This window comes from Epinephelus lanceolatus, chromosome 2, assembly GCF_041903045.1.
Source record: "Epinephelus lanceolatus isolate andai-2023 chromosome 2, ASM4190304v1, whole genome shotgun sequence".
NCBI classification, from domain to species: Eukaryota; Metazoa; Chordata; class Actinopteri; order Perciformes; family Serranidae; genus Epinephelus; species Epinephelus lanceolatus.
The window spans coordinates 28,883,013-29,027,191 of NC_135735.1; the positions used below are offsets into that span (position 1 = coordinate 28,883,013).

General features: G+C 41.1%; 2 protein-coding genes across 12 annotated transcripts; both read right to left on the reverse strand.

Annotated features, from left to right (window-relative positions):
* Positions 1-44,276: 44,276 nt before the first annotated feature.
* On the reverse strand, positions 44,277-67,601 carry ppfibp2a (PPFIA binding protein 2a). Of its 10 annotated transcripts, XM_033621698.2 has the most exons (24): positions 67,457-67,601; positions 66,342-66,589; positions 62,263-62,349; positions 59,538-59,651; positions 57,631-57,762; positions 55,523-55,819; positions 55,222-55,314; positions 53,806-53,917; positions 53,565-53,597; positions 52,866-52,927; positions 52,106-52,184; positions 51,830-51,954; positions 51,676-51,746; positions 51,531-51,591; positions 50,252-50,387; positions 49,279-49,420; positions 48,003-48,131; positions 47,574-47,724; positions 47,218-47,329; positions 46,831-46,919; positions 45,927-46,049; positions 45,483-45,608; positions 45,184-45,372; positions 44,277-45,096 (listed from the first exon to the last, which is right to left on the reverse strand). In XM_033621698.2, the coding sequence occupies exons 1-24, from the start codon at positions 67,518-67,520 to the stop codon at positions 44,851-44,853; spliced, it is 3,021 nt and encodes a 1,006-aa protein (XP_033477589.1). In that variant the 5' UTR covers positions 67,521-67,601; the 3' UTR covers positions 44,277-44,850. The 10 variants fall into 10 exon arrangements, with proteins under 10 accessions (XP_033477589.1, XP_033477607.1, XP_033477637.1 ...); XM_033621716.2 differs by lacking the exon at positions 62,263-62,349; XM_033621746.2 differs by lacking the exon at positions 55,523-55,819.
* A 12,918-nt stretch (positions 67,602-80,519) lies between these two features.
* syt9a (synaptotagmin IXa) lies at positions 80,520-116,267 on the reverse strand. 2 transcript variants are annotated; one of them, XM_033621801.2, is made up of 7 exons: positions 115,788-116,267; positions 102,855-103,350; positions 101,826-102,381; positions 85,701-85,821; positions 85,433-85,604; positions 85,101-85,230; positions 80,520-81,353 (listed from the first exon to the last, which is right to left on the reverse strand). In XM_033621801.2, exons 1-7 carry the CDS (start codon positions 115,933-115,935, stop codon positions 81,285-81,287), a joined length of 1,692 nt encoding a protein of 563 aa, XP_033477692.2. In that variant the 5' UTR covers positions 115,936-116,267; the 3' UTR covers positions 80,520-81,284. The 2 variants fall into 2 exon arrangements, with proteins under 2 accessions (XP_033477692.2, XP_078032315.1); XM_078176189.1 differs by lacking the exon at positions 80,520-81,353 and having other exon boundaries at positions 85,092-85,230; positions 115,788-116,264.
* Positions 116,268-144,179: the final 27,912 nt, after the last annotated feature.

Below are 144,179 nucleotides of genomic sequence, written 5' to 3' on the forward strand. Positions count from 1 at the left end.
GCACGGTAAAACAAAACCCAGCAAACCGGCGCCCAAGTTAGTGATCAAAAGCAGTTCAGCAACAAGAGAGGATGGGAAAGGGGCTGGTTGTGACATCAAAATGTGTTAAATCATTTCAAAACCAAAAGACCTTGTATGGCGAAAAGAAAAGATAAAAAGACTATGTTTACTCTCTTTGTAGATTCCAGGGAGATCTCTCATTTATCTCTCTCCTTAAACACAGTGGTTCACCCTGCTGCTAAAAGCCCACCTCAGCAGTTTCTCTCCCTCTCTTTACCCTTTAATATTGATGATTCTCACAGGATAAAATAAGTTAAGTGGAGATATGGTAATCCCTCCTCTTCTTGCTGAACTCGTTTGTTTACTCTGGGGTGACTCCGGTGATGTAGCTACGCCTTTCTAGTCGCATATAATTTCACGTTTAGCAAATGCTCCCCTCTTTAATGTGCCCACTATCAAGGTCATGAATAGCTAAATTTTTTCAGACTCTGGAATTAATTATTCACAGATAAAAGCAAACGAGGGCTCTCTCTGAAACATGTTGGCAGCGCTTACCTCTTTGTCCAGAATTTATTCAGCCACTTACAAGTGCCTCATGTTTTGTTTACATACATTTATTTTGTGTTCGGGATTCTATTTTCTTTTCTCTCTCTCCCCTCTCTTTGTAGGGAATGATTAAAAATATACAGCGTAGCATGCAGGGATCATGGTGGAGTAAACCAAGGTGATGGGATTTATCACTTTCAGAAGGTTTTGGTTATGGCTGTGTGAATGTGAAGATCTGGAAAGCGCTTACATGGCACGGAAGTTTGAAATCCAATATTCTTCTCCAGCCTGCTGTTCAAAGAAGTGAACATTTTGTGCTCAGTCACTGTCAGACTAAAGAACAAACTAATTCAACATGTTCGTGTGAGAGAAGTCTTCACCTGAGCATGAAATAAGTAAAGACCAGATTTATTTCTTGGTAATAAGAGCAATTATTGTGCATGGAATAGCTGGATTCCTACTCAAGGTTATAGCAGTGATAGGCCAGGACACCCCTGTGGATCCACTCTGCCCAAACATTGGAAATGGACTGTGAATTCCCCTAGATTACAGCCTAGCTTCATTGTATAGTCTGTTTGATAAGGGATTAAACTCAGTAAATCCGTTACTTCATATGGGACTCCGTGTTTGAGTTATCATCTGCATTTTAGTGCTCATTCTCACTTTTCTCCTATTTTACAGTTTTGAAAGAGAGCTGGTATAAATATGCTTTTTTTTATATTGCCCTTGGCAGGAAGACGTTGTCCCATGAACCAGGATGTATTTATCAGAAACAATACAACTAGAAATAATACACCAATTCTCAAATGCATCTGGTTATTCGTGGAAATATTCAGAAATAGGAATGTTATATGTATTACCGCCTAGGCTGTAACAGAGACACTGAGACACAAGTTAGCTCTGCACAAAGACAGTTGAAAAATGTTGAGCCATTAGCTATTTACAATGGCATCTCCCAACCACTGGTCACAAGACGGTGGTTCTCAGGTTGTAAACAGAATGAGCAGTCAAGTTAATGATATTTAGCAATTTAAGATCAATAAAGCTCAAATCACACAGGCTTAGGTCATGTTATTAGCAATCAGGAGGACATTCCTCCCTGTGAATGCCATTTTTAAGAAATATACTGAGCCCAATTCTGAAGTCATACCTAGCAGTGTCAGTATAAATGAGGAACTGGTGAGCTGCAAAACCTAGATACAGAGGGCATCTTTCACTTTTTGCTTCATAAACTCTTTTTCAACCAGCTCTGTGTGATAACAATGTGGCTACTTTGTGTAAATGAACCGTGCTAAACGTCCGTCCATCGTACCAGTGCCTAGCACTCCTCGCTCATCTTGCAGCTCAGAACTGGCAGATGACGTGGATCATCTGATGGATTTTTGCTTTTTTGCCTTGAATGTTTTCAGGAACATACACTCACTGGCCACCTTATTAGCTACACCTGTTCAACTGCCAGTTAATGCAATCAGTCAATCATGTGGCAGCAACTCAATGCATTTAGGCATGTAGACATGGTCAAGACGACCTTCTGAAAGTTCAAACTGAGCATCAGAATGATGAGGAAGTGTGATTTAAGTGACTTTGAACGTGGCATGGTTGTTGGTGCCAGACGGGCTGGTCTGAGTATTTCAGAAACTGCTGATCTACTGGGATTTTCACACACAACCATCTCTAGGGTTTACAGAGGATGGTCTGAAAAAGAGAAAATATCCAGTGAGCAGCAGTTCTCTGGGTGAAAATGCCTTGTTGATGCCAGAGGTCAGAGGAGAATGGCCAGACTGGTTCAAGATGATAGCAAGGCAACAATAACTCAAAAACACACTCGTTACAACCAAGGTCTGCAGAAGACCATCTCTGTAACAACAACATGTCGAACCTTGAAGCAGATGGGCTACAGCAGCAGAAGACCACAACGGCTAAGAACAGGAAACTGAGGCTACAGTTCACACAGGCTCTCCAAAATTGGACAATAGAAGATTGGAAAAATGTTGCCTGGTCTGATGTGTCTCAAATTCTGATGCATTGTACATTAAATGGTAGGATCAGAATTTGCTGTAAACATAACAGCATGGATCCATTCTGCCTTGTATAAACAGTCCAGGCTGGTGGTGGTGTAATGGTGTGGGGGATATTTTCTTGGCACACTTTGGGCCCCTTTGTACCAACTGAGCATTGTTTAAACACCACAGCCTACCTGAGTATTGTTGCTGACCGTGTCCATCCCTTTATGACCACAGTGTACCCATCTTCTGATGGCTACTTCCAGCAGGATAACGCACCATGTCACAAAGCTCAGATCATCTCAAACTGGTTTCTTGAACATGACAATGAGTTCACTGTACTCCAAAGGCCTCCACAGTCACCAGATCTCAATCCAATAGAGCACCTTTGGGATGTGGTGGAACGGGAGATTCGCATCATGGACGTGCAGCCCACAAATGTGCAGCAACTGCGTGATGCTATCATGTCAATATGGACCAGAATCTCTAAGGAATGTTTCCAGCACCTTGTTGAATCTATGCCATGAAGAATTAATGCAGTTCTGAAGCCAATAGGGGGTCCAACCTGGTACTAGCAAGGTGTACCTAATATAGTAGCCGGTAAGTGTATTTTAGCATCTGTAATCTGTCAACTGTAATTCAAGATTGTTTGTAACTAGCCGTCTACCATATTGTTTTCAGTGTTAAAATGGCCAAGCTCACATTACGTCACCAACCAGTGGGAGCGTTTAGTGGTCTGGTGTGCAGTGCATTCCAGTAGTTGTAGGTTTTCTGCCTCTTGAGCAGAAGTATTTGCATCTGTCTACTGTACAGACAGCTCAGTTTAATGTAAAGCCTATCTTTCCAGCAGTGAAATACACAGCAGTTCTAGGCAGAATCTTTTAAGAGGTGAAAAGCGCATCCTAAAGACTATGTTAGTTAATGTACTTGTTAAATTATAAGAGAAATTTCTGCTTCAGGGTTAGTATCAGCTGCACACTTAGTTACAGTTTAACAGGTGTGTTATAAACAGTAATAGAGCTGTGCTGTATTTGACTGGGAATACGGAAGGTTTCACCCTGTCATATATTGATCTTATATCATCAAACTGGTCAATAAACAGATCTGAAGAATATCAGATAAATCATTTTTATGTTCAGAGTGTATGACCTATATGAGGTCAAGAAAAGGGACAGATTTGTGTTGTGCCTTGGCTTTCATTTCCTCTCAGTGCTATTGGTGCTCAGAACATGAGGTAAATGATACTGACATATTTTGTATTTACACAGGCACACACACATAAAGTAAAGGCAGTAAAGGCACTCGTAGATAAACTCATCCTCACAGCAAGGCCTCCGTTAAGACAGACACCCCAGTAAGAACAATCCATTTCAGCTACAGCCAGCGTTTGCAATTAAGCTTCATTCTCACTGCTATGTTGTCAAATTTTCATGCACTGCCTTCTCTTTGAATGAATCACCTGTACAGTTTAATTACTCAGTCTCCTTCCCTGAGCCCACCCACCACCATCAGCCTTCTTCTTGCAGGCCACATTATCAAACTAGGGCAATTTCCCCCCCAGCAACCCCATCTCTAATGCATGGTTGCCTTAAACAAGACTGATGATGGCCAATAAAAGTGTTAGAGTGAAGCTGTATAAATGCACTGGGATAAATGGCTGGCTTGAAAACCAAACAGGAGGCAAGGATGAGTCTGTGACAGCTTGAAACCAATGACATTACGTGTCTTCCAGGTATATTGGGTTAAGCTCTGGATGCTGAATCAGCCCAGACACAGGTGGGATCCCCAATGTATGATCTATCAATATCAGACCTTAATCAACTTTAGAGTACCTCAGCTTCGTTCCACTACTGTTACGCAGATTGCACACATTTGAGGTGATGCTTTTCAGACTCGACCTCGATCGAGGTCATGCCTTTGCTCGTGCTGACGTCATTCAAGTCCTTGACTTGTGTTCTTACTTGTATTGTAAAATTACCTCCTTCTTTCCACATTGTTCTGCTTTGCTTTAAAGGTCCAGTGTGTAGGATTTAGGGGCATCCATTGACAGGAATAGTATAAAATATTCATAACTATGTTCTCATTAGTGTGTAATCACCTGAAAATAAGAATCATTGGGTTTTCTTTGCATTCATGGCTCTAAATAGGGTCGTTCATGTTGTTGTGTTGGTCACATGGAAGAAGTTTCAGTTCTGCAACCTTACCGGTAGATGCCACTAAATCCTACACATGGACATTTAGCATAGACACTGACAACAACGCTAGGGACCTTGGACAAAACAGTAATTCTAAAAATATCAATTTTAGGTTACAAATGATCAATAATTATTAATTGCTTTTAATTTTGGTTTTTCTTATAAGTTGAGATCTTTCTCCTGCCTATTTGATTCACCACCACTATGTTTGTATCACATACCAGTCATCCATTAACTGATCAACAGCATTGCAAAGTGACTTACCTTTAAGTACTTTAGACTCAGCAACTTTAAAATAATTATAGTTTTATATAGTATTATTGTTTATAACTTCTATAAGCCTGACAGAGTTTTGCTTAGTTTCGTAAAAGTGCATGTCATTGTCCGAATCCTGAGCCCAGTCTCACTCCGAAGTCGTCGAAATCTGACGCTTGGGCAATGACTTGTGGCGTCAGCAACCAATGAAAAAAGGCGTCCTTTAACATTGGTATGATACGCGGCTGGTTGCCGTTACAGTTTAAGGGCGCCCAGCGGCGTCAGAGGGAAATGCGGCGGGATCAAGGACGAAAATTAAGGTGGCGAAAGTACGAGTGGGGTGGGTGGGAGGCATGCTGGATGGGTCCGACAAACCACCACTCATCCGAAAAAGCGGTGTCGACATCCCATAAGATTCTAAAGCCAAATATAGACATATTCATATCTGGGTAGAATATATCTTTTATGAAGTGGCCATCTTGTACACATGAATGGCGACTTTATGAAGATGCTGCGTGGCACCTTTTCAGGCAGAACAGCAGGTGGTAACATAGTGTCAATTTTGAGTTTTTCAGAGAACATACTGCAACCCTGACCACTTTTTAAAGAGTATGAGTAATCACAGTGAAGAAGCTGTGGGGTTTCATGGCATGTGCGCAAGTGGCAGCTTAATTAATCAACAATAAACAGAATGAAAATGAATGAAGACAGTTTGGTTGCGGTTATACTCTGAGTAATGTACAGCCCACTAACTGTGTAGTGGGAGTTTTGAATTTAAGCACCACTTCATTACAGCAGCTGGTTGTTTTGGAAAGCCTGTGTCACTTTTTCAAATTTACAAAAAACAAAACTAAGTAAGGGATGGGCTTTCTCTAAAATGTAGATAAGCGCTAGCATACCCTGAAGCTGTAAGTATCAATATGTGTATTGTACAGACTAGACAGCTGTGTATTGTGGCAGGGCATTCTTTAACTCCCCACAGTGTAACTGACAAAGCCATAGATTTCTCAAAGGAACCTGCTGCTTATGTAAGGGGTGACAGATACATTTTGTTGAGAGACTATGCGGAAGGGATTGCTAATAAGCTTTTCCAGATCAATAAATGACTGCGTGCTGCAAATTAAACTGTAAATCTCGTCAGAGATGGTGAATAATTCTTTATGTCAAGCACAAGGTAACAAATGTGCTGTGCTGCCTCTGGAGATGTACTGAAAATTATAACTTCATATTTATCAAGAATAGGCCAAAGCTAAGGATAGAACAATGGCTTAATTCTGCTGAGTATCCTTGACCAATACATGAGTAGTCACTTTATGTCTTGGGGCAAACTGGAGCATGCTAACAGGACATGGCGTCCTAATAGCTGGAGCATGAAAAACAGATTCTATGGCAAGCAGGAAAGCACGATGCACAAACAGAGTCTGATTAAGTGAGCGTTACCCTCTGTGATATGAGCGGCACTCAGAAAATAGCAAGAGTCCTGTATCAACTTACACTCAGAGTTGTGTATTAAACTATCAGAACATGTTTTAACAAGGCGAGAGGATTAAAATCACTCAGTGTGAGTGTGTGCAGAGTTGGCTGAAGACAGCACTGACATTGTGGTTTTACTTGTTATGTAATGACTGACGGGAAAGGAAAAAAAAAATGTTTGAGTCGTTGTTTGTTTCGCTATACTTTTAGTAAAGTAGCTATATTAGGTACAGACTTGAAGCATTCTCTCATTGTGACACATAATGTGTATGATCACATGGTCTTGGCGTAATCATTCTTCACTCTTCCTAGAAATACACATTATTTCCCTTTCAAGGATTTGGTGAAACTGAATCCTTTATTTGGGGAAATTTGGAATGGCAAGCATGAAATTAAAAGAAGATCATGTTCTCAAACCAGTTCCAACCACTGGTACTCAGAGCTGTCCTACTTGGGAGTATCCCTCGAAGATGCGGTCATGAGACCTCAGGAGAACATCTCTGCCCTGTGGCTTTGTACCAACCACGAATGTGAACACGGCCGGGCAGCGACTGGTCAGAACTGTGCCTTTTGGCAGGACTCGACCGTGCTCAGTCTGGAGAATAGAGAGGTTAGCACAATTAGGTGCAGTTTACCATGGCAGTACATATGTCATGTGTTGTCCCACTTTCTTTTTGTGGTGCTTGTGATGAAACTTCTTTTGCCTTTCCGCTCTGCGGTGTAGGTCCTGGGTCCAGAGGCCAAATCTCTGGTGGGTAGCCATAAGTCACGTCTGGGTTTAGCACATTGCTGAGGCTGGCTGAGGTTTGCTGTGGAACCACAGCCTAATTCACCCAGCACTGTGAGGAGACGGTCCGTCTACAGCCCAGAGCCATGAGCAACCAGTGGCTTTACTGTGGGGCTGCACGCCAGAGACATTATCCCCTTTCCCTTATTACTGTATCACCCCCCTTCTTTCTTTTGGCTCTTGTCTGTTTAGTTTTTGTGTGTGTTTCTTGTCTGTTGAGTTTTAGGGCTTTACTTACACATGTTTCCTACTGTATTTTCTCAGGTTAATGTGTTACTTAATGTTCTATTTTTAAATGCACCCTAGTATCACTTATTAGCCCTCATATTTGCTCACTACCCATGGCGGACTTGCTAAGCTGTGCTTTATCTACCGCTGTAATAAACACATGTGACAGGGTTTCACTGCCAAATGACAAGTGAGATAAATGTGTGTGTGAACATTTCACTCAAGTGCTTTACAATACTTGAAAAGATAATCCATTTTCAAGGAGAGAGGAGTGGGTGGGAGAGTTTGGGGTTTAAACAGCACAATAATCTCCCTATATCTCCTCCTCGACACAGCACACACTCTCCCCACCACTTACTGGAGATATGTGGATGTGATAACAGAGAGTAAACATACTCGGGCTGCATGTTCCAGTGCGCGCGCACACACACACACGCTCCTTTCAAATCATTCCCTGGTGCCACCGCAGCTACTTTACAAATAATGGCCCCCATGTGTGTTCAGGGCTCCAAGGCTGTGTGAGGCAGGGGGACTGGGCTCTGTGCCCAGTCTGAAACCCTGTCAAGATCACTGTAAATTTCTGCTCGTTTTCAGCAGCTGTAATTTAAGGGCCAGATGTGGAGGAGACTGAGGACAGAGTCAGATAAACAGCTTGTTACATATTTCTTTTCCATGCATACTATGGTACATGGATATCCGTCCACCGCACTCTTTAGTCAAAGCAAATTCTTTTCAGTCTAAATCTGAACTTGATAAGTGGTATACATACGGTTGTCTGCTATACAATACACAGCGTATAATACATGTACTACATTGTGACAGCTCTTGTCTGAACTAATGTCTTTTTTCTTTTTAGCAAAACACATGAACTGCCTGTTCTAACTGCTGTTTGTGTTTGTATGTGTGAGCAGATATTTTTCGGTGGCTGCAAATAGAAAAATATTCAAAATAAAATAATACACTGCCTCACACATCCACCGGGATCTAAAGCACACCCTTCTCATTTCAAAAACAGAGAAGCACAAGCTTTCACTAACTAACACTGACATACCGCCCTGTGTCATAAATATTAGTACAGAGGCTCCATTACTGTATATGTGACAGTGCCTTCCCCTGCCACTAATGGTCCAAGTTTCCTAGGCTTGAAAAATTCACAGTGGCGCCCATCGAGACATTGGCAGTGTAAACAGTGGGTTGTACCAGGGAAAATGATGTTAAATCCTTGAAAATCCACGCTAATTGGAAATATAATGGAGGATGAAGGGACACTGCTGGACTAGGTGGGAGGCCTGATGAATGTGTGTGGATGGGATGTGTGGAGGAATCTCTCATGTGTTTTGGCAAGGAGGGGCGGCCTACTGCTCAGGCCGTGTGTGAAAAGTCACACTTTATAAGTTAGAGTGACCGGAGCAGGACACAGTGTGGTAGGTCACAGCGGATTGTGGATTATGGAGTAGGTAAACACAGAGGAGTATGTTTGTATTGAGCTAATAATAACTGGATCATATATGAAATTTATTCATGGCAGCAGAAATAACAAATGATCACACTCGTGGAATTCCCATACACTTTAGCAATAAAGATGCCAATAAGAAGCGATATAGTGTTCTTCAGTTTATCCCCATAGGAGAACCCTTTTAAGTTCCTGGTAGAACTCCTTATTAAATACCCACCTAGAACCATCTGTGAAAGGTTGAACCCAAAACCCCCTATGAGAGGTTCTGCAGACAACCCCTCTATAGTGTAATGATTTCACCCAGAACCCATTTTGGGGGTTTCTTTATAGAACCTTATCATCTTTGAAGGCTTACAAGAACCCACCCAGGGGGGTCTACAAAAAATCCTTTCTATTTCAAGGGTTTCATCTAGAACTTACCCAGTACCTGGGAAGCTCTATAAATCCCAATTGACTACATTACCCATAGATCTCTCTCCCGCTAATGTTGGCTTCAGCTTTAACAGGTTATGCAGGATTTATACATATGCATTGAATCGATGCTGTACCTACGGCGTAGTCTCTGCATCAACATAGAGCCTACGTGCACCTGCCCGGAAATGTCACTACACGTCGTGGCAACGCAGACCCCCTGCTTATTTTTGTAAGCTGAAACCATTTCCCTCAGTGGAAATGAAGCCTTTATTTACTTTACTTGAATTTCACAGATAAGAAACCATAAAATAAAATAGCATTTTAAGTCTTGTGTGTGATTTATCCGTCAGGGATGTTCCTTGACTTCACATGAGAAGAGGAAATCTCTGCTCGTCAAGAGGCTAATTTATACAATGTGAAATGCCATAGGCTTGTGCTAATAACGTTAGCATGTTATATTTGTTTGGAAAGCGTGTTTAGTATACGTCAGTGAAGATTCTCAATCATCCATGTCATGGCAATCTTAAGTGCTATATCGTAGGCAACTGGACACGCTTGCATTTTCATGAAGACATTTCGCCTATCATTCAAGACGCTTTTTCAGTTCTGCTTTTTCAGTTCTATAGTGTGTAGTTGTTTTGTCGGTGAATCTTGTGAGTTGTAATGGAGCTGAATTTTGTAACGTTACCTTTGTTAAATGTTGCTGTTGTCCCTGGTTTCATATGAGTAAAGAAAAGGTCCACTAGCCGCTAGGCTAATTTATACAATGTAAAATTCCATACGCTTGTGCTAAAAACATTAGCATGTTGTATTTGTGGGGAAAATGTGTCCAGCAAAGGATGAATGATTTGTCTGTGAATGCTGCAAGTTATAGTGAAGCTGATGTGTGTACTTGAAATTGTTGCTATTAAGCCATGTTTAATGTGTGTTTAATGTGTGTTTTGAATCAACTAAACTTTACAGCACTTCACAGAAACCCCGCTGCCAAACAGTGTTTTGGGTATGAAATTAGGTTAAATAAGGATTCTGACTAGAAAGCAAATAGCTTTGAGCAGAACCACAGCCCTTCAGGAAGTACCCTTCTGGGACCCTCATTTCTAAGAGTGTACCTTTATTTGAATTTAAAAGCTGATAAAAACAATCACTTATACATTGATTGTCTCAAAACATCATCCATATCCCATAGAGATTATTATACATGTCTATACAGTAGAGTGTATTCCTAATCACGTCTTTGTCTGTGTGCATTGAAGCGTGACCTATACCAGGCCCAACGCGCACATTCTAGTGCACCCCCCACCTCCTCCTTTTCATTTCATTTCATCCTGTGGTGCTGCCAGTCTCAGCTCACAGCTTCTACATACACACAAGATTAATGCTGCTTAATTAAGAGTACAAAGTGACTAATTGGGGGCGCATGTCAGAGGTATATGTGTAATTTGCACATCAGTAATGATAAGTTTGGGGAGATCCCTTGTGTCAGAACATATTTAATTGCAGCGGGGATTTATAGCATTGGTTGTTAATGCCAGGGTAATTACAGATGTAGAAAGACACGTGAAAACACATGCACAAACACATATACATGAGCATTGTTAAATCAGGTGCATGTCTTCAACCTTTTGTATCAAATATAGTCTTGAAATAAATACTGTAAATATTATATTCTGCCTCTACAGAGTAGATTATGACAGTACCACAAATTGGACAAGGCAAGGTGAAGGTACATTCACAGTTAAGTCAAGCAGGCTCGTTGCGACCATGTGGATCATCATGAAACATGAAGCTATAGAAGAGTTTAGGGTGAAGACACACAAACAGTAATTTTGGGAGAAATTAAATCATCACCGTAGTAAACATCTTTGCATTGGGGTTAAACAGGGTTTTGAGGTTAATCTCACATTTCATGCCCAGAGTTCACATTTGAATATGATGATACAAAGGCTGTTTCACAAAGGTTGAGGACACAAGTGCTCATCTGTAACTGAAGACGGATGGCAGTCTTCCACCCTAAAACGCAATGGAAAAACTAAACAAAATGCAAACAAAATCTACGTGGAAGGAAGACGAATGTGTAAGTGAGTCATGATGATACTGTCAGAGGCAATCAGCTGCTGTGTCTGTTGAAACGGAGGAGCAGTCTAAATAAAACCATGTTTTTATATACATGCACTCAAGCAGTGTCCTTATGTCCTGTGTGTGAATGCTATGCATGATATATTGTGTACTTAGAAATGTGTGTGTGTTGCTGTGTTTGTGTGCATCCTGTAAAAATGGTTGCTACATTGGCCGTGGCCAGACAGTCTGTGACCACACAGAGAGTAGCAGCGGGAGGTCGACACCTCCCTGGTTTACAGCCCTCTGAGAAGGGAGCCTCATTTTCTCCCAGTGTTGGCTTCACTCTTTATTTTTCTGCTTATAGTACCAGCACTAATATTAGATCAGCCGGGACTGCAGCTCGATAGAAAATGCTTTATGCTTGTTAAAATAATTGCTCTCAGTTTTCCAACTCATAAAATTGCCTTTGTAATTCGGTGGGGAATGTATCTTCTGAGACAATCACTCTCACGCCAGAGCGATGGCAACAGTTTTAATTAGTGGCATCGAATTTCCACAGAAATGAATCCTGGGTGCTGCACAGAGCGGTAATTGTTGAGGTAATAGTCTTATTAATTCTGCCACACTTAAGGGGGCAAACAGCAACTCCAAACCCCCCACATACACCTCTTCAGGGGCAATTTCGGCATTCTGACTTAATGGAATTCAATCCACTGAATACATGGATAATCATTTTTGTGCTCTCTTGCTGTAGTTCTCGCCATAGAGCCGGTATGGAAACATGCTGTCAAATGCCGGCAAAGACCTACTGTGCTGCTCACAAAGGCCACGGCTCCGTTAGTCCTCCTGAAAAATTCCACCTAGAATTCTTTTGTGCCACGGGGCTCCTAGCTGTACGCTGGTTGCTACAGAAGGCTTTCACAAGCATGGACCCTACTGGTGTAATCCCATAATCCTACTGCACAGGGGTCTCAGAACTGGGGTGGAAAGTGGGGTGGGGTTGTGTGCTTTAATTAAGATCTGAAAAGGAGGCAATAATGTTGATGAACAGAGGAGAGAAATTGAAGTAATAGGTGGAACTTGAGAGAAAAAAAACGGTGTATGCCTCTGCATGCACACTTTTATATAAGATCCCATTTACACAGTGTGACTATATGAAGCTTACTGTGGCAGTAAAACACACAGCTAAATATGTAATGACTTACTTATGTTGTTGAGGACAATAGCAATCAGGAAATACTGCTGATGCAGAATATTTGATTTATTGTCAGGGATTAAAGAAACAATTCCTAAATTGAATGTTGCAGGCCAACACTCACAGGGTCTGTCCTTAATGAAAATGAAATGAAAAGCCTACTCTTCAATACAAATCACCTTATTTACTTTTTCTGTCCTCTCTTGTTGTGTCTGATTTCATTTGCTTCAGTTAGTCTGCATTATTGCGTCCTCTCTTGCGCTATTGATTTTGGTGAATATGGTTATTACAACATAAAAACCTTTCAGTCTCCATCTATTCATTGCACTGTAGGAAGCAGGCTGGGAGGGAAAAAAAGAGTAGTAACCAATCTCATCTCCAATTTACATTCACTTTAGCTGGAAAACATTCATTTCTGTGTGGACAATCAATATCACTTACAGAATAATTGGAATGTTATTAATCTCACAATATTCCTGTGTGGATGGATATTATCCTACTATGGACGTGTGGTGCTGGCAAACAGAGAAGATGCATTATTATTTATTTAAAAGTGCTCTCAGTTTATATTGTTATCCACATGAAGATAGATTCACATTATAAAAGATTTGCAGGACTGTTTTTTTACCCTTAAAAGTATGTAGGATTTTCTTAAACCCCAAATTAGAGTGTCTTGGGGCAATTTTGAACTCGGGTAAACTGTCAAAGGCCTCTGAGGCCAGCAACAGGAAGCACCTGGGGTTCTCTCGGAGCTGGCAGCAATACCAGACCAGCTCTAATCCAATCACAGAATGACAGCAGGGCGGCTTCAGCTCCGCCTGATGGATATTGCTCCTGTCAACACCACACCACAGATCCATAGTTCCCCTGTTTTGGTTGTTTGACTGTCTCGCCTGTATTTCTTAGTGTACAATATTTATGTCTATGACTTCACTTCATACACACACACATGGAAACATTTCACATGCAAGTGAGTGTGTTCTCTACAAAGGCTTTGTTTACAGAAGTCCAGCCCACAGTGTTGAGTGTGCTGATCATCAGGTCAACCCTTAGGCTCTGATCACAGGTGATTTGGAAAAAAAGATGTCCTTTTCCAATAACAATAGTCTCCAAGTTTGAGTGAAAACATATTTTCATTAAATAAAAGCAGTAATTTAATACTGTGAGTAAGACCATGCATTAGTGCTGAGGATATCTAGAACCACAGAAAATAACAGTGTTGGGCAACCTACTTGGAAAATGTAGTGAGCTAAGCTACCAGTTACTCTGCATCAAAATAAGGTTTCACTACACTGAAGCTATCCCCAGAGAAATGTAGCAAGCTAAGCTACGAGAAAACGGCAGAAGTAGCTTGCTACTGGCAAAGCTACTTTATTTATTTATTTTTTTACTTAATGTCAAATTAGTGTTAGTGATAAGAAAAACTGTCATCCACATAAATAGGCAGACAAAAATGTTCAGTTACACTGTTTACTATAAAATAACAGACTTAAATTCAAAATGTCTTCTTCTTTTGAATTTGTGACATTTGAACATGTCCTCCAATAACATGACATTATCAGTTGGCCTATTGCCCCCTGGCTTTCTCTCTCCTCTTCCTACTTAATGCATTTCTCTGTCCTGGTCTCTGTCAGCAGGCTGTCTGGCTGTGTCACTAATTCATGAATAGAATGCCAAAATATATTTTTCAGTCAATAAAACCATGATAAATAAAATATAGTAATATAAACAATAAAAATAACAGACCGAAATTAAAACTTTTCTTTTTGGGGGGGACATTAGAACATGAACACATCCCACAAATAACATGTGACATCAGTAGGCATGTCACTCTCTGTCCCCTCTCTTCCTACTTAACACTATTCTCTGTCTCTCTGGCTCTTTTCTTGGCCCTTGCAGTGTCTGTTTCGTCAGTGTCCACTGCAAATCCACTAAATATGTACAGTATAGGTAAGGCACGTGAGAGACACGTCAAAAAGTGCAAAGTAGCCAATCAGAGGCAGAGTAGGGCGGGTCTTGCCAATTAAAGCCAATAGCGAAGCAGCAAGCAGAATAAACTTAAGGATTAATATGTGATGTCATGCTGAAGTGCTTCCCTTGTCTACATGCCTCAGTGTGGCGCTGGGGTCAGTCACATTACTTATCCTCAGTTTTATTATCCTTTATCCAGACCTCAGCAGAAAAAAAGTCAGCTGCACTTCAGAGATTTTCCTGAGGACAAGAGCTACTGCGCTACTGAAAAGCTATTTGACTCAGAAAGTAAGGATGTTATTGCCACACTACTGAGAGACGTGGTTAAGTTAGTAGTAATGTCGCTACTTGTAGTGATGCTACAGCCCAACACTGAACAAATAAAGACACACTTTACCACTTAGGTCACTCCTAGTAGTGCTTGACCCTGCCATTTTAGCAAGTAGCAATGTGCGGGGCTGAAAAATGCATTTCAGATCACATTAATATTGTATTAGGATCTAAGTGTCATAGTGATATCAAATGAGGGGGCCTCTGGTTATTCCCATCCGTAGGAAAACTTATTGTAGCCAAATAAAAAAAGGCAATCAATCAACATAGCTTAGGTGTACTTATGTTGAGAATATTTTTACTGCTTTTCCTTGCTGCAGACAGTCCTTTCTGACTGGGAAACCATTAACAGCTTCAGTTCCTCATCTATGGTCTCATCAAGGCCACCAGACTCCATTGACAAAAACAGTAAATTTAGCTCACTGAACACCAAAGTCACACAATAATACAAACTAACAGATGGAGGCTGCAGTTAACCAGAAGTTCTTGTGTTCAGCAATGTTTAATCACCGTTTTTCTCAATGGAGTCTGGCTTTGAAAAGATTGACATAACTGCTTCAGTTTCCATTGGAAATTGCTGTCTGACTGCAAGGTAACACAGTGAAAATATTCTAAATGTAGGGTACACTTAAATTGATGTTGTTTTATTTTGTGTAAGACTTTTTTTATATAGCTAAAACACATTTTGTCGCTGCCCCCATCTGCAGCAGTACATTGCTTATCTGCTGTAGCGGTACTTCTCCCTGCTTCTCCAAACTGGGAGCGTGCCAGCTGACATCTTCTGTACATGATACACTGACTTTGAATAAGCACCTCATTCAAATTGACTCTGATGCAAACTATCCCTTTAAAGCTTGAGCAGGCAAAAATCTAAGCATAGTGTGGCAATCTACGAAATAAAATTTTACAGGCAGGATTTCAAATCTCATTTCAGCTTATTTAAAACAGCTTGTCTCTTTATACTCAGAGCAACACCACACAGGACTCTCATAATGAAAGAATCATACAAGGCCAAAGGCCACATGTTCATTCACACTGAAATGCCTCCCTTATCAGAGTACAATGTTGTAATCACATGACATGCACAGTTGACCTGAACAAGAGTTTTTTTTTACTGACTGATAAAATCTAATTACATTTCAAAGGTTCTCAAAGCAGGACCAGCAGGAGGAAACACCCGTTACAGTCATAATATGATAGTGTGGCTGTCTTCCTGTAGACGATATGTAGCAGTTTAAGCTAATGAATTAAAGGAGCAGGGGAGAGACTGGGTTTTGATACACACAAATACTGTAATACAGTGTTAAGAATCACAGTTTATGCATTTTGTCCAGGCATTTCCCACCCACACTCAAACATAAGGACCAGCATGTTGAAGTTCATACACTAAGGAGAGCCTGTTTGTGGATAGAAGGCCAACATGGACTAAAAATGGATTTGTCTAACATGAATATGGCCTCAAATCTGACATATGAAAGCCTCACTGAGATACTTTGGCGCAGGTCTCGCTGTAACACTGCCTGACGAGACTATGGGGTGAAAAAAAACTGACTCAGCCAGGAGCCCTTGTAATTAGGTGTACTGCTGGATAGGCCTATTGTAATACAAAACTACAAGACTACTTATTCTAAAGTCTTGCAAACCCACAGCTAAAAGGATAATAGCCCGGCCTTAAAGTGAAACATAGCTGAGGCCTGGAATAAGAGATATTTAGTACGATTGCTCCACTGAATACTGAAACTAAATCAAATAGGTGTAAATTAAGAGATTGGTTAATTACACTGGCTGTGAGTGCGAACCAGTTAATAAGAGCAAGTTGAAGACTCGATGATTCCCTGGTGAGCAGGCAGGATTACCTCTGTAATCTCTTCTGTCACATATAGTGATGCCCCAAATCTCCCCTCGCTCAGAGGAGCATTCAACCCGTCAATTGAAATGAAAGGGGCCTTAACCAACACGTCTCTCCCACTCACTCGGCTGTGTAGCCCCTGCTGATGGTGTGTACGCTAAAGCTGGAAGATCAGAGTCCATTGAGGTGCAGGGTGAGCCTGATTCTCTTATTCCTTTAAAGAAAAGAAAGACCCGCACTCTTTTGCGTATTTGTGTGTGTGTGTGTGTGTGTGTGTGGGGGAGAGAGAGAGAGAGTCAGAGAGGCAGCAAGTAGCCCACACTCTCACTGAATAGCCTATGAGCTCCTTTTCCCTCGCAACATCAATCTCACATGTCTTCAAACCATCCTCTACCACCTTGTATGGTGTATGCAAAAATCATTTAAATAATTTCACACAAAAAATAACTAAAATGAAATATTACAGATAAGTCATGTTAACTGTGGACTAAAGAAATGTAATAGCACTGGCAATATGCTAATATTCCAATCCCCAGTTGGAGTTAAGGGACTGAGGGTAGGAGCCCTGTTTCTCTTATGCATTATCATAAATCATAGTAGGCCTATTTAGTCATTCAATACCACACTGTCCCCTAGGACTGTAATCTGTTTACAGGAGCACTGCAGCTTTGCATAGTACTTTCAAATCCATACCAAATGCATTTTTAATTGGTAAATAAATGCAAAATGCATGCTAACAGGCAATTGTAGCAGTGCTCCTGAATGCTTAAATATGGTTCTAAGCATGATGTTCACATTATGGATTTTGCATCACCGTGTGTTTCCAAGGTGATTTATAATCAGCCAAGCATCCAGTCTCTGTTGTAGCATAATGGAAGGTCTTGAACCAGGCTATGACTTCATCACATTTCAACATGAATAGTGAGGATTTTTACAGAGTCTCTGAACGAGAACATTCAGCTACTGATATTTCTTTTTTTTAAAGACTTTACCCCAATAAGTTCTGACTTCTTCTGTACATAATCAGCACTCGCCAGGATCAACGTCATCCCTCAGTCAGCATATTAAGAAAGTAACATGTATTCTACAGAGTACAGTAGCCAGCTAAAATATTATCACACAGTCATCTTGCTACAGCTTCTTTTCTCTCTCATATAGTGTGAGGTGATCAGTGTTGTATGCACAAAACTGTCAAGAACTATTAAAGAATTGTGATAGTAAAATGTTTTCATAATTCAAATGAAAGGAATTCACAAAATCAGCAAGAGCAAATATATCTGTATCTGTATCCGTTCAACCAACTACGTTATACTGTAGCCTCGTTTCCACTGAGCAGTACGATATGATACAGTTCAGTTCGGTACACTTTTTTACGTTTCCACTGTGAAAAGTTGCAGATGGTACCAATGAAATCGTTCCATACCGTCCCCATTTTTGGTCACCCTTCTGTTGGGGTACCTACTGTAGCACACAGATCTGGTACTAAAAGGTGGAGCTGTGAACACTGCAGTCTGTTGATTGGTCAATAGAAGACGGTCACTCTGCTCAGGGCTGAGTTGTGGCAGGTTTTGAGGCTCATGTTCATACCGTGGAGAGTTTTATTAGTAGACTGTAACTATAAAATGAAAGGATATGTTGCTGCCTCTCACAGCAGCTGTAGTCTGAGAAAAAATAACTTAATTCAATGGGCCGACTGCCGGCAAATTTTAAGGTGGAATGTTTACTTGTAATGTCACTCAATGCATGAGTTGATGACGTGAATCCATCAGCACACCATAAATATTCGATATGACAACTTTGACCATTACTTTAGTTTTTGTATGACATACACTTTTAGTAATGAGTAGATCTTCAAGCGTTTATGTGTATTAATTTCAGCTGGGTTATATGGACGACATATATTCTAATCCTCACTCGGAGAAAAAGAAAAGTAACGTCGTTCCTGTGGGCTACGGCAACACTAAACCCCTGAGCTTGCCTGAGAAGGACTAAATGCACAAACCTGCTATTTTTAAATACTCCATGGAGAGACTGTCACTGCAGCCTGTTTTATTTTGTTCTGAAATTGTAGGGGTGCAACCCCGTTCTGTGGCATCTTTGGCTCAACCCTGCATTATACTTTTATAAACTGTGTAGCTTTTCTGTTCAGGGACAAATCTGTCATTCATTTTTTTCTTCATGTTTTTTTTTTTCTACGTGAACATGGTTAATTATTTTTTTAACAGGACCAAGAGCATGCTTTAAAAAATGTGACTGCTGTTCCAGAGCCTCCCAGAGATCAAAGGCCAAGGCACAGCACCATGTGCCGGAGCACATGATCATGTTACAGGCCGGGGCGTCAAGAGCATGAATGTGTGTTTTATTACACAACAGTTATCACAAATTATGTTGAGAGGAAGGACAGTGAATTGCTTTCTCCTGTCTCTGTGTGATCAGGCTTGATTAATAGATTGATCTTGGAACCACAGTATCAGTTACTGACTTTAACAATGTTATCCTTTAAGGATGTGAGATTAAAACTCCACTCCACTCTCCTAAACATTAACACATACAGTATTTAGTACAATGTGACAACTGCAAATATTGTCTTTTCTATTTGAGATGACATTTGTTAAGAATGAATGCACACAAAGTTCATTCAGCTAAAGTGGTCTTTCTTTGGCTCGTTTGAAACTGACAGTATAATTTATGAATATAATGACTTTACAGCAATCGGTTACTATTATGGCACCATAATACTATCCTGTCAATAATCCTGGCAGTACTCCAAGAGCACACAGTGTCTGTGAATTAGGTCCAAAGTCGAAACATTCCCTTTTATTACTTTAATGGGGGAAAATGAAGATAGACATTTATAGCGTTGCAGGAACGGGCAGCCGTTGCGTTGAGTTTATAGTTTAACAGCTAGTTTTGTTTTATATTAAGTGACACTTATCAAGTTTACAGACAAAAAATAGTGCTAAATTGTACCCAAAAGTGCGACAGAGGAACCTGTTTTAGTGCTAAATGGCACCCATCTTTTAAAGGGACTATACAGTTTTATAGTGTAACATTAAAGGTAGTCTCGCTCACCAGACCTTTCTCAAGAAAAGAAAGATCTGGCTGCACCAACTCTCACTTCAAGATTGGAGAAAAAAACGCCCCGGCTTTTTTTATTTCTTTCAACCAATCACAATCATTCTTTGCGGTGCCACAGCAATGGTGCGCTTGCAAAAATATTGCTGGGGGAAACAGGTTTTGGTGTAACATGCCCGCAAAAATATTGCCTACAGGACGCGAACCATGGCAGAAAAATGGCTACATACCCGCAAGATCAAACACCGCAAAAGTTAGTAAAGGACGTGTTGAAAACGGTTGAAAACTGCTACACAACCGGAGGTGGTAGGGCGGGACTTCAGCGGGTGGCTCTTTCCGCCCAATGAGAGGCTGATCTATGCAACGAACTTCCGCCCACTCAGACTACATTAAAGGGGCCAAATATGCGAGCTAATACATTTTCACTTAAAATATGAGTGATTACTAATCATTTCTTGCAAATCTTACTAATCATTTGTTGGCTTCAAAGATTCAGAATCTTGTAATTAATGTTTACAGAGAAACACGCATATGTTACGTTTCCAAACTTGGTAAATTTTCGTGTGAATGGAGGCAAAATGGTTGAGAGCCAATGCTTAAATGTGTTATCCTCTGGAATTACACGGTTTGTAGGCTGTTTTAATGAGCTAAACTAAGCTGAGGAACCAGTAAAGAACCTCTAAAGAACAATACAAGGTTTGAAAGCATTTATACTGGTTCTTTAGCTTAGTTTAGTTTAGCTTCCTGGGGAAAGAACCAGTAGAAAACCTCAACCCAAGCCAAAGAGGAACTGCTGAGGAACCAACATTATTCTTGGTGTAGCTACTGTAATAGTAAATCGGTGTGAAACTTGGAGGATATCAAGCCGGCGTGCATCATTCTGCAGATTAAGAATAAAAATTTGGCAACAAACAAAACAAAAAACATTCATTCTAGCCCCCAAATTTTCAACCATTGAAAGGTTGCACAGATGCCATTTTGTTGCTGCTCCCATTGGGATGTCATTTTTCTCTTGTCTGTTCCTATGTGGTAGGTTTCTATTAGTATGATTTTGGAACATCAGAAAAGCACTACGTGTTACAATATTCTGCATAGAGCCCACTTAGACTTAGTACGTGCAGAAACCATACACGGAACATATTATCATTTAACTCTATCTAAGAAACGGTTTAGGAAGGAAGGAGGTGGCGTGCCATTTGTATGACACTGGCAGTAAATCAATACAGCCAAAGATTTAAGATACTGTCCTTATCGTGCTTTTATCACATCCTTATCAAAATATGAGCTCCTCCAGCCTCGTGGGTGATCAATGAACATTCCTACTGCTACTGAAACAAACACAAGGGCATCCTGTGCTCTATCCGTCCTTATCTTAACAAGTAATCACATGCTCATCACCCATTATTTCATCAGTGATCAAAATCAAATACTTTCTTTAAATCTGCTCCACCTCAGCCAATGCATGGTAAATCCTTTCCAAAATGAATGAACACTCTTATTAAAACAAACACACACACAAAAAAAAAGATCCTGCAGTTAAACACAGCTCTCGCATGCTCATAAAAACCTGCAGGACCACTATAGAGCATGTTACGATCGTATACATGACTGCACCCTATGACACTGTTTTGTCAGTGTCTTATCTAAAGCTGTGTAAAGCTGGTGTCAAACATGAGATGCTGCAAATGATTGACCACAGGGATATGACAGTGTGGTTAACCTGGTAAACACCCAGGAGCATCTAGTGATATTTGGGGGGGGGGAAAAAAAAAAAAAACTTTCCTAGTAAATATACTTTATGCACTGTATCAAGGCCATAGCCATGGAGTCAACATCAGAGGGGGAGAACAATTCTGCAAGGGCGTCTCATTTCCTTTTAGCCTATATTCTATATTATTTATCAGAAGCAAGCACAACTACATAGTGTACTATACAAACATGCAATAAATGAAAGCTAGCACTGCTCCCACATGCAGCACAAGATGAACGATTGATACTTTAACATACATATTACATTCTAGGTTTCCATCTTTTTGAATACATTTGAAAGTAATGAAATGAAGAGACAATACAGTGTTTTACATTGATGGTACCAATGTACCCAATGTCTGGGTGCAGCTCCTAGTAGGGTACGGAAACACCTCCTGGATAAATTACAAGTAGATCTGCAGTACACCACAATACTAGAACTTGCAGTAATTATAATGGCACTTTGTTTAGTTTATTTTTGATTACGAATACGAATGCTAATGGTTATGGGTAGCCTGTCTTATTATAGCATTTTTATTTGAATTTATATTTCTTTATCAATATATTTTTTTGACACATATTTGAATATTGGAGTGTATGTGTCAGTGGCAGCTTCTGGTCTTTCAAACAGGGGAAGCTCACTTTAAGTTTACAACATAAAATTTGTCATAATGTAGCAAGGCAGTAACTTATAAAAGGAGCATTTAATTGAAGCCGTTTTTCAACCACATTCATGCCATAGAACCACAGCAAAACACACCTCAAAGATGTTCAGATGGGTTTAAACACCTGAACTGTGCTGTACAAACGGTGAAAATTAGCTATATCGCTTATGGAAATAAGGAACTCCGGACGGCACTCTGTGAGAAGACTCCACTCGCAAATATCTGCATGGGACTGAGCTCGAAATGCGACGATGCTAGTGTGTATTTCTAAAGTGCTGTCAATCACAAAGGGGATCAGCCTTTTAGACAATTCCTCCGATCATCATGCAGACACCGAGTGTCCTCTCCCGCCTACCGCTCCATTAGGTCACAGGGAAGCTGAGCCTCCCTGGAAGGGACGATTTTGTCGCATTTATCCAATGACCGTCTCGCTTTTATGAATGCTTGGAGGCTCCACGTCCACCCTGCCGACACAAGAATGTATGACAGGGAGGTTGCGTTTGAAAACTGCCGATAAACAGCTGACATTTGAACATCATAGTCATGATGTTAAACACATTCTAGTGCACGTTTAATGCAATATAAATTCTTATTTCAATGTAAATTCAAAAGTAGTATACTACCACCTTGTACTGTATTCAGTAGTAATATATTGACATTTCTCAACCTACTTCTCAATGGTCCACCATCGGTCAAAGTTGGGTCGTTGGTGTGCATGAGCGTGTCACCCTCGTGAGTGCAGTGTGTCCTGCACCATTGCCCCTCTTCACCCCCCTGTTGGCTTTTTCTTTTCCTCGTCCAAGTCAACATGTTGAATTGGTGTTGGCACAACAATGCCCATCAGTGAATGAAATCACTGTGATTGGCAGTTTAGCTCAGCGCAGGAGAAGAGAAACAGAAGTGAGCAAAGTGAACAAAGAGCTAAGGACAAGAGAGAGTCCGACTGAAACTGGTTATATGAGGTAAGATCTTTTTTCTTTAGCCACTGCCCTCTTCAGCAGAAATGTCTTGTGATTTCAACACTGGATTATGTTGTAAATGTGCTAACTGGCTAACTAGCATCAAGATGGTTTTCCAGTTGTCCTTTTTGAATAAGGATTATAGACAACCGCTGTCGGCTGGTGTGGTGAGTCATTTCCTCTCATGCAGGTGAAGGACAAAGTACCTTATTTTGAGATGATGGTAAAATTTAAGCAGATTAACCTACATGTTGAGAAAATAATTCTTAAATATTTTCTTCATATCAAGACAAATGTACTTGTTTTTAGTCTGACCACATTAGTATTAAGATATCCTTTGGTTTTATATTTCTAAAAGTCTTGGCAAGTCAAGTTTTCCTGTACTGTTGGCAGATAATTTTGCTTATTTTACGTAATATTTCCGCCATTTTAATACTTTTTTCCCCCTTGTTTTTGAAAGCAGACTATTTGCAGTGTAGTTGACTGTCAGCTGTAGTCTTTGCAGTGTGTTCATGTGCAACTGTTTTGGCCGAGACATGGTGATGTCAGGTGACACAGCAGCCTTTATCACCGCTAGTTCGTCAGTTTGTTGTGTCTGGGCCTTAATACTATTGTATTTTCTACACATTAGTATACTAAAAACACTATCGATAAGTGCACCTCTTATGACGGTCCTTTTCCCAAATCATGAAACCACAACCCATGTCGTACAGTGAGGTTCCACAGCTGTAAGCACATAAATGAATACAGTAGATTCACCCAGTAAATTGACATGAGTGGGTGTATAGCATTTATTATTATTAACTACCATTAGTTGTATTATAAGGACAAAAGGACCTGCACAAATATCAGTGTTTTGCTGTGTGATTTCTTCCACACAATTAAACTATATTTTTATGTAAACTGTCTGTTTGACATAAGGAAGAGAATAACAGCACTTAATAAAAACATACTCTGTACAGCATTTTTACTGGTATATGATGCTTGTTATTACAGATTTAACTGCAAGAGCTCCAAAGTCACATTAACCATCGAAGAGCAAATGTGTGTGTGTGCGTGGCAGAAAGGGTGGTAGACAGCTTACACAGACCCAACAGCATATCACCTCGTCTGTCAATCAAGCCACAGGGGAGGTGAAGGGTAAGGAGGAGACAGGCACGCTGGCTAATCATTTTGTAATCAGGCGTCAAAACAAAACAAAAAAATGTTTATCTGATCAGTGCGGGCGGCTGCCAGAGTTGACATGGATGTTTTTTTCCCTCCTGTGTCATCACGTCAGGGCTAATGGACAGTGGTAAGGAGGGGAGATAATTACTTTTGACGACGCTCCCCGCTAATTTCCCATTTATATGGAGTCCCTTTTTCTCCTCTGCCATCGGTCAGGCAGGCGAAATGCTTGACTGCTGTTTGCATCAGATTCGTCAGAATATCTACACCACGTCTGTGCATATCAAAACATTAGGGGCGCTATTGTCTCCGTTCTTAATTGTTTTTTTCCCAAAGCTTTCAAAGTGAGGTAGGGGAAGCAGCATTGTTCCACAACAGGGGACAAATAGATCACATTAACATATGTGCCTTCCCTTGTGTCTTGGTCTTTCAGGTTATCTGATCTGTTTCAGCCTTGGCTGCTGGTTGTGTCTTATAGGCTTTGACCAATACCAGTGCCAACAGGATATAAATAAAATATTTGAGGGTACCAAAACAAGACGGTTCCCCAGAAAAGACACAGAAATCTAATTTATCCTCCACTCTTGTTATTTATGGACATGGTCATTTTCCACTGTGTGTCTTTCCCATAGAAAGAAATTCGTATTATCATCAATGCTTCTGTCTAAATGTTTGTCTGCTCTCTTCTTTTAGCAGGAAGACCTAGAGTCTCTTTCTCATACACACCCAACACTCTGAAACGCACAGAGTTACAAAGCATTGCTTCGTAAAAAGCAAAACTTGGCAGTTAAGCATTATTTTAGGCCACAGATTCCTTCCCAGGGTGACCAACACAGTAACACTGGTCTCGAGTTGTGACACCAGCTGTCTCCCACCTAAGAAAAGCTCTTTGATAGGCAGACAGGCATTGGAGAGGTTGCTACTCTGAAGAGAGGAGGCCCTCCTTTCACTGTGTGTGAATGAATGACACTTTGTCACCGGGCACACAGTCACAACCTCTGTCACTTTTCTTTGCTCCGGCAGTACTCATGTTGACATCACATCTTGCTACCAATTTCCATTCCATGTAAACTACAACTTTTTCTACCCCAGTTCCTTACTTTCCAGTTATTATTTTCAGCTCTTGATCTCTGACCTAGCAGCAAACCACTATTTGCTATGTAATGTTATAGTAGAGCAGTGGTTCCCAGGTGGTGATTCACGGTCCAAAAGCGGGTTCATAGGTCCAATCTAAATAGACTGCAAGTGACATGTGAACATGTCAAGTTTGTAATAAACACACTTTAGTTTTGAAGCACAGTGATTTTCTGGTACAAGCTTTCATCTTAAAGTGCCGTTTCCTATTGTAGAGTGAGGGAATAACAGACAGTTACTTAACAGAAACAGCAAACTAGCTCGATCACATGGCCAAACGCAAGTATGACGCTGAATATGTTAAACTTTGTGGACCTTGATCGAATGACTAAGGAGAAATCTGGACCCCGTGGCTGGACCAGTTGGAAACCACTGTAGTAGAGTAATAGAGTGTGCCAGTAAACCCAGAACTCTGTTAGCGCTTTTAGCACTTCCAGTTCTCTCGTCTAAAAGTCAATACGTTTTTTGAACGGGATTTTGGTAAAATGCCTCAAATAAGGTCTGTGGTTAACAAAGGCTTAAGCAAGTTTCAGGTTTTGTTCTACGACATGAAACGCGTCAGTAAATACCCTACTTGTGAACTACTTTTGAAGCCTTTACGTGTCGTAAAAAAGGCGGTTGCTAACAAGTTGCTCAATACGACTACAAACCCTGTCGGGGACATTAAACGTCATCACCCCCGAACAGGCGAGAGTACTGGCAGTCCGCCATTACAGCTTCTTATTTAGCTTAAACAGTCCGATTTCCCCATTATACAATGTTTTTAAAATAAAGCAGCCGAAATCAGTTGAAAGCTTAGTGGCGGTGACGTCAAGAGTCATGCGACTGTGGAGTAGTCATGTAGTCCGTTAAAGCCTAATGTTAGCGTTTTCCTTCTGGCGATCGCATTTAAGCTTCAAATGCAGTATGAAAGGTGTTCATATGTGAAGATTATCTCGCTGAACAAAACCTGTAAGTATCATAAACTTGTGTTAGCCACAGAGCTTATTTTCTGACATAATCCAAAATGCAATGCAAAAATCACATTCACTTTCTCTTCCGGGAACCAGCGCGATGCTAAACTTCCGGGTTTTGACTTCAGCCCTGGCACTCTCTATTGTGTCCTGAGCAGAGAATGAAGTCATGCTCCCTCTGTGTGTGATGTAATCTGAGCTTCTCTGTTGTTTGTTGTGGTAAGCCGGTCTGGCTGCACGTGCATGTCAGTGCATGGTTGTATCCAACTGGCTAGCTCATGGCTGTCCCTTTGCACTGCACTAATATACAGATTACAGTTGATACCAGGACAGCGGCGTTGCAAAACTGTGACGCTTCCCCCTGGTTAACACCATTAGCTCTGTCAGTACTGTTGCCATTGTTGAGTGCTGTTTATGGAGTTAACACCATTGGCTGCCAGCCGCGGGCTCAGCCCCCTCCATGTTGAGAACCGTGTATAGACAACTCTTAAGCTCTGAATTTCACATAGAGCCCATTTGACCCTTCTTTAAACTTGGTAGAAAGTTGTTCAAGCTAACTGATGGTTGGACATATGATGGATGGTCTAGGATCAAGTTGTTTATTAATCCAGTTGGACGGTTGATCACCAGCTTCTTCTGTCAGTGTGTTCTTTAACATATTTGTAAAGCTCTTTGGATAAAAGTGCTACATATATGCAGCTTAATTATGATCAATCTATTAGTAAAATAAAAATACAATGCAGGTGCTGCCTTGTATACCTCATATTTCTAAAACTGCACTTATTATATCAACACCAGATAGTGTTTGAAGAAAATTCTGATGTTATCCCTCACAAATTTCCCTCCACTAGGTCTAAATCTCTGCCCCTGACAGCTGGCTCTGAGACCCACAGAACCCCTCCTTAAACCCTTTTACATTATTATATGTTATCCTAATGGTAGCAGTCAGCATACTTAATACTAGTATTGGGCCTGATAAACGATGGGCCTCCTGGCTGATATATGTGGAAGGGCCAAAAGTGAAGAGGGACATTTTATTCTCAGCCATCAATCTGACCGGGATCTGTGGGCAGTAGTGGAGACGGTGGTAATTCATTTTAAAAGGGGCTCAGTGGGCTACGAGAGGCCCTAAGGGGTGGTGATGGGTCCTCACCCTATGATTGAGATTCTGAAAGTGGAGCTGTTTTATGGGATTCTTAATTTAGAGAGGCAGGCACTGCCATAGATGCCTTGTCAGTGAAGGGAAGGGGCAAAGGGGCATTTGGGGCTGACCTCTAAGGGGGACATTAATTAACCGCAAGTTGAACAATTTCAGCTCACTATGTGTGTGTGCATATCTTCAGGGAAATAAGGAGTGAAAGATGCATTCAATATGCATTTTAGGACTCAGACAAAAGGAAATTATGTGTTACTATGTTGAGCAACTGTGAGCTGTGTAGGTGTATTCAGAGTCTTAAATGATTTATATTGGCCATCTATCTTTGATTGAATGGGAAGTGGTGACATCCATATACCTTGTAGGTCATAGATATAAATGATGATACACAGACAAGCATGTCCCCAGCGTCTCCTCACAGTCCATATAGGGAATAATAATCAATCTTTCTGCCACAGACTCTCTGGAAAAGTCGCTGTTGTTGAAGTTAACAGCACTACCTTGATGCTCCGAACAGTGGGTCTATGAGGGGTTGATTCTTTCAGCAACAGCTCTTAGAAATCAAGAGATTGATAAGCATTTAAGCATGACACCAATCAATCAGAAAGACAAATCCTCTCTGTCACTCGGTGCTGTGTGCTATTCTATGGGAGACAGACATTCTCCTTGCATGCAAACAATGTCCCCAATTTGTCAGACACACAATAACAGCCCTGGCAGACCCTATTTGCATCACTGTGTGAACAACAAATGTAATTGATCACAATATTGATTATAGTATTTTGGAGAAAAGAGATGTCCCTGGAGAGCGGTTGAGGCAGTTGAACAATCGCATCCTTAGATTCATCTTCTTTGACCTTTCTGAGGAAATCTAGAATTTCTTTAAGTAAGAAAGAGTAAACATAATGAAATGTCACCTGGTTTGGACTCCTGAGGAAAGATGCAAATATAGAGGAAATTAAATAAAGATTGTATTCATAAAAAAAAAAAATTGCAAGGGATTTCATCCACAGATGACAGACTTTAATATCTCTTATTGTCACATCTTTTATCTTATCACACAAACCCTAAAACAACAAGGAAATTGGAAACCAATAAACATTTTTGCATTATGTAATACAATTAACTTCTACAACCATGAATTGGTGTAATGAGGAACAAGATGACAGTGGTCACGTAAACATCAAGACCAAAGTTAGGTAGTCAGATGGAGTCAAAGATAGGACAGTTCTCCTGGCACCTGCCCAGGAGACACGTGCTACCTTTAAGCCCATTCTTTACCAGTAAATGACCACTCCATATCTGATGACTTTAATTGTTTTTTTAAGAATCTGAGGAGGACATGAGCAAAATGCAGTGCTACAACACTAAGTAAGGTGGATAGGCTGAACCAGGAGAGGCTGGATTGATGGATGGACATAAGAGTGGCAGCAGTAGAGAGGAGAAGACAATCCATCCCTCTCCATTGACTCTGTGTTGCCTGAAGGTGCTTCCTTGTCACCTCTGCTAGCAAACAGAAATGCCCAAATGCTGCTGTGTGTGGGATGTACTACCAACAGAATAATAAACCCAATACTACATTTTTATGAGCTACCAAACCAAAAAACTGAGACTTTAAGAAGACAAAAATAGATACAGGCGACAAGACATGAGGCTTTGTCAGGAAGACTGGGGAAACTGTGTGACCCTGACACTGGAAGGCATACTACTGACACTAGTTACCTACATGTGCAGCCAGCATTTTGCTAATTTGGCCAGACAAACTGTAAAAGTTAACTAAGCTATGCAAGGTCTAGTTTTGATCTTTGCTACAGGTTAAATCCATTGACTGTAAAAACAACGCCTCATCTGGATCACAGTCAATTGCCTGTATTAGCAATAATATAAATAAAATAACAAAGTTTGGGTTTGCGGATGGTCAAATTTTTTGTAAACTTGCTGTATAGCCTCAGTAACCAACTCCAACTTAACCAAAAATGCAATATCTAGTTAGAACAATAAGGTGTATGTGCGTAACTTAAAAATATTAATGTTAATATTAACATATGTCTGCAACATGCTGAAACGTGACATTAATATTTTTAAGTTACGCACATACACCTTATTGTTACTGCACACAGTCTGCAACACTTTAACCTAACATAATTGTTACCTATCCAAGTCTAGCATTAACATTACCTTAACGTTAAATTGCCCGTATGGCATGTGTATCGCTTAAAACCTGTTGAACCCCAATTGGGGGACCTCTAGAGCTGCTAAAAAAGGCCTGGTGTGTATCAATACACTGATCAGAAGAATATAGTGATGTTGCCCATCAAATTTAACAGCAGAACCTCAGCTACAAGGCTGTAAAAAACTTTTTACATGCCCCAAACTCAGTTTTAACATCAACTAAATAAACAACAACAACTAACTCCAACAACTCCAAACAGCACCGATATCCCAACCCACTCCGTATATTTCGGGCTCTAACTCGACCACGTTATTTAAAACACACGCCGTTCATCTCAAATGAAAGCTGAGACTCCACTCTTTCCACATGTATACTCCAAATCACTCTCCCTTTAACCATCACAGAGCTACAGCCCAAAGAACAACAACAACAGAAATCTCTTTGCCAAAATATATTTGTAATATGGCTCTTACCTTATTAATTTCGCCGTAAAATGCGCATTCTGCTGTTGATTCACGCTCCGTTCGCGTACTACCGGAAGTTGTCCATCATTCAAATGAATCCGGGCGGGAAAAAAAAAGGTTCCGGGGGAACAAAAACAGTGACCACTCACAACAGCCGACATCTCCCCACAACGCGTTCTGCTGACTTTGATTAGCTTGGTGGGTATAGCGTCATTCTACTGGCTCTAACGAATCAAATGAGGTGTCAATCACTCAAATCAGCCAAGCCGTCGCGGAGATACGGGCCTCCAAAGCTCAGAATAGAAACTCAGGTTCAAATGTAGTAGGTGCATATTGGTCAGTTTGGAGTGGGAAATAGAGTAAAAAAACGAAACAGACAGTTGTATGTGTATACCCTAAACATCATTAGGGATTTACAGAAACAAAAAATGAAAGAAATAGGATTGTACATGACAAAAATCACATGCAAACATGGAGCAATTTTGGAGAGCTCGCCTGAACTTTCTGTACTAAAACCTCTCTTATATTGGTCTGCTTCACTTTATCAGAATCAACCTTTGCAGAGTTAATGTTCACATATTGTACTATGATGTGATAGAGATTTAGAGCTGCAGCTGCATCATTCCAAAGGGATACTCATCCTGAAAATGCTTTTTTTTTTTTTTAGGCGAACCACAAAATATTTCATTTGTGCTGTGTGCCATCTTCATTTACTCTTCACATATAACACATATACTGATACTTAGACATCTTAACAAATTTCACAAGTGTTCCCTTTACCATGACACCAAAAGTATTCAAATAGACCTTGTGGTTGCAGAGATATATTCATTTCATTATGGATATGCAATTTTTGAGCAGAGGCCTATAAAATAGGCTTAGGGTTTATTAAATAGCTTACCTTTAGCTAACTAACGTTAACATGGTGGAGCTTTATTTTGCAGTCTCACACAGACGCCTTTTGTTCAAACATATAATTACCCTAAATTCTAACACTCCTATGTTATCTTTTGACTTCCGAACTTGCCGGTTAGCAGCTAGATAGAGAGATAACAAGCTAAGCTAACAAGCCAGACAAACAATGATACCCGCTATTTAGTGCTAACGCATAAATAAAATGCTAATAGAATTTAACTCACTGAAAAACTGGAGCACTGGTGTCTTGGTTGGTCATTTGGTACAATTATCTGCAAAGCAAGCCTTATTATTTGTCTCATATTTGTACAAAAAAAATCTCCAACAGGCTCCGGCCAGCCATCTCTGACACCTTAAAACACAGCAAGGGGGTCAAGTTGAGTGGCCCGCAGTGAGGCCTAGCTGACAGCCTGTCAGTCAAAGTGGCCACTCCCTTAATTATGCACAAATTTTAAAAAAATTCACGCCCCCCGCACATTTGTCATGAAGTCGTGGAGACCAAAACCACACCAGGCTGGAAACATGTTTATTTTAGCTGTTAACATGGGATTTGCTCTGTTTTGCAACCAGCCCCAAGTGGCTAGTCGATGAACTGCAGTTTTTGACACTTTGCATTGGCTTCACTCGTCAGCCCCTAACCAATTGGTGATGTCATGGTGGCTACATCCATTTTTTTTTTCAGTTTATGGTCAGCCCTGGAGGTTGCTGCTTGTTTAAATGATAATCTTACCTGGTGGTTCAATTAAAATAGTTGTAAATATCAAAGTATTTCACTTCTGGCCATTCAGTGGGATCATTTCTCCAAGATCAGCAGGGTGAGAAGAAGGGACACTGAGAGAGATTGATAGTATGGAGGGTTTTGTTTTTTTTTTTACAAGCAGCAACCTTTGAGGATGAAAAATGAAGCCAAAGCACAAGTGCAGAAAACTGTAGTTCTTTGAGTGGCCACTTGAGGCTGGCTCCAAAAGCCAGTCAATTCCCACAGAGTCCCATGTTAAAATGGCCAGATTTACACCAGAGATAAATATGTTCACAGGTTGGTACAAAAAATGGTCTTGGTCTCCCAAGCTAATCCTCCCATCGTCCCATTCATGACAACTGTACAGGGGGTGATTTTTTATTTTATTTTTTTTATTATCACCAAACCGTTTTAATTTTATTAAGGCTAAAATGTATCCACAATTAATGATGTGGCCACTTTGAGTGACAGCCTGACAGTCTTCAGGGCGTCGCCACAGTCTATGAGTCAGAGCTACCCCTCACTCCTCCACAGCTCCTCCCTCTCATCCATATATGGTCACTTCTGGTGCAAAAAACCCAAGATGGCGTGGGCCAAAATCCCAAATTCTGGGCTTCAAAATGGGAGTCCACAAACCAAACCAATGAGTGACATCATGGTGGCTTATTTATATATAGTCTATGGTTTGTCTCTATAACTTTTTCCTCTCTGGTTGACATAGGGTGCTTTGACATGCTGAAATCTATGTTTTAAGCTTCCTATAGCCATTTTGTTTGTGTTTCAGCCCTTGGTTGCATATTGTGGGCTGAATGTTCTCCCTTCTGGTGGGAATGGTTCTCAGAGTATGATGTTCTGTCTCTGTGGGCTGGACAAAACTCTGTCTGTCTTAGGTTCATCACATCAATCTGGGTAGTATAATGCCAAGTCAAACTAACTTACCCAGTTGACTGAAGTTGTGAAGTTAAAGACATTACAGGTCTTATCCAAGAGGCTTCTTCACTTCTCCCACCAGTCAGCAGAGCAAATGATGCAGTCACACCACTTGTTTGAGTCAGCCAGCAGACAGGGTAACTCTCTAATTGAAGATGTACATCACACTGCAACAGTTGCATATTATTAACACACAAAACAAGGGCCAATTGATCATTAGTGCATCAATATGTAGTTTGCATAAAATTATTTCCTTTAAATAGTCTGTGTTTGAGGTGACCCAGGGTTGGCTCATCAATAATGTAAATGAGCCATTAGGGCATTAAGAGGCTGTCTGCGGGAATGACAGACCACCAGGCGTCAGTGAGTTAATATCCAATACAGCACTCGCTGTCACACAGCCCAATGGCCAGGCTGATTATAGACACAAATTACACCTACCTAAAGCCTGGCTCTTTTTACAGTGTAACTTAAAAACATGTTTGCTTCTTTTTTTTGTTTGGATAAGTATATCGATTTACAGAAGACAAAATAAATCTTTAAGTGTGACACTGGTTGACAGAAGTTGTTCTGTTCTTTGATATCAATTTACCAAATTTCACGATCTTAAAATCTTTGCGTTAACATACAGACTGTTCTGTCTGACACAGTTTCAAATAAAAAGCGATTAGAGATGATTACAAATGCGATATACTCCTGAGGAGAATTCCCAATGAAGCAGTCAGAGCTCATCTCAGACCGTGCCCTTTGCCTCAATCCATAAGTGCTCCTGGCTGCCACCTGCAACCTTGAGACTCCCCCCCTTCTCTCCCCCGTCTCCCTCCGCTCCTCTCCATGTCTGCCAATAATAAGGAGCCAGATGAAGTGGCAGTGAGAGGAAATGTTTACCATGAAATTGGTTGTGTCATCTTCAGAATCTGTGATGCAAGCCACAGAGAGGGATATCAATGCAATCCATCACGCCATTGATTCACGCAGGATAAAGGATTCAAACTAACAGCGTAAAGGTTATTTGGGCAAGAAAAGTCTGTCAGTCTGCAGCGAGTTGCTGTTTTGAGACAATGGTGCAGTACAATACAGTAGCCCTGATCCTAAATATAATAGTTTCAACTTTTAAAGCTGTAACAGGATGTTTTCATTCAACCTCAGTGTATAGATTGTTGGAGTACAAATTTCTCTGGTGGTGTTGGTGGCAAAGGAGACATTTATTTCCCCCAACCACTGTCAGTAGAGATCTCTGTGGAAGCCTTACTTGTGTGTTGAGTTTGAATTTGTATCAGAATTTAAGCCTTTATACAATGGAGTCTTGTATATGGTATGGGAATAAAATGATACCATGTGTTTTTCTGTGGACAATAATATCTGACATGTCATACACACTGAGATGTCAATCCTATCAGTCCACGTCAGAGCTGTAGCGTAAATCAAGCCTATATTTGGGATGGTAGGATAATGATACAGCCAAAATAATATGATCATATGTCTCAGTATGAGTGGGCCATATCTTTACCTGCCATGCCACTCAGTGCCCATGCTCTGCCATCATCTCTGAATGCTAGCTCACGAGGGGGCTCGTTAGCCTACTATTACAGATGTGACAAGCACACCATAATAGCCCAATTATCCCAAAATGCCAAATTTTACTCCAAAGGAGAAGGAGTGTGTAGTGATTAATGGTGAACACTTAAGGGGAAGAGTTAGACAACGCTGTTGGATAGGAGGAAATATGTATCAGGCTGCCACCACTACAGATGCTTCCTCCCTCCTGACAACTGCAATTCATTTGAGATGCTATTAACATGCATAATTATGCTAATCAAGCAGTAATTAAGTGCCAATTCATCAGAGACCATTTTTTGTCTGTAATTTCATCAAGCATGGCTGTTGGGGTTTGTTTTTTCTCGCATATTTCTTTATACAATATTGCCCAAATGAGGCACTCTCATTTCATCTAACAGCCCCTTTGCTGTATGTTTTTGAAGTTTGTAAACAGGATGTGTTAGAGATGGGGTGTAATGTATCCCATCTCTAACACAGTCACTGCATTTATACAAGGGGTTCATAAAACCACGGCGCACGGTGAATTCATGAATAAATACGATGAATACAAGACTTCCTGAACATGAATGACAAAATAGCCAATTATCAGTGCCATATGATCATTCAGAAAACAATTCGTATGAATGTTTGCTGATCTGACGACCCTGAGGTTAAAGGAACAGTTTAACATTTTGGGAATTAAGCTTGTTTGCTTTCTGTCTGAGAGTTAGAATAAAGAATTGATCACACACTCTTGTTTGTACGCTGAATATGAAGCTACAGCAGCAGTCAAATAGCTTAGCACAAAGACTGACAACAAGGGGAAACAGCTAGCCTGGCTCTGTGCCGACCACAACCTCTAATGCTTACTAGTTAACAAGTCAAGCTCGACCTGTACTTTGTGCTTTTGAAAGTCATTAGCAAGTGCAGTTGCTCAGTTGTTGTGGTAAAGGTTTAGTTGTTTTACTTTCACCTGATGTCGGCAGCCATCAGGTCACATCCACGTCACCGTAGCTGTCTGTGGACGTTCAGTCCAGAAAGTAAGTCCGAGCCTTAAGCATCGCACACGTACAGCACACTGAGTGGCTGAGTGCACCCTGACACGTTTAATCCAACACGTAATAGCAGTGATGGCTTAATGAAAGTGCAAAACAAAACATATGAAAGAGAACTTTGGGCTGCAACAGAGAAGAAGGGAGGAGGAGGGAAATACTTCAGCATACAGACTCACACAGACACAGAGCTCACAGGCAGAGTACGTTCAGAGGGGCTCAGACAAGGAATATCCAGGTATATAGTCATGAAATTAATATTTAAGTCAAATTAGATCTTCAGCATTGGTTAATGTTACATATTCTGTAATTGGTCGTCATCAGCTGCTACTAAAGCAGATTGATTATTCACCTTATAAATCATGACACACTGCTTTCCCCTGTGTTAAAAAACACCACTTCTAACAGTAAAAACATTCACATCTATATTGATATCTGTGATTCTGGCCCTGTATTACTTGCTATCAGATCAAAACCAAAGTTGTGGTATCGCCCACCCCTGGTACATGTGCGAGACATTCACCAAAGCGCTCTGCTTCAGTATCAGCTCATTCAAAACATCGATAACATCAACTTACACATTAAGGGCCCTATCTAGCTACTGGTGCAAAGTGGTGCACATTGACTCGCAACCGTCATTATTAGTTTCGAACAACACAGTTGTTATTTTCACGGCTAGCACCCACATCCTATAAGTGGCAAATGCACTGCCACCCATCAGCGTGCTTGTGGGCGTTTAGGTCTTAAAATGACTGTCTGGCACATTGTTGGCACATTGCAGATTGAGATTGCACCATTGCTCAGCAAAAACCCGATCCAAAGTAAATAAAGCAGTATTTTCCTGCTATTTGATGGGTGCATAACACAGATAGTAAGATACGCCTACATAGTCGGTTTCACAGCACGAGTACGCTCTGCTTGTTAAACACACAGGGACTTGGGATGGGTTGCACGTGGGTGAAATAATACATCGTGATGAGGAAAATATTAATTACAGTACATTCTTTAAAATGTGAAGAGAGCAGAGCTGCAGAGCTGCTGTCTACTGCGGCTCTGCTTTTTTACATTTATCATCCCGGTCTCACTCCAAAGTCATCGAAATCTGGCACTTGGGCAGTGACTTGTGGCATCAGACATCAACGAAAAAAGCCATCCTTAAACATTGGCATGATATGCAGCCGCTCGCCATTACAGTTTAATGGTGCCCAGGGGGAAATGTGGCAGGACAAGAACAAAAGTAAAGGCGGCAACCATCCAAAGTGTACGGAACGTAAGTGTATCTTAAAAGAAGACGATGCATGTAACAGGCAGAGCTTGATATGGTGTCTCAGAGGGTCAACAACCAACACACACAGGGAACCTTGCACGTTGTATTTGGACGTGGAAAGTCCATGACCAAACGTTAAAATGTGAGGAGATCGGAGTGAGAATGTGTTACCTAGGAATGGTGCTGGACTGTGAAGCCAATTTGATATAGTGGTCAAACTGTGTAATTACAACTTCCGGGTCCATCACATGACGCCATCAGGCCGAAAAAGACTTTTTCTTACAGATGTCTGTAAATTAGCGGATAACGTATAGGTAGGTAGGTACTTTTAGGTACATCAACTTTTAGGTACGTCCTTACAGTTTTAAAATCCATTATTTCAGAATCCAGAGTAATTTTCCTACTGTCATTCATCTAAACAAGCCTGAGACCAAGCGGTTGAGAGGCGGGGTTAAAGGAAACACTAGTGCGCTTGCTCTATGGGCCCCTCGATGCGTAAGATCTGGGTAACTGTATAACTGCAACTCAAACCTTTTTTTGGCCTCATGCTCACTGAACAACTTTCATAGGAGCACATTCATGATTTGCTCTTTATTCATTTCATCACTGCTCATTTTGAATAATACCCACAAGTCACTGACATGTGATCTTACCATGATTGCTTGCGGCCAGCTTCAGATTCATGCAAGATCTGTTCACACTAAATCCACTTTATCATGAGATTTTAATTGGTTTATATAATGTTGTGGAAAAAGTACATATGTTATTTGAAATAAGGAAAGCTTCTGTAAGCTGCTCTTGATTGATTTTTGAAAACAATAGCAGTCAGTTACTTTTTGTTGGTGTGGTACCCCTGCAGTGAAACAGGCACTGCAGCTGAAAAATGCAGGACAGTATGTTTAGATGCATGCATACACCTTGTCACTGGCATGATAATTTTACTCAACACTTCAAGAGTGTTTTACATTCATCGTCAGTCATCTGTCCACATTAACCTCTACTGATTGACTTTCTCTTTGTGTCCCTGTATTGGGCCCTGAAGAATAAGAATAAACCACATGAAGAACTGCAGTCTCAGGGTGCTTTTTAAAGCTGTCTAAAACAACAAGCATAATACACAACTCTTTTACTCCCCAAATATGTTTATCATTCATAACAAAAACCTCCATTCTCCATTTTTTCCCCATATCTCTGCCCCTGCTTTGGTACACAATGCCACCATGTCCTCTTAGTCCATGTGGCACATATGAAATGTTATCCGCAATGGCATTCCTCTGTCCAGTTTCACCCAGAGAGTAAGACAGGTGTTCTCATCGGACATGAAAGCCTCTGGTGATGCATGTCAGTCTTGATCACCCATGATGATGGCCTGAGGTAAGGAAACTGCTTCCATTCCTCTGACATGGGAACTCTTTTGAGTTTCAGCACTTTTATGATAGTTTTGGCAGCCGGAGCGACCATTCAGACATCGAGGCGAACAGTCGCAGCCCCGTTTTTATCGGTCGTTTATGCTTCAATTTTCCACATCCTTTTCCTTGACTATGATAGAAGTTGTCATTTTGCTGCCTGTCTACCTGTGTGTGTGTGTGTGTGTGTGTGTGTGTGTGTCTCAGACTCCTTGCAGAATTTCCCCATTCTCTATTCTTATGCCAGCGGTGTTTCACTTGACCCTGAAGGTTGATCTTTGTGTTAGTCGTGTCGTCCTCCCAGTGGTCCCAAGCCTCTGGAGTCGTGTTTGTCCCAGTGTGTAGACTTACATAACTGGGAGCAGTAATATTCCCCAAGTATAGACTCAAAGCTTGATTATGCAGTGTATACATGTATATTATAGCAATAACTATTGTCTAATGTGGAAATTTTTACATTAGAGAGCTTGTAAACAAATGAACAGATGCAGTGTCGAGTAAACTGCCAAAGTGGTGACACAATGCTCAGTCTTTAGTGGGCTGAAGATCTCTTTAAATGTCTCTATAATTGTCTTATCTCATACTGACTGATGTCTCTCCACTCTTTCAATGAACTGGCCTCATTTTTCAAGCAATGAATAAGCCAGTCCAAAAACGAAGCATGACAGGGAGCGACTTGCCTTGGCTACCAATAAAAAAAAGGCCCCTTGGCGCCGAGGGGGCTGATCATAACCGAGCTCCTCTACTTCAAGTTCCCCAAATCACGTCCCATCATGCTTGTTTTGGCCTGCCACTGTCACAATTTCTATGCGGTGAGTTCAGATCGTCAGCAGATAATTCACAGAGATTTATAGCCGCCGAATTCCAGAGTAAATACTATTAAACAACATCTAAGCCAGATAAGGCTGTTCCACGGAATGCAGTCAGCATGGAAGGCAAACAGAGAGAAACAGCCTGGCTGATGGTGGCTGGCTGTACAGGAGGAGATGGGCTCTGAGGTTTGATGGGGCAGAAGAAGGCTCATGCAGACGGCTGGCTGCTCCTTTTGACGGCGTGTCAGGGTTGGCTCGCAAGCTGCTCCGCCGCATCTGGGTGATGCAGTCATCATTGTGGCAGGCCTGTCAGAACAAACTGGTGCGCTAGAGACAGATACAGCTTTAGTGGCTGGATGGGGAGTACGCAACACATGCACCACCCTAACATCGAATATGTTCCCCAAACTGGCAAGCTGGTGGCAAGTTAATGACAGGAACGACCAGTGACATCATATAAAAACATGATTACGCTCCACTAAAGACATCTGAGTGAGTCCATAGATCAAACAGACAGGGTGATGAGTTACAGCACTAACACACTGGCTACTGGCATCACTTTAAACGGGAGCCTTGGTAACAGAATTAAAGTCTGCCTCTATAATTTTAATGGAAAATTTCACCGCAAACAAAAGTGATACAGAATGAATAAATATTGCTCTCACAGACACACAGGGAGAAGATGAGATGAGAGAGAGCTCAGGCATTGCCAAGAGGGAGTTTCTGTTGCATCACCAATGCAGTGTTTTTTATTTGTGATGTCTTCAAATGAACTGACAGTCTCAGTGGGAGAATAATGTGTAATCATTAGCAAAGGGTTTTCAAATTATTTATGCAATATAAACCACGATAATTTACTCCCACTTTTTTTTTCTTATACTGCCATTAACGAGTAACTTGGAAACCAATAAATGTCACCATTGCTTTCACTTAATTAAAACAATAGGTATCATATTACAAGGTAAGGTGTCAGTCATACCACAGTCTTCCTGCACATAGCAATTTACGGCTAAAGCGTTATGAGAGAGGGTGACACAAATAATAGCTATTAAACTGTCAGCGAGTGGAGGCTGGATCACATTACTGAAATTAGCTAAGATGCACTATTATAAACAATGCCATTGTCTCTTAACACATGCATACATGCACATCGATAAAGTCACGTGAACACGGAGATGGAGAACACAGTTTAAAATAGCGAGATACATTTACAGCCGTGTTTTAAGCTTAATATAAAATGCTTAATGCATGCCTTTTATGTATTATTTTGATTGATCATTGTTTTCTGACAATTTAAAGGAATACTCACCCACATAATGACCATTTCTAAATATATTAGTCATGCTGTGTTACTTTGAATTTGTGAAGAAAACTTAATAATTAAAAAAAAGCAAACATATTGATTTATTGATTGATTGGGGACCATGGTTAAGAGCAGCAAAACTATATTCGTCACGTGATACACCTCACGGTGCAACCTGGAGACATCATCACTGATGAACCCAGGGTCATTAGGTGTTTGGGGTCTTGAGCAGTATAATCCAAGTCTCATTTATCCAGTCGTGTGCTCAGTACTTCCCAAACACAAGCATTACGCTTAACAACCTTATTATTAGAGTCTGGCTTTGGAGAGAGCATAGATAAGTTCACTTTCAGTTCACTTTGAAATAGTAAAACTTTAGCAAAAATGCCTGAGCGCTGAGCATACGACTGGATAAATGAGACTTGGATGATACTGCGCGTGTTGTGTACGAGTTTCTAGATGTAAGTTTTGATATAGTTTTACTGTTAAATGTGGTCCCCAGTCAGTTAATAAAGCATGTTTGCCATGTTTGCCATGTGAGAAAAGAGTCTAACTGATTTACAAATGGTGATTTCTGCAGTGAAGTATACCTTTAAGAGTCTAAAAGTGCTTCTAATGTCCTGCTTCTAATCCTGGACTGTCCATCACTCACCTGGCCGAGGCACAAACTCCAGGACTCTCATAGAGAACCACATAAGACCGAGGCCAGTGCTTGATTAATGATGTGACATCCTCTCATGTCCTTTGTGCTGGCATGATACCCATGTTCCAATCTGTCCAGCTCAAAGTGAAATTACAAACGCAGTCCAACAGGCCGCATGCTTTTTAAGTTAACTAAGGGCCACGGCAGTGTTACTGATTTAAAATGGCATTTTTTATCCCTCACTGTCAAATGCTCACTGTAAATAAATGGAATATTAAACAATAATGCAAAATCACAAACACTCTCAACACTCAGTGGTTCACCTCACTCAGTCAACTGTGAAGGTTCAGCGCTGATGGGATTTATGGCACATGACATATCCACAGGCAACACTGACATCTGCTGGTTTAAAGTAAGGATTTGTTTGAAAAAATCTTAAATATTTTCTTTATGAGTATGCTGCCTTTATCATACATAACAGACACTTCCCAGTAATTTAAAAAAAATTCTTACATCACAATTATCTCAACTGTATTCAGCTTAAACATTTGCAGAACCCACTGTCCCAACCCTCATTCCCGAAGCCCTCCATTTCCCATTTAGCATGGATCAATTGAGTTGTGTTACACACTTATCAGCAGGACTAATTTATTTATGAACCTGTCATTTGTAATCATTGATCAGGATGTTTGCCGTTAAGGATCTAATGATATGCAGAGGTAAAAGATTCCCTAATTATTGTGTTTGGTCTAACTCATGCTGTGTGCCTCTGTAAGAGGGTTCAGGGGGGAGCTGACTGCTGCCCCGTCTGCCACACTAACAGACACGCCAGCAGAATCTGAGCAGATTCACTGGGACTGAAATTGGGCATTTACTGAGAATTTGTTTCATTACAGCACTCAGTCTGTGTAAAATAAAATACTCCTACCAAAGCTGGTTCTGTCTCATTTAGCAAATACAGTGACTGCATAACAGAGAGAACACACTGGTATTAGATGAAGTGGGCATTAGTTAAAAGCATGCAAATAGCAAGCCAGAGGCAAATTTGGGTCTAATCAAGGCATTCTTATCTGCCATGTTTTATTTGGCCTTTGAGCCACAGTATTTTAAGGCATACCGTATCACCACCACTTTACTCTGCTTATAATGTCCTTTCAGGGCTTTCTCTTTGCTCCATACAAGAGTTTCAAGTTTAAAGGATGGCAATCCAGAGATCTTTTATTTGGTTTGTTAAACTTATGAGGAAAATTCTTTAGTTTGAAATTTAGAAATGCAGTTCAGCACAACAGGGCATGTAGTCGTCATAATTATTTCCCTGACTTTTTTACTTATTAAATACAGAAGCGTATTGCTGCCACATCAGGAAAAAAAATAATGGATCAGTATTACGTTATAACATGAAAGATTTATTGGTTTGTTGTTTTTCACATTATAACAATATAGTTTCATGTTAAAACCTGATCATTTATATTGTAAAAACATGAAAAGTTTCACATTATAACATAGGTTCATATTATCCGTGTTTTGGACCATGTTGATGCCTGTTCATTGCAAATAGCCAGGTGTCAAATCACAACCGGGCGCACCTCCTCCCGAGACCAAATATTGCATTATAATGTGGAACTTTTAATCTTAACAATATAAATTATCACGTTATGACGTGAAACTTTTCACGTTCTTACACTATAAATTATCACATTATAACGTGAAACTTTTCATGTTTTTACAATATAAAATTAACACGTTATAACATGCAACTTTTCACGTTCTTACACTATAAATTATCACGTTATGAGGTGAAACTTTTAATGTTCTTACACTATCAATTATCACATTATAACAAGAAACTTTTCACGTTCTTGCAATATAAATTATCACGTTTAAATGTGAAATTATGTTGTTATAATGTGAAAAACTTCTTGTTAGAACAATAAACTTTTCACGTTATAACGCAATACTGACCCATTATCTTTTTGCCTGGTGTGGCAGCGATATATTTCTGTAATTACAAAATGCAGAGGCACAGATATAGTATTTACATTGTACTTTAATTAAAGCTGTTTTTGTGTTACATCGTTTTGATTAGTGTATATACTGAAACCATAGAACATCTTTTGGGGTGTTAACATTCACCGGATCACGATCTATATTCAGTTTCTTATATGTTGCCAAAGCACAATTACAATTTAAGACAGAAACAATTAACAACAAGGTATTATTTCCTAATCATAGACATAAATGTTAAAGAAAAAAAAGTAATTGAGTGAAGGGGTAAATAAAAAAGGCAGAGTGTGATCTGTGAGGGGATGAACTATATGTTGTGTTGGTTGTCTCCTAGGCTGACATGCACATGTTTTACTGCATCCATGGCGCTGACACTATTTTCTTCAAGTAGATGTTAAATTTTAGTCTGGTCAGAGAGTGAATCAGAGTCTTGGAGTTTACATTTAATTTTTGTAAAGAACATTGTTTTTCGTATGTGCTACATTGTAGCAGTAAATGTTGCTCTGTCTCCACCTGTCTCTGAGGACAGACCTGACACAGCCTGTCTTCTGTAGGCAGTCAGGTCTATCAGTCTCTATGTCCAGGCTGTGATCACTGAGTCTGTACATAGTCAGTATCTTTCTTAGTTTCCGATCTGTCACAGTGGTCAGATAGTTTGCCATTGTGAACTGTCTGTTTAAGCCAAATAGCCCTGAAGTTTGTTTTGTTTTGTTTTTGTGGAAGAAGTTGAAGTAGTTTTCTTTTTCTTTAGCTATAATTTGGTTGGGCTGGATTATGTGAGGGTTGTCCTGAGGCCTCACACAACAGACCAGCTGGCAATGCTCCTAAACACCAGATTATGTTTTGGTGAAGTTGGCAATGTTTCACATTTTTGGTCATTGAACACAAACTCTTAAATTGTGTAAAAAAAAACCCAAATTTAAATAAACATTCACCAACAAGAGGACCATTTTATTTGATTCACGTATTTTTAGTAAGTCCCCAACCACATCGAGACAGATTCTATTTCAGTCTTGTCAGCTATGTTAAGGTCAGGCTTGACAGCTGTGAAGAATCAGGGCTGGAACAAACCAAACCTCCTGTACAGCAGGATGGTGCCAATCATCCTTGTATTTTTAATTTTTCACCAGTAGTGGCCAGTCTCGCTTCAACTGCCTTGTCAAGATCCTAAGATCCATCCTCAGGAAGTAGAGTTGCTGTGACTGTAAAGAAATATACTTAAGCAATCCTAATCCGAAGTAAAACAAACTAAAAAAAAATCATTTTAAATTTCAACCTAAACTTTGAAAACTACAGCAGTTACTCAGACAAGTCCTGTATGCTATAACTGGGCTTCAGAGACAGAGAGCATGTGAGCACCAGATGGCAGCAAAGCGTTTGCTTTGATGGTCTCAAAAAAAGACAACAAGACTAACTGTTGAACTGATGTTTATTATATTACTGAATATTCACAATGTTCATATGAAACAAGATATCATTTGAGTAGCAGAATCCTAAGGTATACAGACGAACCTTATTTGAAGGTGCAGAAGAGGAAGTTTACCATCAAGAAATAAAGTGATTTAATTTGGGGTTTATTGGCTTCTTTTGGTCGGTCATACAGGATGGATCAGAGACATTCTTAAAGTAACTGGGGTAAATTATTATAATGTGAAGTCAATCCAAACATATAACAATAAAAGGTCGTCAATATTCTAACTAAATCTGCAGAAGTCTAAGATAGAAAATGGTCAGTAAAATGCATTGATTTAAAGCAAAGTATAAGCTTTGGAATCCGACTGTATAAGGAATGCAAAGAGCAGCTTTCATGAAACACAATGTCACCATTCATCACCATTTCAGATGAATATTGTTTGAGCAACATCTGGTTAAAAATACATTAACAACAATTAACATCACGTGCTTAACACAGCATTATTGCAGCCCGTCCAGCAAATCACCACATGGATTCATCTTGGGTACATTTCTGCATCTGATTCACAAAGTCACTTAGTGAGTGCGAGGGGAGGGCTGTGTTTTGGGCCGTTAGCCTGAGCTTTTACGCCCACATGCTCCCGCTTCTCAGTCGGTCTGTTCAAGGTGGGGCTGAGGCCCCTGAGTGCTGCTGGGGGCAAGCGAGACACCCCATTCACTGTCAGCGTTCCACTGTCTATTGGGCAGATATAGTCTGCAGATTCATCAGGTCTCCTCTTTCTGAGGTGACTGAATTGGGTGAAGCCCAGCTTCTTTGGCTGAAAACATAAAAAATTCAACCTATTAATAAATCACTGAGATTAACACTGCAACAATGACAGAACATTTGATCCTTATATTCTTACCTTTACTTTAGCAGTGGTAGTGAGAGGCACATGGCCTGTGGCATTGCCATACTCTCGCTTCTCCTGCGTGGCCTGATGCCCCACTAGGGCAGAGAAGGCAGTGGCGAGGTGGCGCCGGAGCAAAGTCTTCTGTGGAGGAATATTTAACAGCAGGGCCAAAGTTTCTGAGCTGAAGCGAGGCTCCAGGATCTACGGAAGAGAAACAAAGTAGTAGTAACAAATGTAAGTCTCCAGGACTGTAACGTAGGCATGCAATTCCGGTATGACTTGCAGGGAAGCTTAAGATCTACAATACTCACAATCAGCCCGCCATGAACGCCGCTGCCCCGTAGATTAGGAGCATATTCAGCCAGATCCACTGCTCTCAGCCACTCCATCACGCGATGGTTTGACCACTGCACCACCTCCGAGGGAGAGGGCTGGTTCTGAAGAAATTAACAGTAATAATAATTAAAATTAATCAGCATTATACCCTCCTATACCTATACCCTCTCACTCCTAAATGTTTTTCTCTTCTTCTAAAATACACAAGAAGTGGGCAAAATAAAGCTTAAACAGAGGCAGAGAAAATGCTATGTGTTTGAAAGCTTTTAACATCTGTCGCCATCTTGTGGGCATCAGATGCAATAACACCTGTTCAAAATTTACACATGTAAAAACACACGAAACAAAAAGAACAAGTGCTACATAATACAGTACAGACACAATCCACTACTTCAACTCGTGTTTCCGTCTTAGCTTACCTCTTCCCCTGGCCTACGTCGAAGGCAGTTGGGGTTGAACTTGTTGGCGTGAAGAACATGGATGGCACATTTAATACTGAGATGATGAAGCTGGCTGGTGACCTTCAGAGTCAAGAGGTCATTCTGAGTGAGCAACAGGAGAAAATCAGTTAAGTTTATAGAAATTAAACAAATTCATACCATTGTTTAATGTTTTTTAATCATGTCTGAAGTTTCAAGGACCAGTGTGTAGGATTTAGGGGGATATACTGTCAGAAATGCAATACAATATAAGTATGTTTGCTTTCTTCTGTGAGGAGTCTGACATGTTGCACTGCCATGTTTCTACAGTAGTCCAGAACAAACAAACCAAACATTCACTCTAGATAGGGCCATTTGACCATCGGCAACCATGGTTAACCGCCCCTCCATGATAAGCAGTGTTGGAAAAACACTTATTTTTTTGACGTGAAACTGCTTATTTCAGTGTTTTTGCCAGTTTAAATCACTGGGTGTGTTTGATTTGGAGAGGAGGAGACCTCTGCAGATAATTCAGCTCCTAATAAAAACCTCCTGAACTGAATCTTAAGTTATCAGAGAAAGAAAGTGAGCACACATTAGGTGCTAGGCTAGCGGCCTGTCTGCGATGACTGGAACAGCATCAGAGAGGCACTGATTTGTCACATGAAACTACTATTTTCAGGGTTTTTTTACCGGTTTAAGCACCGGGTTTGATTGTTTCCAAGGAGAAGGGATTCTTACCAGGAATTCATGTTTGACACACGGAAGAATTTTTAGCTGGTTGCAACCTGCAGTTCTCACCACTAGATGCCACTAAATCCTACACACTGCTTATTTAAATAAATATATTTGCAGGTCTCTACCTAATAGCAAGTGTTACAGTACATGTTGGGTTAAGTCTTACCACTGTGAGGTACTGTATCATTCGACCATCCACTCGAGCTTCATGGAAGTGGTCTTTATACTGAGGCAAACCAATATCATCCAACCAGCCTAAATGGGTACAGAAATCAGACATTAACTCACTTCACTCACTAAACTTCGGAGCGTTAAATCAAGTATCATCAGCTGCCAAAACATGTTCACGGTAACTGCTCAGTAAAATAGCTTGCAGTTCCTGGTTTTGAATACTGACTATATTTGCATTTTTTGAATATATTTACATCTCACACATTACATGTCTTTGTTGGGCTCGTTTCACAAGAAGTCCCACTCTCTATTTGTAGATCATATTCAAATCAGAACACGCAGAGTGAGAGGTTCGAAATATTCCGTGTAGAAAGAGTCTTACGGGTGACCCAGATGTGGTCCAGCTCTGCCGATTTCTCTACAACTTTGGTGGTGAACGCCTTCAGAGCGAGCTGCAGCTTCTTCCTGTGCAGTGGATTCTTCATACCCATCTCCTGAGGTCAGAGAGGACTGTTTGTTGCAACAAAACTAAACTTTGCGGAATAATTATTGGTTTACTCACACGCCATGCAGTTTAATTCAGCTGATAAACCTTTTTACATTTCCGATTTATCCATTTTTATTTTCTTTCTTTGATTTTATACTTGATTCACTTAATGCAGAATCACTGAGTTGTAAATTCAAGATATTTTCACAGTGTTTACTTTAAAGTGACATTATTTGTACTGTTGTATTTACCTTCTCAAAGTCCTGAGGTGTGGCTGACAGCAGTGTCTGTCCACTTTCAACCCACTGTCTGGTGAGGTTGACATACTGGCCCAGTCCGTAGTCCTCTAGCCAGCCACACACCTGCTCCTTGGTCCACTGGCTGAATGGAATATTCATATCACTGGGAAAAAAAGCACAAATCAGATCATTTATTTCTTCAGAATGGTCACCTTAATTCTTCAATCACAGCATACTTTTAAGGTAGAAAGTGCCATGGTAAAAAAAAAAAAGCCCTTAAGCTACTTTTTATTTGTGTATTTTAGGGAAATGGTGTAAGTAGACCAGACTAGATTATACATAACAACAGAGTATGACAGTTGCCTAGCTGATACAAAACCCTTTAACACTTAAATTAGGAGTGCTGTATACCACATCAGGCAGAGGCACATTGCGCTTTACCGTGCAGGGTTAAAGGACTCAGGGGTCCTAGTCAGTCTGGGTCCTGCTGTCGCACGCAGCCCCCCTCTTTTAAACTGACCGCCATCTGGATCTGCTGCCTGGAGCCCTCCAGACTGGGTTCTTCGAAGTCTGTACGGGTGAGAGTAAACTTGCTAGAAGCTGCTTTCATTTTCAAAGTAAAATGATAATAGCTTTGGCACAATCGGTATATATTAATGTCATTGTTGATACGTAAAAATAATAAGATGTGAGACAATGGTGATAATTGAAAATTGTTTTTCATCATATTCATTAATTTAGTTTTGTGAAATTGTGTAATTACGGTAATTCTATAGTAAGGGTAGTGACATAGTACAAGGATAATTTAATATGTGCTTAAATTATTTCTTAGTTAAAAAATCCCTCTATATTTTCCTCTCTTTATATCCCATAAACCTGCGCATTGATCAGCCACAACATTACAACCACTCACAGCTCTCAGGTAAACGGAATAATATTGATCATCTTGTGATAACACCACTTTCTGCAAGAATCTTGGGCATTCATGTAGATATCACCTGACACACTCCTCCTAGCCAAACACTGTTGCAGACAAAGTAACCCCCCTCTTGGCAACAGCATCCCTGATGGCAGTACCGCCCCCGAGTAGGACAATGCACCATGCCACACCGCAAAAACTGCTCAGAACTGCCCTGAGGAACATGACAAAGAGTTCAAGGCGTCAACCTGGCCTCCAAATTTGCCAGATCCAATCCTATCAAACATCCGTGGGATGTGCAGGTACACCACCTCGCAACCCACAGGACTTAAAGGATCCATCACCAACGCGCCCCCAGAGGTTTTGCATCCATGCCTCTACAGGTCAGAGCCAAGTCCAAACCAAGGAGACTCCACAGTGGATCGAACTTGGCTCTGGGGTACTGGCATGTTCCATAGATGTTCGATTAGATTGGGATCAGGTCACGAGGGTGGGAAATTGGTCTGCAACAGTGTTTGGGTGGGTGGAGTGTGTCAAGTGGCATCCATATGAATGCCAGGGCCCAAGATTTCCCAGCAGAACACTGGATTGTAATGAGATGATCAAAGTTATTCACCTCACCTGTCAGTGGTATTAATGCTGTGGCTGATCAGAATAGAACATATTCTGTGTAAACCACATGTTATTTAGACTTACTGTACATATTCATACATCTACTTTGGTCCTTATTTTTGCTCTACTTTACTGTCATTTGTGTTGGCACATTGTTGATGCATCAGTGTACCCTCCCACACTCACTTTCCCCAGAGTCTCTTGAAGCTCCTGTTATTCTTCATATATTCTGGTGAGCCCACAGCTCGTTGGCCGGGCTGTGTGTTTGCTCCAGAGTGAACAGGGGAATTATCGCTTGAAGTGCTGTCATCAACTTTCTCCAACTTTCCTGTAAGAGGTTACAAAAACCACAGTCAGTGTAATGTGACTAAGTATAAATATGTTTTCAATTGTATGTGAAGGGCTATGTAGATGCAACACTTCCTAGACGCATGTGCGGCAGTGTACTTGTGATAATTAGAGCAGACATAGCCTCACTAAAAACTGTCTAAATTTATAGTTTCCTGTAATTGAGGCCTTGTTAAAGACAAAATCTTGATGACTAAATAGAAAGCAGTAAAGGCACTTTTATTCTTTTTTGCACACCAAACAGAACATTAAGAGCTGAGTAGCGCATGTGTGGTGGCCGCCTTTTCATAGCACTATATTAAGGTGATGGAGCGCAGGTTACAGACCATTGAGTTCAGCAAATAATTCATCGGTTAATGCCCTGTGAAAAATGAAGGGTTTTAAGCTAAATTTTACAAGGTGTGATGTTTATGATACGGGCCGCAGTCAGTCAGCGCTCCACAGCAGAGCGCAGCAGAGAGAAATCAGGGTGTGGCTCAAGTTAAAACTGGTCAGTGAAGCTGAGGAAGGGTGGAGCTGAGATGAGTGTGGTCAATCAGAGCGAGAGAGGGGGTGTGTTTGGTAAGAAAGTCTATGCCATGATCCATCTGCTCTGTCAGGAGCCTCTGCAATTAGACGTGATCAAAGGTAGAGCTGTCGTCTGGTTGAAGGAGAGTGGTTTGCTCCAAATATGAATACTGCCGCTGGCTCATGGGAATAACTGGCCTCAAGACTATTCCACAGGAAAAAGGAAGTCTGATCCTACATCAGGGATTATTACTGCACACAATTCATAACCATGTAAAGCATGAGTTAATATGTCTACATTTACTTTGGCTGGAGTCTCCATCTTCGCTCCCATCTGGAGACCTTTGACTCTGGCTTTCACTGCTGTCTCTGCTCCCATTCTGCTCTGACAGAGAGGCATTCACAGGCAGCGTCTGACTTCTGGTGTCATCCAGACCACTCTGGATAAACCACACACAGACACAAATAGAAAAGACAGTAAATGTAAATTTATGTGCTAGGGATGCTCCTAACGACCAGTGTTTTTTTTTAACATTTAAACGATAGTCTAAACTTAGACCAGAGAAAACACTAAGAAAACAGTCCAAATTGAGCATGAGTCTATCAGGTTAATATTGTTGGAAATCGTTTATCACACTTTTCTTTAACCATATTGGATTTTAAACACAGCTGAATTGCGTGGCACTTTACATGTGAACATTGCACATTATCCTAAAAAACTTGACAAGTTAAGTTACAGTTAACAAATGACATTTACTAATCACCACATTTTTTAGGAAAGTAAATCTTGAGAAAATGTGCCTGATTATTAAAAACGTCATTTTCATTTGGTGAAGACAGTCACACAGGATAATAATGATTTTAATTATAAGTTTAACCGACTAGTATTTCTGGTGCCAACAAGCAAGGATAGCAGGCAGCATTTAACTCCTTAAAACCTGAGCAAATTGGCTTGATTTCTTTCAAAAACATGGGAAGCAGGCAATGGGCAACAAAACCCAAAACATTTGCAAGAAATTAGTAGAAAGGGAAAATTAAAAAAATAGTAAAACCTAAAAAAAAGAAAGAAAGTTAAAAACAAGCAATTATATTAACTATTATGAAGAGTTTTTTCTTAGCTTTTTTTTTTTTTTTTTTCCCCTAATTTTTAAAAAGTATTTTTCTGAATCTGTTATTTTTTCTTGCAATTTGTGGGACATTTCTTACCAAGTTGCTCATTTGCTTTTCCCCCATGTTTGCAAAAGAAATTGTAACACTTAGCTCAGAGTTCAAAGGTTGAAATACTTGTGAAACACGTCTGAAAGCAGCACAAGAAAAGTGATGTCGCGCCAAGTTTCAAAGGATGAATCGACTAGTTGACTAATCACACACATCCCTAATATGTACAGAGCTGTGTACTGTACAAATGAGCAAAGTCTCAAAGTTCTCTCAAGCACCAATCATGAAAGAGACGGTACAGTAGCTGGTATATACAGTAGAAAAATGGATTTAAAAAAAAAATTAGAAGCATTCTGGGTTAATTATATTCATTGAAACAGAAATGACAAAGTGCATGTTAGATCTATATGACGATAACAAACTACCTTCTGTAAAGATCCATTTGTCAGGTCACTCATGCTACTTGATAAAGTCTGCGGCTCTGTTCTGTGAAGATAAAACACAACAGTCTCAGTAAAATCCAACTAAGACATATTGGAGTCGTCCATTGATGGAAAGCTGCTTCACTACCTGGAGTCACTGTCCTTCTGGGCTGATGATAGAGATGTCTGTTGGGAAGAGGAGGAGCTGCTTGTGGAAACCTGTGATGGGTTAAAAAAAAAATCAAAATCATGTTCATGGAAACAAAAAACTTTAAGGAGTAGCTGATATTGTTTGCACTCACTTCAGACTTTACATCCACAGATTTTGCACTGCTGGTGTCACCATTCTTCATCAGTGCATGCTCTTCTTCTTCACTGCTGCATGACGGGGTCCTTCCATTTGACAATGAACGGACAGCAGATGGAGCTATAGTAACAAAGAGAAGAAATACCTTCTCTCAAATCGAGCATTGGCTTGTGTTTCTGCCAAGGAGGGAAGTGTGGTGGCTTTTATTGTGCTCAGACATTTGTTGCTAATGTAATACAAATGACACAAGGGAAGTGAATCAGCTGTTTACCTTGTCTCGTGGTGTGATTGACTTCTCTGAACTGCCGGCACTGATTCAGGAGGAGAGTGAGCTCCTCAATACGTCTGTCCTGAAGACAACAGAGAGAGGAAACCCAGTTAAGATGTTTATCTAAGGTTAGGAAACACACATATGGACTGTCGGCTTCACTCACTTACTAACCATAACACCACACAAACGCCCCTCTTTCACCATATGGCCTTTACATCAAAGCAGTGGATAGGGAGGGGACTGACACAAGCCTGGCTGGAAATCTCAGTTGTGGTAACCAGCTGCGTGCAGTGTGTGTGTTTTTTGAAGTGGTGCCCATGCCTGGTTTTGTCATGGTTCTCTTAATGCAGCTCACTCCAAAATTAGGCTTGGCAGGTCGAGGCCTACTTAAGTGTGGCTTTGCCTGAAATGGCTCGCCTTGGGGTGTGTGGACGTGTGTGTCTTCAGTAGTGTGCCACATGTAGGCCTGCGTCTGTGAGTCTTCAAGGTCCAAAATTCTCTGGGAGGGAGAATACAAAAGCCCCTCTGTACTATAAATGTTCGGAGGGGCGGCGCCTCGGAGAAATGACAACATCTAAAAGTGGTTACCTTCTAACCTTTTAAACTGCATGATGATTGCAATTCTTCACGCAGGCCAGTGAGACACTTGACATTGTAGTAAACTGATGACAACACACATGCTGCTCTGTGCTGCATAATCACATACAGCTGTGTTGACCAGGAGGAGTAAGGAGAGGTTTCCAGATCACTGGTAACTTACCTTTTCATCATTGGCAGCCACCAGTGATTTCATTCCACTCCTAAGCCTCTGCAGCTCCTGGTCTATAAAGAGAAAGCCCACACTGATTATTAATCTGTATAGGCAGCTGCTCATGACGTATAAATTAGCGTTTGGTATGGACACACAGTGACATGTGGTTATTTAGACAGAAGGGAAAGGCAAAAACACATGCTAGCATGTTGTAGATTTATTCCCCACCAGAGTGCCATCCGAACCATGTATATTTAGATTCACCCAAGCCCTTTTTTAATCTACCAATCATAGCTTTAGCCATCACAGCTTTTACATATTTGGGCCCCAAGTCCATAGACACCTCCTTTGTAACTGTTGCAGGCACATAGGCAACATTACTGGTGAGTGACAGTGATTATACTCGGCAAGTGCCCCAGAGATGTGTTTATCTATGACAGACGAAATTAAGAACAAACAGGACTTTATGCTCTCAGGAATCCATGACAGCATAAATGGAATGAAAAAAGCCAAAGGCGAGAGAGATAGTGCATCAAGTCATTTTTGGAAACCAGTCGGTGATTGTCAAAGCTGCCCCTCCGAGCAGAAGCAAACAAAAGATAATGAAATAAAGAGACATGTCTGGAGTAAGGAAATAAATGAAAGATCAAAAAGTAGACATGGCCCATGGGTTTGCAGTGATTTTCATTAAGTACGGTTCAGGCTTACATTTGGTGTTTAGCCTCTTCCTGTACATCTCCTCTGAGAGAGACAGAGACACAGAAACCCGTGATGAGACAGTTTAATAAGGGGCCAAAGACAGACTTTTCCCACAGCTGTTACTGCAAGTTAATGAATGCAAAAAGGAGTCATTAACTGTGTCACCCATCAGGCTGGGCGACTCTGTCAAGAATGAGAGGCTGCTGCTGGCAGGTGGGTCGTTGGGCTCGAGGCCGGGTGCTTTGCTTACCTCTCTCCGAGCTCTCGGGGGATATGGAGGGCCTGGCCAGCAGCTGAGTGTGCAAGCTCTCGATCTCAGCGTTCTTACTGAGCAGGAGCTGCTGAAGGCTGCTGATCTCCGCCTGTGGGTGCCACACAGTGAGGAAACTTAACAGGAAGGACATGCAGGTTGTGTCTGTTTAAACACACACAGCTAAAAGCTCCTTCACACTCACACTAAACAAGACATTTACATACAGTCCCTGCACATGTGCCCACTTGAAACTCAAATTTTGGAAGATACAGTCTTTTCCCACCACTACCTATACATAAAACACCCACAACAAATGCCTCTTTGAATTTTAGAGTGCTTAATATTAGGCCACTACTGTTTGGAGTTTATAGTGTGTTTTGAAGTAAGTTTCAGTAAGGAAAAAGCAGATGGCAGTAAAGTTAGGTTCAGGCTGATGTGTCTGCCAGTGTGTTCTGCCTGTGTGTTGTGTAGAAGAAAGAGGAAGGTGGAAAAATACACTTTTTTGCCTCATATACTCCCTGTTTTACTTCATCAAAACATTACTCCCCAGTGGTTTGTTTAAAAAGATAGAGTAAGAGACATAAACGCTCACAAGAAAGCATTTTATATAGCTCAGTATCTGTGTATCAGCATCTGTAGCCAGTTATTCCTGTGTGCATTGGAGTTTTCCTATCTTGATTCAGGCTAACGATCTGCTACCAGACACCAAAGCTCAAGACGTAATGTGAAGTGTAATATTTGTTAATTTTGTAAGCATTCAGTTAAAGTAAAGATGCCGATAGGATATTTAATGAAAGCAAAAATTAAAGAACTGCAGATGCAGATTCACAGAACTACCAAAATGATGGAGGTATGTGGATAATTTCAACCTTTTAAAAAATGTCGGGCAACACTCACATGAATGAAGTAGCAAACTCAAACTACTGTTTGAGTGGGCCGGCAGAGCAGCACAATGAAATATGATAATAATATAATACACAGACAGATAATTGTACCACAAGGGAAGGACAGCAAGAAAGACAGAGGGTGAGATGATGAAATAATAGGTAAGATAATACATTTATCGAAGGGTGAGAGCAAGTAAAACCGCTCCAAAGAAAAAAAAAGAAAAAAAAACCCTAAGAAGTTAATGCCATGGGATCGTGCCAACATACACAAGTAGGACATTAAAAAAGAGGACTAGGCCATCATTAAATCTATTTCTACTGGACTTTAAAATAGAAGGTGAAATAGTTCTCAGACGTCTTATGAAAACATAGGTAAATGTGCAAAACGGAGTGACTCACTGAACTGGCAGGGACATCGGTTTGGAGAGCGTTTAGGAAAGTTGAGTGGACAGTTAGCAGTGGAATTTGGGCACTGATGGTGTACTGCAAAGTCTAGACACCATGAAAATCGGAACTTTCTTTTTACCTTTGTTGCTTTGAGTTTCTTCTCATACTGTATCTTCTGATCCTCCAGGTGCTCCACTTTGTCCTTGAGGATCCTGAGCTCTTTCAGTAAGCCCTGAAACACAACATATCAGGACATTTAGCTGTGTGTGCACGACATGTAATGCAGCTATGAGTTGCGTCACACACTGATGAGTTTTTAGTGGGTGCTTGTTTCATTTTTGGAGCTGAGGATCTCACACACACACACACACACACACACTGAAGTGAGACAACCCATGCTGTACACAACATTACAAGTCATGCACGCAGGCTGTGCCTACACTTTCTTCTCCGCAGTGGTACTGCTGCTCTGCATCTGAGCTACCCTCTTCCAGGCTGTGCGTGTTCCCATCAGGCCCATCTGGAACCTCTTCTACTTTGTGTATCACCCCCGAGGTCCCATCACAGGCTGGCCCGGGGTTTGGGCCCTCGCCCTCAGTGGACTCGGTGGGGCACGCCACTGGAGAGCTGCCATCAGCTGGGATCTCCAAGGCCTTTTTCTCCTGGATCTTGCTATTGATCTCCTTCTGAAACCTACACATCTGCTCCTGCAGCTCGCTAATGAAATTCACTACAGTCTGACAGATGCAGTGGGGGGAAAAAAGAATTGAGAGGAATGCTTAGAAAGAGAAGAGGAAATACTATGTCTGCGTGCAAATACATCATTATACAGAAGTGATGTTTCAGATCTGTTTTTCCTGCCTCGTGTCAACATAATCAGATATTTTAAATCCTGAGGAAGTGTAGATTTGGTCTTGAGCCTGAGTACAAACATATGCTGAGCCAGAGAAACACAAATCCTTGGCTGGTGCACATACACAGACACACAATCTCATCTGGTCTAGGTAAACACATTATTTTGTATTCGTTCATGAGCCTGAGCCCTTGCTTTGACCAGAACAATACTGTTATGGCATATCTAGTGTAGGTAGGTTGCACTGGTCGATTGAAAGAGAGATGAGCAGGTTTGCCATCCTTTAGAGGTGATCTATGCCCATGTTCCTTCAAAAAGAGTGTAAACAGCAGCCGAGCTATGCCCGGACTGTGGACAGAGGAAGTCTCACTTGGGGTCCGGTACAGCGGATATGACAGATGATACGGAGAGCCTGCACAGCTAAATTTAACTGTGAGCTTACTGGCTCCACAGCAAGGAGGCTTTCAGTTGTTATATGTGTGTGTGTGTGTGTGTGTGTGTGTGTGTGTGTGTGCACACGCCCAAACATGCATTTGTGTGGACATGTTTGTGTAGTAGAGGCAGCACGTGGGAGGCCAGTAAAGTGTTCATAGCAGATTTTTTCCTTTTCTCCTTAAGTCTAAACAGCTGTTGTGGGGAAAGTTGTGCTTGTGCACATGATGAAAGCAGGATTAAGAAGTGCTGAAACATTGCCGTCCGCTAAATCACATGTACAGTACGCTGTTTCTTTCTGTGTAGAAATGCAAATGAAAAACCTAAAAATAGTCAAGCATAAATAAATTTATTTTCTCTTTTCATGTGGTTTATAGATGTCAAAAGTTTACGGTCTTATGCTTCCAATTAGGAAGGAGGTCCTTTTTTCAGAATGGCCATGTAAACCTTTACCCACCACCAAGAACAAAATTCTCTGGGCTGAAGCCTACACACACTCATATTTGGCCCACCATCTATCATGCCAGCTCCGCTATGCTGAAACTCTTTTAACCTGAGGACACAAAGGCTCTTTGACCAGCACTGTTTTGACAGTAACTACATACATTACTGTATCCTGCCTGCTGCTTTCCCTGCTTCCCCTTTCCCCAATTCATATGGTCACTGAATGCCCAGGGACGTCTGCCGGTAACCTAACACATGGTTGTTAAGCAAATACATGATTCAGTTGAAACTGACAAAAAATTTAAACCCCTCAGAGACTTTTTTTCCTGTGGGCTTTGCCCAGGAACAACCAGCCAGGGTTCGGGTGAATGTTCCCCTTCCATCCGTCCAGAAGTGTTTATGATCTTCCATAAAATCAGCAGCTGACTTCAAGGTTAGATCCATCAGAACACAAGGCAGATTTTTGTGTGTACCCTCGTCATTCCTGGCAGGGTTAGGTTCAAGTTTCCAAGGACTAAAGTGAAACAGAAGTTCCTGTGGATTTTAGCTAAAGTAGTTCCTCCTTGTAAACAGTCTGCAGTGAAACAAACTGTAAGGTCATGTGGATATGAGGCATTCACAAACTTAGTAATGTTTGCAACTAAAGCAAATAAATTAAGTCCAACTGGCATTGCTCAACATGGCACCCTCTTTTTGATGGATACATACTAGCTTTCAGTAAGTTCTGACAAACAACACAACCATACCTACAGATTGTACTGTATACTTGAAATAAAATACCACAAGAAAAAGCATATTTGGCTCTATGAGAAGCCCTACCTCTGCTTTATGCTGTCGTTCAGCCCCATGGCCCTGTTTTCCCTCCATGTCTGCCAGCTTCAGTTTCAGGTAGGACACCTCCCCCATAAGATTCAGCTTCTGGCTCTCCAGTGACGTCCTATGCAGGAGCTCCTGTCATCAACAACATACAGCAACAGCGTGAGGCAACACAAACAGACACACAGGTACACACAAACAAACACGAGTACATAATCCCTTCAATGATACACACTGCTCAATACTCACTGAACAAAGGCAACATTAAGTATTAGGCAACAGCAAGCTTCCACTTCTGTAATGACCGTCCCCTCAGACAAACCCACTGGTTTCAGACGCTGTTTGAGCTGCTAAATATACACAACCCATGACCACTATTTATAATGCCTATTTCACAGCTCACTCAAAGTACACAGCAGAGGAGGGGAGAGAGAGAGTGTGAGAGAGAACGATACCAGAAGCATGCGAAACATTCACAGAAAGAACATTAAAATAACTTTGACAGGTGCATTTTCCCGTCACTGTGAACTGCTGCCAATCAAACCTTCTGTTTAGGGAGACTATAGGTTTGCTGCACAGTTCTGTCACTATCTGTCCTGTGAATGGCTGTCACCCTTGAGAGTTAAGCCACTACTATGTAGGCAGATGTATTACTAATTTAGTTGATGTCAAGCAGGTGCTAAATCACTTAAAGTCCATAAATGAGCACCGGAGGAAAGCAAACAGTACATATGGATACATCCATTTAAAACTCTGGCTTTGGAAAAAATATCTGGGCTTCTTCTCGAGTGTACACATGGAAAATATTAGAGCTTTGTCACCAGGAAGAGATTTACGGCTCAGGTCCAAAGCCTCATAATGACCATGTCTCCAAGAAACCAGCCCTGGCTGCCCTTTGATACACTGCTCACATGCAGCACAGAGCATAGAAGTAGACACTGAGAGCATTAAGTTCACAACTCATCGGATAGTTAAACGACACATTCCTGGCACTCGTAAAAGTCGTCAAAATAGGTTGAAGCAGTCGAGTTTGGTGGAAATTTAACAAGAGCAGCATTATGAGAATGAGGTGCGTTGATTCTGTGTAATACCTGGTTCATCTTACTCCAGGATCTGCCTGCAGCAAAGGAGGAGTAAGTGTTTCTCCCTCATGGATGAAATGGTTTCGAGTGTCTTGTAGTTTCAGTAGGTTACAGTGTCATACATCCATTCAGTTCAGTGTCCTTTGTAATTTAAAGCAGAGTCTCTGTTGTAGATTTCAAGTCTAAAGCAAATAACTGAGAGTTGCACACACACACTTCGGAGTCTTATTCGAGCACCACCCCTATTCTTTCTCCCTCCCATCTCTCCACCTTTTTTCAGCTGTTTCTCTCTTACTCATTTGTCCCTTTCTCCTCTCTCTCTGTGCGTGTGTGAGTGTGTGTGTGTGTGTGTGTGTGTAAGTGTGTGTGAGTGTGAGTGTGTGAGCAAGCAGGGTCATGGTTGTTACAGGTTGGGGGTGTGGCTAATGCTGTAATCACCTGCCCAGACAGACCAGTCTGGCCCTGCATAAACACTCTGAGACAGTGCCGTGGAATGAGTCTGAAGGTCCTAAATATTTTGGTTGTCAGGGTAATATTCAGCCAGAAACCCTGGAATCTTCGCAAGGAATTTGCTCCCAGGAGGCAGAACTCATCCTGAGTTACAGTCCACAGTTTATGAGGAGAGATCAGATCTCCAGAGGAGTCATATTATAAGATGGATGGGCAGTCTGGGGCTCTGTCACATCTTATTAAATGGAAGAAGAATATTGATATAAAAGCTCTGAATGTCTCTCCATGGAAGTCAGAGTTTCCTGATTTTGGTCCATCAAGCATTTGTTGAGAAAGCCCGTTGTAAGATGTTTTGACACAGTCTGAAAAGCTGCGTACCTGCTGTAGCATCTCCTCTGTGGAGTTGAGTTTGTGCTGATGCTCCACCAGAGAACTCTGCAGATCACTGATCTTGGCTCCTTGAGCTTCCACCTGGTCCGTCAGCACGCTCACCTGTGTGTATTTGTGTGTGTGGACAAACAATTAGCACAGATTTTTCTACACCTAAACATGACAATCAAACTGTTTTGCCATCATTTAGTTTAACTCTTTCTCACATAGCCTAGACTCAGCAAAATTCTTTAGGCCTTAGATCCTCTCTTTTACTTTCTCACAGTACGCATTAATATCAGCTATTTACATTTAATTGCTGTGCTCAATAAAATGTCGACATCTGTGCCAGATCAAACAGTGCAATCGTTCCCTTTGAAAAGAAATGAATGATCCTTTGTGCCTCGGTAGGTGCTCGCAACACTCGAGTGACTCCGGCAATGTCAGCAGAACGCGGGTTAAATGTAAATCTGCAGAGAAAAACTATTAAGACCACATAATAGCTAATCACATGCTAAAAGGCCGGTTGGACCAGCCAAGTGGAGCGGATTTTCTAAAGGAATGCTTTATGCGAGGCCTTAAAGACACAAACAAGGCACCTGCTCACTCACACACACACCTACACACTACAGCACACGGTGGTGCTAGCCTCAACCTGTCTGAGATAAGCACTTGTTCAGCAGTCTCATAACTACACACACCTACACACATGCATATAAAGACAAAGACATCACACAAAACAAGACATTCTGGTGTTGTAACAGCACCAAACCCAGCTTTATAACTGTTGCTGCTGCACCCATGCAAATGAAATACAGCCATTACGCAACATTTACAACATAATACTCTGATCTACCTTTGCCCTTCCTTTCCTTGTCTCTCTTCTCTAACAGTGTTACATGATATGGGAACTGTATAGAAGCAGTTCCCTCTAACAGCAGGGTGTCATATGTCCTCTTTTATGTGAGCACACTGATACCCTGCTGAAAGGTTAGTTTAGGTTAAAAGCTTTTTTAAGGTCATATAAATCAGTGGTTCCCAACCATTTCCCTTAAGGGAGTCCTTTTCTATCACTGAGTGAACTGCAACCCCTGACTAAGTGACATATGTTATGTATATTTATATTAAATCCATAACATTAACAGTACAGAACAACTGATAAACTGTACAGTTAACCTAAATATTGAAAGCACTTTGTGTAAAACGAGCCCTTTAGATGAATTCTGAGCAGATCATTTCCAGTGAATGTTGTATCAGAGAAGAGTTTTCTTGGTATTTTTAGGAACTTTTTATACAATTCTCTGTCTGTTTTGTATATATTCTTTAAAAAGTTAACAATCATACTTAGTAGGCTTCTTTTTTGACAAATTCAGTGTTTACATTGAACACATTCTCACTGCAACCTCCTAACATATCGACGTTGGGTCATGGACCTTCCACATCCAGAGACGACGTGAAAGGTACCCTGGGCGCGTCGGTTGTTGACGTTCTCGAACGCCGTGTCAAGTTACATGCATTGTCTTCTTTCAAAATAAACTTCCGTTTTCACAGGAAATTTACCGTTTACATACAGTCTCTTTCAAAGTAAATGCACCATGTCAGTACAACAATGAAAACAGACATTTTTTTTCCCCTCCAACAACAAATGCACGTGGTAAAGTTTAGGCAACAAAAACAAATGGTTAGGTTTAGGAAAAAAGAGCAGGGTTCGGCTTTAGAATCTTGCAGGACTCAAACACCACTCTCCCAGGTGAAAGTTGGACTTTCGCTGCCTTAACTTTCGTTCTTGTCCCACCACGTTTCACCACTATTAAACTATAACGGCGGCCAGCCACGTATCATACCGACATTAACAACACATTCTTACTCTGACCTCATCACATAATGACATTTGGGATCTTCCACATCCAGATACAGCATGAAAGGTACCCTGGGTATGTTGGTTGTTGAAGTTCTGGAACACCGTGTCAAGTTTTATCTGTTACATGCATTGTCTTCTAACAAAATACGCTTCCGTTTTCACAAGAAATTTACCATTTACATACAGTCAAAGTAGACGCACTACGCAAAATGATGTTTTTTTTCCTTTAACAACAAATGCATGTGGTGTTTAGGAAGAAAACCACAGGGTTTGGTTTTGTAATCTGAAGAGACGCGAGCATCGCTCTCCCGGGTGAAAGTCAGTGTATGTTGGACCCATCCATAACACCTCCCACCCGCCCTACTGGGACTTTCACCGCCTTAACCTTCAATCTTGTCCCACCACGTTTCCCCTAACACCGTTGAGTGTATATACTATAAACGTGACCTGCTGACATTAAAGGATGGCTTTTTTTTTGTCAATGTCTGACACTGCAAGTCAAGCGCCGAATTTCAACCACTTTGGAGTCAGACCGGGATGTTACATCCCCTGATGCTTGGGCCATTGTTCTACAAGCCCTTTGATTTTTGACAGTGTACTTTTTTAATGCAGGATGAGGCTGTTCAGCAGAGCGAAGGTGCTGTGAATAGGCAGAAGTGAATGAAATGCTGAGATTAAGTCCTGCTATATATGTAGAAAAAAGTTTTCTTTCACCCCTTAAAATCAAGAAGGCCTCGCGACCTCCTTGTGAAGCTTTGGCAATCCCTAATAGGGGTCAGGACCTCCAGGTTGGGAACCAGTGATATAAATCTTACCCAGAAAGAGACAGACAGAGGTCACATTGTTCTCTACATTCGGAGTGACTAATCTCACCTGCAGAATTAGTGACTCTTTGTCTCCCTCCAGACGTGATAAGCGCTCCTGGTAGGACTCACTATTGCCAGACGAGTGGAGATTTACCTTCAAAATAAAGGTCAGCTATTAAGTTCAGTATGTTATGTTAATACAGGACAGCTGCCCAGTGGGTCACATTTGCTTTTCTTCAATGAGGTTACAGCTTTAGACACGTACACACAGAACTCTCAGTGTGGAAAAGTCTGTAAGTGGTTTACAGGTCCTAATCCTGCATTAATAATTTTAACATTTTATACTGGCTGATTAGTGGAAAAAAAATATTGCAGGCTGAAGGGCTGAGCTCAGGGCTGCCTGTGCAGTCAGGGATCTTTCAGAGCCATCAGTGTGCAAGGGAAGCAAAGTGCAACCAAATGGGCTCAAATTTCTCAGAAATCCAGGCTTTCAACCACAATCATGGAAACATTATGTAGACCAGCGTCCATCATCCAGAGCCAACAAGTGGTTTGCAATAATTTTAAAATACCATTAAGCCTTTAATATGCTCTTTGCATCAGGCTTTAAAAACACTAGATACATGTGTTTTAGCCAATGTGAACAGAATGTACAGTATGCATACTTGCAGTAATACTTCAGATATCCTTTCACTTAACTGTTTGTGATCAATAACATTTGTGTCCTACACAGCTCCTCCTCTCATCCTTGGCATTTTTCTTAAGTGTTCAAGGCCAGTAGACTCAAGCTTGCTCTAAATTGTGAACAGTTCCCTGAGTTTTATCTGTGTGCCTAATTATTTCCAAACTCTTTTTCCAGCCAAATTAAAATCCAAACCCATCCAGATCCTCCTAACTACAGACATGCAATAATCCAAACTTTCTTTTGTTTCCAAAATCATGGGGAACACACAAGTGCTTCACCACTTAGACTGTAATAATGTGAATAATCTCCCATGAGGTTTATGTCTCACAAGCTGCCCTGCTCTGCAAGAGTTCAACTCTTGCGACCATAATAATAATTTAAAAAATCCACAGTTGCAATTCAGTCCAAAATAATAGCTCAGACTTCCTTTGTGAAACTTTACAGTTGTAATTAGTGTTGGCCCCTGTGAGGTGTTGATGACACTCAGCAGATTTTTTGAGCTGTAGTTTTTGGTGTGGTTTCACTGCAAGATAGAAGATGTAATTACAGAGCTGTGGTATTGTATAGCGTTACAAAGTACAGGTGTTTTATTTATGTCATTGTTCAGTGTTTTATCTTTTCACATTTTGTATCTGTGTTTCCTGTAGAGCACCTTGTGTATTCGACTTGAAACGTGTTCTATAAATGCATATCTACTTGATTATTTACTGTTTCAAAAATGTACTATCTTCATATCAGTGCTGCCTGGTTTGACAGTTTGACCGCAGAGACTCCTCAAATCTGATTGGCTTTTTTTGTACGCATGCGGTGAAGCCACAAGAGGGGCTACAAGGCAATAGAGTAGGCAGGGGAATATGATTTTTTCCCCAAATTATCCACCTCATATAGTTGTGTGTGAATATAGTACAGGTTTCAGCAAATATGACCATGAAGCAATTTTTTCTTTTTTTAATAAAAGTTACCAGCTACAGCTTTAACCAAAGACATAACGTATCTCCAGTCAATGTGATGAAGATTAGTCATATCCTGAGTATTGGAAAAAAAAATCAACAGTTTCCATGTGTAGGTAATATATGTTGGGTAATAGGGAACATGTCCTTGATACATCATGAACCCAAGGCTCAGTGACTGACAGGTACATGCATGCTTCCTCTATGGCTTTAACATTCAGTAAGAATCATAAGCTAATGGAGGCAGTGAGGACTAATGCCTTCTTAATGGCAGCAAGATGGTATGTGCTGTCCAAAGACTCCCTATAGGCTAAAGTGGCAGGAAATGGCCTCCACTGACATGCACATCCATTCTTCTTTCACCTCACTTTAACACTTTAACCTTGTGAACAGTTTGGCAGGCTCGTATTCAACATTTCACCCATGTGCTGATCCATTTAAAGACATTTTAATTCTTTAATTAAGTAGAATTCTGCCAAAATATTTAATTTCAGCTTTAATTGAAAAAAAATATTCTTCGGTAATTTGGAGAAATAACTCACACCTCACCAAGGTGCTTGTTGCTCTGTTAAGTAAAATCAGAAATGTTTCAGACACAGAAAGCAAGACATGCAGTATTTCTGTAATCAAATAACAGCTGCTGCTGGTAATGTTTAAAAGCAGGGTTCTTGAAACCCTCAAAAGTTTGGGAATTTGAGAGAAGAAATCAGGGCCTCGGAAGATTTTGGAAGAAGATGTGGCTCATCAACAGGGCTTGAAATAATACGTTTGTGTAGGAATAGAAACTGAAGGTTTTTTTTACACTGTCTGCCATCACAGTAGCATGGCACCACTGAGAAGTGTTCACACATCCAAACCTCTGTCACTTGTTAATTGTTGTTTGTGAGCATCTGTAAAACCTGCTAATTCTCATTATAAAATTCTCAATGTTAGAACAGTAATTAACCCTGGCCCGTGTCGCAAACTATGCTGTGTTGGCTTCTTGACTTTGAGGCAAGCGGGCCTGGAAAATCATTGAAAAGTCCTTGAATTTGATGTTTAAGAAGGTGTGGGAACTCTGTACAAGTTAGCTGCTTCTCTTTGCAGTCCATTCTGCAGGACACCTCTTCAACTCACAAGCAGAACATGTCTTCCTCCCAAATTATCTACCATGGCAACCATAATTATGTTGTAAAAGCAACAACACTGCAAAACCAAAATAAACAACCATTATCCTTTGTGCAACTTTTGGTGCAGTACGAAGAGCAGACATGCAAGTGCAGAACGTCTTACCTTCCTAAGCCAGGCAAAGTGTTTGTAGAAGTCAATATCATACTCCATTCTGCAGGCCCATTGTACCGTAGGTCTGGCTCTTAGTTACTAACAGAATCGAGCCACTGCTATAAAGCATCAAGGAGGATGAACAGATACCAAATCCAGAGCAAGACAAAGCAATGGCTCTTAACTGTGCTCCCTGAATCCAGCTCTCCTGCTTTTACAGACCCTCCATACTGCAGTTGTAGAGAGAGCATAGAGGACCTTGGTCCGTGTGGTTTGGAGTCTGGGCAGCCTGAGACTTTTAGAGCTGAGGCGAATAACTCAAACTATGCCAGTTGGCTGTACTCGCTCTCTTTCTTCTCTTCACTTTTTTCTACCTCTTTCTTTCTAACTCCCCCTTTTTTTTTTGCTTTCTCCTGCTTTCTCTCTCAAGCACACTCAAACTGCTTCACTGTTTTCTGCTGCATTTCTGCTGCACCATCTGATCTCTCATCTTTTCCTGTCCTCCCTTTTCCTTCTCCCGTACCTCTCTCTGTCTGTCTCTACCCCCGTCTCGCTCTGTCTGAAGTACCTCACGGTCAAGCTAATTTTGCGGGGCTTCCTAAAGGGGCACGGGGGAGAGGAAACTTTCTGCAGCACATGCTTGTCAGATGTGGTGCGGAGCAAGAAGTCAGTAAAGACGAGGCAGGAGGAGGAGGAGGAGGAGGAGGAGGTGGAGGAGGTGGAGACTGGAGGAGAGCATGAGTGTAAAGTTGACAGTATCATATTAAAGTTGAGCAGAAGTAGGTAATTACTGGTGGTGGCTGACCTGGACCAGACAAACAAACAACTGTTTGCAGAAAAGGGAGGACAGGAGTAGAGCCGGGGAGTAAGAGTGAAGGAAATAAAGGGAGTGAAAGGGGGAGCCAACTGCTTGTACTTGAAACAGGAGCTCTGGATCTCATTACCGGTGCAGTTTGCAATAGATCCAGCTTCCAGCTCTCTACTTCTTAGCACAGGAAAAAGCCCTCCAGATGTTGATGACCAGGATCAAAGACCCTAATAAAACCCATGTACACATGGAGTAGTAGAATGTAGTAGACTGTGGTCGTATACGCCTTTGCACAATTCTCCAACACAACCCTTTCTCATGAATTGGATTTGCATATTTCAGATTGGGTACAGGATTTGCATACTGTGTGTTACATAACGCTGTTATCATCCACCCCTGTTTGAGCGTTGGGGGCATGCAGATGTTAGTGACACCGCACTCACCTCATCTCTCTCCAGCCATTTCAATATAACGTGTGCTGTTTCAGTGGAGACTTGTTTCCTGAGAGAGTCCTGTTCTTCATCACTCCCCTGCCCTTCCAGAACTGCCCTGAGGGCCTCGGTCAGCTGGAGAGCCTTGAGGGAGGGGTCCTGGAGTGGGGCAACGGGCAACTGTGAGGTGCACTCTGAGGTTTGGCAATCCTGGCCGCCTGAATGCATAAGAGCACCGAACAGCCCTTCACCCATTTTGCCTAAAGGAAAGAACAACAGGAGAAGTACCTGAGGACATTTGATGATCCTCATTTCTTGGGCATCAGTACACAACACATACAGAGGAGACTGGCAGGCTGCAGCACAGTAGTTCCTAAAATGGGCTCCTGAGGGCGCTATTGTGCTCCAATGTGACTCACTGGGCATAAACAGCATCAAATGGATGTGCACTGTGGGTTCTGAAATCCACAAATTAGAAGTTGAGCTTGTAGGTTACTGTAATCATCGTGTGGAAGTTGCAGAAAGTACTTTTCATATGAGTTTGTAATGTGTGTATTTTCAGACACTGATTGATTATTAGTTGTCGTTAGAGTGTGCTAATGGTTGGATTGCTACCTCTGTTATTGGGCATTGTCTTCTGACCCTAACAGACTGCTGAGGTTGTGACAAACAGCACTGACTGAAATGTATCACCTCTGCTAGAAAATACAGCAGGGAAGACACTTGAAAGTAACTTACTGTATACAATTAGTGCAAAGTGAGATTTACAAGCTCTAAGAGAAGCTACGAAAAAACAAAAGCATCAAAGTGTGTGCCTGACTGAAGAATATAGAGGAGAAAGATTATAGAGAAGAACCCATATATCAAAAACCTGCTTACTTCTATTTCAAACCTCTCCAGAGGAAACAAACGGATGTCTTGTTTTTAGCAAAGGCTTCACTTACTCTTTTCTTCTCTAGTTCTTGTTCATAACTCATCCGTCACAATTTTAAAAATCCCAAGAATGTTTTTTCCTGCTTACTGTATGTGTATGTGAGAATCACATGGGCAGCGCCGGCTGTACGGAGGCCTGCAATTACAACCCAGCCAGTCTATTGAAGGTCTGATAATGAAACAAAATCTCTTACCAGCAATAATGTCATCCATTTGCTCCAAGGCAGCCTCCAACATGTGGCTGGCATTTGACGCCATGGCAACAAACTGTCTTATAAAGCAGCACTAGCAGATCCTAATTCACCGGTATACGAGGAAGACAGAGTGTGAGCTGGTGGAATGAGAGGGAGTGTGAGAAACCTTCAACAGAAGGACAGAGCGTCGCAGACTACTCCCCCTTTTTTTTTTTGTTGCACTTAGATCTTTTTACAGCAAAACTACACACAACAACACAACACACTACAACAGCTGTCCTGACATCTGAGTGACTTCCAAGTAAATAACCTCCTGAGTGTGGCTTCTGGGTTTAAACTCCCCTGTCATTTTGCGGCCGGAGCCATACCCATTGTCAGCGTTGTTATCCACACGAGGCCGGAGCTCATGTTTAGAATAGTTTGTTTCTTTGTTTCTTAAAGTGTTCATTGTTTGTTTGTGTACACTTTCACTAAACACCAGCTACATGCGTGGATTTATTCTGACGAGTTAGCGAGAAAAGAAACAAAGTGGAAGAAACAAGGATAACTGTATGTTTAGCTAAAGACCAACAGTTCTGGTGGAACCCCAGAGGTCAGATCAGCACATCGGACTACAGAAACCAGAGTTTGATTGATGCTGATGACAGAGGACACACTCCATAATGATAAGCAGTGCACAATGAAGCTGGAAAAAGCAGCAAGTGGCTGAGCAGTCGCACCCATAGGAGCTGGGGGTTTGGTAATATTTCATTCATTGACTCATGTTTTGACTCAGTATATTGACATTTTGTATACCATCATGTTGTTGTTGTTACTGTGTTGTAACAAGCAGCATCAGCAGGATACGGCAGTGAGACAGTGATGTGCGTTTAATCATACGTCTTTGTGATGGAGGAAAAGCTTTTCTTGGGACAGAGATCATCTGTTGCCCTTAAAGCAACTCTTACCTTTGTTGCATTTCACACAGCGCTTAAAAAAAAAAATTGAACATCCACAACTCCTGCCTCCCTCCAAAGTCCCATCCCTCTCCTCCTGCAACTCCACCTCCCTCCAAAGGCCTATTCCCCCCTCCTCCATTACGTCCTCATTACGTCTATGATAGATGTAGGTGCCGAGTTGGCAAGGTAATGTTAGATACACGGAAGAGGAGAGTGAGCGAGCGTAACATGCCAAGAGAAGAGTAGAAGAGAAGAGGAGTAAACTACTACTAGCAAACTAAACATAACATTACCTGTCCTGCACACTCAAACGCAACCCCAGAGTTTTGGGCCTCCACATGGGGAAGACAGACAGGACGCTCGACCAATCTGCAATGATTGGTTGGAGTTTTCTTTTGGTTGGAGAATGGTATAATTATGAGTTTGTATTTCTGGTGGAATTCAATTTACTGTGCCATTAACTTATTAATAGCATTTTAACCTAAACAAAGAAAAGCGCAAAATTTCCAGAAAGGTAAGTGTCGCTTCAAGAGGACATTAATATTTGGAAGTCAAACATTGTAATTTGTCATTATTATTAGTGCATATAGTATAGTATGATATAGAGTTTATTGCTGAACTTCTCTGCCCCTAGTCCAACTCCTGACCTCTTAGATCCTCAGATCAGTGTCTTTTAACTGTCCCACGATCGAGGCTGGTGGGTAAGGGAGATTGTGCCTTTGTGGTAGCTGCTCCAAAAAGCTCTGGAATAACCTCCACTCTCAAAGCTAATTTAGCATGTGTACATGTTGGACCTGAGCTGGGAAAATAACCACAATGAGTTGTGCAACATAAAAAATAATGCTTATGCTTGCTTGTTATCTGATAAGAAATGACAAGATGTTACATTTATGATTTAAGGCTCCTTTGTTGTAATACCTTACTAACCTCTATAATGCTAAAAAGTGCTAATCTATAATCTTTTTTTCTGCATATCTTATTGTGAAACCTAAAACATACAAAATAAAATAAGGAGAATTATTCTAACGTTAATATAAATCATAATGGAGGACATTTGGCGTATTATTTGTTACACATATGAGTTAAGTATATTTCTTAACATTTCTTCATTCATTCTCTTTGGAGTGTAACCGCACAACTGCCACTTAGTTGATATATTTTCTTCTTATTTAGTCTGAGTACGTCACTTGACTGGTTTGACTGGTTTGAACCCTCTTCACCTTACCCTGTGTTTATTTCTGCTGACATCACTTGACTTACTGTCTGAAGTTTCATATTGTGTTTTAGTTCCTAAACTGTGCTTTGGTGTATACAGCATGGCCAACAGGGAGCATCGCTAGTCAAAAAAAATATCATATCTTCCCACAGTTATCGTTTTCATACAGTACAGTAAGGTTACTTAATAAAAAAGCATACCTATGCTTCTGTAACACATAGGCATAGGGACTAAATTTCTACTGAAAATATGGTTTGAAAAATGTACTGCAGTTTTTCAGCATGCATCTAAATGTAAGATAGTTTGACATCTGTTGGCCCCATTAGGGTAATGGAGAAAAGATTACAACTTCCATAGAAAGCTGTTCAGTTTCTCCTCTCTCAGGATATTGAATACATTTTTCTTTATATCAGATCTTTATTGACAATGTACAGTAAAGAATGCACCATATATTTTTTTACATACTCTGTGTATAAGGCAATAGATGTTTGTTTCTGTGTCTAGGCTAAGTACCATGTGAAAGTTCATGTTGTACACTTAACTGTTGTCTTTTTTATTATTCACACTGCTGTGCTACTTGGTTTTTTAAATTCCCACAGCACATGTTAGATGCCAGGAGGTCAGCGTCCTGCCTTGTGGTTTGTAAAGGGTCACCCTCCTGGTCTATATCCAGGAGTCTATTTGAAATCACATGGACAGGAAAAAATATTTGTGTCCTGCCATTGGAATTATGAGACAGATATTCATTATGAACCTGTTCTGAATGAACCTCAAAATAAATAGCTGCAAACCCTTCATCACCTTGCCAAAAAATGTTGCTTTCTATTAGGATAAAAGTATCAGTTGGCAAGCTTTTAAGTCAATCTAATCCTGCCATAATACAGGACAAGAGAAGTGAAAACAGCATTCTACATCTGCAAGGGCCATTTAAGCACATTTGTACCTGGCAAATGGTTTATGTTGGTACTACATGCTATTTATATTATATCATTTAAGTTCTTTTAATAGCTTATGTATCATTTAAATACCCTGTATAGATGGACTATGCTGGGGTTATTTATTTATTTGCTATTATTCTTTCAATATTTTTGTCAATATAGGATGAATCCTAGAAAATGGGGATGTTTTTGTTTATTAGGTAGCACGGTGGAACAGTGGTTAGCACTGTCGCCTTACAGCAAGAGGGTTCTTGGTTCGAACCCATGGTGGGGGAGCCCTTCTGTGCGGAGTTTGCATGCTCTCCCCGTGTCAGCATGGGTTTTCTCCAAGTACTCTGGCTTCCTCCCACAGTCCAAAGACATGCAGGTTAACTGGTGACTCTAAATTGTCCGTAGGTGTGAATGCAAGAGTGAATGGTTGTCTGTCTCTATGTGTCAGCCCTGTGATAGTCTGGCGATCTGTCCAGGGTGTACCCTGCCTCTCGCCCAATGTCAGCTAAGATAGGCACCAGCCTCCAAGCTGTTACCCTGGATAAGAATCACCTGACTGTTTTAATCTATCCTCCAATACACCTGCATTCAACATCCCTCTGCCTTATGGACTTTTGAGTATGCTGGGTTTTCACAAGAAAGTTGGATGCAGTTCAGTGGACACAAGTCATAACTAAAATATTTTGTACACTACGTGGCCTAGGACCTTGGACATGGTGAAATGCCCTCTATACATTGTACATCTTTAGCTACACAATGTGCATAAGGTGTACAGATATTTAATAAAAATACAAATGCTTTTATACAAGCATACTAATCACACAGCAAAGAAAACACTGCACTGTTTTAATTCATTCATGCTGTATATTTTTTCCTTGATCAGAATTTCCTACTCACTATGTGGAGTATTTTTGCAGATTTTATTTTTGGTAAAGTTCCCTTTCCTTTTAGGCTGTTAGTTTGTTTGTGTGCTTTTGCAACTCAGATGTTTTTATGTCATGCCAATCGAGCAAACAACAACAACAAAAATTGAATCTGCATTAATGTGTTACGTGTGTGCCAGTGAATGCCAGAAAGAGAAATGGAGCGGGAGATAGATCTATACCTGAGGTAATGTGATGATTATTCCAGTTTTTGGAAATGCAAATAGTGAAGGATGAGTTCTGAATGTTTGATTGAGTTCTCAGCAGAACTGTGACTTGATTTCAGGCAGATTTCTCCCTGTAAAGACTATAAGCGAAACTGTAAAGAAAGTCATTTCTTCAAGTTTTGACACAAGCATTATGATTTATATGGAAATGTAAATGTAATTCAAAATAAGATCATATCAATTCTCATTACTGAGCCAGTTGTAAGCTGGGTAATGGCAGAGAATGACAGCATAGTCCTGTATGTGTACTGTGGACACTCACCATCTGGGAGACTCTGACCTTGGTCTCCCCAGTATGTTAAGGCTAATGTAGTTTCCACAGAGAGAAGAATCGATCGCGCTGAAGATGAGCTACCCAGCCATGGTCAGTTTAAGAACTGCCCTGAGCAGATCCTGTCCCAGCTGATGGGAGCAATTATTGCACCAAAGGGGGGAGGGGGAGGAGGGAAATGCACAGCATGAGAGCTTACACCAGTGCCTTGTTTATATCCCATCATACCAGCATCACTGCAAGACACTAGAACGTGGAAAAGGGCGAGGATGATATATTCTGTGTCAGTCTCCTCAATCTCCCCGTTCTATCTTTTTGTTCTTTACCCGTTTTCTCTTCGTTTCATCTTTGTCCTTCCAAGTTAATTGCTTAGCAGCAGTGTAGATGTGATTAAGTAACAGGATTGGGGTCAGAAACTGTGATAGAAGAGTGATATCTTTTCAATTGTAGTTTCCATGTGTTGATGACCTGGCTACAGAAAAAAGGGCAGGTTGGGGATATGGAATTTTAATGCTAAGTTCACATCACTGTATATTTTCTTAACACAGGCTAGCCGATGTTTGAGTAGCCAGTATTATTTCATGAACAGTCAACAAATGGCCTTCAAGACTCTGTGTGCAGAGGGAAAGCAAACCAGACAATAAACAGAGTCATGGAACCTATAAAGTGCAATGAAATGTTCTATTGAAGGGAAATAACACTTGTGTAATGTTGAGAGTGAAGTATAACTGTGTTTTTTAAGAAGCCTATTATATAGTTTATTGTATGTTAATGTAAGACACTGGACTACATAGCTGGGGAGCATACATCAGGAGACCTGTCTTTGCATGACATTCACACCCAAGATAAGATATTTCTGTGATTATAGATATCTTAAATCTTAAGCCAGCTGTTTAAAGAAACAATATGTGAGATAGGGATTCTTACAGTGTTGTTATCATGTATCCAAATCAACCAGTTTAAACACTGTGTGTGTCCGCAGTCTCCGTTTCACAAAACTAATTAGACACCAGCATAATTAGACCAGCATACCACAACACAGCACTGAAATGCTAAATGCTATTTGTGGATAACTAGACACCCAAACTCTCATCGAAATGTAAAAGAGTAAGTAGAAAAGGCCACCATAGCATGCAGCCCAAATTGCGATACAGTGTGCCTCTACAACAGATGTAATTTGCGGTTAATAGCTAATCCCATTATTGAAAGTTGACCCCGAACCTTTGCTCTTCAAATGTCATTTTGATATCTCTCTTATCAATTTGAAAGGTTGAGAGCTGAAACATTAGCTTTCCTTTTAGAACTCTGCATAATTTAATCAGAAAGACAATTAAATTCTGTAATATCTTTTTTTCCTACATGAGACTGTGTTATTTATGTGTTCTTCTAATTGTTGTAGTCAACAGAAACTACTTCTGCAGTGGTTTCTATAGAAGTTGCATTAACAGTGTGGGTCCAATCTGCACTTCTGCAGCTTTACCAGAGACATAAGGCAGCTGCAGCTCAGAAATATTCACAGCGTATGCCATAAGAGCCTTGCTCCCTAGAGCAGCTTACAGAGTGTGACGTAGCTTGGACAAAAATCTGCACCTCAATGTCTGGTGTTTTCACCTTTTTTTTCCCCAGACACATTTTAATTAGGGCTGTCAAGTGCTTTTTAAAAAGATAATCTAATTAATTACATGCTCTGTGATTAATTAATTGCACATGTCAACTTTTGCTGTGAAAGTATTTTTAAAAATTCAGTTCAAATAAATGTTGGCATATGTGTTGTAGAACAGCTGCTGGATTTCAGGCACAGTTGTCCTCCTGTCCTCTACCATCGAAACTAGTCTGCAGTCCATTGCAATCCATTTTGCACAGGAGTTAGTCAGTCACAGGTAGACAAACTCAGGTTGTGTCTGAACGCCTGGTCGAGTGTGGCTTGACGAAGCAGGCTGCTAGCGCTAGCATAAGAGGCTGTGCTAGCTCAGACCTCTCGGTTTGCCGCTAAATGCTTTGCATGAGGTGATATTTCAAGCTTGCAGTACTCTGATCGTACAAAAATTCCTAACGGCAAAAATTATGGTGCTCCCAACAGTTCCATCTGGGTATTTTAAATATAAATGTTCCACTCATGGGGCCAAGCAGCGTCGTCTTGTCTGCCTCCAAAAGTCTTCAATGATGTCAAAGGGCAGCTCGGAACGTAATCAATCAGCGCTAATGTTTTATGTGGGTTTTTTTCTGTGAATAATTAATCGAAATAAACACATTATTTTGACTGCCCTAATTTCAATATACTTATACCAATACTAATATTTTGCCAACATGGTTTTCCCACAGGCGGCTCCAGCGTTGCTCCTGCTAGGTTGACCAGTGAAAGAGCAATGCGCTTTAAGATGGTCAGCATTAGCATCAGAGGAAACAATGTAGAGATTCATTCAAACATGTCTGAGCCTCAGTCAGACCCAGACTCAGATGAGAAGTCTGTTGTGCACCAAAACAGCAGATGTATTAGAATTCTAAGTGTGGTTAGCATCTTTTATATGATTATGTTGTTTGTTAGCTTGTTGGCTTTTCCGCTAACTGGCAATGGCTGACACAATGAAAATGGCTGTGAAGCATACAATAATATCTGCTGCAACTGGGTTTTGGTAGACAGTGAAAGGATGTTCCAGGGTGCGGTAAACATCCAAAAAATACATACTCTACCATGTATTTTGTTTGCTTAAATAATGGGCCGCAGTGCTGACAAACTGTCAAAGAATAGCTTGTGATGATACTTATCCCAGTCTTGCTGACTTTCATTATCTTGTTCATTCATTTTGTTTAAATGTGATTTTTTGTCCCCCACAGAGTACAGAGAGTGCTTGTTTTGTAGGAGACACAGAATACTTACTTAGCCTAAATTGTCAGTTTCGCCTGTCTCAGTGCTTACTGCCTTGTCACCATTTGTTGGTTAAAAAAAAGGCATGAAATGTTAGTTTTTGTTTAGAAAGTTATTTTTTCCATATTGCCTCATGTTTATTTAAAAATCTTCTTTCGAGGGGCCCTCCAGAGACCAGGGGGCCCTAAGCAACTGCTTATATTGCTTAATGGATGGGACAAGCTTTAGGAGGAAGTTAGGTACTATTCCTGTGTAGTCAAAATATCATTGATGCCTAACCTGTTGTCTAGTGTTTGACACACAATAAGATGTTTGATGCAGAGCATCACAAATACGCCTGTATGCTGCCCCACCCAGAGTCAGATGAAAAAAATGATAAAGCTACCTTATACCTTATAAATAGCTATGCATAACTCTCGTATTAAGATTCAAGTTATTCTTCCAGTCCACTGGTGTCTCCAAAATTAGCGTATAAGGAGTGGGATTGCTGCTGCTCACAGGGTTGATTGGGCTCATCCTAATTTGCTGATTACATACTTGTGGATATTTAGTGCACAAACATGCAGAGATCAGTGGCTCAGCCAGTAAAGTCCTTTTAGATGGCTTCATAGACCAAAAGTTATGAGTCAACATCATTCTAGTACAGTGTGAGAGGCTCATCTGTGAAAAAAAGTGGGTTTTAAAAAGTGGCAGAGTGGCAACAACCACACTAATTTCATTCATAATTGACAATTACTAAGAGGTTTTGCACACACTGAAGTCATACTGATTTCTAACTGTCATACTCTTTGCCTCCGTGCTGTTGAGTAAATGGCAGACAGATAATTACCAGGTAAAATGATTTGTGAAAAGAGCACCTCTACCCTTCCTTGTTACCATCCACCTGGCTGGTTGGAATTAGTACAGCCTACTAGAAATGTGTCATACACAGCGCCCACTAACAAGACCTTAACAAGCAACCCACACACCTCTGTCTCTGCAGTGACAGCCCACACCCACCCTATCTTTTTCTCTCTTTCAGATGAGATTCCATCATGATACACACACACAGGGTGAGGTATAATCAGGGACAGAGTGAGTGGACAAGGTCACGGTTATTAACCAGAAGGCAGCAGCTGAAGGATAGCTGTCACGAAAGCACCATGGGAGACCCTTGACACTCATACTAAAGAGAGCTGCATTCTTCATATGGAGCCCCACAGCTTCAAACCATCCATAGATAGCAGTTTTCCTGGAAACACTTTTGAGATAACATATCTACAGTATGAGAGTGGCAGATGGAATAGCACAGTGGTGAGGTATTTAAGCTCACTAGAAAATGGCATTCAGTGTGTCTTGCTTCTGTTACGTGACATACATCTAGGATACAGCTGAAATCTCAGAAAAAGAAACAGTTTTTTGAGGGCTGTCAACCATGTTTAGCATGTGTCCAACTATGATGTCAAATTAAGCAGTATACTGCAATACTGCTCAGGTTTTTGGAAGTGTCTAGCGTAAACAGTTGTATAATTTTCCAGGAACTTAAAGTGATAGAAAAAAAGACATCAAATGCTAAGCAAAAAATGAAATGTAAATACATCAGGCACAGAAATTATTATGACATAAATACTTACCTAACCTGATGAAGAAATAATATTAGCCCTCTACTGGACTCTATTAATAGTCCTCTCCTTAAATCACGACCACAAACACGCATGTACCCACTGCTATTTGCAGTGAGGACGTGCCTACCTGAATACATGTAGAGCCCACAGTGTATAAAGCAGGACACACTGCTGTCTGCTATCCTACAACCAATTCAGTGAACAGTGTAGGAGCGACAAGGCCCCTTGATAAAGGGCTCCGCCTCTGCTAAAAGAACTAGGGTTACAATAACCTTTGTTCTATCTCACACATGCTCCACCCGCTACTGGAGTATATGGGTAGAGTTGGTGGAGCCTGGTGAATAAACGCACTGCCATGACATAACATAGACCCAGCCACACGGATCCAGACCAGCTAAAAGTTAGACACCGCAACCCACCAACTTCTTTACATCCTAAGCTGCCACAGCGGAGAAGTAGAGGGTCCCAGCAACCCAGGAGGTAAGCAACTGAACATGGTGGAGCTATGTATTTGCCCTGCAGGGGTCGAAAGACAAGCAATAGAGAATCCTGTACACCACATTCCCTGAGTCAAGTGTCTCAAGTATGGAGACACGTGGGTGTATCATGCCCAAGGAGGGAGTCAGGTCATTCCAGTGAGCACAGACCCTGGAAAGGAGTCTGACACGTCCAAGAGATACAACCAAATGAGGCATAGATCACAACCCTACCGAACATATGCCCTCAATACCTGCTGAACAGGGCTGCTGATACTGCCACAATGCATGTTGAACATGCATGGATTGCTGCAGTGGTCACTAGTGGGAAGCCCTAGTGCAGAGATGTCGGCGATGGATTCCCATAGGACACTGATGTACCTGACCCAGATGAGATGTTGTTGTCATCATCTCCAAATAAGCTATTTTCTCAACAGAGGGTTGGCGGTTGGAGCGGGAGTCTTGACTTCATTGTTCTTGTATTCTCGCTTACTTATATTGCAGGAAAGCATCACATATAATTATTTGAAGTGATACCACCAATGCTGGTGTCCACGCTTGGGCAGCTTCCAGCAGGCCTCACAGGCTGGTGGCTACTGAACGCCAGTCTCTGTTTGGTCTGTGCCAAGGCACTCGAAGTAGTAGTCCTGAAGGTTGGTGCTGGTGAAGAGGGACACGACGGGCACTAATGCAGCTCCTGAAGCCGCGACTCCATCTGTAGAGAGAGCAGATCCGTGGGCGAACTGTTGGCTGAAGAGAAAAGGATAACAGACAGCAGTGTGTCCTGTCTTATATACTGTGGGGTCTGTACGAATTCAGGTAGGCATGACCTGATTGGGCGGCTACGCCTATGCAGATTTCAGTGGGTGAACTTGTGCTTGTGATTGGAGGAAAATATTATCTTTAGAGTCCAGGAGAGGGCAGAGCCTTTGTAAGATAGAACAGGGTGGTCCTGTGCCTTGACGATATTAGTATTTGATACAACAATGTACAGCAGAACTTCATGAACTTCACTCTTAGCTGAACAGGCAAACTATAGCAAACCATTTAACTGATTACAGTCTCTTTCAAGTGACTCTGTTTTGATGAAAGGTACTTGATATGGTACATTTTGTTTCTGCACAGATACAGTAGATTAAATTGGTGAAGCATGTGATGAAACTGGCTATGGCACCTGAATGTAATATCCATGAAGCACGAGGCAATATCAGATTCAGTTGTTTATCAGCTTCAGTCCTGCGTGTTATAAGATAGCAAGACAGTTTCTTCCAGTCCTCTCATGGGATTTGTCCTCTGCGACTAACCTGGAAAAGGTCCATCCATGCCTTCATGGATTATGTATCATCATCATCATCATCATCATCGTCGTCGTCGTGTATTTCTACCCTCTTACAAGCTGGGGTAGAAATGACAGCCAGTCAGTAAGTTGCTGCTCTAATTTCCCTAAGTACTACATATATTTCAAAGGAGGTTTGACCTTGTCAAGTGAAGGCCCCCCAACCTTGAAGAACCCACTCCTCTTAATAAGAGTTTACCTTTAAATCTATTTTTAATGAAAACTCCCTTTGTGACATCAATAGGCAGAATAAACAAATAGGCATAGCCATGGTGATTTCACCCATTGGTTTGCTTACTCTCATTTTACAGCACTGGGTTTGGTGTTTTGGCTGATTTGTGGAGCCAGAAGTAATCATATTTGGATGAGAAGGTCGAGCTAACCCAAGCTGCTACTTTGGTTAGCACGGTGTATTTACAGCTATAGTTTACTGTGATAGTGCTAATGCTAGTTTTCGCTGGCAAAAAAACCTGAACATTTAAACAAAATGTACTTACTATAGACTGTATATAAAGATGGAAGACATGTCTCCACTCTCCACTTCCCCCCACTGTACAGAAGTGAAGCTAAAATATCCCAGATATGGCCGCTGCCATCTTGCTCTGGTGACATCATTCGAAGCCAGAAACTGGGCAGTAGTGATCTCTGCATTATCAAGTTTGCTGCCCAAACACCTGTGCGACCCATCATGAGCAGTGCCACTGAATGTGACCCCACCGATTGGCTCACACAGTCGTCAATCATGTTGTAAATTCCCTGTTTTACAACATTAGATAACTAATTAAAACCAAATTCATCAGAAAAATGAATGCTTGAACACACAGCAGTGTGATAAAAACTACCTTAAATGACAGAAACCATCTTTGGGGAAAATGCATTTGATGTGTCCCTTGAGTTTTTAATTTGCCCTGTGTCCCATCCACTAACATGGAGAGGGCGGGCTTTATGACCTGTACTGCAGCCAGCCACCAGGGGGCAATCAAGATGTTTCGGCTTCACTTTTGGGGAGCTGTCATTTCATCCATCTTTATATACAGTCAAGAGTACTCCTCAGAGAGTCTTTGAGTACAACCAAATGCTGAACAAGACTTTTTTTAGGTGACCAAAATGTTACATTTAAGTTGGGCACGTTAGCAGCATCTTAAAATGGGACTCTACGTGGATTGACTTGCTCTTGGAGCCAGCCTCAAGTGGCAGTTTGAGAAAGTGCAGTTTTTGGCACTTCTGCATGGGCTTCATTTTACAGCCCTGGCAGTTGCCGCTTGATGACATGCCCTTACTTGATTCCTCTCTGTACATCATAAATATTTTCATTTATTTCTTTTTACTAGCTCTTACAGCAACACACATGTGATAACCTCAGGGGAAATCTTGTTCTGATTCTGTCCAGAATTGGTTTAACATAGATTCAACACATAACACAAAAAATGTCAATCACAATTTGAAACCCTATAACGTATTTGTTTTTATGGCTGGAATATTGCGCACTGTAAATGGGATATGGCTGACAGCGTTTCACAGTAAGCTCCCTTCCTCCTGGTGGTTATGAAAATACAGTTACTCTGAGTTTGTGCTTACTGCAGCTTTGAGTTCATCATGAAAACAGTATACCCTATAATGTATGCAGCCTGAAGGATATAGTCTATGCATGTGATAATCAGTGAAAGGCATTTTATCCCAGCAATAAAATCACTACCAGAGCTGTTCTGTCACCAACACATGGGGCATGTTACATCTCTACAGTCTATGAGAAAAGGAGTATCAGGAGTATCTGCTCCTAATTTAACACACCCCTGGATGTGTAAGGACCTCATCAAACTTATAATCACTGCCTGTCTAGGTGCAAAATAAAGGCACACACTGTACCCATCCATCAATACCTCAAAGTTCACTGTGAATCCTACAGTCTATTGCTCACTGACAACTTGCCAAATTCGGAGCAACACATTTGAATGCCTCCAATCCAGTGCATAGTCTAAAATTAAATTGATTGCTCACTGCAAAGGGAGCCATTGCAAATGTGTGCAGTGATAAGGTATTTCCAAGTTTTTTTTCCCCCAAACTGCTTTAGAGTAGTTGCTAATTTGGCAAAGGTTCATTTCCAAGCTGTGCCTACAGGCATTCATAATCTGCTCACACAAACCCCTTTCTTGCCTCTTTCAGAAATTCACCCGACTGTCTTTTTATGGTTTGCAATTCTTACACTTATCTTGAACAGAAATAGAACTGACATGCTACAAAATACATCACAGCTTTAACAATATAACTCAAGCTCTGTTTAAATTTTAATTTTCATATTTTATTGTTTCACAGATTTTGCAGTTGTCCACCATGTGGAACTGAAGTCAGACAGTGTTTTTTTCTTCTTATATTTCCTAAAATTAAGAAAAAAATATTGTAATGCACACAGAAATGGAACTGGCAGAGATCAACAATGGTTGTTTTTTTTAATGGAATAATATTTATTGATAACATTTAACATATTTTTCTTACAGATACTTTGTCTAGAAATCAACTGTCACTGCACATCAACTGACAGAACGACACATCTTATTCCCAAAAATAGAAACAGAAACAAACAAACAAGGAGAAGATATCCCACCAAACCATGACCTCATGCACCAATTCACCACCAAATTAAAAAAACAGTATGGCAGTTCAACTGGTTGTAAGTAAATTGTGCAAATACAGACTCACCTCATTAAAACAAGTAACAAGACTATGTAGAAAACAGTAACTACTGTATAAACCCAGGGATAGCACAGACTTAAAATGTCTGCATATACGCCTGTTGTTTTTCTTATGGAACATTATAGAAAAGAAAACATCCATCTTTGCGGTCATTCAACATGCAACTGATCCAACTGAGCAGAGCTCAAGACAGTTTGTGTCTCTCATTTCCACAGTAGTTATTCGATGTCTGCATTCTTCTTTTAGAACCATATATGCGCATCACTCAGCAGCACAACTGTCCAAAGGTAGAGCCAAGGCTTCCGGTTGATTGGTGCTCTTATATGTGTGTTGCTTAAGTGTTGCTCAAGGCTACGGAGAAGGAGGTGTCTTCAGAGAATTACAGGATCCTCCCTGGCTACTACCTGTGGTCCCCTGGTACTGCAAGGACGAGTCAAGCAGAAACAATGCAACTATAGTTAGAAAACCCTCCGTCACGCAGTCGTAGAAACAGATGTACAGTCATATCAAATAAAGCCAGAGCCAAATTTTCAAAATCCCAGCTTTTCACCTTGGAACCTCCAAACAAATGTACTAACCACCTACAGAGTTATGAATTGGGCAGTAAAACAAACAGTGAATGTCTCCCGTTTTATTTTTAGTTTTTGTCAAGTCAGAGTATTTATGCGTTCGCTCAGTTTTATTGGAGTAGACTGCACTTCTGTGACTGTTTCATTTGCCAACTGCAAGCAAAAAGATAAAAGATTTACAGACAAAGTGGCTTACTTGGCAAAAAAAAATTTAAATAGACATGCATTTGAAATCTATGGGCGTCTTTGAACTGCAGAGCTTCACAGAGTCGTGAGGGGCGTGAGGATGAGGATGAGGGGTTTGTAAAGACAAAACAACTTTGACTAAAAAGGAAGTTGGAGGAAGTAAATAATAAGGGTTAATTGAGGCTAAGTACAACAAACTGTAATAGCACCCGAAAGAATCGTAGGCTCAATCTCCAGTTTTCTCTGGCTCTCACTTTGTATTTTGCAAGCAACGGACCTTTGATGTGCACAAAAATACACACAATAAAGCAATTTTTCCAGGCTGACTGCACAGGTCAGAGATGCCATCCTTCAACTTCTCAGCAAGACTTCCTCCTCTCTGCTGTCAGAGTACTGGTTCTGTAGTCTCTCTTAGCTCTCTGCCTCATCCACTCTTTTATTGTCCCAGTAAATCTTATAAAGAGTAGATATTTGGGTAATTTTATTTGATTTATTTACCACATACTGCTCACAGAGAGCTCAGCAGCTTTTGTATGGAATCACATGTAACCCCACATGCCTGGGGCTGAATCATATCAGAGCTTGTCTACTTTGTTCCCCTCGGTAGTTTCCCACTGCTCTATCTAGAAACAGAAAAAAGTACAAGACTGAGTGAACTGACACTCTCAAAGACAAGGGATCTGTCCTGTGTAGCAACCTGTCAGACGAGTACATTACAAAAATATCTATGGGTTTAAACCTGGCTTTTTGGTCTCGAAGAGGGGTTGACAACCTTTACTATCAAAAGAGACATTTTTGGCCGAAAAAACCCAGGGTGGGGGGTTCGAACCCAGGGTGGCGAGCCCTTCTGTGCAGATTTTGCATGTTCTCCCCGTGTCAGTGTGGGTTTTCTCCGGGTACTCCAGCTTCCTCCCACAGTCCAAAGACATGCAGATTAATTGGTGACTCTAAATTGCCCGTAGGTGTGAATGTGAGTGTGAATGGTTGTCTGTCTCTATGTGTCAGCCCTGCGACAGTCTGGCGACCTGTCCAAGGTGTACCCTGCCTCTCGCCCAATGTCAGCTGGGATAGGCTCCAGCCCCCCCTTCAGTCGAATTTAGCCTTTTAGCATTACTAATAGGTCTAAATAAGCATTCATTAATATGTTCTAGCACAAGAATGCTGTTGTGCAGTGGGCTATTTTTGATTATTTGGTACTTTAACTTTCTTGTGTTGCCGATAAAAGCAAACAAATTTGCCCACGCACTATTGAATTCTCTATTTTCCTAAGATATTTTTCCCTTTTTGGATTTGGAATCCACAGCTAGCCTACCTAGGGAGACTCAAGACTACTGTAGCTATTGCTAGTGATGTTTTGAGAGGAAGAGGTGATAGGACAGACGTATGATGCACATTTAGTTGAAGAACTGTTCAAACAGTTTTTAAAAAACAGTGCATAGGATACGCATTTTTACAGTTGAAGAATGTAAGAATCACTTTAGGCCTACAGCCATTAATGAAAACTGAGTTGCTAAAAGATAATGGTTATTCATATCCATATAATTTTCTGTCAAAGCCACACAAAGAGAGGAGCTAAAGAGTTGCAGGTTGCCTACCCCTGGTCTAGGAAAAGCACAGTTTTAAAGTAGGTACTGATCACCATTGTGGTAACTTTGGCAAGATGTGAGATTATGATTATGTGATTATCTTTTTTCTGCCATCAGAATCAGATTGATCATATCATACTGACATGATACAACACGGTATCATCATCTGTGGACTTATGAAGGTAAGCATTCTTTTCAGTGAAGACTGTTGAATCAGATGTGTAATGGCCGCATTCCAAATCACATACCTTTTCTTTTTACTTTTTGTAGGTACTGCATCTGCGCTTACAAAGTACATACTGTTGCATACAGTATGCATCCAAGTAGGACATACTACTTCATCATAACATTGCATGCTGAACTTTGACCCTCTTGCTTTTCCATTGCAGTTGAGGCAAGTAAAAAAAAAAATGAGTACAGGATGCAGTGGATCTTAACGTTACCTTGAAAATTAAACAAAACGCTGTTTTACGAGCTCACCACTGAAGAAGGTCAACCCAGAGAGCTCTGCTGTAGCCTGTTGCCATGTATGTAGTTTTAACTTTGAAGTATTACCTACATACATTGAAGATTCTATATAACATGTGTTTCTCTGTCCTGGTTATTTTCATAGCTGTGTCCTTTTGTTGTTCGTTATCTATTTGATTGTTTTGTCCATTTAATAATTCCTATTCCTATTCTATTATTACTATCTATATTCTGCTGGTCAATAGTCACTTGAATGCGCTGTCATCCGTCACTACGGCTTCTCACAGCTGTCAAAATGAGTTGTCAATACGATGTCAAGCTGTCATCTGTTTGCGGCTCAGTTGATGTGACGTATATTCTGCTGCACAGAGGATTGTGGGGCAGAATAGCCTGAAAAGCATGCTGGCTATTACACTGCAAAATGCAACATCCTCTGCTGTAGGACATCCTGGTATTTTTGTTAAGATACACTGTGGTGATAAAGAAAATGGCTCCTATCAAGAGACGGATTTTCCTGTCTATCTTTTTTTATACTTTCTTTGGATGTTAAGTAGCTTGCAGTCATATTTCTATTGTGGCTGACCAGATATCTTTTCACAGCCTCATTGTAACAACACACTACTGTATCAGTGCATACTAATGAGCCCACTGTGCCTTAATGACTGAGCAGTGATAAGCTTATTCACTTATTCATTTACACTTGCCGCAGCTTTCCATCCAGGAGGCCTCACCAGCCTTGCTGTAAAATCTTTTGTGTTGCTCATACATTTTTTTTTTTAACATAAAGTGTTTTTCGTAAATGTCAGTAATCCATTTAATTAGCCTTTAGTAATCATCTTTTTCCTTTGCTGCCATACGATGTTTTATATTTGTTGGCGACATACTATTATATATTGTGTATACAATCTGTTTTGCTTCATCCACTGAATCTCCTTACTACTGCTAAGTAATACTTTATCTTATATAACACTGTTTGTGGAGATCTACATTTTGCACATAAATTGCTTTTTAACAAAATCTGCCTCCAAAAGCCCAGAAAATATTAACATTATTAAATCTGACATTCACTATTTCTTGACTGGAGGAGCTTGTTGAATTGGACGCAGGTCTGAGGGTGTGTTAACAGCAGAAAATAACCATCTGCCAAATTTCATTTCATTTGTTCAGTGTAAGACTTAATATTTGGTCGCTAACAGCATATTCCTGCCTGACGGCCTTAATGTGAAAGCGACTTTTTGATAGTGTTAGTGGAAAGTTATCCTTTTTGAGAACAGAAATGTGTTCATTTCCAAAATGTGGTCAGTCCTTGTGCATGCATGGGAACACATGTCACAACCATCACAGAAAAGTCACCTCACCTCAACGAGAGGATGCCAGCGGGCGACAGGTTTTCGGGGACATGTGAGCATTTCACTCCAGTGGTCTCGACCGAGGCTGTCTCCATCATTGCCAACCCGACACACACCGATGACCTCATTATGGCCTACACTGTAGGTGCGGGAGGGAGAGAGAAAGGGAGAAAAAATGTGATCACGACCTACCAGTGCATTCCAAAAATACTGATGCATTACATCTTGAGTGTGAAAACTGAAACTGTCAAACTATTAATGTGACAGAAACAAAGAGTCACAGTTTACAGATTCCTCAGAAATGCAAAATACTGTTTGACTTATATAGTCTTGTTCCTAACCGGTCATAGTCCATCACTGCAATCAAAAGGCTGATCTGCTCTATATTTTCTGGAGGGACATCAAAGACGATAGCCTCATTATAGACCGGATTCAAAGTGTTCCTCTTCGTCGACGTCTTCCTCTTCTTCAGCCTGCGACCATCACACATTAATGAAACCTTCACATATGGATCTACGAAAGTGAGAGACACAGAAGGGGAAGACAGTCATTTTCATTCAGGATACCAGGGAGACTCTGCAGGTGTAGACGCTATCAGGTTTTAATTACCAGATGCACCAGTGATATCCATGGCCTTGAGATTGCGAGCCTTTATCATGGTGATGGTCAATCTGCCTGCAGTCGGCAAGTAACAGAGTGAAAACATCAGATCCCCGAGGTCCACGTTATCCTGAAAGACAACACACACAAAACAAGTTTACTCCACTGATATTAAATGATATATTACTAATTCTTGTTACTTTATATTGATAAAAACAGCTTTACAGTCACTCTTTAATGATATTAATGACATTGTTTGTAGTATGGCTGCTTTTCATTACTACACACAAGACAAAGGGGAAGAATAACAGCACGGCCATCTGACATCTGACGTTTGGTTACAGAGTTGAAACATCTCTCTCTACTCTCTTCTGTCACATTGCTCAAATAAAAGCCTCCCACATTTCCCCCGACATGGAGACTTCTGTTGAGCTGCAGAGAGGCAGAAGCTCACTTATCACTTGCGCTTAAAATAACTCCACCAAAGAAGCGAGAACCAGGAAAGCACACAAACGTGTCTGGTGGAGACAACTCCTCCTACAGTCGAATCTCTCGCTGATTTGCTGGTTTGTCGGCTAGATTGCGTTGGTATTTCAAATCAGGTGTCATCTGCCATTAACTTTCGGTGTAATCAGTCTTAAAGCGGAGCTCGGTGATTTTAATTAGTGTGTGAACATAAAACCCGAGAGCTGGGAAGCTATGGTGTCACGTTGCTGCTCAGAGCTGCCCCATTAACTGTGATTGAGATAACAAGATAATGGCATCTAATTTCTCAGATGTATTGGGAGATGAAGGTAGATTAAAATGAGGTTTAATGTCTTATAAAAATCTTGCACCATAAAAAACAAGGGGGAACGTGTTTATAGATGATTTCCAGCAAGCTTTTGACTTTCTAAAATAGTCCCTTTGGTATGCTTTGCAATTTTCCTCTGAGCTGTACAGTATAGCCGTTGTGCTAACTGTGGTTGATAGACTTGTAGCTTGTAGAGAGGGAGGGGGACAGAAATGCAGTTGGTGTCCTTATTAAGAGAGGCAGGTCTATTGAATATCTGCTAGTAGGAGAGATCAATGGCTTATGGCATTTAATTTTTGCAGCAGGTTTAAGGCAATTGTCTCACACCCCGAGACACTATTAGGTAATCGATCTTTGTTCATTGGACTACACTCTGCAGAAAACAAAAAAAGGCTATTCTGAAAACAAGCGTATAATTGGAGACTAGTCTACGTCAGAGATTAATTAGTTTAACATAAGTATTTGTTTAAAAAGAGCAAATAATGCCCTTTGTATAGTATGTGAGATATTGTGCACTAATATGCATAATGACATATAAGTCTTTGGGCTTAGCAGAGTCTGTAGAAGTTTAATTAAATTGTAATTACATTATGAAAATAGGTCAGAATTAAAAAAAGATTATATGCAAGTCCGCTCTCTTACACACAAACTCCTTTCGCTCACACACACACACACACACACACTTTTTTCTTTCTTTCTTTTAACAGGAATCAGTCCTTTCTAACATTCTCTACCATTTGTCAGTATTGCTAAGCATGAATGTCCTTTTCTGTGATATGGCAATTGTTTTTAACTGTGTGTGTGTGCATGTGTGTATGGGTGTGAGAACGGGAAAGCGAGGAAGCAAAAGAAGGCAGAGAAAGAGAAATATCTCAAGACTTTCCCTCCCGAGACCTAAACCGCCTTGTATCTTGACGTGGGTCTTTCGTTACAATCAGGATCAAGTATTCAACAAGGCTGTGCTGTAAAGCATTTTAATTTGCATGATGGATTAACTGACAATCCCTCCAGAAAAACATCCCTGAAGGATCCTGTGGGCTTTGCACACTTCATAGCCCATGGTCTTTGTGCACAATCGAGATACAGGTGGGAAGAGAGAGATTAGGGCTGTGCTCCGAAATCCGTCTGAGGCAACAAATGGCATTTAATACCGCAGGTCGATGTGTCACGCTGCCAGTCTCCGATAATCAAGCTGTTTTCCTAGTTTTACAATTTGTACATACTGAACTTGTTTATGTCCTAGCACAATAAAAGCCACAACCATCAATCAAAATGATGAATGAAACCAAAGAAATCAAAAACAAGCCACATTTATACCACAGTTAGTTCCAACCTAGTAATTTAATTGGTCAAGAGGCGTTCCATGAGTGCTGGTTTAGAGTATGACATCGCTAAAACATTTAACTATATACAGTACAGGCCAAAAGTTTGGACACACCTTCTCATTCAATGCGTTTTCTTTATTTTCATGACTATTTACATTGTAGATTCTCACTGAAGGCATCAAAACTATGAATGAACACATGTGGAGTTATGTACTTAACAAAAAAAGGTGAAATAACTGAAAACATGTTTTATATTCTAGTTTCTTCAAAATAGCCACCCTTTGCTCTGATTACTGCTTTGCACACTCTTGGCATTCTCTCCATGAGCTTCAAGAGGTAGTCACCTGAAATGGTTTTCCAACAGTCTTGAAGGAGTTCCCAGAGGTGTTTAGCACTTGTTGGCCCCTTTGCCTTCACTCTGCGGTCCAGCTCACCCCAAACCATCTCGATTGGGTTCAGGTCCGGTGACTGTGGAGGCCAGGTCATCTGCCGCAGCACTCCATCACTCTCCTTCTTGGTCAAATAGCCCTTACACAGCCTGGAGGTGTGTTTGGGGTCATTGTCCTGTTGAAAAATAAATGATCGTCCAACTAAACGCAAACCGGATGGGATGGCATGTCGCTGCAGGATGCTGTGGTAGCCATGCTAGTTCAGTGTGCCTTCAATTTTGAATAAATCCCCAACAGTGTCACCAGCAAAACACCCCCACACCATCACACCTCCTCCTCCATGCTTCACAGTGGGAACCAGGCATGTGGAATCCATCCGTTCACCTTTTCTGCGTCTCACAAAGACACGGCGGTTGGAACCAAAGATCTCAAATTTGGACTCATCAGACCAAAGCACAGATTTCCACTGGTCTAATGTCCATTCCTTGTGTTTCTTGGCCCAAACAAATCTCTTCTGCTTGTTGCCTCTCCTTAGCAGTGGTTTCCTAGCAGCTATTTGACCATGAAGGCCTGATTGGCGCAGTCTCCTCTTAACAGTTGTTCTAGAGATGGGTCTGCTGCTAGAACTCTGTGTGGCATTCATCTGGTCTCTGATCTGAGCTGCTGTTAACTTGCGATTTCTGAGGCTGGTGACTGGGATGAACTTATCCTCAGAAGCAGAGGTGACTCTTGGTCTTCCTTTCCTGGGTCGGTCCTCATGTGTGCCAGTTTCGTTGTAGCACTTGATGGTTTTTGCGACTCCACTTGGGGACACATTTAAAGTTTTTGCAATTTTCCGGACTGACTGACCTTCATTTCTTAAAGTAATGATGGCCACTCGTTTTTCTTTAGTTAGCTGATTGGTTCTTGCCATAATATGAATTTTAACAGTTGTCCAATAGGGCTGTCGGCTGTGTATTAACCTGGCTTCTGCACAACACAACTGATGGTCCCAACCCCATTGATAAAGCAAGAAATTCCACTAATTAACCCTGATAAGGCACACCTGTGAAGTGGAAACCATTTCAGGTGACTACCTCTTGAAGCTCATGGAGAGAATGCCAAGAGTGTGCAAAGCAGTAATCAGAGCAAAGGGTGGCTATTTTGAAGAAACTAGAATATAAAACATGTTTTCAGTTATTTCACCTTTTTTGTTAAGTACATAACTCCACATGTGTTCATTCATAGTTTTGATGCCTTCAGTGAGAATCTACAATGTAAATAGTCATGAAAATAAAGAAAACGCATTGAATGAGAAGGTGTGTCCAAACTTTTGGCCTGTACTGTATGTATCACTCCACTTCCCAGGTTTTCGAAAGCAACATGAACATGTTTTCCCAAATAACAGTGCGTTCAATTATGAATGGTCATCAGAGGAGGACAAAGGTAAGGAGAAGGGCCTAGATACTTTCTCTGCAAACCTCTAGGTACGTTCATATGACAGGGCAGGCACTATGTCAGATTTTTGCTACGAGACTAAAGCTGGCAAAAGAGTTCACGATCGCAATATCAACACAATACCGATCTATAGAAGTCATCTTTAACCTTGCTAATTGACCCTTCGCTAGGTCCCGCCCCTGGACACAGAGTGGCCGATTATAACGTGGCATTGTGTTGGCTCAGACCAGGGTCCGACAACACTGACTCTAATGCAATTGTTTCAGATTTCCTTCATTTTCAGGCTGGTTTTGTGGATTTGGAGCTAAATGTTGTGCCTGGGGCACGTTGTGTATTAATGATACTCGTTACCTGGAGAGGTTGGAAAAAGATATACATTTCTTCCCTGTTCCAAAACCTAAATCAAACCCTGAAAAGTGTAGGGTTATCTAACGTTAGCTAGCTACTGAAGATATAGCCTACTGAATGTATACACATGCTGCTTTTGCTTTTTAATGATTATAACAGTGAAAAAAAGACCGACCCTGCTGTACAGGAACCAGTGAAGGGAAGCAGGGAAACTTTGCTCATATTCAACAAGCTCTGTGTCATCACATTGTGCGCAGATGAACGTTGTTTGACTTCTCTGTCTGTTCAGCAGCGGATGTCCAGGTGCTGGCAGCGGCACTAGGAGTGAAGCCAAACACTGTTCATCTGCACACACTGCGATGCCACACAGCTGGTTCAATATCAGGGAAGTTTCCCTTTATATTCATTGTCTTCTGTGGCGATCAGCAGTGATGTGGTGGTTCACTTTTACACTGTGATCTGTAGCCTATAGTTCGGCTTTAGCTTCTAACTATCTTTGTCTTTTTAACCTGTTGTTGCTGCTGAGTCAGTTTGACATCCTGGATATATCCTTCAAACACAGACTGTAGACCCCTCTGTCTGCTTCACTCTGGAATCTCTTTCATTTTTCCAAAAACATGATAATATTTATTCAGGGAGTGCAGTTGGTTACAGTGTGTCAATCATGTGTTTTGTCTCTTTTTTGGTAAACAAATTACACTCAGAATACGAGTGTAGAGAGGTGGAGGAGAGTCTGTAACCATAACTGCCACAAAATCTCACAAAGAGAGGGAAATAATTTAAGAGGCGCTGGATTATTTACACAGTACAGTCATATGGGTATTATTTATGCTTGTTGATCTTGAGGAAGGCCCAAAGCTCTTAACATAATCAAAATAAAAGAAATACATATGGAGCCCAGCCTAGTATTTATATAGTAACAATATTTCTTTTCTAAATATCATGTGATTCTCAATACCAGTATTTCGTGACAGCCCTATCAGCCAATGCCGCAACAGTTCTGTTGGATCAAACTGTTAACTCATCAGAATCACACATGCCACCAGAGCAGCTGTCAGCAGACTCTTATTTCACTGGTTGTGCAATAAATTGAACATTTATCCAGAAAAACAGAGCCCTCCTTCCTCCAACCAAATCACAGCCATGCTGATACTCAGTACCACGGCTCTCCCTCTCATGTGATACTGCTTGTGTCCTCATCATAAGAAAATGTTCTTCCATCAATCTGTTTCTATTACAGAGCTGAACGAGCCAAATCTGGCGATGAAACAAACCATATGGTCAGTCCCAGTGGCAATCATGATTTAATGATCATGATAATCCTATCAATTAAGTCGATGAATCTGTAGAGTGATTACAACAATTTGCTCTACTGCATCGGACACACAGCGTCTGTACTGGTGTCCAAAGATGATTAGCCCATTAATGAGCGTATATGTGTGGGGCATGTGTGCAAATGTCTGAGAACAAGCATTTGTGAGAGTGTTAGTGTCTGTGCGTATGCATGAGCTCAGTGGTGCCAAACTGAAAAAAAACTAAACAGTGTGAGAATGGAGCACTCCAGATACTGTGAATCTGCGGTCCCCATCGCCACCTGTCACATCGCATTTCATTCCAACTAGGTAACATCGACGAACAATCAATAATAAAAGACAGAAGCGTCAGCATCGCTACACTAAACAACCACAAGTTGAGAGTCTACACAAAAATATCAATACTTATGTCAATATCAATATTTCCCTCAAGTTTCTATCTTACACACTGACACAACAAATTTCGTCATCTTCCTTTCTTCTTCTCTGCAGATGCAGACCCCAGATTCACTATGTCATGGTTAATAAATGAAGACCAATATAGAGCTGATAGCGACACCGTTCATTTCTAATCAGGCATAAATTAGGTCAACGTACATGAACACTGTCTTGATGCTTGTGGCACACTTGTTAAATATTAACACTTTTGAATTTTGAATTCTTTGCCATCCTCAGTGTGAGACACAGTGTCTGTTTTATTAATTGTTATAATATAGGCTTTGGCTTTCAAGCTGAGTGCAGATGTCAGTGCACATCCCTGTGATCTGTTCCACTCAGGCCTCGCTCTATAACGAACTCAATTGGCGTGTCCACTCGAACTGCAGAGAAGCACACTGAAACGTGCCTGCTCCAGCCAATCTGTCCGGCCTTTCTCTCATGATACTGACCGCACATGGTGGAGGATCATGACCCAAGGCCTATTCACTGAAACCTTGCACACTGAGTTCCTTGCGCTTTTAGTTGCTCTATTCATTGCAAAAATTCTCCATACAAGGCAAAATGGAAAGACACGTTTGCTCCTTTGCTTCTCCCCACTGGACAGTACCTTTGTCTAGGCTGTCGCCACTCTCTGCCCGCGTCTTGAAACTGGCATTGTGACTACTGAGTTATGAAATGATAATATGCTGCTAATCAATTACACTCTGCTCTCAGTATCATCATTGCTGTTGTGCTTTTCTGGATAGGCTAACGCTACCTTCTCTTTATCTTTTAAAATTTCAAGGGCATTTTTTCCATATATTTCTACTTCTTTTTCATCTGGCTGGCTTGCTGTCCACTTCTGCCACATTCCTCTTTCTTTTATTTTTAAACTCATAATTTTAAATTATTCTAAATAATATTTTTTATCTTTGCACCTCTTGTCAGCACTTTTGCTATTTTTAATGATAATTCTTTAAATGTATCAGTCATTTAGTAATTAATTTTACCTTTTATATCTTTTTACTCTTTCATTGTAAATTTTACTGTAAAATTAGGTTTTATATTTTATTGCTCTGTAAAGCACTTTTAATTGGCCTTCGGGGAGGGGGGGTATCTATCTTGCTGAAGCCAACCACTTCTTCATGACTCTTTATGAGACTGTGTCTAGTATGTGTCTAATCATGTGTCAAGCTGGTGTTAAGGTGGTGTACTTTGCCCCTGTGAACTTCTAAGGCTCATTAGAGGCTGACGTCTGAGAGAAACAGCATGGTTACCCGTTGTGACCCTGGAACTACAAGCACAAGCGAAGCACACTCTAAATGTGTCACCCTGCTGCTCTTCAAGCTGCTAATGCTCCCATTACATATCACACAGCAACATTGTATTGTAGTTTAGTTCACAGTCTTTGCAGTTAGTTCACAAGACACTGATGTCCTTTATCACTTTGTGCAGATGTGACATTTTGCATGGGCTTATGACATCTTTTATATTACTTTTACACTTCTTTTGTCACCAGTGTTGTGTTTAAAGACCCGTATAAATAAAGCTGAAGTGAGCTGAGTTCAATTTAGACGAGTTTCAATAAACATCAATCAAACTACAACAGCTGCGCCTAATTAAACCAAACTAGCCTTTTTTCATATATTTTTTTTTCCCAGGATCATAACACAGCTGTCTTTTAACCCTGACTGTGAGTACTGCTTCCATTTCCTATGTGCGCTGTGCTGTAAAGCCAAAGTGTCCATGAACACCACACTAATTCAAGTGACTATACTTCCCACATTGACATCTACTATTTATATACTACTACTTATTTTTGTCACTTTTACGTACTCAAAACCCAGTTAGACTTTGTTTATATCATCAAAGTGGGACACAGCTGCTCAATTTGTGGATGCCAAGTGTGGTTATGACGGCCATATATACAGCTTGTACTGAGTGACGGGTCGAGCAGCTACATTTACATTTCAGTGCAGTAAGTTAGGTCAGGCGAAGACTGTTGGATGGATCCATGCGACCTGCCTTTGCTTTCAGCAATGGCAGGTTGCACAAATATAACGGCTGGGTGAAGCAGGAGGATACAGATTGTGTGTGTGTGTGTGTGTGATAGTGAGACACGGAGGCAGAAAGACTCTGGTCACCACTATTTTTAGAGGCCATGAGTAGGAAGCTGTTAATGGTCTTGAGCGCACCGCACACGCTGATATTTGCTGCAATCAGGAGCCCACAGAGCCTTAATCAGGCAAAATAAATAACATTATGCAACATCTTTGATTTCTGTGAAGAAGATATCATGACCAAAATGGCATTTTAAGCTGATGTATTCCATGTCTTTTACACCAGAAGAGTTATCTCACTCTACTAATTAAACATTTATTCTCTGCTTTATTTTCCAACCAGAGAAACTACAATAGTGACAGAGAATTGAATGACTGTGGAAATTATTAATGAAATTCAAGGTGCAGACTTCATAAACCATTAATGAATGAGCTTCAAACATGTACTGTCATTCTTAATAGATTTTTGGCATTGCTAAGCAGCTCGAAAGACATTTCTCCTCCACTGTCTGGTTCTTCGTACAGTAACTAGCTGCCAGGCAGACCGCTCCTGTGCTGCTTTAGTTCTTGTCAGGCATCTTACATGATCTCAGGCTGCCTTTAGCTGCAGCTGCCTACTTTTGCTTGGCTTCCTTAGATACTATTTTTTCTGGGTCCGTTAGGTGTTCTCCTCTTACAATTAGGCAGAGATGTGAGTTTGACCTAAGGCAGAGTATCCACCTTTATTATTTTGCACAGTTTATAATATAGCACATCTTTAAGTGATTTTGAAACTAAAGAATGCCGACAGTATGCTGTACAGTCTCAAGCAGGTATGTAGGTGTGTAGTCAAGTATAACCCTATGCATGCGTTCTTCTGTCATACCATTGGACAACATGATGCATTATATTCAGTAAGGGAATACATCAAGTTAAGTACCTAACCATTTAAATGGACCTGTATGAGGCAGTTTCCTCACAACCTGCTGTTAAAAATGGTGTTGTTACATGTCATTCTGTATTTAATCCAGTGTCTTGACCCTCCTTTTGTTGTAGCTTTCCAAGCCAGTTATAACAGGTTTGCTGGTGAAATGCACCACTGCAAGAAACCAGAACTAAATAACACAGGGCATTTTCTGTTGGCTTGTTATTTCCAAGACCCTTCAGATTTTCAAGTGCTAAATTGGATTTTAGGTTGTTCCAAGTATTGGTAGAGGTAATCAGGTTTTGCTACATGTAATGGCTCATTTATACTTATCTATAAGTTAGATACATGTACTGACACAGAAAGAGCCTTTTGTCTGGACTCTGCGTTCATTTCATCCATATTTGTGCACGTTTTCTAAAAGCTTACAGATACAGACTGAACAGAGTAGTACCACTGGAGATTCTGGGGGTAGTGTAGCATGGTTCCATCAACACACGACAAAGACGTTTTTAAAAATGGCAAATCAGTAAATCGGCAAACAGAAGGAATCGGTAATATAGTGAAAAGAATTCTCCGTCCACATGTTACAATGTATTTAACAGCCACACAGACCACCGCTGTCTAAAACGCTGCCTCCCTGAAAAGATACATCAGTACGACCTCTTCCATCATTGCCATGTATGTTATTGTCAGAATGTTTGACTCTGCCCTCTAGTGCCATCTTTTGGATGTATCTATCCAACGTAAAGGACATGTGGAAATATGTGGGCAGTTATGGTCACAATCCCCGAAATAAAGGTATTTATTTTCTCACGTAAAGGTAGTATAAATGAGCCTTAACAGCGATTTTGAAGTTGAAAAACTCTGAAATACTAATCTTCGGTTTTGAACTACATGACCACATTAGAATACAAAGAAATCATTCATATTTACATTCTACACCCGCCGCACATGTTATGGCTCGATTGAATGGACATTATCAGTGGTCATTAGCCTCACAGATATGGGCTAGAGGGGGCCTGCTACACTTACTAAGCAGTTCAGACGACTCTTATCAGCCCATTAAATGATCATTATCAGTTGTCCGCGGAAGTATAGACAGTGACCTGTGGTTGTTGCGCTAGGTTAGGTTAAGTTAGGTTATCTTATGTTACGTTGCGTTATGTTGCGTTGCGTTTGTAACGTTACATTACATTGCATTACGTTACGTTACGGTGCGTTACGTTACGTTACGTTACGTTACGTTACGTTGCGTTACGTTACGTTACGTTACGTTACGTTACGTTACAAACCATGATATTTTTACTAACCCAACCACACAGTTTTGGCACCTAAACCTAACAAGTCTCTGACCATCTTAATCTACTAGTAGGTGTAGCAGGCCCCAACTAAGCCATATCTATGAGGCTGATAATCACTGGTAATTCTCATTTAATGTAGTGATAACATTCAAAAGGGGTGCGTTCTGATTAAGGCTGATGTGTTGCTGTATGTAATCTGCTCTTTTTGGTAAAAGATTTTCAACATGTCATTGACTTTATATTTTGACCAAAGGTTATATATAGCATAACAAGATATGCTCACACAGACCATTACAGATGATTATATTATTGTTACACAAATTCATCACCATCAAAACATGCTCAACAGATGCCTTTTAGATGTATTTCTGCTCCTCTAAAGCAAGACCACCATCTAGCATACAGATTCATACACAAAATAAGATACACAGTAGAGCAGTTATTCTGAATGAATGAAAATGAATATGAAAATTAAATGATGTAGCTCTCTCTCACTATGCTAGAGACCAAAGCAGAGAAATACATTAGCGAGGTTCAAGGTTTTAACAGGTTTCTTTTCCTGGCTAAATTATATCATCACATTACTACAGTGGCTATATTTAGCTTGGACTGACAGACGGATCAGTAAGGCACACAAAATCAGATTATTAAGGTACAAAGCTTAAACTGAAATGGCTATGGTGCAAATCATTCATTTGCATATGCCGGGAAGGACGGAGCAGTGGGAGACAAACTTTGACACCAGCAGAGGTAGAGGATGCTTTCCTTATTAGATACCGGAGAGACAGACACACACAACTGCACAGTTATGAGGGTCCATGCTGCGTCATATACTGTAGAACTGAATGTTTTGCTAAATTGTACCAGGTAATAGCTGTTTCAGTTTAGCAATAGTCAAAGACTATCCACATCACTATCTAGAAAAAACTAAAAGACAAACTACAGTATACTGCAACAATGGGGCTCAGGTATGATGGCATTATACTTACAAGAGATACTGATATTTCTGAACACTTTTACGTTGCTAAAAATAGGTCCAGCAGGGCAACAAACCCAAGCAGTCAGACACGTCATCCATACTTATTCGGAAGAGAAAATAGAGGTGAAATATGATCCAGTGTAAACATCCATTAGAGTTTACAGATTGACTATTGTTGCCCCGCTGGACCTGTTTTCTGCAGTATTGCCATGTTTCAATTTAGATCTCAGCAATTACTTTGGTGAATAAAAGGTTATTGCAACACATATAACCAAGGGGCAGAGCTATGAAAATGTAACCCATGCTGTAAAAACACCTGCACCTCATTGATCTTGCATCGCTGCCCTCCCCAGGATAGAATGAATGGTCTGCAGCAATCAATAGCAAGGAGTCTCATTAACGCTACTTAAGCATGTCATGAAGAAAGGGATCAATTGCACATTACAGCTGGATAAGCTCACACACTGTGACGCCTGTCAATGAAGCAATTACTGGAAGCATAAACCCGTAAATATCAACCAATTTTTCTATTATACAGATTTCTATATTATTGGAGTAAACAGTCAAGAACATAACGAGCTCTGACTTGTGTGGATGGTGACAAACGCATAATAACGGTGACACACACGCGCACACACACACACACACACACACACACACACACACACACACACACACACACACACCTCTATACTTGTTGGGACTCACACCAATATAATGTATTACATAGCCCCAATATGTTCTCAGTTTGGAAAAATGTCTTCTAGGTCTAAAAATGTAATTTATTCCTCACGGAGATAGATGTACAAGAGCGTACACACACACACACACACACACACACACACACACACACACACTCACTCTCAATTGGGTAACATGGTTAGGGGCTTTAAATCTCATTGACCTTAGGTAGTCTTGCCCTGAATTCAATTTACACCTGTTTAAAAAAGGGGTGGTCTCAGCAGAGGGTACTGAATTTATTCAAGTAGTGACACTCGGCCAGCCACGAGATAGCCTACTTAAGTAATACTCGCAGTTTACTCAAAGATGCCTTATAATTCTAATATATTTAAAGTTTATATGTATGGATAGAAAATTCAGTTATATTACAAGGTAATATCTCTCAAAGACAGAAATTCAGATAGGCCCCTATAGATGGGGGACACATACACACACTAGAGGGTCTCGACGGGTCCCGACGGGTCGGGCCAAGTTCGGTCAAAAATGTATAAATTGTATTCGGAATTGGGCCGGATTCAGTCAGTTTTCAGTGAAAATGTAGTGTAAAAATAAATAAAATCCTATTGTCCTGTTTATTGCTTGGGGACTGTTTATAAGTTTAAGTTGGGGGTGGGGGGCGGCAGTAGCTCAGTCCATAGGAACTTGGGTTGGGAACCTGAGGGTCGCCTGTTCGAGTCCCCGTCCGGACCAAATATGGATCGTGGACTGGTGGCTGGAGAGGTGCCAGTTCACCTCCTGGGCACGGCCGAGGTGCCCTTGAGCAAGGCACCGAACCCCCCAACCGCTCGGGGTGCCTGACCAAAGGGCAGCCCCCTCACTCTGACATCTCTCCACTTTGTGCATGTATAGGTCCTGTTTGTGCATGTGTGTGTCTTTCAGACCTGTGTGTTAATGACAAGCAAGAGTGAAAACATTGAATTTCCCCTCAGGGGGATTAATAAAGTAAAAAAAACTTATAAAATTTATCTTATTTTGTCATATTTCTCCTTCTCCCCTCGCTGGAGTGGAGCGTTGGACCTCCTGCCGCCCGCTCCCGCCCGCCCGCTCCCGCCCGCCCGCTCCCGTCTCAAACACAGAGGTCTCCCTCTCTGCGGAGCACCCACGGCGCACGCCTGGCCTGTTTAATAGCTTGTAACCATAACAACTGTGTGACACAAACTCAGTGCTTTAGTAATTAAATAATGTCGGGCTCGGTTCGGTTTCGGACATAACAAAACAGAACGACTGTTGGGTTCGGACAGAAATATGCGGCCCGTGCCGCACTCTAACACACACAAGGAAAACCGGATATTATCATCAATTTATAAACAACCCCTGGAAGCCCCGGACAGGACGTCAAAATTGGACATGTGTGGGCAAAAGAGGACATTTGGTCAGCCTAAGATATAGTTAATCTGTTTCTGAATAACAATGTCTTTCTGTTCTTTACCTGTTTCGACTGGCTATAATGTGTGCACTAATAATGGTTGTTACAAAGGGGTTTTGTTAACTAGATGTTTTTAATAAAAAAGGACATCTGCATAGTTTCATCGTTTTAAACCACTGCTCCCCAACATTTCGTTAAAGTCTAGTGTGTAGGATTAAGGGGCATCTATTGGCAGAAATACTAATATATTTTCATTAGTTTTCAACCACCAAGAGTTGTTGTGTTTTTGTCAATGTAGAAGGAGCCATTTATATTTGCAAACCAAGCAGGTCCTCTCCCATGAAGTCCACCATGTTGTTTCTATTGTAGCCCAGAATGGACAATAGAACACTGGCTCTAGAAAGGGCCATTTCTGTTTTCATGCTACAGAAGTTTCAGTCCTGTAGCCTCTAAAGCCCAGTTCAGATCAAAAATTCGCAATGAGACAAGCTGAAACATGCTACTACTTGCACCGTTCAGCAACGTTCTAACAACCTGCCAGTTCACACTAATGCAGCTAAACGAGACAGTGTATCATCTCGCTGCAACAACTCTCTGTACCTTGGCTCTGTTTGCAGTTTTTCAGGTTTATTTTGTGGCTGAATATAATTTGTAGCTTCTTAAAATACTAGTCCATACCCATTGGTAGCTTTGTCACCTTCTACCTATGCCAATCCTCAATCCTCAATGACAGTTTCACATAGATTGACCACGTCAGTGAGTAAAAAAAACGTGGGATAGACAGAATGACTGACTGACAGAATGACACACTGACAGTTTCCGTGATTATGTACAGCATGCCATACCATGACTTGGTCATACCAAAAATTAAAAGAAAAACCAAAACATTCAGCCACAGGGGGAGCCACAGTGATCGGTCACATTTTAGTCATTTTTAAGCATTTTTCTGTTGTTACAGCGCCACCCAGTTACCAATTAGAGTTAAATTTCTCCAGTCACCTTGAGGCGTCCTGTTCTACATATCTACCAAGTTTAGTAAAAATCAATATGGCGGTTAGGCCTAGATAACAAATTGGCTCTCTAGCGCCCCCATCTTGTTTGATTGGGTCAATAATGGAGGGCTCCCCTCAGATTATGTGTGGTCATATGCCTACAAAGTTGCGTGGTGATCGGTGAAACCCTTGAGATGTTATACACCTTTATGTGATGAGCCACGCCCTCCGCAATATTCATTGCCTTATAGAAGCTCAGTTTTAGTAAGTTTTCCAACTTTTGCCAAGAGGGAACTTTAGATATTGGTCCCTAGATTATGTTCACCGAGTTTCATGCAGATTGGTCAAACTTCCGAGGAAGAGATCGATTTTAAGTGTTTTTCAAGAAATTCGAAATGGCGGAAAATCTATAAAACCGGAAGTTGTGGGTTCTTGATGCAAATTTGTTCCTCATGAGGAGAGGCATCTCTGTGTAAAGTTTCATGTCTCTACGACATACAGGGCATGAGATATCCCCATTCAAAGTTTGCAATTTCAATCGGTTGCTATAGCGCCCCCCTTTGGCCAATTGATGTAATATTGCTTCATTCGCATCCTCCCATGACCCTCTACCACTGTGCCAAATTTCACATGGATTGACCAAGTCAGTGAGGAGGAAAACGTGGAACAGACATAGACAGACAGACACACACACACACACACACACACACACACAGTTTTCGTCATTATATAGTAAGATAGTAAGATGAATTAGGATGGTGATAGTGAGATACCAGCTACAACTACATCTGTAGTAGTGATGAACAAGTGAGCATCAAATTGACTGTATTCATAATAAATACACCACAATAGTATAAGTAAGCAAGTAAGCAGTGCCAATTAGTTAGTCAATGAGAATGTGTGTGTGTGAGGGGGCATAAGCACATACGAGCAGCAGCAGCAACCCACCGTCCTACACCAGCACACGTGAGGATGGAAACAGAACACTGGGCAAGGACCAAACACCTGCCGCACCAAGCGAACACGCCGTCTGTGGTCATTTTGACTTGACCAGCAGACTTCACTACAGGCCAACTGGCTGTTGAAACAGATGACGTGCCTTACATTCTCAAACCAGCCACAAGCGATTTGACAAGCGGAGTTGCAGGTGACACCATCAGCCAACTTGAGTCGAGCTCAGAACGACCAGTTCTAAAACGGTTTCGTCTCGTCACAAATCTTTGGTCTGAACTGGGCTAAATGTCACTAAATCCTAAACACTAGACCTGTAACTACAGAGTACCTTTTCAATGTTTCAAAATGTTCTACAAAGATTGAAAAGAAGCACATGTATAAAAGTTATTTTAAATCAATACAAATGCTTCAGGGTGTGCTGGTAGTGGTAGTCTGCAACAGAAACTATTGAACACATACTTTACTCACTCTCAGCAACAAGGAGAGACATAAAATGCTCTTCTTCAAAGTGAGACCTACTGACCTTACCTACCAACTAATTCTTCTCTCATTTATTCGAAGCTGACAGCTCAGTCAGTTTAAAAAAGCAGTCAATTTTATTTTATACTTTATACTGTCAGTGAGAGGCAGACTGTGCTGAAATGAAGGACTCAAATCTGAGCCAAATCTGTAGCTCTCAATAAAGCTGGAGCAAATCCGTCAGACTTGATAAACCACCTTTTGCCATATGTGGTATTAATAATAACAAGTTAAATATAACATGGCATATCTAAGTGAGCATGACATTGGTTTGAACGTAAGTGCTGACTCACCGAGGAGACGTACTGGATTTCCCGGCAGAGTTTCGTCTCCCTGGGGAAATCTGCCAGATCCAGGAAGTTGTCCACAACCACCTGGCCAATAATGTCATGGCGCGAAAACCGGTCGAAGTCGTAGACGCTGAAGTGCAGCTTACGTGTGGGAAGCTCAGAGTACGCCACAGGAAACAGGAAGACCTCATCAAACACAGGGTTCAGCGTCTTGCGGTGCACCTTGGTCTGGTGCTTGGTCTTACGATCGGGGAGCAGGTAGATCTTAACATAAGGGTCAGAGGTACCGGAGAAGTCCTTGGCTGGCAGGTCCTCTGCTTTGTGGATCTTAACTATTAACTGTTCCAGGTCACAGTCAAATTTGAGGATAAAATGGAGGCGCCCACAGCCGCCGCCTCTGCGACTGCCTTCGTCTCCCTCAAGGGAGCGCTGTTTGTACAGCTCGGGTTTGAGACGACCAAGGCCCAGCCCCATTCCAGTGAGGGAGTCCTGCCTTTGGAACTGGGCCACATTGAAGTCTGGGTTGGACAGGTTCATATGTCTGCGAATGGACCCTTGTCTGTGGGCAGAGGAAAACAAGAAACATGAATATACAACATCATGGACTGAATCACATTTACATCCACACTAGATGATCCTGCATCTCACAATTTACACACAGTGCTAACGTGGCGTGCCAATGCAGGAAGTAGCATGCCCCATACGTAGCATGGTGAAAAGCTGTGTGTAGTGTCACTAACTGTCAACTTAATAGTAACTTTACTGCCATAATCTTTTCATAATCTTAAATATACTTTAGTTGCAGAGATACCGTAGAAACAATCTGAAGAATTTTGGCATCCAACATTAATAAACCTTGGCACTGAAAAAGGTTTTGCAGAATATATTGATGTTTTTGTCTGGCAGTGATGTCGAGAGCGATGAGCATGATCACTTCAAACACAAATTATGTAAAAGCTGGATGGAAGCACTTATTAAAATTTAGTAGTTCTGACTAAGACAAAAAAAAAATATCTAAAGTCTTACACTGACCCAATTTCAGATATTGAGTGACCAGAGGATGACGGTTCAGTGGTCTGTCTCTGCATGCGAGGGTTGGTGTGAACCCCATTTTCCCGGCTTTTACTCTGCGCGTCCAGAGGGATGTCTGGAGATGTGTGACTGATCTTCATAGCTGCCTCTGGTGTGGCCATGACCACGGGTGGCGGTGACAAGGGAGTCACTGGAGCCTCCACTGACACCACAGATGCCATAGGCGTGGGCTCTCTGGTGATGGAGCACTGCGATGACTCACGGCGGTTGTGTGTCGGGGGGTCCACGGCTGTGTAAACTGGCTGCCTGGGTGCGGGCTGCGAGGGCAGAGGGCTCATGGAGGGGTTGAGGTGCCCATGGGCCTCCTTGGTGGTGGGGGAGAGCCCACGCTCCCTCCATGGTATCCAGCACAGCTTCCAGGAGACAAACAAGGAGACCCCAAACAGGGCCAAGCCACAGGCGGTCACCACCAGTGACAACAGACTCACCGATATATCTGAGAAGACGACAAGAGAGACAGGAAATAAAGGTCTGACAGTGAATTCTGTTTGCTGTTTACCTTCACCCCCTCATCATCACTGTCAGTAGCAATTTATATGTATTAAATAGTGTGAAAACCTTTCTACAAATATTTCACCATAGTGTTATGATCAATAACACTTATGGGTATGTGATATGTAAGGCTGGTCTCCCATTCACCTGTGGTATCACATTCGAAGAATCTCTTCTGACAAATCAGGCTTCTTGATTTGCAAAACTGATGACAAATCATGAATCTTTGCACTATGTCACAAAAAACTTTACTTTTCTTTATCTTATTATAACTGCGGGGTCTCTGTTAGTTTTCCCTCTTCTTTTCTTCCCTGTGACAAAGAATCCTTGACAAGATTAATTAGGATTAGCCACATTTATTTAATTATCCTCTGGAGCCTCGTATCTGCCCCCCAAGTGGAGTGTGCCCCATGCTGTAATTTGCAGGCCTTCGCTGATAACAGAGGAGGAATAGCATGCTGAAACAAAAGCAGCTGTAAATGACTGTTCATGCATTCTCACTGAAACACTGTAGTACTGTTTAGCAGTTCAGCTGTTATTTATTCACAACTATTTGGTTATTTGAAACACCTAGATGGTGCGGCTTGGACACATCATCAGAGATGAACTCAGGGTCATAGGGTGTTTTGGGTTTTTGGTCATCAGACACCCTCACCTGGGTGACCCAGCCATCATCAGTGTCCAAGCAGTGTGCTACACCATGGATTTAAAATGTTTGCAACAGTATTGGAAAGATGGATTTAAAGTAAACTGAGTTTCCAACCTCTTTATATAAGTCTATGGTTAAAACTGTGTATTATTGTGAAAGTAAATGAACACAGGGTGAACACTGCCAGCTTGTTGGCGTCAACACCGACAGGTAGAAACCATCTTAGTTTATTTGTCAAGTGGAAGTCTACATTGCCATTAACACACACACAGAAATTCATGTTGACATAACCTTTAAAACTGTTATATTTAGAAGAGAAATCGATATTGTGTCAAACACTTGCCCGCCTATTTTCCAAACCAAAAAGAGTTGATTTTTGCTCAACAGACTTGTCTTCTGCTAAAGCAGCAGTTATACAAAGCACAGAGCAGCAAATTGAAGGTGTCTGTGTGACAGTCATTCATTCATATTCTGTAACTGCTAATCCTGTTCGGGGTCGCATGGGGGGCTGGAGCCTATCACAGCGGATATTGGGTAAGAGGCAGGGTACACCTTGGACAGGTTGCCAGACTATCACAGGACTAACACATAGAGACAGACAACCATTCATGCTCACATTCACACCTACAGGCAATTTAAATTCACCAATTAACCTGCATGTCTTTGGACTGTGGGAGGAAGCCGGAGTACCCAGAGAAAACCCACGCTGGTAACAATGCTAACCACTGCCCCACCGTGCCGCCAACAATGTTTGCAGTAAGCATTAATCACTTACCATGCATCATGGCTGCATAATAAAACCAGACAACCAGACCCACCAAGTCTTCTGCAGTACAAGTAGAGCCAGACATGCTCCAGCAAAAATGCGGTAGCCATCATGCACAACACAAATGTATGTTAATGAAGTTGTGGGCAAGAGCAGAAGCAGTGGCTGTGGGAGTATAAGAGCTTTCCAGGAGTATCACACCAGTTTGCAGTCTGTCAAGTAAGAGTCTATGGTTTCAAAACTTGACACTGAATATTACTGCAGTGCATTTGTTTACACCAGCACAGGGGTGTGCGAGTCACCATGGAAAGGGAGGTGAGGCGTGAACCAACAGAGTCATCAAGGGCTTTCTGAATCATCTCTGTTCTCAAGCAGTGGGTGACTTCTCCCAGAAGAATTCTTTTTTGAAAGATGAATCCTAGAAACAGCTGCAGCACCAACAATGCTACGACCAAAGGCATGGCTCTTGGCAATTATATGAATTTTCTGAACTTTTGTTATTAGTTGTCAAATGAATTGATATCATCATTGCAAAGATGATCTACATAACATTATTGATTTACATATAACCCTTGTGTTTTTGGGTTTTTTTTGCCTCACTTCCTCGTTGTTTGGGGGGCTCCCAGCCTCCACTGCTGTATGTGTAAACAAAATCTTTTATTTATTTATTTTTCCAGTAAACACTGACTTTATTAAAACCCAATATGTGGGAAAACATTAAAACAGGACAACAGTATCAGAAGTAATGCCTCTGTTTCAATAATGGATTTGTGATTATTAATTTAAAGGTACTATGCAGGAATTTTTGGTCAGTGTGCCCACGATTTTCATAGCTTCCTCTTAGATGTGTGCTGGTTGTTCTGGCACCTGGTCATTACCTTTTTATAAAGTCCCGACTTACCTCTGCACTGTGCCCAAAAAATGTCCCAAACACGGCAAAATAAGAAGACAGTACTCTCTGTCAGTGTTAGACCATGAACTAACTGTGATTTATACCTCTAAAAACATGAGCATTCTTTATGCACACTGACCTGATACCAGTGATAAACAGTTTTAAAAAAAACCTGAGCAGGATTTATGATGTGTAATAAAATTAAATTGCTTTCTAATTTGAGCCACAAAATAATGATAGGCCATTTGCAATATGTTTTGCCGTAAAAAAAAAAAAAATTGTAAAAAAAAATGGTTATAGATATGCTAAATGTTTGATGCAGCAGAAGTGGTCCTCAATAGTGTTTTCATAACTGCTCATATCAGCTAATAGACTTCATCAGTGGAGTTTAGGTTAGAATATAGGTCACATTATAATAACGTTGGAGTGCATTTCTGAGATTAGTTTTTCAAAACCTTCTTCGCTGTGTTTAATTTTCAGAGAGATACATGTTTTATATGCTGTGCCCCCTCACTATCTGTGTTCCTACACATGCTTGAGTTTTCATTAGGTAGAAATGATTAAAGCTCCTCTCCTAGCGCTGATTAAAAACTCATCTCTGTTCATCAGAATAACATATTTAAAAGTTCTTCTCCATAGAAAAAATATCTTGATTCCTTAAAATGGCTTTGATGCAAGTCCACACCTTTGCCTCATTTAGTATGCGTGGATCTATTGATATGCAAGTTAGTCCCCACCCCAATCTCCAGCTCAAACTTATCTGCTCACCTTCGACTCTGCTCATCACTCCCTAAAACATTAGGAGCATAACGATAATAGATAACACGAGCCATCAGCTAGACTATATTATTAAACAGCTAATAATGTGCTGCTAATTTTAGATCAACCTTGTTCCAGATCACCAACTCTGACAAGGTGAGGTGGAAGTCAAAGCTTTCAAAGTGACTTGGTTCCTTAGATATGTGACGTATGAAACCCTGCCTGACTGAGTCCGTGTTTTTCATTGGTACACTGCTCTTCCAAGGCGGGTATGCTCAGCCATGATGCTGGCTTCTTTTTTCACTAATGATATGTCTTGCAGCATAAAAAAAAAACACCATATGGACATGATAACAAGGTTAAAAACTTGATTTCGTTGGAAGGGGTCTTTAAGTGCTGATTACTGTAATCACTCAACAACAAGATAACAGCAGTTCGCAACATGACTAAAGGGCCATCCAAACCAAGAATGATAACTAAAACATTGTCAGTATGCATAAATATATCTATATACCACGATCAGCCAAAACATTAAAACCACTGACAGGTGAAATGAATAACATTGATTATCTTGTCACAATGCAGTGTTCTGCTGGGATACCTTGGGTCCTGGCTCCACTCACCCAAACACTGTTGCAGATCAAGCAAACCCCTCAACAACACTCCTCGATGGCAGTGGTCTTCCCAGCAGGACAATGTGCCATGCCACACCGCAAAAACTGCTCAAGAATGCCCCAATGAACGTAACAAAGAGCTCAAGGCATTGACCTGGCCTCGAGTTCCCTATATGACTGAGCATCTGTGGGATATGCCAATACCCCAGACGCACTGCCCGTCCACGGTGGGGCCTCTATGGATTGGACATAGCTCTGACATGTCAATGTATGGACACAGGAAGTCTGGGGATGCCCCGTGGTGTCTGGCACCAGGGTCTTCATGGCAGATCCTTCGAGTCCTGTGGGTTGCGAGATGACCTACCAGCATGTCCCAAGGATGGATTTGGATCTGGGGAATTTGGAGGCCAGGTCAAGGCTTTAAGCTCTCTGTCATGTTCCTCGGGGCATTCCTGAGCAGTTTTTGCGGTGTGGCATGACACACTGTCCTGGGGGCACTGCCATTGGGGAGTGTTGTTGCCATGAGGGGGTTTGCTTGGTCCGCAGTGGTGTTTGGGTGGGTAGTGCCTGTCAAGTGGCATCCACATGAATGCTGGGACCCCAATATATATATGTATGTATATCTCACTATGTCTTACTATATAATGACGAAAACTCTGGGTGTTTGTCTGTCTGTGTGTCTGTTCCACGTTTTCCTCCTCACTGACTTGGACAATCCATGTGAAATTTGGCACAGTGGTAGAGGGTCATGGGAGGATGCGAATGAAGCAGTAGTACATCAATTGGCCAAAGGGGGGCGCTATAACAACCGATTGAAATTGCAAACTTTGAATGGGTATATCTCATGCCCTGTATGTCGTAGAGACATGAAACTTTGCACAGAGATGCCTCTCCTCATGAGGAACAAATTTGCCCCAAGAACCCATAACTTCCGGTTATATAGATTTTCGGCCATTTTGAATTTTTTGAGAAACACTTCAAATCGATCTCTTCCTAGGAAGTTTAACCGATCTGCATGAAACTCAGTGAACATAATCTAGGGACCAATATCTAAAGTTCCCTCTTGGCAAAAGTTGGAAAACTTGCTAAAACTGAGCTTCTATAAGGCAATGACTTTAACTATCTGCCTTTCAACGTGCTACCTCAACTACTAATGTACAGTTTTAGCCCACTAACTATCCCACTATTGGCAATGGTACTACTGTACTTTCAATAAAGCAATCGTACTATCAAATTCACAAAAACTCTGCCTGAATACATTGCTCTTCTTAATGGGTTCAGTTGACTATTTAATCTGCAATTTCCTATGACCTGTATCCCAAACACACACCATGTGAAACTGTACGTGGGCAACTGTGCACTCAATGGGTATGGACTAGTATATGTATATAAATATAAACAACAGTGGCAAATTACATCATTGGGATCACTTTCAGAGTGATTTTTTTAATATGAACGACAGATACACTGACAGCCACTCAACATCCATCAGAATTTACAGGGTGTCACATTCAAAATGGAAGATGACGTTGCAGAGAGACATCATGGAGGTTAAAAAAACCACACCAGTTAAATTAAACAGTTTTTATGAAGACGATATCAAGAAGAAGGACATATGGGATGCAATCAGGCTCACCCTTGGAGTCCGAGTGTTAAGTGTTATTATTAACGGGAGATGAGATGATTATTTTCGTCGTTCTTACAGAACGCTATTGTTCATCAGTGAGGATCCTCACATAGTTACCATTAATAGCTGTCGTATTAGTTAGAGTTTTCGGTGTGGACGGCCGTCAACTGATAATTTTGTCAAAACAAAGTCTTTATATGAGCAATACAGTGTCTTTAAACTGGATGTTAATTTAATCTCATCTGTAGCAGTACCTTTCGCACACATCCAATGGAGGGTAAAATACACAGACAGTTGCTTTGCAATTAACAGATAATGACAGCATGGTGAAATTATAACAAGCATTACAAATATTGTTCTAAACCCTGATGAACTCTGATAGCAGCCCATTTAGCCATCAAGAGCAAAGAGTACATTTCGGTGCATTGTTTGTCTTGGATTGTTTTCCACCTAGTTTCGCCCTCCTCTTAATGGATAGATTGTTTTAAATCAACCTTTACACAATGCTCACATCCACTGAAAGAGTCACTGTATTTATTAATCCTCTCCAAACTGGCCTTGAGGTGATCACCTCTGCAGTGGAATCTGGGGAATAGATGGTCCACACAAGTTCAGCCAAAGCTAACATGAGGCTGCAGCAGTCTGAATCAGACTAATTAAATGGAAATCTTCCAAAGTTATGGTCAGATTTATTCATAATGCTGAACCTCATATCAGCAGCCAGATTCATAGTCGACACCAACACCTCCACAGCTTATGGTAGATGTTCATAAGTTAAAATGATCATCCATGACCATAGTTAGGCGTGCATGTTGCTACCTAATGCATCCCTGTTGTCACATGTTGAGGTAGTGTTATATATCATTTTTAAATGATAGTTCATTAAGTGAAAATTCTGTTACTCAACTTCTGTTGATGATTGATGATTTTTCTAATTTTGTCTATGATGCTACATAATGCTAACACATCCAAGTGAATAATAACCCTATCCTTAGATCATTTAATATCGTTTTACTATGATGTTAATATTCATGAGCAGGAGTTAACTGTTGCCCAGCAACAACTGTTGTGGGAGAAGATAGTTTGAAGCTGGGTGGACAGACATTGCATCATATTTCAAATTAGTATGAAAACCTGTCCACTGATGGTCTTTGCATTGATGGTTTTCATAACCACCTCTTTTATCATGATACATGTTAATTATTAATTCAGTATGTTTGGAAACAATTTGTTTTGTGCACAACAACTCCCTGCTTACTGCACTACCCTGTGTCTAATACTGTGTTAATGAACTGCCATCCCTGTATGGCTGCTGTAATGTTTACTTTGATTTACTGTATTGAGATATCTTCATTTCTTTAAAGGCTCCTGCAGAGTGTGTTGTTTTTAATAGCACCAGTCTGCTGTATCATCCTAACAGTGTCTATTATTGGTTGAGCCTCGTTCTGTGCGAGGGCAGTGATACAGACTTGTGCCCAAGTTTACTTGCTGACTGTGCAACAGTTGCCGACAGTAATATAGCCAGAGTATTCTGTTAATGTCAGTGTTGATGAAGATGTGTATGGATTTTAAAAAATAGCTCAAAAGAAAAGTAATAAGTGTATAATCAGTGTAATTACTTTGATCACAGTAATGAGTAAACTGATTGTGAGCACCATTGTGAGTGGATGTTCATGATTACCAGAATACAGAATACAGATAGATGTATTTTTCACATGAGCTGACAAGATCTCCATGTGTCTTTTCACTAACTCACTGACTTTATGAAGCACTTGGACAATTAAGTGAAACAGCCAGTGGCTCAAAAAGATAGCAGCAGGCAATATTTGTATTTTTATGGCGCATGCAGTAACAGGTAGTATAAAAAATAGCTTGATAGCTATCCTTACTGTTTAACAGTAAAACCAAATGCATGATTTTTACCATGCAGTACATGGGATGACTTTTATTTACAATGAATTAAAAACTACACTATAGTCGCCCTAAAACTTCAATTAAAAGCCTAGCCCCAATTAAATGCCCAGTCTCCTTTACCAGCCTGGTGTGGCCGCATGTTTTGACAAATAAAGGCCTGTCTCAGTTAGAGGCCTGGTCTGGTTGCCAAGCAGTTCATTTTTATAGAAGTTCTTTGGATGTATAAAACTGGATTGTTCGCTACCCGCGTGAGCTAACGTTTGATAGCAAATAAATGTTTAAACCTTTGTCAGTACGGAGATGCTACATATCCTTAGCTCGGTTCATTTCATTTTACTGAAACCCTGAGCACTAGAGAAGACTGTAATTCATTCAGATTTACCAGCATGACGAAAAAACAAGTGGTGACTCCATTCCTCTGAAGCTGTCATGAAGTCAGATTATGTATCCATTCCTTGATTACTTGGTAAGTTATTTATATTTCTTTTGTCCGTAAGGGTCCACTGAACAAAAGGATCAAAAGTGTCTTTTATAAAAAATTAATTCAAGTTATCAATATTGTTTTAACAGGATAAAGTGGTGTTGTGTCAGTATCCCAGGTGCCGTAAAACAAGTGTCATAACATAACATATAATTGATATGTTATTCAAAGCTATATTTTTAAACAACTTATATTCATACTGGTTCAAACAAACAATTTGATTGTATTTCCCATCTTTGCTGAGCAACAGTTTTGTGTAAAAAAAAAAAAAACTGTATCCCAAATATAGGCCTGTTGAGTTCAGTGATTTGAGCAAATAGCCTGAGCTACTAATAGAAGTTTTACGGTATATGAAGACAATATTACAATCAGGCCTATGTGTTGTGGAGCTGTTGCAATGCCCTCGCTGCAGTATGATGAATTTGTTAAGTGAACAACTTCCTACAGTCATCACATTAAATCCACTCATCTTTGTTTCTTTTTATTGCACTCTACATCAACAGACACTCATGAATACCAAGATATGCATCTATGTTTTCAACTGAAAGAGTTTGTTGTGTGGAATTAAGTTGTTTGGTATTTACACATTTTCTGAAACATCCCATCTCCGTGCACTTGCAGAACTGTCTGCAATTTTTGTGGCATTTCTGTTTGAAGTCTTTGATGGTGCTTCATTTGACTGAAATCATAAGCACACAATTTCTCACCAAGAGAAAAACACATGTTTTTTAAACGACTAACTAAAATCACAGAACATCTTGCAACCAGGAATTATCTTGAACTGAATAACGTTTGGCAAGCTCTATCTGATTTAGAGCTAACACTTGACACATGTACTGAGGAATGCTGGATTTGATGTTTTGTTAGGTCATTAACATGCGCATTAGTTAAAGATAAATGAGACAATATGTCAGACCTCCCTTAAAGACTGTTTGCTTTCAGTCAAAACAAAATTCAGAAGATTTTGGCAGTAATAGTTTAGCATTACCTATCTTCCAACTCCAACAGCGCTGCCTAATACAGGACTGGTTCTGTGTGTGGGCGCTGTCATAAGACCTCGCACAGGAACTCAGACAAACTGTCCTTTCTGTGCTCTGAGATTCTGTGAATACCAGAGTACGTGTGATTTGGGAGAATTATGTGGAGAAATTGAGGGACTTGCCATCTGAGGACACTGAGCCCACAGTCGGCTTGGCAGGCCGCCTGCAGAGTGCTGCCTGGCTGGGAAGAATCTATCGACATCTGGAAGGGTTCAGAGACTGCATCACAACAAAGAGGGTGGACCAGTGCTAGAGCACAGGACCTTCAAAGGTGCAATGGTGTAGGAGGCGAGCAAGTGCAGAAAAAGCAATATATGAACATCTACCTCCTGCGATGTTGTTATTTGCCTTAAATATACATCTCCGTAAGTAAAAACTGTATTTACAGTAACTGGAAATTGCATGATTTTCCCCTTGAAGTACAGATAGTATCAACACATAGGCAGTACGCAACATATTACACATGAGTGACTCTGATTGCTTTTCCTCACGGCACAGGCTACTGCTGCTTTCTGGCTTTGCAGAGTGTTAGTTACATTGACCTGATAGACCGTGTCGAGCTAATTAGATGGCTACAATTAAAAACAGTAGTTCTCTGGATCCTGCTTTGACAGCCATTACTGAATGTTGTGCACATTTAGTCAAGTCTTAGATGAAACCATGCATACCACCCCCATGTCTGTGCAGTAAAATGAGGCTTAGCTTAAGACCAGAAACAGGGGGAAACATCTAACTTGGCTCTGTCAAACTGTAAAAAAAAAAATCAGCCTATCAGCACCTCTAAAGCTCATTAATGAACACATTAAATCTCACTTGTGTAAGTCAAAATACTGTAAAAATGGGAAGTCATGGTTTTACAGGGGTTATGTGCTGACTGATGTCTTGGCTCGGCTTGTGAGCATTTACATTTCCAGATAACTCAAGATGGTTGTATGACTGCATAGTTGGCTGTGTGAGGAAAGAAAAAATACACAATGGCAATAAAGTGAAGGATCGATGGACTTTGACTGACATGAGGCATCCATGTTTATTTGGGGATATTTGAGCTTTCAGAAAAATCAAAATTTCCCAGTGGATGTTGCTGTGAATGCCACAGTTTTATGATTTTAAGATTTATGGTTTTGCCATGATTGGTCGGTGATGGATTTTAGGGGGAGAAACTGTGGTGAGTCCTATTTGACCCACAGCACCACATCTAGGCGTTAGATTCTGAGGTGGCTAATGGCTGTACCTGGCACAGACAATACCCAGAGTGAGGTATACTCTTGGGAAAATGTTCTGGAGTGAGCTGAAAGACACTTACTGTATTTCTGTCAATCAATATGCAGCCCGTGTTCAGTGGGAATTATAGGCTCTGATTTTTGCTGATGTCAGCAGCCTCAAAAATGCCAAAATTAATTGTGTACACGAGGTGAAATACTCACTGAGCTCACTGAATATGATCTCAAATCACCATCAGTCACTGAATCACTTTTTTTTTTTTTTTAACTGTTTTAAACTGTCCTTTTATTTTGAAATGCCATGTTGGCTTGTTTTATGTTCATTTTTCTATATTAATGTGAAGCACTCATATGACATTGGGCGAGAGGCACCAGACTATCACAGGGCTTACACATAGAGACAGACAACCATTCACACTATGGCCAATTTAGAGACTTCCTCCACATAGTGGCCGGAGTGTCCGGAGAAAACCCACACTGAGAATATGCAAACTCTGCACAGAAGGGCTCCCCCACCCTGCACCCTGGGTTCAAACCAGGAACCCTCTTGCTGAGAGGCGACAATGCTGACCACTGCACCACCATGTCACCATTATCTATCATCATTATTAGTAGTAGCAGTAGTAGCCTATTTTTATTTATTTATTTTTTTTAACTACTAAACACTGTATCTCAGATATGACATATCCGCAGCCTAAAATTTGGCCAACAGCTGCGACTTTCTGGAATCTTTTTGCTGCTGTGAGGTTGCTAGGCAACCAGGAAGTCTGGCCAAAAAAATGATCAGAGCCACGTTAGCTGTTTCCACTCTCTGTGCTAAGCTAAGCTAACTGGCTACTAGCACTACTTCCATATTTAATACATAGATATGCTGTGTGTCATTGATCTTCTCATCTAACTCTCAGTTAGAGAGCTAATGAACATATTTCCCAAAGTGTCCAAACCATTCCTTTAAAGCTTATACGGTAACACCTGGTCACATGAAGAAGGGAAGGATATTTTGATTCATCTCCAGACGAATCTGACAAGATGGTCACAAATGCATCACCATTATAAATAACTTTTACCAGTATGGGTTTCTCAAGTTGCCAAGTCAGCATCACGTTGTATGTCCACAGACAGCACCCTTAACAAAGACACTGAATCCCATTCACCCCGTCCTGATCTCTGGGTCAAATGCTGTTTCAGTTTTGATTTCTCATCTACTTCCTTTGTCTTCCTGTTGTGTGCTGCCATCATGCTGGGTAACACATGTCAGCTGGAAGTGAAATGAAACTGTACAGGCAGCCATCCTGATAGCTGACTTCACAACAGCACATACTGTGGCAATTCCACTTTTCAAACTGTAAGTGCAATGGCAAAGATGAGACAGGATGGGCCTGTGTGATGAATGAGGGAGAGAGGCGAGAGCTGGGAGATTAGGGAATAGAGCAAATCAGGAGGAAATAAGGAGGAAAGGGCTGACGATAAGGGATACAGCGAGGGACAGAAGAAACGGGAAAGGAATGGGAATTCACAAATGGCTTTCATGTGGTGAAGAGTGATTAATGATAATGCAAACTAATGGAAGCAGTAATGAATAGAGTAGATATGTGGAGGACTGCAGTCACTGTGCCTTCTCGCTCCTTCACATTATCTCACTTTTTTTCCAAGTCTTCTGCACACACACACGCACTGACACTCTCAAACATACACGCATGCCATTCCGATGCAGACGGCTGGCCTAGGTGTTGGTGATGATGAAACGTGACTCTGTGGTCACGTTAATTCCTCAGATGTGACTGAATGGCTGCTTTGGTTTTCAAAAACGACGTGCTTTTGTGCAACACTCCTGCAGTTACAGCCTATTTAAAGTTCAGTAATGTGCCATATTGCCTGCATGCTTTAGGTAAAACGAATTAAATCAGTGTGAACTTTCAAAGTAAGATGCAGTTAAGTGTGCCAAGATAGTAAAAGCTACCGGCGAGCGCAGGTGCAAGCGCAACTCATCCAGGGAGGAGAGAAGCCTGTACATGGTGTTGCATATCATTGTGTGACTAACGATGGCACTGCCGGCATTTGTGCACGTGTCAGGAATGAACTGGACTCATAAAACAGATTTTCAGTCTGTCAGCCTCACGTGGGCTGAGGTTGGAAAGAGGAATTGGGCATTTTAGATGTGGCATTTGGCTCCCAGTGAGGAGAGGCTGTCGCCGAATAAAATTAAATAATTAAATAGGATAATTAGTAATGTGAGGAAAAATGGGCCAGATCAAATTCCCAAGCAAAAGGTGCTGGTTGTGAGAGCACTCTGACCAGCAGCTTGGACCACCTATTGAGTTTATAGGCGCAGAATGGCCAGTGGAAGAAGTCGCATGCGCATCCACCTCAGTTCAATTAAACGCAAACCGCTGAATGAAGCGTGCAAATGATGCCTCACCTGAATCCGTGTAGCGTGGCCTGGCAAGGTCTCGGAAATAGTAGATAAAATCCAGGCAGTGTTCGTTCTGCACTTCCCCCTTCGAACAAAGGTCTGACAGGAGTTCAAGTGCCTTTTGACAAATCTCGTCATCTCTGTCTCCAGGCATTTCCCACCAGCATCCTTATAAATGGAGGGTCTCTTATAGGCACCACCACCACCACTACACCACTACACCACTCCGCCCGCCTGACAGTCACCTTATTCCACGCTGCTCAGCACGGCTTCTGAAGTCAACCACGCATCCAAACGGCACGCCTACCCACACGATGGAGTCGACGGAGACGCTGTGTGGAAATAAGAAGGAAAACGCACTAGTCCAAGTGATCCAGAGAGCGAGGAGCGTCTCCCACATGTGGAACACAAAGAGTTTTTATGTAACATTCAGTGAAGCGGTCCCCTCACACTGCTGAAAGCCACCGGTTGAATCCACGCATCACCACTGCGGCGCCGCGCTCTGTCCAGGGTGCTGAAATGTGTGCGCGCCTCAGTGCCGGACTCTGTGCACCAGGAGGTCCGCTGTCATCCAGTGTCTTCACGCCTTCAAGCGATTACAAGCTCAGGAAAAAGTTGAACAGCGTGTACTATGTGGAGAAACAGCTGCATCTGAGCGCGGCACTACCTGTAGGCTGGAGCAGGAGCCGATCACTTCTCCGCTACCACGAGTCTGCTGAGGTTGTGCCTGCACGTGGCCAATCAGAGGATGACATGATTTTTTTCTGTTTTGTGAAATCAGTCTTTCATGAAGATACAAAGTGAGATATCACTAAAAAATATATCGTTGCATGTGCAAGTTGTGCGTAAATTAACTTAAAGGCACCGCACCATTAAAACCAGTGGGACTGCTGTCACTCCCCAGCTGAGAGAGAGGGGATTTTTTCCCAAGTGAGCCTCACGTCGCGGTCCTGCCAAGGCAACCGCAGCTTCTGCAATGACATCCACGATTTGTCTTGCCATACCCTGAACTAATTAGAAATTAGGAACAGGCGCATGCACGCAGAGAGAAAGAGAGACAGAGGAAGAGGCACACAAAGAGGAGAGAGGGAGGGAGGGGGTATTTATCTTCCTGTCTTTATTTTTTTATCGTTCCTAATCGTTTCTGGATTGCTAAAGGCATCATTATAATCAACAACCCCGTATATTTCTCATGGGACAATCAATGTCAATATTTCAAAGCGTGCGCATTGTTGCGCTGTCATCCCTGTTCTGCATTTACTCAACCAATCAGTAAGTAGTCTTTCTGAAGGCACGCAGTCAATTTCACCTTCACTGAGTTCATTTCAGTGATTGACAAGCCCAGTAATTACGCCATAGACTCAGTGTAGTTTCAGGGTGCATAACATTACACACGAGTGGAAAAAGTAATAGCCTGAGTGTGCGCACCGCACCGCGAGTGAAACCAGGCAGTCTGAGACATATGCTGTAGGCTATGCTATAATGTCCAAGGAGGAATAATCTCTTGTATGATATAAAACGGGCCTTTGATGTAAAGGAGATGTATGGTGATCATTAATATGGTTACTAAAGGAAAGTTCAAAGAGGATGCCAACGGAGGAGCAGTGTAACAGCATTTTCTCATGTAAATATCCTCTATTATTGAACCAGAGCTTCAGGATCTCACACATTTTATGATCATTTTAAAAGGGAAAACAGAAAAGAAAGAGAAATGTGATGAAAAAACATAAATTGGAGTGTCTTGTTGGTGATTTCCAGGCTTGTTCCACCAACAAAAAGCCCAGCAGTCATCTCCCATCAAAGATAAAGACTTTTGCTAATGAGCAGTGCCCTGTGTGCGTTTATCTCGGTGCTCTGCTGTCTTACAAATAGCGTATTGTGCTCCCCTACCTTGTAATAATGAGAGCCAAGCAGGGATCCTAAAAGACTTTATCTCCACACAAAAGAGCGTGTGGATGTGGTTGGCGTGCTATCTATGTAAAATACATGTCCTCCTGCCTTCTATGAGCAATCAAGGAGGTGGGAGTTTTGTGAGTGGAGAGACAAGTAGGTGAAGGTGGTGATGATGGCAATGGCAGTGTGTGTGTGTGTGTGTGTGTGTGTGTGTGTGTGTGTGTGTTTTGTCCATTCAAAAAAAGATCTTCACACAGCAGTAAGTCAGCTTTCTTGGTGTCCATGGCAACAGTAAAAGACAGAAGGCACTCTTCACCCATTTCTTCTCTTCAACTCTCATTCCGACAGCCGCTCTCATCTTCCACAACATCCATTAATGCTCCAGCATTTTTTTTTCATCGCACCCTCTTCCCCGTCTTCATTTCATAATCGTCTCTCTCTACTCTACATGCCGTCTTCTTTAATTGTAAACTACTTCCCAGTGTTCCCTGTACTCCATCACTCTCTCTGTCTCTACATGTTTGTCTCTGTGTGTCTCAAACTCATTTTCTTTGGCTCAGGGACTAAATGTAATTTTTGGTTTGCAAGCTGGTGGCTCAACAGATAACATCGGGGCCGTGCCTTCAGAGTGATAAAAGGTAAGTGTGTGGAGTGTTTACAGGCACTGCATCCCCCACAATCTCTCCCCCAGCTCAGTGTGGACTGCCACGTGTCCTCGCTCTGGTAAAGTGGGACGAGGATGGTTGTCCAAATGAGGTAAAGGAAAATCATGAAGTCATGAATTCCCATCAGACACTAAATCATTAATTCATAGTGCACACAGGATTGAAAGAGTTTATTCCCAGTCTGCTTCATGCCTAATTTGATGGATGGGTTGATTCAAATTAGGCATGGAGACAGGGAGAATCAATCAATCCATCCAATCCATAGGTACACTTTGATGACCACGACTTCCTCCTCTGAAATATAGAGATTAAGGCCTAGTCCAAGAGAACACGGCTATTTTTATAAGAAAAAACTTCTACCAATTGTTTTGGCCTTCCGTCCTCTTGCAAACCACGTTTAAGGTCACTAAAAAACCTTTTGTGAAACTCTGTCCATGGTGAAGCTTTTCAGAAACTCTCTTTTCAGTGTTGCCATTAAACAGGGAAAACAGTTTTTGGCTTCTGAGGGCAGAGTGTGTGCCATTTTCTGCTTTGTGAGGCGTCACATATGAGGCAGCATTGCATGTAATGGTGGACCCGACCAAAATAGTGCAGGTTCTAACCTTGCTAACAGTTTACACATGAATGTATAGTTACTCTTCCACTATATTGAGGAACAGAGGCCTCAAACTGCAGTACAGAGGTCACTACTTCAGGCAGCCGTCCACTGCAAGTTTTTTTATAAGGCTGGTGATTGGCCAACATCTTATTCTTATTCTTCTTTCCATGGCTTTAGGCTTACAGGTATGTGTGGGTTTGACATGCTTTTGACAGCCCTTTGATTGGGTTTTTATGTTTTTATTCCGATCGAGATTTTTTTGTAACAGCATGTGTGGACAGGAATTTTTTTGAGGGAAGGAAGGGAAAAATCCTGTTTACAGAAATACCCATGTCCATGTGGACTCTGCCTAGAAGAATAGCCCTCTCTTGGGATAGAAAGCTTGAGCTCCAGTCTTGGCTTAAATGAGCTAAAATTGTTGAGACATCATCCAGTCATCACATCTCCCAGACATGCAGACACCTGCGAAGCCACCTTTGAGATGGAGAGGGGAAGAAAGTGTGCATATGGATGGAACACCATGTGGCATAATTACATCACCAAGAGATTCTGTGTACAGGGAGAAAAAGAGGGATCCCACAAGTGAACCTTTTGGGACACCGGTGTGTGAGTCCGCACAGTGTGCTTCTTTCTACATCACTTGTCAGAAGCCACTGATGATGGAGGATTGAAACCAATGCCATGCTGATATCCATTAATGCTAGCACAGAGAGAAAAATCTGATTGTTCAGTATGCCAAAGGCAGCAGTGATATCAGTCAGTATCAGGACTGAAAACGGGCCAGCTGTGCTGGCAGACTTAAGTACCCCTGTGATTGGCCGCTTTTGTGAGTGTGCTGCCTTGAACCATGATTGGTTTGGACTCTTGAAGCTGTGTTTGGATTTTCAAGCTTCAAGACTTACGTGTTTGCACACATGCACATTATGCACAAGACAAAGCATCCGGTTTGTTAATATGACCCAAAATCTTCATTTGTAAAGATATAATTGATGTTATGAATATAGATTCAGATAAAATATGCTGCATTGAGTTATATGTCCTTGTTCTACTTTGAGTTAAATATACAGAAACCATAATACATACATGATGATAAAAAATAATTTATATATGTGTGATAAATGAGATGTGATGTCACAAATATGTTTGTTTGTTCCACACTATTACGTTTGGGATTTCACTTAACAGGCTTTGTTTAGATAGAGTTTGGTGACCTCTTTTCCATTTTGTATTAGTGTTCATTTAAATGCAAATGGGCCGGTTCCCTTGGCTTATCCCTACATAAATTCTGACTGATTTCGTTGGGATGAGGACCTTCTGTAATAAGACATATTTATTGTTTTATGGATCTCTCTTTCATTCCATGTTTCCTGTGGACACAGAAATGGGAGTTTCTGCCTCTGGCGTTGTATTGCTGAGCAGATAATCTCAATAAACTATGGCTTGCCTCTGCCGCTGCAGAATCCAGTTCATCGTTTCAGGGCTTTGGTGCCTTGGCGATAATGATCTTCTAAACATGTGTTTCACACTGAGTGAATACTTGAGATGGAGATATCAAAAATGTTTGATTTTGATTTGTTCAACACAAAGACGATCATTATCATCACACAAAAACCAAAATAATCTCCCATTTCCACTTAAATTCGTAGCTTGCCAGAGAATGTATGAATAGAGCTAATTGTAAGATACAAATTCAAACATCTGCTAATTGTCGACAATACTGGATTACAATAGTGTAAGGCATAGATGTTTTCCGAATGTTCTTTTTAAGTGCAGACACGAGACGGAGAATAGGAAGCATTGCTTTGACAAATGGATCCATCAGCCACAGGCAGGCGAAAGCAGCATATATGTGACTAGATGAGTGTTGAAGAGATTCATTACTCGTTATTTTCCACGAAATCTCACATCTGCTGCCCAAGCCTCTCAGCATTCTTTGAATCAAACAAAGTGTGGTTGGTAGAGGAGCTGTGCAGAGACGAGGAGGAGGGTGGGATAGAATTTTTTCTCTCATCTCAATTGCTCTTTCTCTGCCTCTATTTTTCTCTTTGGCAAAAAGAGAGAGGCCTTGAGGGTCTCAAAAAACAAAAGGCACAAAGGCAATGCCAATTCAAGATATTTTGGTATGTGTGTGTGAGACAGTGTGTGAGAGAGGGAGAGGGAGAGAGATGGTGCTGTTTGCTGTATATGAAGAGCGGAATAATGTAGGGTGTTAGTGTGTGGGGGGAGGGGATAAGCAGCAAAAGCTGTAAGTAAGAGAAAAAAATACACTCAGGCAATACACAGAGACATGTTCACTATAAAGCCAGCAGAGGTTTGTTAGGCTGGGATTTGGGTGCTGTGCATGCATCATCCATGTATGACAACACTGCTCCAAGAACTTGAAAGTTAAGAACTAAAAATGTTACATTCGGATACACTGGGCACATATACAGTTGTGGAATATCTATAGTTTACAGGTCTGACAAAAAATTATTCTAATAATTTTACTTTAATACTTTGCTTTTTTCATGTTTGTTTAAACTGTCTATATCCACACAGAAGTACATGAGGCCCGTGATTTGTGAAAAAAAAAATCATATTCCTCTGCCCTCTGGACTTGCCTCTAATAACATAACTGCATTCAAATGTAGCTGTCAATAAAATCAATCACTGTTTGTGAACTGCAGTCAAACTGTTAAGTTGCAGTATTGATCAAATATGAATCACAATTCTGTTACTGGATTGTCCTTTTCTCACCTCAAATATTTTCAGAAACATATTTCAGTGTACTGTTGTAAGCTGTAATATGAGAACGTTTGCGATCCGGCGGTGGGTGGTGCTTTGCTTGACTGTATCCAACTTGGCAACCGGGTCAAAAACTTTCTCATTTTGCAGTAAACAGTACACTAAAACAGTGGTCCCAACCGGTGGGTCGCGGTCCATTCTGAATGGAACGCAAGCGAATCACAAACTTTGAATAACAGTGAATTTCCAGCACAGAGCTTTCGGGCGGCTGTGGCTCAGAGGTAGAGCGGGTCGTCCACCAATTGGAAGATCGGTAGTTCGATCCTCGGCTCCTCCAGTCTGCATGTCGAAGTATCCTTGAGTAAATTGCTCCCGATGGCTGTTCCATCAGTGTGAGTGTGTTAAAAACTGAGTAGCAGGTGGAACCATGTGTGTGTGAATGGGTGAATGTGACTCGCAGTGTGTAAAAAGCGCTTTGAGTGGTCGGATGACGAGAAAGGCGCTTTACAAATGCAGGTCCATTTACCATTTTGAAGTGCCGTTTCCTGTTGTAGAGTGAGTGACTAATGGACAGATACTTGACAAAAACAGCAAACTAGCTTGACGACATGACAACGCAAGTATGATGCTGAATGTATTGAACTGTGTGGACCTTGAACTAATGACTAAGGAGAATCTGGACCCCATGGCTGGACCAATTGGGAACCACTGCACTAAAACATGTTTCTGAAAACATTTGAGGTGAGAAAAAAGCAATGCAGTAACAGCGTCTTGATTAATATTTGATCAGCACTGCCTCGTTTGACAGTTCGACTGCAGTTCATGAGTCTGATTGACATGATCGACAGCTGCTTTAGGGACTCCTCGGCTCTGATTGATTGTTTCTGTTCACATGCCCTAAGGCCATTAGAAGAACTTCAACAGAATTCAGTGGGCAAAGGTAATTTTTTTTCCCACAGATTATCTGTCTTTTTTTAGTGCTGTGGGTATTTAAGGACAGTTTTAGCAAATATGACAAAAAATATATTTTCATAAAAGTTACCTGTAGCTCTTACGTAGGCAAATATTACAGGAATCAACAAGAAAATAAATAGATGGAATGGTGATGCAGTGGTTATCATTGTGGCCTCACAGCAAGAGGGTTCCTGGTTCGAACCCAGGGCGGGGGGTTCAACGTACGTGGGGTTTGCATGTTCTCCATGTGTCAGTGTGGGTTTGCTCCAGGTACTTCAGCTTCCTCCCACAGTCCAAAGACATGCAGGTTAATTGGTGACTAATCTCTCAAGACAGATTCTGCAATTTAAATTGTAGAATCTGCCGGCAGCCCTGTGTGAAAGACGACTGTGGGGGGGGCTTTGAGTTTGAACGTGCTGCGCTTTAGCCAATCACAATGGAGGGGGCGTGGCCGAGACGTGCAGGTGTCCCCAGGAAATGTGTACCTACAGAAACAGCAAGCTCCGCGTCCATAGCGACCGCTCCACCCAAAACGCTGTCTTGTCAACGTGAAAAAAGTATTTTTTCCAGCGGATGTCTGAGTTACAACATGATTGAGCTAACTGGAGTAGTTTCATGTCGTATCCGACAACGGGAGGCTTTTAACAGATGACGTCCTGATGTTAGCTTTGCTAACTGTCCCTGTCAGCTGCAGCCACTGATGCTTTTTAGACATCGTGATTTCCCATAACTGAATAAATACCACACATAGCAACACAAAACTGCTTTGCTAGCTCAATCATGTTGTAACTAAGATATCCGCTGGAAAAAATATTTTATTCACGGATCGTTTATTGAGTTATTACCTTATTTTTATACAGTCTATGGTTATTACAGACACTGCTAATGGCTAACATTAACAGCTAATGGTTAGCCCAGCTAATCTACGATAACCATGTGATTAATTACAAAACCTGCACACAGAAATAGTAATGTTTGTTCAATCATTGTGTTTATAGACTTAACAAACATCAGATTAGTCTAAATGGTGATACAGTGATGTGAAAAATGTGATATATAGCTAAACTCTGCTGGTTTTCTACCCGAAGTATTTGTAAACAACACAGCGATTCCCTGGGGGAACCACTGGAAGTGAAGGACGTGAGCGATCGCTGAGGCCCCTGCACTTCCGTTAGTCGAAAAACTCCGGGCTGTGCCTCCAGAGGTAAAGGAAGACATTTTTTTTTTTTTTACCGATGGATTTCCAGATTGATTGGTGACTGATTGTCTGTCCCTATATGCTAGCCTTGCAATAGTCTGGTGACCTCTCCAGGGTTTACCCGGCCCCTCATCCAGTGTCAGCTGGGATAAGCTCCAGCCCCCACTGCAACCCCCAACAAAAATGAATGAATGAACAAGTAAATAGTAATTACTTTGATGCACAGCTCTTACATGTTCATGTTAGTAAACTGAAGTTCAAGAACTGATGATATTTTGGTGTTCAGTTGTGGGGTTCTTTTACAAGTTTGGTCCGTAAACCACAATACCTTCAAGATTTTTCTCATGCACATATCCCAAATTGTTTCACGTACACTGACAATAAGACCATCGACTGTGAGCTCATCACACCGGATCCCTCTTCATGATGGACTGAAATATACTGAAATTGAATTCTGAAAAGAAGGTCATCGTGGTCCTATTAAAAACCTCAGGACTGTGGTAACAGTACATTATTCATCCTCTCCTCTCTCGGTAGTTGAATCCCATCAGAAGCCATTGCTTGCATAGCTGCACAGTTGTGCTGTGCATATAGATCTGAGACAGGCTGACAGAGGGAGTTTGTTCTCTGTTCAGATCAGCATACAGTCAACAGCTTCATGGCACAATTTCTTTTGTACACCAAAATAATGTTGGAGCTGTAATGGTGCTAAGAGGTCGACACATGCATGTTGTTGTGATACAGGAAAGGAGAACTTGTATCCAAAAGCAGACGTGTGAGACAAAGCAGATGAACAATTAACTCAACTGTTAGTATGGTTTACAGTTGATGTGTGGGCAGTATCACACAAACATAGATCAGTCGAATCATCAGGTAAGTAGAACATGCAATCACATAAGCAGATAACACGCCTGGTAATTAGAATGACTTGAACACTGTGGCATCTTAGATGATGTGACAACTCCCTCTGGAAATAGATGCCTGTATATAGTTACAGGTAATGTAATGAGTCAGTGAGGGACAGCTGTGCCGGCAGGTAGCAGGTCACAGGGGTAATCAGTTGATGGGAAGCTGGTGTGTAAGAGCAGGAAGTTCACCACAGGGGCCTGGTGAGCAGATGAGGTACAACCGCGATTACACAAAATAACACATGACACAGACATATAGACAAAGGGAGAGTGTGAGGGAGATATCATGACAGTTTGATATTTTGAACCTCAACAGACTGGGTAATATCATGCTTGGTAAGATGCAGTTCTGTTTGCCACCCACTCCCTTTATCAAAATGTACACCACATATGCATACATGTTACAGCTGCCCCATTTATTCCATAGACAATGTTCAACACAGCCCCCACTGCGTATGTATGTCATTCCCGTCATTATCATACTTGCTTTAAAATGTTTAGAGCCCTCATTTACAACATTACACTTTGCAATGAGAAGAAAGAAAACACAATACTCCCGATACCCCACAGGACACAGATACCACACAAAGAGATAAACAGGATGGACCCCAGGTGAGCCAACAAATGTTTTATAACTGTGATGGCTGTCCAGAGGGAAAAACAGAAGAACACACAAGCCAGCTGTGACGGAAACAGAGGACAGGATTTAAAAGGAACTGCTCAGTGTACAATAATATTGAATTCTAACAACTTTAATTATACTGATAGAGTTTATCAGCATCCCCAGTGTTTTCACTCCTCCTCCTCCTGTGGAGTTAATACCCTGTGCTTTATAATTATTCCGTTTTCAATTTGATTGAGGCAAATATCTTTAATGCACAATGGTTTATCCATTAAGTGAAGCAAAACTGGACAGTTATGAGAAAACATTGCTTGCTCTCACAGTGTGAGTGAGATTTTTTTTTTTTTTTTAAAACTGCTTTTTCATGCAGCTAAACCGTTAATCCAGTCGCACTTCAGTATGAGCAGACATAAATGCCTCGGGACATTTTTCACCGCTAGTGAACAATCTACTCAATTTCACTGATTAAAGCGCTGATCTACTGTAAGTTCATTCACTGAAAGTGACAGCCAACCTCAGATTAGCATTTTTTTCAGTGCTGTGTCGGCCATTTTTATAGCTTCCTCTTGGATGCATGCTGCTTATGGTCTGGCACCTGGTTGCTACCTTTTTGTAAAGTCCAGCCTCACTTGCACAATGTGCCCAGGAACATTGTGAACACAAATAAGAGGAAAGTAAGTTGTGGCAAATAAATACACTGTCACACTGGGCGAAAAATCTAACCTACACTTTTGTATTGGGTCAAAAGTGATGACTGAGAGAGATTACGTCTGTATGAGTCTATACATTGTTTTTTTCTATGAATATCCTGCATAGTTTACCTTACGGTATTTGAGGGAGAAGAAATAAAAAATTCAGGAAAAAATCATGTGGATCAGTAGTATTCAGTGCTTAATTTGTAAAATCAGAAGTAGGGGAACACTTTTGGCCTCTGAGAGAGCAGTGTTCCCCTACTCCCAAAAGTGGGGGAACACTTTTTTAAGCGGCACCCGAGCCGCCTCACTGCGCAACTCTGAATGGAATGGTTGTGACATCTAGTGTTGTCACAGTACCAAAATTGGGACCCACGGTACGATACCAGTGAAAATATCACGGTTCTGAGTAGTATCACGATACCACAGCAAAAATGAGGCAGATGTGCCTTTTGTCATTTATAAAAAGATAAATCACTTTTCTATAATACATTAATGATATTTCAATGGAATAAATTACTTATTGACTTATTCATACTTCAAAAACAGCATCAATAAGTGATTGAATAAGTTTTTTGCACTAAGTACCACTATACTGTTGTCGGGTATAAGCCAGCAGTATGTTTGAGTTAATTTAGCAGTCTGTATTGATTTGGTACCGCGAACGATAACGCGAATGCTAATGCTAGTTTGCTAACTAGCTAACAGCAACAATACAATACAGTCGATGGCAGGGCTGTTTCAAGACACTCTGGGGGCCCCAGGCAAGAGGCACCTTGGAATAAATAAATAAATAAATCACTGTAGCATATATAAACAAATCTAATCTACAAGTAAAAAGAAATAAATAATAAATTTCACTGCTAATACCTGAAATGTCACTGGATACAAACCACTGCAGCAGCATATTGAGTGCCAGGTGGCCAGTGCATGTCGTTATTGGACGGCGCATGGACACTCACCCTCTTGCGATTGGACTTTGAACTTATCCCACAGTAGTGGTACCGGGAAGTATCGTAGTACTACGTAGGTTCCAACAATGCCAGCGCGGGTGGCAACCAATCATGCGGGCAACCAATCATGCGGGACATGGTCTCAATTTGCGTGACGCATGAAAAGAGACAGAAATGCTGTGCAGTCCCACACAATGCGGGATGTCTGATCACCCTGCTTAGCCACTCGCAAGCAGCAGCTAGTAGGGGGCCCCATTAGGGGGATTCCAACGTGTTGTTGTTGCAGTGTCTATAGGGGTTCCATCATATTGTCATTGACATGGACCAATGTCAGCCGTCTCTGGGGGCCCCCTTCCAGCTCGGGGCCCTAGGCAATTGCCTAGTTTGCCTGTCTGATTGCTACAGCCCTGGTCGATGGATATTTTGGTGGGCGAAAATTTGCGGGCAAATGGTGGCGGCAATGCTCCACTGGCCGGTTACAATTAGGCATCAAAAGAAGAAGAGGTCGAAATTTGCGGTCGTCATTTCCGGTAAGTGCACAACGACCGTGTTTGGTTTGAGACAACACTACCTTGTTGAAATTTGCGCGCTATGCCAGTAAGTACATAGTGCACATAATATACTACATGGAAGTGTACTAACAGAAGTATGTGATTTGAGACTCACTAATAGAGTCATAGAGCATTATAAATGCATTATCATTTAATAAAGTAATGCATTATGGATGTGGTCTACATAGAAAGTGTTACCAAACATTTATTTTTGTGATGACCCGAAGATTTTAATTGCTTTTGACCCACTGTAAAACATACTTGGCAATACTCAGTTCCCCTGGCACCCTGAGGAGCATAAAATGGTTGTGCATCCTAATTATCTTGCTTACATCAAACTGGTCAGCATGTAACAATCAGATTTGGCTTGGCTTGGCTTTAAGTGGTTTAATGATCTCTGAGATCATCACTGTATGGCTGGTTGCTTCACAAAGATAATCCCAGTTATACTGTATCCTTAACAAAGGAGCCTTGCTCTACCATTGCTAAGTGATTTGATTGCACCCCCAGGTATCAGCTTACTATTCCCTGGCTTTATTGCTGAGCTAAGACAGACTGTCTCTGTTTCTCCCTTGGTTTTTGCAGCTTGCTAGAGCTGCAGAGAGAGAAAGACAGAAATACTTCTTATGCTGAGCTCAGCTTCTTCTAGCTGGAAACCTACTGTTTGCTGCTAATTATCTAACTTTCTTGTAAAGGCCAAAAGACAAAGCCATGTGTTTCTGTCTAAGACTAAGGGCTGCTACAACATGACAGCGGTGCATCAGAAGTGGGTGGCTCCTGTCGCACATAAGCGCATGAGGTTATTGCTTTTTGTCAAAGAGAATTGACAAAGCAATTTCAGGAGCAAAACACAGTAATAGAGTATTTTAATATATACAGTACATGTCTCAGATGTGAAATGTATATTGCACCTATAGTGTCACTAGACAGTATCTGGTAGACTGAAATAATCAAGTGCCAAGTGTTCTTAAGTATTCTCTTTCAGTCATCCAATGATTTCTAAAATGAAATAAACAGCTATTGGCAGTTAGACTTGTCTGATGTAAGCTGCAACCTCCAGGGCTGAAAAATAATGCCAATACAGAAGAGCCAAAAAAATGCAGTTTAATGAAAGACCACTTGAGGCTGGCTCCAGAAACCAGTCAATCATCACAGACACCCATGTTAAAATGCCCAACTTTACAAAAGAGATATGCATGTTTACTGCCTTGTACAAAAAAAGGTTTTGGTCTCTATGGCAACTGTATGGGGAATTACATTTTTTTATAACTCACCTGTTTACATTTTATTAGGGCTTAAAGTTATGCATAATTAAGTGCAGGCCACTTTGAGTGACAGGCTGTCTGCTGATAGTGTCCTCAGCTTCTCAGACAGATCCACCACTTCTCCACAGCGCCAGCCTCTCGCCCACCTATGGTCACTTCTGGCTCCAAAAAACCAGGATGGTGACAGACGTGTGCCAAACTAGAAGCTTCAAATTGGGAGTACACACACCAGTGGGTGACATCACAGTAGCTACGTCCATAAATTTTATAGTCCATCTAATTTTTTCATAATTTTGACTTTGACTCAGTGTTATAGCAGTGATGGTTTCAGTGTATTTCAATCAGAAGAGAGTCATTCTGAGAGAAAAGAACATTTATTTACATGTGCACGTAAGTATGAGAAATGTGAAAAGTCTTTGCGACCCCTGTTCCCAGTGTGCTGGTCAGTAACAACAGCACCAGAGTGAGAGAGTTACGCATAAGAGCAGCACTGGTGTTGGCATTGCTCTGTAGTTGCAGGGGATGTGAATGGAAACATATCAACATATCAGGTGGAGAGATCCACTTCCTCTCAGGAGGAAATCCAGGAAGAGGAAGTATTTAAGTGTGGGAGTGGCCTATTTGAATCCATTTTGTTTGAGGCCGTGCGGCAAGGTGAGTGTGCTTGCTGATCCTGTAAGTTCATTAAGCTCCTTTAACTTTAGCTTATATTGTAGTTATGCTAAGTAGCGTGTGAAATAGAGTATGGTGAATGTGCTAGGAAAGGTAGTATCAGCCCTGTTTCTACCTGGAGCTCGCATGTACGGAGCCTGGGTTTGGTTGAAGATGGCAGTGCTGTTTGGGCTGAGAAAGCCATGTGTAAGTAAGGAGGAAATCCAGGAAGAGGAAGGTTATTTAAGTGTGGGAGTGGCCTATTTGAATCCATTTTGTTTGAGGCCATGCGGCAAGGTGAGTGTGTTTGCTGATCCTGTAAGTTTATTTAGCTCCTTTAACTTTAGCTTATATTAACTTTAGCTTGTATTGTAGTGTGGTGAATGTGCTAGGAAAGGTAGTATCAGCCCTGCTTCTACCTGGAGCTCGCATGTACGGAGCCTGGGTTTGGTTGAAGGTGGCAGTGCTGTTTGGGCTGAGAAAGCCATGCATAAGTAAGGTAAAGGAGGTTATTGGGTTGGTGCAGGGAGGGGAGCAGTGAGACCTGGCATTAGGGGTGTGTCTCTGGGATGCTAGAGATCACTGTCTAGCCTCCTGGAGGTGTCGTGGGACCAACTAGACGAAACACTGGTGAAAGGAGGTTCCCACCCGATGACCCCAAAGACATGCTAGTTATCACTGCTCATTGGTTTGTATAGTTAAGCCTTGCCATATTAGCTTATCATAGGACTTAGGTTTTTCACTGAGTGTTGATCCTTTCTCTAGAGCACAAACTTCTTGTGTTTATTTGAACATATAGGCTACTAACATCACCCAGATGTGCCCATCATTGGCATGAGGAAAAAACAAACTGGAGGCCAGCTCTTTACCCTCGCTACTTTCTAGCCACCTTAGGGTGCAAAAGCAGAACAGGATACGTTGTCGACACTGCAGGTGTATTAATGGAAACACACTGAATATGATAACACATAGTATGGCATGACCAAGACGTGCTTATCACCAGCACCCTTCTATAATGTAGCATAAAATGACATGACATCACACAACAACCTTTGGGGGATATTTCTCCGGTTGGCACACTGGTAGAAGAGGAGCCATGTGGATCAGTGATTGAACAGATTTTGGGTGGTAACGCATTACGTGACACTGTGAATTTTGAAACTTTACACGAAATACTGTTGGTAATGTATTATATTACTTTGTTACTGCTAATATGTATATTGCTATAATGCATTACTTTTGTAACGCTGATGGCGGTGAGGAGATTAGATGAAGAGGGGACTGAGGATCTGGATGTAAATAGGAGTGGACTTTTGATGAGCTTGCCCTGGGCTCTGGATAGGGTGACTGAAGGTGAATGGGATGAAGGAGGACACAACGATTCTACCTAAAATGACAGCTGATAAGAGCAGAGAGGAGAACACATTTAAAAGTTGGCAGTAGTAATGTGAATGACTGAAAAAGATAACTGGGTAACTGGGACAGGGAACGCCCAAAATCAGCTGATTGGAGGAATCAGTGGGAGTGGGATAGAGAGAGAATTGTGAATGAATAAAGCATATAGGAAGTCTTCCTGATTAAATTTACGCTGAGCTTCATATGTGTCATGTAGAGTGACCACTGGGCTGTATCTACCCAATCCCTTTCAGGAGTTTGCATTAACATGTACTTATGGTGACCCTAAGAATGATTATGTTCATTATATGACTAATAAATGTTTAGGTTCCACTACTAATGTTCATATTGTATGATATGACAGCTTCACTGCAGGGATACTTTCACAGTCTCTGGCATTTTCACAACTTTTTATCCCACTAGACTTATGTAGCCTACGGTAATGATGCAGCCAGTACACTGTGACACCTGCTGCTATAGAGGCAGTGCAGCCAGTAGTGCACCAATGGTACATGGGAAATGCAGAGTTGTGAAACAGGCCATGACTTGTCAAAGCAGCACCTACTAAACCACTGAATCATTTCCACAATTTTTACAGCTCGGTGCCATTATGCATACAACAATCAGACCTACAAATTCCCAAGGGTGAAACAAATTGCCAATTAAAATAAAATTCAAAAATGCAATCTTCTGAATATGATAAGTCGGGACGGAGGGTGAGGTGTGCTAATTAGAAAATAGGCTGTTAAATTATCGCCATGAAAGCATCAACTTTGAAAGGTTCAGTGTTAACTGAATGAAAGCATGGCTACAAACCTCCCTGCAAGCCTGAATGCAAAATAATGTGTGAATGGTGCTAAAAATAACCACAGAGGCACATGCTATTCTCTGTAACCACAGAGAATTGGATTAGATAGAATTAGATATTAGATATTACTCTCTTTCCATCTTGCTTTTTGAATTTCATTAACTGCTCTGGGTGCACAAAATCTATGCACTCCTAGATTTTTCATCCAGTCATTTTTGACTTATACTGCAGGTAGACTGTGCAGCAACGGATCTGCTGTGATAACTCAACAACATGCAGTTTCATGCACTTCAATACGATGGTGATAAATGAATAGGTTGTATATAAAATTAGATGCTTCCCTTCATCAGCTTGTGTGTGCATGCTTCTTTAACTGTGAGAAAACAGAAGCTGGCTACTTTCATATTTTATGCTACTGCATGGACATAAAGCCCAAAGGTCCTATAAATATCCTACTATATTAAGACACAAGACATAAAGAAAGACGAGCAAATGAAATACATCATCCCAGGGATGCCTGATGTCTGTTTGCTGTATTCAAAACGTTTTCTTCCAACATAGTTCACATCGAATACAGCCATTAATACAGACCTTACCGAATCTTTACAGCTGCTTTGTGGGTGGTACATTTATTGCATTTCCCTTTCCCTGTATGATGACATTAAATTAGTTCATGTACTATGAGGAAAGATTGGGTTTTCTCTACATCAGCACTGCTTGGTCTCACTTCCTGTGCAGCAGGCACTCTCTGAAAATTAGGACAAACTTTCCAAGTTTCCCCAGGACAGTGACGAGAGGTACTGTAAGAATGTCCTCCCACAATTATTAAGCATCTTTACTGCAGTTGTCTGACAATAATAACAAGACAGGGAGCTGACACAGTGTTAAGGCCAAAATACACTTTAGATAACCAAGCATTCAGAGACAGAGAAAGAGAGAGCTAATTTGGGTAACTATAGGTAGCTTAAAAGCCAGTAGCAAGACATGAGATCATTTTGGGGTCAGAGTTCTTGTCACATAATGAGGCAAACCACTTAGGAATAGTTACACTGAACTTACTCCCAGGATTTGAGACATATATGCTGTATTTGTACAGAGTGTGGACAAAGCACAGGAGTGTTTTACAATGTAATATAACACCACAGCCGTTGTTTGATTTTACTTATTTATTTTTGTGTGTAATGCGGCGATAACAGAGCAAGTGAAAACAGGTGCAAAGACATATAGACAGTAAAGAAAGAAGATTATATAAAGTAAGAAAGAGACATACCATAAAAATTAAGACCAACAAAATACATCAGAACAACACCACAGCCCTTGTAAATATTTTGTATCCTAGGAGGCTAATGAGATGGCTAGTATCTGCAGCTGCAGCTAATGTGAGAAGACGCCCTCCAGTTGCTTAAAGAAAATGCTGGCATAGTAGGTTTCTGCAAACCACGAGTATGTTATCATTGTAAATTTCATATGTGTCATATCAGTGTTTCTAGAGTGACGCTGTATATGAGCTTTATATATTTGTCATTAGGAGGTGGAGGGGATGACGGATGGTGTGACACATATGCAAAATGCCTGCCAAGCTGCGGACTACTGTTCAAGATTGGTTGTGATTTAGCAAGACATTGCTGTGTTTCAGGCACCTTTTTAGGAACCAAACATATGTGTTTGTAGCAAGCCATCACTGTTTCTCCAGCGGCTTTTTAGGCACGGACAGCAGGTGTTTTTACTGAGATATTGCTTCTTTTCCTGCTGGGATAATGGATTGAAAATCAATTGTTTTTTTTACATAGACATCGCTGCTTTTCCAGCTGAGACAGTAGCATGAAAAGCCATCTTGTTTTTTTACAAAGACATTGCTGCTTTTCCTGCTGAGTGTGTGCCCTAACCCCTAACCCCTAACCCCTAACCCCTAACCCTAACCTAAAACATGATCTTTTTCAAACCATAGCCAGGTGGTTTTTGTGCCTAAACCTAACCACACGTGAACTGCAATGTTGTTGAAAAGAAAATTTCATCATATCCCCTGCATAATAACATGCAAATGTAATGTATACATGATTTACATAAACATAGAATGCCAACATTTTTTTGTTTCAATGAAGCCTACCTGTTGTGGAAGTAACAATGGCTGTGGAAATCTGTGCTCACTGGTTAGTCCTAAAAGTGCAATACATGTGAATGCACCAAAACCTTGGTGCATTCACATGCACAGCACACACAGTATCCCTCAAAAACCACAATGCATCCACAGCTGAGCTTCATCCATCTCGTGGTGGTTGAGAAAGTACAAAGTAATCTAATGAACAAGTTGTTGTCGAGCCTTATGAACTTTTTGGAGAGACAGTGTGGGGGTTTTCCTGTGCAAAAGCAGAATGCAATATTACTTAGGGACTAAGGGAGACTCATTCTGCCTGTCCATCATCTCCACCTGTGTGATTGGCAGACTGCAAGCTGCTCAGGGAACGAGAAGTGTTGCTCTGCTAGACTGCATGTTGCCTCAGGAGGGAGCCTCCCAGAGAGGGGTTAACACCTGCTAAACCTGCTGAGGCTCGTGGGAGGACGCTCCTATAAAAAGGATTTAGTTGGGAGAGAAGAAGATAAACACACACACAGCTTCCAGCTCCAGTTGACATGTCTACTGTACTGGGCGAGGATAAATGAAATTGGCATTCGTATGAAATCAAGAAACAGTTGTTGACCTCTCTGTGTATTGTTTTTTTTTTATTGTCATATATAGAAGTTATTCAGGGTATTTGACTTGACACCTCAAGCACAGGTTCAAGCTGTAAGCCTCAGAGGAGAGAAATAAGCCGAGGACTGGTGCCAGGCAACTTGCTCTTTTAATAGATCTTTTGGGCCAAGTCCATAAAATATCTCCGTAATCACCAGCACTAAAACTGACTGTATAGCAATACAGTGTAAAATCTGCACCTTGAATTTTCCTATAACACCTGTTGATAGTAGAATATAAATTGCATAATTACATGCATAACAGTACAGATTATTGTATCCTTATGTTAGTGCTGTATTGTTTATATTGCTGTTCTTCTACACAGCCCCAGAGCTGTGTAATAGAATTCCTTCATTTGTAGACAATAAATTTAATATACATTTGAAAGGATGGGACCATTTTGCAACACATGGTTGCTCTCTGTTTCATTTAGCCAAGAGACACTGGGGAATGTCTTTGCTTTGCTAATCACTGTTACAATTTGACTCACTTGGAAAACACAAAATTGCTCGAAGTCACATAGAGTGTAGCAGACTCCCAGAAGTTCCATATTTGGTCATGGTGCATTATGGCAATTAAAAAGACAATAATTTGCATAAACATGAGGAAACAATGGAGCTGACATTACCAGATTCAATTTGTTACAGTTTGATGAAACAATCAAGGAATGATTAGAGGCTTCCTTAACATTATTTACTGGAGATTGCTGGAGAAAAAAATTCAACTGACTTTGTCATCAGGAGGTGGAGGGGATGGTGGACAACACCGAGGTCAGACAGTTGTCAAGCTGCAGGCACTTCACTGTTCAAGACCAATAAAGAATGATTTTTTTTTTTTTTTTTTGCAGTCATGATTGTGCCACCAAAAACAGGTGTTTTTCAGAGATACACTGGCAGTGTATTTTGAGCCAAAACATGATCTGTTTCTCACCATAACCAAGTGTTTTTTGTGAATAAATATATCCATGTAAACCAAAGCGTTGAAATGTAAAGACTGATTTTTTTTCTTTTTAATTTGTGTCATGCACAATTACATGTGCCCAACCCTCATAGGTGTACAAGACACCATTACAATAACGTTGCAGTAACAATCCAAAGTACATATTATTTAACTACTCCGTCCAGAAACAGAATACACTGCCCCCTCCCCTAGGCCTGCAAAGAAATGCTGCCGCAAAAAAGGTTCCCCTTCTGAAACAATACCCAGATTTTCCCGATGATCTAACCAAAAGAAATCAACAACAATAGAGGTAATTTTACTGAAAAAGTACATCCCTTATGTCTTCATATACAGGACAGTAAAACAAGAAACCTCATTCTCAGCTTCATCCAAATTACACAACAAACAAATTCTGTCCTCCTCTGGGATGGCGTTAAACCTTCCAGTCTCTGAGGCTAATGGTAACGTTCTGGAGCGCAAATGTGCACACAGGGATCTTTGTCTTTTGTTCAGGTTATACTTCACATACGGTTCCACACTGTAGCTAATCTTTATGAGACAATAAGTTTGTAGTTTTGGCATACACCACCACAACAGACCATTTTTCTCTAAACATGCAAAACATTTCACTCCTAATCTCCTGGATATCACAGAGTAACCTGTTCTGGGAAATAAATGACAAATTTTTCAAATAAAATAAGGATCTCAACTAATTGGCCCAAGGATGACAGTGGTAGGTGTGCCAATTAAAAATGTTTTTAGCGAGTCTGTGATCTGTCATCTTCACAAGTTTATTCCAAAGCCAAAGAATTTGAGATTTATGTCTGATGTTTAGAGTTTCCCATCCCATATCTCCACTTATTGCCAAACCTGAAGTAAATTTATGGACACCAAGAAAAGATCAAATTGCTCTACAGTATAATGCACAGTGTTACAACTTGTATGTTCTTGGAAACCCCAAACACCAGAAGTAAAGTCAGACACAGGACACACACATGAATTATAGAGTTGTAAGTATGAAATCCTAGGTTGCCACATTGTTTAGCTTTGTTCAGTACAGATCCCAGTGCTCTACCTGCTCACTGAGCTACAACACTGACAGTATGACATGTGCTCATCCAGTGTCAGGCCAAGGTATATATACATACTGGTCTGAGCACAAATGAACCAAAAATAAAAACAATTGAACTTCTTTCCACTGATTATGTTCTGAAATGTACTATTTGTGTTTTGTCTTGATTTACCACTAGTCTTCATTTCCAGCACCATTCCTTGACAGTGTTCAGCATGCTCTGCAGATTTATTTCATTTTCAGCAAGCAAAACTACATCATCTGCATATAATAATATGCCCACAGTCTGATCATCAACTCTAACTCCCAGGTTTGAAGCCTTAATTTGAAGAGCTAAGTCATTGACATACATGGAAAACAATACTAGGGAGAAAAGATCTCCTTGCTTCACACCACATTGTTGGGAAAACCATCCAGTTGTATATTCATTAACCTGAACCTGAGCAGCAGGGGCTTGATAAAGCGTAAAGAAACGTAAAGTTTCAACTTATTGACTACATAGTAACATACAAATGGTGCATCTACACAGTTTGCATGTTCAATTCCACCATTTATCATAGCATTGTGTTGCATTTCACCATGTTAATATCTAATAAAACCTGATGAAATGACATCTGTCCTACAAAGTATGAAATGGCTATGTACAAAATGCTGTAAGCAAATGGAGGGGATACATTCAGTAGGAGGATGGTTGCACCTTGATATTAGTGTGCATAGACACTCGTGGACCACACACACAGTAATATCAAAATGTTTTATATGTGCATCTTTTGATTGCTTATTTTCTGAGTGATAGCCTCATCCTGAGTGTGGTTACCAGTGTGACCAACGTAGTATATCCTCTCAGTAAGTCTTATATATTCCCAGAGCATCAGCAGGTTCACGGCATTTTAGAATGAGAGCTCTGTAAATAGACCCAGGGGAGCAGGACATGGCTAAGGTTCACAGATGTGTGTGTTTGCATTTGTGTGCCAAGATTCATCTGTTAAAGTGTGTACTTACATGTGCTGCATAATGCATGTGTGGAAAAGGCTCTGGCAATGTGCCCGTTCAAAAGCCAATTAATCACCATAGCAATGCCAGCCCAGGCCGGCTGCAGATACCTCCTATGAAAGGACCTGATCTATGTAAACCTTACCTGTTGTGTGTACTCTTTTAACTATAAGAGAAACTCTTTTATGGTTATATAAATCCAAGTCCAGTCTCTGTGTCCTGACCAAACACACCATATTGCTGAAAGCGACATGAGCCAGTTAAATCCTTCAGCACAACATGTTATCTGGGCTCATATTAGATCCAACATACAGCATGCACCTAGGGACAATAAGCTATCTCATGTTTGGGACTGCGTTATTGTGTCAGTAATAATTTATCAGATAGAATCTGTGTGGCTGAATGTGTATATTGCACATGTGTCCCGTGGGTTCAGTTTGGTAAGGGATACACATCTAAATGTTCTAAACATGACAGTGGTGCAATTAGCGAACACACAACTATATGCACATAAGTGTAAATATTTAATTTGTTCATCCTTCACACATGAATTTGCAAAACACATTTTAATGCATTTATTATTAAAGTGTAGAGAAAATAAATCATCAGGCAGATATTTGTGATTTACAAAACGAATAGGATGCTTCTTTAATGGTAAGTTCTAATATTGCTTATATGTAATTGAATCATACATGTTTCTTCTAAAGCTCCATGTGATAATCTCAGGCTTCCACATTTAAAACCTAGTCTTTCCCATCTTTCCATCATAAATCCACTTCTACTGGATCAAGGTGGATTGAAAACCAGTGAACCACTTTCTGTGTCTCTCTGAGGGCAGAACAACCAACTAAGATGAACCATTGCACCAAACCACCAACAGCCAATCTCAGAGAGCCAATGATGATGCCCCCCTGCATGGCCTGTTGCCGTGGTAACAGTGCGGGGAGTACCTCCAGCTCTTGTGTCTCTGGTTATGGCTGTCCGTTTCCATTCTTAGGTGAGGGGATTGATCACTATTCTACTCACCAAGTGTCGAATCAGTGTGGCACTGGTGCAGAACAGTGGGGAATTGGCTGAACTGACGCCGGCTACCTGTTTCTTACTGAACAAATCACGTGACGGGGAAAACCTGATAAAAAACACTGATTCCTTCAGGGTGAAATCTGTTCCATCCACGCTGAAATGGGCCAACTGGAGTTGAGGGATACAGCTGATCCGTCTCTCTGGGACTGTTATCACTACAAAGTTATAAATTCTTGCTCCATTTTTAGCCAGAATGTTGCATTGCATTTTCAGATATACATTCCAAGTAGCTGCTTTTTCAGTTTGCTTACTGCACTCCGGCAATCTTGTGGAAAAGCTAATCTTCCGTAGCCAAAACTGTCTCTGACTGTGGTGGATTTATCAATTAAAAATGAACATTTCTGGCTTTTGGATCTGCTGGCACAGCTGAGATTGCTTAGCAACACAGAAGTAAGCTAATTAGGAAAATGTGTGTTTGGGGTATGGTTGTGAAGCACGATGTTATCATATGATAACACTGTTAGTCACAAGGGCGGGAGAACCTGTTAAGATGCAAATTACCATGACAAACTGCACAACTGTGTCACTTAATGGGAAAGAAAAGCTGCCACAATACATCATTTTAGCATGTGGCATCACATGAGCACTCCTGAACCATGTTAATAACACTCTACTAATATCAGTTCACTATTTAATAAACATTTCTTCAACGTGACTGCAATGGCTGCGAACTAGCAAGGACGGATTCTTCATGCACATTATGGAAGCTGCAGTGATGATATTCAGAGACCACTTGCTGCGTGTGTTGTTTACACTTGAAAAGGCATCTTTTCAACAGCAACAAAAGATTTCTCATAAGATTGAGCAATCTGTTGTCTGACTTGAGATGCATGCTTGCAGTGTGCTCAGAAGATGCTTCGTGTCTGAATAATTCATTCCAACAATACTACTGAAACCTTCTGGATCTGACACCACGGTCTGTGATTCCATTCACTTCTCTGCATGCTTCATTTACATGTGCACACTCCCGTTATCAACATGAAAGACTTTCATGACACCGAAAATCTGACGATAAAAAAAGCTACCACGTATTCATAAAGATAGATTGACATGCGTCTTTTTTTGGTATTCAGAAGCACCATCCAAACAATTGTGTGCACATCACTGTATCATTCTGAATCACTGACTTGCATAGGCCTGTTGACATTTGATATACTTTTCCAATTTATTGAATCCTGGGGGTTGATGGAGTAAAATGTGTGTGTACTGGAGCCAGATTTACAGAGGCTTGGTTGCTGATGAGCAGTGGTGCCCTCAGAATGTTTTCATAGAGATGGCCAGATGGGGCCACTGGTAATTTTGGGGTGGCACACCAAAACCAAAAGCCATAACTGAATATCAGGACTTTGATTATGCTGTTAAAGTATGTAGGCTGGTTGAAAACTGTGTCAGTGTGGAGAGTTAAGAAATCGGATACTGATATACTTTGGTTTCTTATTTTAGAGTTAATGGTACTAATGATCTGGTGTGTATAATCTAAAAACTGTACAGTTCAGATTTTAAGTTCCTCAACAAGCCTGTTTTATTTATGTTAGGTATCTATACATATCTATACTTGCTAAAATTAAGCCTACATTTGGAGCATTGTTTAGCCTCCTTACCGACATGTTATGCAGACATGGTTGGCACCAGTGGATACCTTTGGTTGTCTAATTTCACAAAATACCAGCTACCTTTGGTCTCCAATTATTTTAGCCCAGAAGAGGAGGGGGCAGCACTTGACCCTTCGCTAAGTCAGTCATTTCAGATTTCCTTCATTTTCAGGCTGGTTTTGTGGATTTGAAGCTAGGTGTTCCTTTTTTCCAAAAATATGATAATATTTTTTCAGGGAGTGCAGTTAGTTACAGTGTGGACTGTATGCTTACTCTGACAGCTTGTTGGACCATCACAAAGGGGTGGGGCTTAGCAAAAGGTCAGTTGTGTCAGGGGGCCATGGCCATGCACACACAAGACGTTTTGCAGGTTCCAAAATGCAAGGTGCACCGTACTGCCTTTTTTTTTTAATTTAATGCCACCAGTGCAATAAACAAAAAACAAAAACGCTTGCTCCGCCTTTTTATTGTTACCAGGCAACCACAAAGTCATCTCCTTACTCTAACCATCCTGTGTAATCAAGCTACTGTTTATTTAATTATTTTATTGATTTTACAGTAATTAGTATCCTAAAATGTTGAGGGTGCTTACTGTAGCTCTGGTTGAGGCTGAGAGGCTGTCAGCAAATAGTTTTTTTGGGCACAGGAAAACGGAGATCTGTGTGGGTACATGAAAACCTAAAATAGAGGGTGGATCAGGGGGAGTACCACCAGCTGGTCCTGGAGCTTTGCTTCCACGATGGCCGCTTCCAGGTATATTTTGAGGATGACTCAGGGCAATGTGACAATCTGCCATCTATCATGTAGCTCTGGGTATCCAGCAACTGCTACTACCAGTTTCTCCTCAATTGTTTACCAACTGCTTTTCATATTGTCGTGACCACCACAGAAGACCCGCCTCTCAAATCATCTGATTGGACAATGGGAAAAAAGATGACGAAAAAAGAGACGGCGTGGGGTGTTTTTCTGCTCTGAGTTGAAGTTTTCTTCAACCCGAGGAGTTTAGAGCGCTCCGGCAGAAAAACGCCAGGCGTCTAGAACACAGAAAAAAAACAATTACAAAAGGTACCTCCAGCTGTTAAGATGCTCTCTGTATGATCAGGGCATTAATTGTCTTTTAGTCTGCTTATTCTGCATATGACATAACCACACACATAGACACGCTTCCCACATCCCATGCAAGCCTATAATGTCAATTGCTAGCCAAGCCATAGAACAAAAATAGAAGCCTTGAAGCCTTTTTGGTAGAAGGGATCAACACCAGAGCCAATACAGGGGAAATAAACAGGATTTGAAGAAGCAAGAGCCATAATGGCTGCCATAAAGAATTCCTTGGTGAGAGAGAGAGACACAGAGAGAGAGAGAGAGCTTAAACAATGTATGAAAACATCAGTAGGAACCATTACATGCTCTGGTGTTACTCTGGGAGTCATTAGCTTGTATAAACAGGTCATTTCTTCACTGAGCTCTACTTATTGATTTGCAGATAATCTGCCTTTGCATTTCCTGCTCACACTAACTGAGCACAGTCCGGTCTGCACTACAGTATGTTAGTGCTGTGAGAACTTGTACCAGCCTGACATTATTTAACACTTTCAATTGCAAGCCTAGTGCTGCACAGTGGCCACCACTGTATGTTTTTACTGAAGCACATCATATCTATTGCATAGAATCAGTGTTGACAGAAAAAGTCCTCTGTTGGTGGTGATGTGAAGAAAAAGCTCCCCTGCTGCTGTAACCATAGCACCATCACACCTCTGGGGTCCTGTCTGTTATGCTGTTGGGTAGCACACCTGCTAGGTGTGTGATGCCTTTCTGCTACTGACCACATTGATAGTGATATAATCTGCCAGAGGCCACGCTTTTATGTCTGTCTCAGTAGGGGTCAACAGAACAGTTAATACAAGCATGTTGGAGGCCTGATGTTATCTTGAAGCTGATCTGTGGCCATGTCCTGAACATAGATTACACCTTCAAAGAGGGAAAGCTTACTGTAACATGAGTTGATGTTGTGAGATGACATGATGCTGCAAGTGTGAATACATCTGCTCATTCAAAAGCCATGTATGTTCTGGTTTAGTCGTGATCCGCCTCTCTACACACAGATAAGATTTCTCCCATTTTTTGCCTGGGTGGACATCATTATTTAAAAAGTGCAAAAGAAAAGGAGTGCACAAGAGGGAACAAGTGGGTGAGTGAGACAGCAAAACTAAACAGAAACTTCCTGTAGTGCTTATTTTGTTGTGGTGGCTTACAGAATTTAAAAAAGGCAGCAGAGGACTCTCAGCGACGCTCAGGTAGAGTACTGGTAAGAACTACTGATGAAATGTTGGCAGGGCATCTATCAAGCGTGTTTGATACAGATGGGACTGCAGTATCTCAAGATGCAATTTGTGTACTCAAGAAAGCAGGGGCCCGTCTCACCAGGCCTACCAAATTGACTTAAGCATGACTTGAACCAGACCCGTATGCAAATGGAAACCCATGCTGGAGCAGATGCCACATGCAAGCAGGATGTAAGCATCTCACACGCAGCTTGCCAAGTCCTCAGTCAGTGTCTCCACCTTGTTTTAGGGAATATATTTCAGAGGAGAAACACCTCCAAAGACACCAACTTAATTAGATGTACATTATCCAAAAACAAAGATACAGATTAATCTCTAACAAGCATCTTGTATCAACAGCCTATCAGATAAACAAAGAGTTACTGCAGGGCAATCGGCCTCAGCCAATCATAGTGTTGTGAGGGATGATTGTGAAGTAGTTTAGAGGGAAACAGTCTTATTTATAGCAGCACTAAGAACACTTCCCTTTATGAAACTGTGTGTTTTCTTAGTCTGTGACTTTCTGCTCTCTCTGCTCAGTGGGATATACTGTACAATGAATGCAATATTGACAAGTGTGTGTGGAAAAATGTAGACTTTTAGCAGAAAACTATGCTTCAGATTGCAGTGGGTTAGATGGACACATATCTGTGCCATTAGATGGTCTTCTGACTTACAATTAAAAACATAAAGGCTGCAATCTGACTTCACAATCGTCCTTTCAAATTATGTTGATCTCTGGTTGGTATGACTTTAATAAGCAGGTATCTCTACAGTATGGGAAGATTTTGAAATTCTTTTAACGAGGCACTTACTAGCTCACCTGGTAGAGCAGGTGCTCCATGTACAAGCTGTGTCCCTGCTACGGTGGTCGCAGGCTCGATTCCAACCCATAGCCCTTTGCTGCATGTCATCCCCATTCTCAGTACCTTTTTATTAACATTTTACCCCAAATCATGCTCTTTTCCAAATCTTAAATATATACTTAACATAATTTTCCTCAAACACAATGTACACATCCATTTTCAACCACTGAGCCGAAACCTGGTCGCAGGAGCAGCAGATTGAGAAAAGTATTCCAGCCTCCCCTCTCCCCAGCAACACTTTCCAGCTTTCCTAAGAGACCCTGAGGCGTTCCCAGGCCAGATGAGATATATAACCCCTCCAGCGTGTTCTGCGTCTGCCCCAGGGCCTCCCACCAGTTGGACGTGCCTCCTGATCAGATGCCCGAACCGCCTCATCTGATTCTTTTCGATGGGAAGGAGCAGCAGCTCTACTCTGAGCTCCCTCCGGATGCAGTAATTAAGTAAATTAATAAAGTAATCACTCTCAATCATCACAAGTGTGTGGCAGTGTATTTTTTTGCAGAGACTCTGTCCTCTACCTGTATTCTCCTATTTTTTTCTTGTTTCTGTGATCCTGATGTTTATGGGCATGTACCCTCACAGTGCTCAGGTGAGGTTGGAGCTTTATAAAAAAGGTAGCAACCAGGTGCAAGATCATAAGCTGCAGGCATCCAAAGAGATGCAATGCAAATATAGTCTGACACTGAATGCCCTAAATTGAATCCCAGCACCCCTAAAATTTGAGAGATTTTTAATTTTTTTTTTTTTTTTTTTTTTACTGTATGTCCTTTTTTAACAAGCTAAAAAAGTGTCAGAAACATACAGTACTTGGTTGAAACGTAATATTTTAACAACAAAAATACAGCCTCTGCTGTCATGTGCATGTGTTAATATTAAAGCCAAGGTGCTACTGACTAGCTAACTGACTGGATGCCCATTAAC

Bases quoted from the DNA above. Each gene is read 5' to 3' on its own strand.
- ppfibp2a (XM_033621698.2), bottom strand. From the start codon at position 67,520: ATGGCGTCAAATGCCAGCCACATGTTGGAGGCTGCCTTGGAGCAAATG. The intron at 47,725-48,002 runs GTAAAGCGCAAT...TTTTTTTCCCAG, and splicing joins GAGTCCTTTAACCCTGCACG to TGATATGAATATTCCATTCA. The intron at 46,920-47,217 runs GTAAGACTCTTT...GTACCCATTTAG, and splicing joins GGACCACATCTGGGTCACCC to GCTGGTTGGATGATATTGGT.
- syt9a (XM_033621801.2), bottom strand. From the start codon at position 115,935: ATGCCTGGAGACAGAGATGACGAGATTTGTCAAAAGGCACTTGAACTC. The intron at 103,351-115,787 runs GTGAGGCATCAT...TCGTCTTCTCAG, and splicing joins GCCACGCTACACGGATTCAG to ATATATCGGTGAGTCTGTTG. The intron at 102,382-102,854 runs GTCAGTGTAAGA...CTCTGCCCACAG, and splicing joins CACTCAATATCTGAAATTGG to ACAAGGGTCCATTCGCAGAC.